The following is a 144179-nucleotide window of genomic DNA, read 5'->3' as shown; positions in this document are numbered from 1 at the left end:
TATAAAACAATTGTCCAAATCTACCATGACTCAATCGGAAACAGTAAGCATCAATAGAATGATGGAGGATTATTTTAATGATAATGTACAAATTAGCATATTGCACAGTCTTTGAATACTGAGAAGAAAAAAGGGAATTTGAAACCCCTTGAAAAAACTAGGTTTGCTCTACTTAAGCTACCCACCCCTCCTGTGTATACTCGGGAAGAGTGTGTAACAAAGTAAGGAACCTTGTGTGAGCAACGTAGGGGGCTACTTCTTAAATATGTGGAAAAACTGAAGTTCATTAAAAATAACTACAAATTTTATGATGAATATATTTGCCACCAATTACAATAAAGTACAGGGACTTTTGTAATGGCGGAGTCCAGTGAGGATGAGCTAATAGTGTGTGATGATATTAACAACACTGATTAGGGTGAGTATGAGGATGGTAATGACAATACTGTTAGCCACCTTAAGCACATGGTTAGCTGTTTTTTTTTTGTTTGTTTTTTTGGGGCCCAAACCAACCAAGCACTTCAGCCACAAAAGTGGCAGTCCCTGTCAGTGAAGTGCTTTTTAAACTGAACATGTTCTTTTTAATACATAACATAAGGGTGGGTGGAAGGGCCCAAGGAAAATTCCATCATGCACCACTTTTCATTATTTGTTTTACCAAGATTGTGTGCGTTTGACAGGCAGTGTACAGCCATGGCAAAAAGTTTGAGAATTACACAAGTATTGGTTTTCACAAAGTCTGCTGCTTCAGTTTTTATGATGACAATTTACATATACTCCAGAATGTCATGAAGAGTGATCAGATGAATTGCAATGTCCATCTTTGCCATGACAATGAACTTAGGAGCAGGTTCAGACCTGCTCACTAGGATGTGTTCGCTCATAGCTGGCCAATATTTGCAATCTGTGCATGAATTGCAATATGCTTGCGCAAACCACTGCAAAAGATTGGGAAGCATTTGCTCCTCCAGCATAGACAGCCCAGCTGAAATAGTGACAGGAGAGGCAGTTTGTGGGTGGTAACAGGAGAGCCGGCCACTATAAATAGGGCAGTGGAGGTGTGAACACAGGTGTGCCTGAGCATCTCAATGCCATTTCAGAGGTGTGCATAATTAAACAGGCAGCGTCACTGTATACAGCACCTGGTTAACTTTCACACTGAAGTGATCGCAGTGCTTGCGGAAGGGTATAGTCAACCTCAAGCACCGTGATCGCATCTGATGGTCCTCGATGTACAAGTAGTTTCAAGCACTTCCAGGAGATGTGCGCAAGTGGGCATCTTATGAATGGCTGATTGGCATCTGCCTACACTAAGTGATCGCACGGCAAGACAAAGTGGGCATGCTAATGCCTTGCAACCGCCTGTCTTGCTGGGTGTGTGCAGGATTTGCATACGCTGGGTGTGAGGTAATGCATCTAGCGAGCAGGTCTGCATGAGCTCCTTAATCTCAAAAACAACATTTCCACTGCATTTCAACCCTGCCACAAAAGGACCAGCTGGTCAGTGATTCTCTCATTAACACAGGTTAGAGTGTTGACAAGGACAAGGCTTGAGATCACTATCATGCTGAGTTAGAACAACAGACTGGAAGCCTTAATTGGGGGGGGTAGAGCTTGAAATCATTGTTCTTTCTCTGTTAACCATGGTTACCTGCAGGCAACAGATGCAGTCATCATTGCTTTGCACAAAAGGGCTTCACAGGCAAGGATATTGCTGCTAGTAAGATTTCACCTAAATCATCCATTTATCGGATCATCAAGAACTTCAAGGAGAGAAGCTCAATAGTTGTGAAGAAGGCTTCAGGGCACCCAAGAATGTTCAGCAAGCACCAGGACTATCTCCTAAAATTGATTCAGCTGTGGGATTGAGGCACCACCAGTGCAGAGCTTGTTCAGGAATGGCAGCAGGCAGGTGTGAGTGCATCTTCACGCACAGTGAAGCAAAGACTTTTGGAGGATGCCCTGGTGTCAAGAAGGGCAGCAAAGAAGCCCCTTCTCTCCAGAAAAAAAACATCAGGGACAGACTGATATTCTGCAAAAGGTATAGGGATTGGACTGCTGAGGACTTGGTTAAAGTTATTTTCCCTGATAAATCTCCTTTCAGATTGTTTGGGGTATCTGGAAAAATGCTTTTCATGTGTGGGGTTGCTTCTCAGCCAAAGGAGTGGGCTCACTCACAATTTTGCCTAGGAACACAGCCATGAATAAATAATGGTACCAATACATCCTAAAAGTGAAACTTCTCCCAACCATCCAAGAACAGTTTGGTGACGAACAATGCCTTTTCCAGAATGACGGAGCACCTTGCCAAAAGGCAAAATGATAATCAAGTAGCTCGGGGAACAAAACATCAACATTTTGGGTCCATGGCCAGGAAACTCCCCAGACCTTAATCCCATTGAGAACTTGTGGTCAATCCTCAAGAGGCGGGTGGACAAACAAAAACCCACAACTTCTGACAAACTCCTAGCATTTATTAGGCAAGAATGGGTGGCCATCAGTATGTGGCCCAGAAGTTGATTGACAGCATGAGAGGGTGAATTGCAGAGGTCTTGAAAAAGATGGGTCAAAACTGCAAATATTGACTCTGCATAAACTTAATGTAATTGGCAATAAAAGTATTTGAAACTTATGAAATGCTTGTCATTTTACTTCAGTATTGTCACAATCCAAGGTTTTTTGTGTGTGCATGAAGTACTCAAAATAAGGTTAAATACTGCTGCCAGGTGTAATGATTTATTTAGCAACAAGGGTGACTCATGAGTGCAGAAATTGTCAGGTTTCAGCAGAACAATACAGAAGCAAAGCAGATGGATAATCACTGGGAATGGACAATGTTCTGTTTGATGATATCGATAAACAATCACTGAAGTCTGAATGGAAATATTAACAGGGAGTCTATGAACTCATGTAAACTGTCAGGACCGGATGGACCCATACTGGCTATGCAAAGTTATATACAAAAACTCCAAGGTAGCAATGCCCTGCATAAATAGATACTGATGGTGTGAGGCAAAATGTGGTAATTGCTGATAGCAACAAAGTCCAGAGTAACTGATATACAGATTAACCAAGTCCAGGTAAGTTGGTGCAATAGAATAATAAAAGTGTCCAGGATAACTTACACAGGGAAGCAGAAGAAAATTTGGTTGAAGCAAGCTAGGATCCAAGGTAGTAAACAGGCAGAGGATATCTGGGACCCTGTAGCACATCCACAGTGGTAGACAATATGACCTGGCACTGATTGCTCAGTTCTGAGGAGATATTAAGCTAGTTCCCTGGTGCAACCCACAGCTGCTTGATTAGGTAATCAGGTTTGCAATCAAAGACAAGCCTGTGTGGAATGGGCTTGACAGACCTCAGCCAAAGAGTGATACCAGAGGCAAGGAGGAACTGCACAGACCATGACATTACCCCCTCCCTAAGGAGCGGATTACAGAAGGTCCGCAAGTTAATTTTTTTTCTCTCTCTCCTCTTCAGAGAACCTTTAGACCCCTTTAGGGATGTTGAGATTTTTTCAGAGGAGAAGACGTGACTTGGTACTACAGGACCCCCAAGTACAAGACTAGAATCCTCCACAAATTCACTTTTAGTGAAAGAGTCCAAATCCATAGTTTGCAATAACCACTTACATCCTCGGGTAACATTAGAACCAGGTAGCATATTTGCAGAATCTGAACCCACCAAATGGTTGGAAAAAAAATCAAATGAAGTATAGCCGATTTTCATAGAAATTTGACTGTTGTACAGGCTCTGCAGGCTTAGAACTGTAGCAATTGGGAGATGTTGTAAAAGCAGATGGACACTTTGAAGATTGAACTGCCAAAGGACACCCAGAGGACTGAGCAGCAGGTAAACAAAACTTCTGAAATACCGCATTACAGAAGGCTAGGGGATCTTGTAGCATTGGATATTTTGATTCCATTAATGGATTGGCCTACTCCAAGGCTTCTCATCTGAAGGTTAGAAGAAAATAGCTCACTATCCAAGCTGGAGTGACAGAGCCTGAGGTTAGTTCTTGAAAGTACCTGATGCATTGGTGCACTAAAGTGCTAAACTGGTCAATATCCCCATCAAAGCAAATAGATGGCTGGGTATTAGCTGGACACTCAGGGGCTTGAAATAGAACCTCAGATGACTCTGGAAGGGTAGCAAACTCAGATGACCTTGATTTGGCAGGTGACATTGGTTGATCTGGAATCTCAGATAGCTGGGCAGAAACCCTGGCTGGACAGAAACCTCGGGCGGGCCCTGGCTGGACAGAAACCTCGGGCGGGCCCCGGCTGGACAGAAACCTCAGAAAAGATGTCTGGTACTCCTTGGATCTTATGCATAGAGACCAACCCCTCTTGGACCTGGACCACATCGGGAACCCTAGGTGACTGGTTTACCCTGGAAGACAAAGTATAGAGAGCAGCACATGGACTGGCAACCAACACCACATCACTCAGAACAATAGATGAAACCTCATGCCCAAAGGCAAGGGCAGACAGGTCCTCATGCCCGAAGGCAATGGCAGACAGGTCCTCATGCCCAGGGGCGCCGAGAGGGGGGAGCAGGTACAAATGACCAGGGCCTGGGCTTGCTGGAGGGTCCCGACACTGCCCCCTCCCTTCCACATCACGTCAGCCCAGCACACTGCTGCAGTGGGAGACTGCTCGCAGCTGCTAAGCAGCAGCTGGAGCAGTCTCCTATGCCTAAGGGGGAGCAATCATGCTGATTGCACCCCCCATTGGCTGTGCACCGGGCTGATGGGTGCACAGTGCCCCCCTCGCAGAGCTGGTAAAATGTTTAAGGGGGCGTGGCCACACCTTCTATGATTTGGCCATGCCCCCTGTCACCCGGGGCCAGCGCTGCTCATGATGGCCCTGCTCATGTCCAAAGGCAAGGGCAGATGGGACCTCATGCCTGAAGGCAAGGGCAGATGGATCCTCATGCCCAGAAGCAAGGGCAGATGGATCCTCAAGATCAGATACAGAGGATGTGCTGTGAGAAACCAAAATGTTGGAATCACCTCCTGGGATTAACATTATGCTAAAAGCCCCCTCCTGGGGCTGGACACTCAAAGCCCCCTCCTGACCTGAAGGTCCACAAACCTCCTCTAGGGCTGAGACACTAGAGATATTTCTTTGGATTTTGGCTTTTGAGATTTCTCCTGAGGCTTTGGCACTAGAGATCCCTTCTGGAGCTTTAGCACTCTTGCAAGGTGAATCAGGCTTCAAATTCCTTATAGGAGTGACAGGCAGGAGTCCCTTCTTGGGGCAGGCAGGCTCCGAACCCCCACTTGGGGCTGGAAACTCGGAATCTCCACTTGGGATGACAGGCTTAGGACCCCCATTTAGGGTCAGACAATCTAAATACTCACCTACGATTTTGGCACTGCCCTCTTGAAGTTTTAGCACCGACAACCCTTCCTGGGGTTTTGGCTCTAGTGATCCCTTTTGGAGCTTTGGCACCAAGGGTCCCTCCTGGGGTTATGACATTCATGTGAGGCATATCAGGCTTAGAACTCCTTTCAGCTGCAGCATACAAAAATTCCTCCTTGAGACCAGCAGATTTGGATTTCCCAGTTGGGATGGAGACTGGAACTACAGGACTGAGGACACATGGGACTGAGGATTGTACCCCAACAAAGGAAATTTGGGTTGGCACTCCAACACTACTTTAGCAACATTGAGACCAGACTGGACAGAAGCAGGACCCACAGCAGAGTTTTGAACTCCATTCCTAGGCTTACGAGTGGGACACCACTGAATAAAATGTCCTGACCCACTGCAATAGAAACAAAGGGCCTGATTCAGACCCACTCGCGAGCGGCTGTCCGCTCGCAAGTGGGTCGATGTTCTGGACTGAGCATGCGCACGACGGAGGGAGCTCCGTCGTGCGCATGCGCCAGATGCGACGAGCGAAGGAAAGTCCTTCGCTCGTTGTGTCTGATCAAAGGGGGCGTGCTGTCGATGTTGATTGACAGCATGCCCCCTTTGGTAGGCATGCCTCCCTGACGGGGGCGTTCCCACGGGAACGCCTCCCGTCTGAAGCCGGCCCACTGACATCACTGACATCACTAGTGATGTCAGTGGGGGTGATTTTGGCTCTGATAGAGCCAAAATCACTCCGGAGCTTGCGGATGAAAACCTCAACCGCAGGCTCCGGCTCGCAGTTTTGATGGTCGCGATGGTCACGACCATCGCGGCCATCAAAATGCACGCTCGTATAGCCTGTGGGTGGTGACCCACAGCTATACGAGCGTCCAGGAGGACGCTCCATTTTCATGGAGGCCGGCCCTCATTCAGAGCGTGCGCTCTGCTCAGAGCGTACGGCTCTGAATGAGGGCCAAAGTCTGTTATTTCTTTGATAATTTTGTTTCAGAGAGACCAGGTCATGGGAAACTCCAAAACTTGCCATTGCTCTGAACAGAGGAAGAATGTCCAGTGTTCATGGTTTCAAATTCACAGAATTTTTCTCCTAATAATATTTTGATGGGGTCTGGTAGCCTCCCCAAAAAATCAGGTAGTACAAAAAATATCTCAGTCGACAAGGTTTGCAACTGAATCAGTTTTCCTCTAAAATCAGCCAGCAGTGTTGAGTTGCATCAGCTCAGGTCACAGAGGGTTTACTTGTAAAGAAGACATTATGACACGTAATTAACCTCAAAGCTTCAGCACATGTTTTTTGGGCCAGGCCATACTGTGTCAATTCAAGGTTTTTTGTGTGTGCATGAAGTACTCAAAATAAGGTTAAATACTGCTGTCAGGTGTAATGAAATAATGATTTATTTAGCAACAAGGGTGACTCATGAATGCAGAAATCGTCAGGTTTCAAAAGAACAATACAGACAGATAATAACTGGGAATGGGCAAAGTTATGTTTGCTGATGTCGATAAACAATCACTGAATTCTGAATGGACATATTAAGAGGGAGTCTATGAACACTGGTAAACTGTCAGGACCGGATGGAACTGGACTGGATATGCAAAGTTAAATATAAAAAGTTCAAGGTAGCAATGCCCTGCATAAATAGATACTAATGGTGTGAGGCAAAACGCGGTAATTGCTGATAGCAACAAAGTCCAGAGTAACTGATATGCAGTTAAACAAAGTCCAGGTAAATTGGCGCAATGTAAGTATTGATAACGCAATAGGTTTCAGATTATTTATAAACCTCACTTATTCTAAAAAGGAAAGAAGTAATTGACACAAATACAGATTCTAAAATAAATTGAAAAATGCTTTTACTTAAAAACAGTTTCTTAATTAGACATGCAAGTTTGTAAATGCAGACTTACAACATAAACACACAAACTTTTTCTAGCAGTAGAAAAAGAAATTTGCAATGACTAGCATGGACTTACAAGTCAACAGTCAGCCAAATTGTTTATACATACATATATTTCAGCACCCTCGACTCTCGACCTGCACCTTCTCCTGTACTATGGCCGCTTTCCCCCCTCTGTCTTTGGTCAACACTTTATACTATCTTTGTCCATACCCCCAATTCATCCAAGATGGCAAATATTTTTTTTAATATTCATACATGCTAGACCCTTATTGTTTATATATGCTAACCAAAATATTGACAATATAATGTTATCTCTTTTCTCGTTCACATATAACCTTCAGTTCTTGCAGGCCAAGGCTATCTTTATTTTAACTCTTGTTGTTTATAAAGAGTAAAGGGGGGTATCCACTAGATGATAAAGTTGAACGATAAAATCATTCGATAATCGTTCGAACATAGTTTGAAAATTTGGTCTTTTAGACATCTATCATTGTGCAAACATGCTGGTCAACCTGACGATATCGTCGGCTCAGCATGTTTCCAGATGATGGATGACGAGCAGACGTTCAGTGTAGGCTCATCACACGACTGACAAACGACTGCATGATTACAATGTCATAATCGTGCAGTCGTTTTCAGATCTTTTAGTGGATGCCCCCCATGAGACTTGCTGTCTTCTAGTCTGCAGACTGACACATTTTTAAACTCATAATTCTTCATTGCTAGTACAAAATGGCTACAACCGTTCTAACCAATACATATCTCCGCAGTTAATCACACCTGCATAGAAATAAACACTAATCTCTATATACTTAATACAGGTTGAGTCTCCCATATCCAAAATGCTCTAGACCAGGGGTATTCTGGATAACGGAATATTCCATATTTTGGAATAATTGCATACCATAATGATATATCTTGGGAATAGGACCCAAATATACACACAGAATGCATTTATGTGTTATATACACCTTATACACACAAGTTGCAGGTAATTTCATACATTATATTCAATAATTTTGTGGTTCAAACAAAGTTTGTGTACAGAAATGAAATTCATTTATGTTTCATATACACACCGCCTAAAGGTTATGTTACACAATATTTTTAATAATTTGTGCCTTAGACAAAGTTTGTGTACATTGAACCATAAAAAAAATCAAAGGTTTCATTATCTCAGTCATGCCAAAAAAATTCCGTATTTCGGAATATTTGGATATGGGAGACTCAACCTGTACATCATTTAACATATATTTAACTAAATTAGTAAACAAAGATGGCTGCAATATCAGACACACACTTATTTACTTTAGAGAGTGAAGGGAAGGTCTTATCCTCTCTAGGCCAGAGGCCATTCGAGAAATGCAGTCTTCTGCAGCTTACACCACTAACATATCTATTCTTAATCATTTCTATATATTCTACATTGCAATATAGGGAAAAAAATACATAAGCATGCATATATTCGTGAATTGCTAATGAAACGCGTACAGTCCGCATACTTGTGTTATCAGTATTAATACTGATGAAGAAATATTAAAGTCCAGAGTAACTGAAATACAGATAAACCAAGCCAGGTAAGTTGGTGCACTATAATAATAACAGTGTCCAGGATAACTTACACAGGGAAGCAGAAGAAAACTTGGTTGAAGCAAGACAGGATCCAAGGTAGAAAACAGGCAGAGGACATCTGGGAACCTGGAAAACAATCACAATGGTAGACTACATGACATGGCACTGATTGCTCAGTTCTGAGGAGATATAAAGTTAGTTCCCCAGGTGCAACCCACAGCTGCTTGATTTGGTAATCAGGTTTGCAATCAAAGAATAGCCAGGGTGGAATGGGCTAGACAGGCCTCAGGCAAAGACTGACACCAGTGGCAAGGAGGAGGAACTGCACAGACCGTGACAAGTTTACCATAGTAACATCTGACAAAAAGGTCTAAAAACACTGAAGCAGCAAACTGTGTGAAAACCAATATTTGTGCCATTCTCAAAACTTTTGACCATGGCTGTATATTGCTATACTTTAGTCGGGCATTCATTTTTTTGTATCTTGCACAGTTATCCATTACCAGCTTCTTATCCAGGCATATAGGCCTCATTTCCTGCAGCTTATCAGCAGATATAGACTAGTATAATAAGATCATATATTATATAATTAATAATGTATTATTCAGTTTGACTAGGCTGTTACTCTGCCTCGAATCCTAATGAATAAATGTCATGGCGATTTTGTAAGCCTGCTTTCAGTAGCGTTTTCCATTTCTTCAATCTATTTTTTATAGTTAAATTATTAACACTAATCAATCAATCTTATTTGGATTCTTGTTTGTCAATTATTTTTTCCGTGTATAATTTTTTATTTACAGTTACTGAATATTCTGTAATCTATCAATCAATCAATTAATGCTTTACCTGGCTTCCACTAATAGTACTCCATATTTACTTCTGCTAGACTCAGGCCTCTGATCTAGTTCTTGATTAATGGATACAGTCTATAGCATCATATAGTTTATATTATACTGCCATCCTGTCTGCACCTTCAAAGCCACTATGTTCCCTCTTACGCTTAGTTTAGCCAGACAGCTTGCTACAGCCTTTGGCTAATGTGGGTGAAAACTGAAAACAATATTGTGAGCTGTGTGGTGGTCAAAATTGACTGTGTCAGGTTGCAGCCTGGGATCTCTAAGGCGTTTAGACTCCAGGCGAGCGGGTGAGTAGTGGACCAAGTATTCTTACCAGGGTCTGCTAGGACCTCCATGCTGTGTCTCCATGTCTTGATCGCATTCATAGGTGCAGCCATGTTGGTTTATGTCATCTGATCTGGCCCCTCCAATGGTAGTTTTGAGGTCACTCAGCTGATCTATGCATGCAATGACCAGATACCTAAGGATATTTAAGTCCAGCTTTGTGAACAGGAAATTGCCTGTGCAACTATGCTTCTCTAGTGATTATTTGCTGAGAGTGCATCCTAGGCTTCACACTATTCTCTAGTGTTCTCTATTAAGTATTCATTCCTTGTGTTTCCATTCATTCACACTATTCTCTAATGTTCTCTATTAAGTTTTCATTCCTTGTGTTACCAATCACTATTCAGCATCTGGATACCTGGTCACCTATCCTTTTCTATACAGCATCAGGATCGCCAGAGCTGTTACCCGTTGCTATTCAGCATCTAGATTCCAGTACAACTACTTGTGATGAAATAGTATCTGGATCTCCGGAGTTGTCCCCATCGCTAATCAGCGTCTGCTTCTTTATTACTGATACTCATACTCTCAAGTTATTCCTCAAGCATTTCAAGTTCTGTCCCCTGTCTTCTCACTTCTCTCAGATACCTACTCTGGGGGCAACGACGTGTTCACTTGGTGCAGCGAAATTCATTTCACGCTTGGAGGGGTCACTGGTGAAAACAATCAAGTGGATTATACTCTGCGCCTCAGAGTAGGTCTTGTCAACATCTGAGAGTAAGCCTATGAGAAAGACTTATATATTGATTCCTCTTCTATTACCATCAGCTCACCCTAGCACCCCGGTCACTAAACCCACACTTGAGGACAATCAACACCAGGGCCTGAAAGATTGGAAATTACTGGAAATTAATGTTATTGAGGTAAATAAAACTGTAGGAACAAAAACAGGCCCAAACAATTTTAGCTGTTTTTGTAAATTTAAAAAAAAATCCAGATTCAAAAACAAAACATTTGAGAGTGATTTTGGTAAAACCAAGACCTAAACACAGGGGTCAGTGCACAAACTAACTGCAAGTCTCTGAATGCAGATTAGCAATTTGAAAGGAATTCCAAAAAATCTACGGCTCTTACATCCAATGACTTTGAGACCAAAGTACAAGAAATCTTGGTGCTTATTTTGGCAACATTAAATTCAACATAAAACCGTAACCTATAACTGCCCTATTATCTGATTGGTGACCTCCCCTTCCAAGAGCAAGGTAAAACACTTTACCATTACCTATAATAAAATAATGACACTAATGCATATATAAGGGGAAAAGAAAGGTCAATTTTATTTAAAGTTTTACTATTAATTAATTTAATAACTAGATACAGTAATTAGGCAAGAGGGAAAAAAAAGACAGATAAAGTATGGTGGCAAATAACAGATGCCCCCACTAAGCAATATCATTATCTGCATCCATTCCACATCCATCTAGATGCAAGGCCAATTCCCAAGTCTTTACCACAACTCAAAGAATTCTCCTCCCACACAATGACACAACAAAAGTCCCACCTGGACCAGTGGTGCCACTAACCCCAGTAGAGTAGAATCATCCTAGCCCATGTATTGGAAGGGAGAGCACCTGAAGGTCTAAAGGCAGAAAGTGACTGTTACTGTTCTCTACTGCCTACAAAGGTTCTTAACTAAGAACTGCCCCTGTTGCCATACACTAACCAACAACTTCCTGAATCCCCCAAACTAAATTTTCAATAAGAAGAAACCAATCCTGCTCATTTAGTTGGACATCCTTAAATCTTATGAATGGATGATCTATGACCACACCACCAAGAGCCCTGACACAGTGTCCTACTACTGAGTTGACCCTCCTCCTGGCCATGTCCAAAGCCACCAGAGACAAATCACCTCTCCACACTGGCTGCTTAATGATCTCCAACTACAACACCCAGAAAATAACTATCCAAAGCACCAGAGATGGAGACCCTCAGATCCAAAGAGGTTTGTTACCACCTAAATGAACTATGAGCACCAATAGAAAACCAAAATAGCAAATAAAATATTAAGTAACCTGAGTCAAAAATGGAAATAAGTCCTAACAACTAGCAAAACTGTGCACTGAACCCTGCACACAATGAATGGATCTTCAATAATATGTGAGAGCATCAAAGAGAATTAGGAGGGTGACCAACAAGAAATCATCCAAGTAATGGGCCACCCCACTCTCACTCATGCTGCTACTAATACATCAGGTCAAAAATGTGCAGACTCTTTTGAAGATATCAAGCTTCCCATAGGCAGGCATCTACCCAGATAGAATCCATTATCCATCCAAATCCTATGAACCTGAAAGAGTCAGGGTGCAAAGGTAACAGCTGCTAGGTGGTCACCACATCCCTGACCCTGAAGGACCTAACAATATATAAACCTCAGATAAGTCACTTGACATAGGTCTTCAGGAATTGCATTGTTTACCAAGGAGCCCTCAGGGTAAGACAAATGCTGTATGAGACAACATTTCCCTAAAATATTATTTGGAAGTAGCCCCATTAGGGATAGAACCTGATCAGACAACAAGGGCTTTGAGAAGGGGTCAATCATCCTACTCAAATTGACTTCCTTCATTATCTTCCCCTTGACCACCACTGGGAAATACACAGCTGAATGCATTCCTTGGTGATCTTTTGTAAACCTTGGGTCACAAGCCGCCGCGACGTCTTGTTGGAAAACGGTGTTCATCGCAATTCTCTTAGGCCTGTTGCCAGGAGACGGAGATGCCATGCTGTCAACTCATGAAGTCCTCCCATCCAGCTGTACGTCATCTCCGCAGGGACTGGTTTGGTTTTTTCTCCTTTTTCCTGTCCTGGTGGTGCATTGCTCGGATGCCGGTGATAGCATCTTACACGTGTTTCTGCTTCCATAGAGATGGTATCTCTCATTGTGATTGTCAGCATTTCCAGTCTTGAGTCTGTCATGTCTCTTATTATATTACATCCCAGCGACTTTAACCGCATTGCGGCATCTGAGGTTCCAGCATAACATTGCGGCTATCTCCTCTGCAGTGTGCCTGCAGCCTTTCAAGTGCCGTGTCTTTTCTGGCAGCACATTGCGCACTGCTGTGTCAAAGGGTCTCCAGCCTTACACTGCAACTACCTCCACAGTGTGTGTACACATCATCTCCCAGTTGCCGCATCCCAGAGCATTAACCACAGTGCAGTGTCTGAGTGGATTAAGCCTAAACATCATGGCAATCTCTGCTGGTCTGCATCTTCAGTCAACACAAATTGCTGCACCATCAGTGCAGCATCTAAATGGACTTTGTTGTAAATCAAAGTTATCTCTGCTGTTTTTCATCTTACCAAGTATCTCCAGCCCTCAAGGCTGTTCTTTGACCATCAGGTCACCACCTTGCCAAGTATCTCCAGCCCTCAAGTCTGCTCCGTGACCATCAGGTCACCACCTTGCCAAGTATCTCCAGCCCTCAAGGTTGCTCTGTGACCATCAGGTCACCACCTTGCCAAGTATCTCCAGCCCTCAAGACTGCTCCATGACCACTAGATCTCCACCTTTGTCTAGCATCTCCAGCCTTGAATTACAACTGCACTGTCCTTTGGTTGATCCCATAGCTATATAATCCTCAGAACTATTGCCTTCTTCTGAAGAGATTCTTCTTGGGATTCATAACACCATGCCTACAGTAGGAAGGTGAAATCCATAAAGAGAATCCTCCCACATGTTAAGCAAGTGAGCCATTATGGGCATGGGTGCCCTATTTCACACTGGAAACCACCAGGCTGTTTTCCTGAAGATGGACTCCCACCTCCTCCTCCAATAGCACAACTACACTCCCTGGCCAGGTGCTCACCTCCTCAACAGAGACATTGGTGTTGAAAATTATATTTCAACCTAATGGGACACTGACAGTTGTTGAAAGTGAAGCACCGACTCTTCACCACAGATGCCGATACACCCTTAGATGGTGACTGTGTATGCTTAACCCCAGAGGGATCTGATCCCAGTTGCTGAGGTTGGGTGACATGCGGTCAAGCCTCCAGATCTTTTGAGCTGAACTTCATCACAGCCAAACTATAATACTTATGATTTCATTCTTCATTGTACATATGCCAAACATGACCCTTAGCAAAACAATATTAGCTATGAATTAAATGCAAAACATACTATTTCCATGTGTTCATCGGGATGTGTCATCATGGTCTCAATTCATATATAACTTGTACATGTCCTCTCCCACACCATTTACCCTTCTAGCCACTTTCAAAGCCTAACAAGTCATTTTAATTAAAGCAAAGACATCCACATAGCGGCCCAAACAGTTTTGCTCCCTGAGGACAGCCGTATTAGCACAATGTACAGTGTGCTCTGGTTACTCCAGGTCATTATAGGCTAAGGCTACTACAACAGTGGCTTAGCAGTCAATGGGATGCAGACACAATGATGATGTTTGTAAAGTATTGCAGACACTAGAATTATCTCTAGTGTGCTCTACTTCGTATATTTCACTAAAATATTCTATATTATATATCACTAGAAGACTCTACATTTAATGCTCTGTAGTGTAATTGCCACTAGGATGCTGTTTGTGTTGTATATATATATATATATATATATATATATACATATATTTTATAAACATAGTTTATTAGTAAGATGAGAGAGAATACAAAAGCAACCTACACAGAGGTCTAGACATACATTATAAACACACAATATTGCAGAAATGAGCGAATGCTCAATACATCAATAATAAACAAGAGTGTAGCAAAACAGTCTCATCTAATTTTCTCTATATTGAGAGCAGAGAGAAAAAGAGATAACAGAAAATAAAGAAAAAGAAGGAGGAAAATGATAACCAGAAGAAAAAGAGAAGAAAGAAAGAGCAACAGAAGAGAGGGAAAAAAGGATATTGGGGAATGAGGGAAGGGTAGAGACCCGACTGGACTGAATGTGGCTATAGCAAGATAGCTCAATATACTAGAAACTGGGATTACATAGCAAATAAGCACATCAATAGGTATTCATAGAAATGCTGGGGGGACCTGAAAATAAGAGGTCCAGGGTTCTCAGACCTTAATGAAGTTTGTGGAGGAGCCCTTCAGTATGCTAGTTATGTGTTCCATGGAGTGGACATGCCATACTTTGGCTATAATCAGACCCATATTAGGTGTTTCAGACATCTTCCATGCTGAAGCAATAATGCATCTAGCTACCAAAACCATCTGTGTAAATAATTTATTTTGGTGAGGAGATGCCCCAGGGATGCCTATAGGAAGTAGAAAATATTTAGGGCTAAAAGGGACCTGAATACTTAAGATGGAATTGGCCAATATACACAATTCCTTCCAAAGGGGAACTAATTTCGAGCAGCTCCACCAAATATGTAGGAACGTCCCATCTCCCATCTGTCATGCAACATCTCCAACACAAAGGAGAAGTCCCAGGGTACATTTTGTTAAGGCGAGAAAGAACATAATACCATCTAAAAAATAACTTTTTCTTTTATGTGAACACATATTGAGCGTTTGACCAAGGTAGAATAGATATCGGTCCAGTCGTCATTGCCTAAGGTTTCTCTGAAGTCAGTCTCCCAGGCCCTTTCATGAGAGTCTCTAATGTCCAGTGATGGGGGCAAGAGCAAGTTCAATAATGTGGAGATGAGTCCTTTAGGGGATGCCATACGAAGGGCCAGGCCCTCCAACGTGGTGAGGGACCGGTGGGTAAGTTGGGACACAAATGTTGAGTGAAAGTGTCATATTTGCAAGTATTGGAAAAAGAAGGTATGAGGGATGGGAAGTTTGGCCTGTATATCCGAAAATATGGGGAAGGGCGAGAGTACACCAAAATCCTCTATCTCCCGAAAAAGATGGGGTAAGGTATGGACTGGATCGGATATCGTGAACAAAATGTCATCCACGTAAAGTGATACCTTATGTTCGACAGATCCAATCTTAATACCCTTTATATATGGATAGGCACGAATTCGCGCTACGAGGGGCTCTTTTGTCAGGGCGAAAGTGAGGGGGGACAATGGGCAGCCTTGTCGAGTCCCATTAGAGATCAGGAATGGGGAAGATGAAATCCCATTGGCCAGCACAGCTGCACGGGGGTATCTATATAGAGCGGTCACACCATGGAAAAACCAATCAGAAAGATCCACAGATCGGAGGATGTGAAACACAAAGGGCCAAAGAATCTGATCAAACGCTTTCTTGGCATCCAGCCCCAGCACCAAAGCCAGCAATTTTTGTTTGTGAATGGCATGGATCAGATCAATTGTCCGGCGTGTATTGTCAAGGGCCTGTCTCCCAGGTATAAAACCAACTTGGTTGGGATGAAGCAAATTACGGAGAAGAGGACCCAATCTATTTGCCAGGAGTTTGGCATAGATTTTGATATCCACGTTCAGTAAAGAAATGGGTCTATAATTACTGACTGATTCTAAAATGCGATCCGGCTTTGAAATCACAACTATACTGGCCAAGGAGGTCAATGGGTCAAAAGAAGCGCCATCTAATAAATCACTAAAAAAGATTTTTAGGAAGGGTGATAGGACAGAAGCAAATTTCTTATAGTATTGGTGCATAAATCCATCTGGACCAGGAGCCGCAGATGGTTTGGGTCCTTTGATGGCCGCAAGAATTTCCTCTTCCGTAACATCCGCGTTCAACTCCAACAGTTGCTGCTCATTAAGAGAAGGGGCAAATTATCGGAAAAGAAGGCAGACAAGGAAGGGATGTCTTGCGGGTCTCGGTGTGGCAAAGAAGAGGATAGATTATACAGATTTCTGTAGTAATCATAAAACTCAGACACTATCTTCTCGGGGTCTTAAGTAGTCGTTCCTGACTGTCGCAGTTTAATTTTGGTAATCAGACCGGATGCCCATTTTTGTCTAAGCTTACTAGCTAAAACAGAGTCTGCCTTATCTGCTTTATCATAGTATTTCTGTTGAAGCTTTCTTAATATATTAGCCAACCTGCGTGAGAGGATAGTATTCAACCTACTTCTGAGGGTGTTAATTGTATAGAGTACAGCAGGTGTGGGCATTGCTTTTACTGAGAGAGAAGCTGAGAAATCTCAGCTTCCAATAGCGAGATTTCATACTGAGCTTTCTTGCAAAGGTGCGATGCCTTGCTGACTAGTCTGCCCCTAATCGTGGCCTTATGGGCCTCCCAGATTATACCCTTGGCAATTTCATCAGTCAAATTAATCTCAAAATAGTCAGATATAGCAGACTTAATGTCTTGTAGAGTAGACGGGTCTAACAACAAAGTATCATCGAGACGCCAGGATATAGATCTACAGGGGGAATCATATAAATCCAATAAAATATAAGTACCTGCGTGGTCTGTCCATGAGAAAGGAGTGATGCCTGCACAAGTGACCTTAGGAGCGAGGGAGCGCGAGACTAAAATTAAATCAATGCGGGAATAAATTTGATGGGAACCAGAGTAATGTGTGTAATCTCTAGCCATAGAGTTTTTGAGACACCAGGAATCTACAACAGACAGTCTATTCAAACCATTACTAAGAGACCTAGATGTGCGTAACACTTCAGTGGAATGTTGTATTGTGACGATGCATTTTTATCAAGAGAAGGGTCTAAGGGCCTGATTCAGAGCCGGACGCTATTTGCGCTCTCTCGTTCAGAAAAAGGGGCCGGCTATTTAAATTGAGCGCTTGCTCTTTGCGGTCTGTATGCCTGAGCGAGCGAACGAAACACGAGCTCGCTATTTTGTAAAGACGCCCCTTGCCCGTTCCCATCATACGTCATGTCCACTATTTATTAGATTAATCGAGTACATCGAAAGGCGTCTGAACTGCTCACAGTGCTTGTGGTTGGCTTTTCCTACCGCAATCATGCGAACAGTTCAGGCTAAGAAACAACCAAGTGACGTGGTCGATGACGCTGCTTTGTTAATTATGCACACCCTTAAAATGCCCGTTTTGACCATTTGGCACGCCTGCATTTGGATCACCACTCCCCGTTTTCAAGCACCTTCCCCTGTTACCACCCACAAATGCCTCATTCTGTCAAATTAGCAGGCACTCGCTGTTTTGCGAGCGCTCGATTTCCGACCGCAATGACTGGTTGGCGCATGAGCACTACGACCCATATGCTTGCGCAGTCGTGCAAACATCGTTCGGAGCGAACGAGCGACTCTGAATCAGGCCCTAAGACTGCATTGAATTCTCCACCAATAATTAGATGACCCTGAGAGAGTTGCTCTACCCGTTTGAATACAGCAGAAAAAAAGGAACTCTAGCCAGTATTGGGGGCATATAGATTAACTAATGTGACTGTCTCCATTTTAAGGGTCCCTACCAATATAATATATCTACCGTCTGTGTTGGCAACTTGCTTTGAGAGAATAAAGGGAACTTTACTAGAAATGAGGATCACCATACCTCATTTTTTTACAAGGAACTGACGCAAAATAAGTGTGCATGAAACGCTTACCTCACAGTTGAGAGTGTTCTCCAGTCAGGTGCGTCTCTTGGAGCATTAAGATATCCGCATTTTCATGTCTGCAGGTCCCAAGGACCAGAGTACATTGTCTCTGAGAATTTAGACCATTAACATTTATCGATAGGATCTTCAAACCCATGAGAGTGCCACAAAACGGGAAGCTTTAAAAGCCCCGGCTCAAGGGGTGCAACTACCACAGGTAGTCCAGTTGGGTAAGGGAAGTAAATAAAAAACAGAGAAAGATAAAAACCGAACAAAAAACAGAGATACAAAAAGAAAAAAAAAAGAAAGAGATAGCATATGAAATGCCTCAATAGGCCAAAACCCTGTAAAAAATAGACCCTAACAAAGGGCCTAAACAGAGAAATCAACATTATTACATAGTGTAATAGTGTTTTTCATCATAATTAAAATACTAGACATCAAGACTTTAAATTTTTTAATGCAAAAAAAGAAAAGTTTTAAAAATATAAATGTAGATCTTCATTAGAAAACATGGCTCCCAGAGTGAGGTATTTACACATACACAAGCAACATTTGAGATCCTTGGTGACGTTAGCTGCTCACGGTCATCAGATAGTGGTTGGGAGTAGAAGTGCACCCCAGTAACTCACTATTACAGTTTAATATGGTATGGGGAGGTGGGGCGATATAGGACAAAAACTGGTCTAAAACCAGAGGCCCTCAGATAAATTTGAGCATATATATCCCACATAGGGGGATAGGGTAATAGTGGAACCATGTCAGATTAACCTAAAACAACAAATATGCCTTTATAAGCAAATCGTTTTGAAATAGAACATCGCTAGAAAAAAATAAAATAAGTAAGAGTTCTATGTAGACACAATACAATTATCAATTGCTAGAAAATAAAAAACAATAGATGGCGAATATATGTAAAGTAAATCAAAGAAGTAGAAATATATAATGTAGAATTCACAATAAAGCAATCAGCTTATAAACAAACTATTATGAAGAACCTAAAGGTTCACAGGTAGATGTCTAGAGTCGGGACATAATGTCAACTCCAACCGTAGGTGAAACAACATATCCATTAAGACAAAAATGTCTTTTCAAGGTGGGGCAGAGTTGTCAACCAGACCACAAGGCAACTTTGTCCAGCTCGCCTGTGGAGGACCCCGACGCTGAGACTTAGGGGACCCCAGCAGGGAAGCTGGTGGAGCCGAGGCCGGAAGAATGCCTAGGTCATCAAGAAGCTTCTGACCCTGCTCCAATGTTTTAGCTGTGCGGGTTGTGTTGTCTGCTAAAACCTGTAGTTGGAAGGAAAGTTCCAGCAGTATCTCACATTGTGTTGGCGGAGTACCCTTGTGATTGGTTGCAGGTGTCTACTCTTCTGAATGGTAGATTGAGCTAAATCCTGAAATAATTCGATATGCAGGTTTCTAAATACAATAGTCGGAGTGTAGCCATCATAAGCTTCTCCTTCATACGGAAATAATGTAATTTGGTAACAATATTTCTAGGTTGGTGTCCAGAGGGTGGTTTAGCTCTAAGCGCACAGTGAGCTCTATCTAAGAGGAGGTCACTATCTTGAAGATCAGGGAGAATGTGTTTAAAGAGGTCTCACAGGAAAGTAGACAAAGCAGTAGGATTAATGGATTCAGGGACATTCCTAATCCTGAGGTTGTTTCTACGCGATCTATTTTCTAGATCCTCTTGTTTCTCCTTGAGTTCTTTGACTTCGGTTCTCAAGAGGGAAAGTTCCCTGCCCGCCACTCCCTGATAGTGACAAAGCTCATCTGTCGTAGACTCCAGAGCATCTGTTCTCAATCCCAAGGAGGTGATTTCGGACTCAAAGTCATCCACCGCTCTTTTGAGCTCCTGTTGAAATGTCAATTTGATCCCATCCACTAAGGTGGTTAAGATGGCCTGGATAGATGGATCGATAACCATCTCAGGAGAGTCGGGGGGAGAGGACCCAGCTCGCTCAACTGTCTGCGGTGTTGGTTTAGATTTGGGAGTAAACATGGAGGGAGTGGTAGTAGCTGAAGTCTTTCATCCCTTACCAGACATGTTATCAGGGTCACCAGAACAAATAATAGGCAGTAGACATGGATCCACTTTATAATGCGAGACAGGTGAGGGCCTCAGAGGTTGTATATCATTTCGTCACATGACGAGCAGAAGACATCGGCAGTATATATTACAGAGGTTCACATGTATAGCAGGTGCACTAAGGAAGTGTACGCAAAATAGAGAGAATGTCATAAAGTGTGCAAATTCACATTAGAATGAATACTTGAGATGCAAAGAAGGCACACTTCAATAGTATAATACATGGGGGCAGAATATGTAATAACTAGTGACCAGCCACAGAGCCCCAGCATCAGAAAAAGTCCAGCACAGAAACAGGTGGGGGATGTAAACACAGGGGCAGTGCAGGAAATATGGCACAGGCCCTTAGAGACTCACCACCATTGGTGTCAATGTCCTCGGCATGCCGGGAGACTGGTCAGCCCCAAGAAGGAAAGCACAAGGGTAGGAAACACCAGTCACGGTCCAGCCAGCGACTGCAGCACTTCAGAGACCACCCAGATTATGCCTGACAGGCTGCCGACAAGATGGCCACCGGACACAGGTCAAGCAGCGAGAGGGACAGCTGTTCGGTCCCTGCTGCAGGATACTCAGGCCCACAGGGGTCCAGCAGCAGGTGCCCAGCAGACAAGCAAAGTGGTAGTGTGGGCTCAGGGCAATCTCCAACATACAGCCGGCCCCACTGCTGAAGCCAAGATGGCAGATCCCTCTGCCTCACGAGTCTGGTGCTCCCGTGCAGTCGGGTTGCAGATGAGACTCCCCCGAGACAGCAGGGGAACTGGAATGTGAGAGCCGATGTTAGCTGCGACTCGGGAGCTCAGTGGAGGAAGAAGGTGGGAGCCGCTGGCAGCAAGGTACAGCGGAGGTTCGGCGGCTGGGATGTCCCAATTGAGGCCGCAGCTTCCCTAAGGTATAGGCCCCGGCATGATGAAGAGCCACATAGATGTCTGGAGGGCAGCGGGATAGAGCCAGCCAGTTGGGGGAATGCGTCCGGGCAGTGTCGTGCAGGTTAGGGGGTCGGGAAGTCCCCAAAAACTACCCCAAAAACTGCATGGCTGCAGGAGCTAATGTAGGACACGTCTGCTCTCCCTGCTAGCCAAGCCACGCCCCTCCTATTTGTGTTGTATATTTTATTGTTCATTCAGATATTGTTTTTGTAGTATGATATTCAATAAGATCTCTTTTGTTTACTGGACAAAATGTTGCACTTTGTAATGCTTGGCAATCACTGTGAAGCTATTTAAAGTATTGTGGGTACTAGTATGTTGTCTGTACTCTGTGGCTGTTGCCAGGATGCTATCTGTATTGTCTAGCAGTCATGAGTATGCCTTCTGTATTATATAGTAGTCATTAGGATGTTATCTGCATTGCATGGCATAGACATTTGTCAAGGTATACTCCTTCTATGAGCCTAAGAGAAGGGTCTGCAGGAGTATCAAGAAAGAAAAAAACCTGTGTGAGGGCACAAACTTCAAAAGCAAATAACATTTTCTATGGATAAGTAAAACTTAACTTTTAATATATCAAATATATCAAATATGCAAGGCAACTGAAGTCTTTAGAATTCTTACCTCTTCACTCAACAAATCACAAAATTAACCTTTTATTGGCAAATCAAAAAATGGTATCAAATACACAAAACCATATGGTTATTTGCTAACTCTTTTTATAAATACTGGTTGCCAATAATTATATCCACATGGTAATTATTAGGGCTACAGAAAACAAGTTCCCTATATGGTGAAAAATATTGAAGAAATTGCACAATATTCTTGCAGTTTTATAGTTGATATGTGAAGACTAAGGCAGAAAAAAGCTAAACCTCGTAGATGTTATGATTCTCATGCAAAGAGAGATCGCAGGACTGCTGACCAGGGCAAGGTCTGATAGAGGAGTGGCAGTCCTTCCACTATTGGGGCTAGCTCGAGTGTGGCTGCAGATAAATGTCTCTGGAATTTCTGGGACTAAGAAGTAGCTAGGTTGTCTGGCCAGGAGCAACCAAACCAACAACACAGGCTGCATGGCAGGAGTGACCTGGACTATGGTAAACAGGGTACAAGACAAGACAAGCAAGACTTGAATACCGACAAGACTGACAAGACTAGACTGAGAAGGACAAAACAGGCAAGACTGGACTGATTAGGACAAGACAGGCAAAACTGGACTAGAGGGCTGAGGTACAACCTGAGACAGGACTTAAAGGCAGTGGTATGTCTTGAGACAGGACAGTGCAGCCTTGAGGGCTGAGGTGTGACTTGAGACAGGTCAGTGCAGCCTTGAGGGCTGAGGTGCGACTTGAGATAGGACTTGAAGACAGAGATGTGACTTGAGACAGGATGGTGCAGCCTTGAGGGCTGAGGTGCAACTTGAGCCTGGATGGGGCTGGTGTCTGGCAGCAGGCATTGGCTGTGCAAAGTGTTCTGCAGGCACTGTGTCATTCTGGATGGGGTAAGTCTGGTGATGTTTCCATTCTGCTCTGGTATGGGCACCGCCATTTTGCTTCTAGTCATGTGACTTATTTTCTACCATCCTGGCATGTCAAATGCTCTCTCCGACCTATCACAATCGTGCACTGGGTACTTAAGGGAGTTCAGAGCTTTCCATAGTTGCCAGTGCAACGTGTTTCACAGTGCATGCTGTGAGAGAGTTCCTGTGCTCCTGAGACCTGTCTGTTCCAGTACTCGCCTGTGCTCTTGCTGGATCCCAGCTTCTTATCTGCCTTCACTGCTCTGCCTGCTCCCAGCCTCCTGCTGGAACCACCCTGCATCTTCTATCTACCCTTTCCCTGCCAGAAGACCTGAGTGTGCAGTTAACCCTGTACCTACACTGCCTCTGCTTACCTACTGTAGCTCTCTGTTGGCTCATATTACAGCTAATTCAGTTTCTACACTACCTATCTCAGTACAACTCTCCAGTTAACCCAACAGCTACTACTATTCAAGTTACTCTATAACCTCTCTGGATTTCATTTCACCTGTATCAACTTGTAACCTGATATCCTGTCTGCAGCCTTGCAGTGACACTTTGGATTACATAGATTTTTTATTAGTTCTGCCACTACCTGGACATTACCCATTCATACTTCACTACAGTTTCTAGTCATCACTTCTCTAACTATATTCTGGACTTTATACTATCTGTGTACATATCTTCAAGTACACCCATTAAAAAAACACTGTTCAGTTTAAATTTGTTCAGGTGTCTGCTCCTGTTACCCCTCCGGGTCCCCAACAAACGCAGATCCTAACACGGCATATACAAACCAGAAAAAAAGATAATATCACCTCTGCTGTTTGTATGGAGGTGTTAACCTGACACTATAATAGAGCATTGCAGGTAGTCAGCGCCAGACTGGATGAGAGAGTGATTTAATCAGGAGAAGAAGTACCTCAATGCAGTGGTGTCTGCTGAAATGTGGTCATGTCATCTGTCAACATTTTAAACATGTAGATATGCTGAATTTCAAAATTATGGTGTCAACATACTAAATGTCGACATGCTTCATGTCGACAAATCATACCAAACCTAAATAAATAAATAAAGGGTAAGAATGGGCAAGAACTCAAGTTCCAAAGACTTTTCGTAATTGATTATAGGCTTTTATATTATGGGAAAGAAAGCACAAGAAGGTACTTACCTTGAAACATGTAAGAATAGTAAATGGACATAGATGGACTCACGTGCTCTACATTTGGACATTAACATATTTTGCAAAATGTTTAACTACAAATTGATCCTTTTCATAGTGTGTATGTGCAACAAATTTACTTTTTTTAGCCTTGATACGCATTTCCCACTCTTGGTCCCATTTGTGAAAGGGACTGGGATGGGGGTGGGAGGGGTTGAGTAGATGCAGTATGCAGTATGCATCTGAGTGGTAGCAGATATTTTGCAGGTGCTCGACCACTGGTACAAGATGCAATATAATGATGATGGGAGACCACATCTGAAAAGTCTAAATCACTCCCAATTATGTTAATATTCTGATTATATTGTTGATGCAATATATTCGCAGGATTACAGTAAAATGAGTGTAGGGTTCATATTAATAAAGAGTAGCTTGTATATGGGAAAGCCACTGGTATTTTGTTTTGATGTACATAAAAAAATTAAATTTTTATAAGTGCATCTTATTCTATTTTTTACATGCTCTCTGTAACTGTATTATTTATTACTTACACTGTTCCAGCCATGCACTGTAATGTGTATGCCTTGTTTACTGATTTTTGAGCATTTTTTATTATCGCTTTGAAGCCACACCTGAAGTCATACTGTATTCTGATTGCATGTGCTTCTGTTTTCAGCCAGGCATACCAAATTGGCAGAATCTTGCATTAACATTCAGCTCTGAATGGGTAGCAAAGTATGTTTTTGTCTCTGAATACATTTCACAATTGTGATTAGATGCAAATTGCATCCATCTCAGTTTGAGCCCCAAAATTCATACATATATATCGTTATCACAATTTTGTACAAACAATGTTTGTACAAAACATTCACTGCGGATGATTAGTAGGACTTGCCCCCCAAATATAAATGTTTTTTAAACTGCAGATGATAATCATCAATCGCCTCGAGGGGTTTACAAACTGTTGGACCTAGATGTGCCATTGACAGGTGCATTTGACAATGGATCTTTTTTGTAAAAAATAAAAATGACCATGGCATCTTCAAAGATGGGGCACTCTCATTTGAAAGAGAGTAGTCCACTATTTCAAATGATGTGGCCCTTTGCAGCTATTGTCTATTGTCACCTATGATCATACTATGCTACAAAAAAGTTATGTCTTCCATAGACATTGTTCTGTCAACCCTAAACTGGCACTAACACATGTGGTGGCACTCTTGTTTGAAACAGTGGAGTCTTTGCTTTCAGTCAATTTGGTCCCTTAATAGTTATTAACAATGATGTAATGAGTACACAGAAAAAAATCCACATGTTCTCGTGTTTTTAAACGGTTGGAATAATCTTATTTTAGTTAAATACTATGGTAGTGTTATGTCATTTTTTTTTTAAACATTAGATTTTTATTGTTTCAAGATTAAATGGGAAAACATGGGGTACAGAAATAAAAAAAAGGAATAGAAAATAACGGGGGCAAAAAAATAAATATATAAAAAATAATAGGTACATTATTCGTATAGAACATATCAAGTATAACACAGCAACATACATACAGTCCAGAAATTACAACTGCGTTTGTCATCCAACATATAGCAATAATAATAGATCTAGTTATCATTAATAATAACACAGGGTCCGTTTGAAAAAAGAAAGAAGAAAAAAACATATAAGCTACTAACATAAACCATCTGAATAGTCGAATATTAAATAGGACTAGATAAATCAAATCTTCCTAAATTATCCATTGGTCTATTTATATATTATTATTTGTCATTCATGCAAAGTTCAAATCTCAAGGCTTGGGTCTTATGGACCAGTAGTCTGACCAATTTAACCACTGAATCAGCGTGTTTGTTGTCGATGAGGTGTAGTGTATTCCAGCTGTTTCAAACTCACAGTGGTGTTGGACACTATTCTCTATGTCTTCCAGAGTAGGGATTACAGGGGAACGCCATAATTGAGCTGTCCTTATTTTAGTTGCTATAAGGATGTGTCCCAATATATAACATTCATTAACAGTCAGGGATCCTTTATATATATGAAAAATAGCTATGACAGGGTGTGGAGAAATAGAAATTCTTAAGATTTTAGATATTAGAGTAAATACTCTCTCCATAGTATAGTAACATATTGACAAAACCAAAATATGTGGATTAGCGTACCGACATGGCCACAGTTCCGCCAGCATAGATTTGAGTGGGATGGTGAAATAATATGCATCAATTTAGGAGTGAAGTATTGACGGTGAAGTAATCGGTAGTACTGTTCCATGTGAGATATACATTTGGACGATTTATAGCTTGTTTTAAAAATTAGACGACAGTCATCTTCTGAGAAGACACAGGAAAGATCTGCTTCCCATTTCTGTATTATTGAAGATTTATTAAATTCTGTGGGTGTAATTAGATAGGAGTACGACCATGTGATACATCCTTTGCTATTAATTTTGTTTAGTTGAGTGACTAAGAGTTTAGGAAGATCGTGGGCGATACGTGGGGATGGGGTTATACTATGTAACCAATGTCTCATTTGTAAATATTTACAGAATTCTCTAAACGAGGTGTTGAATTGTGCGTTAATGTGAGTATAGGGTAAAAGAGTGCCAGATGTAGTAATTTCTTTAAGGGAAACTATACCCTGCAATTTCCATGTCTCAAGACTTAAATTAGGTATCAAAGTAGCCAACCCCTTCATGGTAAAACCGGTTGAGGGCAATTTAATATCTGAAGTCACTTTAACCATTTCCAACCAGGCTTTTCTGGTTGTGGATACCGATGTAGATCTTTCAACCCACAGAATTTTAACCTGATATGGCAACCAGAGACAATCAGTGAGCGGAAAGGGAGAAACCATATCCTATTCAAGCTGAGCTCTTGGCATTAATTTGTCCATCAAGAACCAAGGGGTTAATTGTGATAATAGAGAAGCTATTTGATACCAATGTAAGTCTGGTAGTCCCTGACTTCCTTCCGATTTTGGCAAGGATAGTTGTTTCCATGCCAATCTAGGTTTCAGACCCTTTCCTATATAGGAGGTAAAACGTTTTTGGAATTTGATAAGAATATACTTTGGTATCAATATGGGTAAAGTTAGAAAAAAATACAATATCTTTGGAAAAATAACCATCTTTAAGGCTGCAAGCCTTCCCATCCATGATACATTGCACATCATCCAATCATTTAATAATAATGATAATTGTCGTATCAAAGGTAGATAGTTAGCTGCTATTAGATTATTAGTAGTAGCCATTAGAGTGATTCCCAAATATTTAATAGAGTGATCCTGCCAAGCATATGAGTAAGTCCCCTTAAGGGACGACAGTAAACATTGGGAAAAATTAATAGGGAGTGCCTCCGTTTTGGAGCAGTTCGATTTATATTAGGAGATTTCCCAAAAATTTTCTATTAAACCATGCAGAGCTGATAGGGAGTTAGTCGGGTCTGTAAGGGTCAGAAGGATATTGTACGCGAATAGACTTGTTTTGCATAATTTACCAAACAGTGTGGGGCCCGAGATGTTACAGTCTTTTCTAAAGGCCTCCGCCAAGGGCTCAATCGCCAAGGTGAACACCAGTGGGGATAGAGGGCACCCTTGTCTCGTGCCATTTGTAATCAAAAATAGAGTGGGTAATATCCCATTAACTAAAACTCTGGCCGAAGGGGAAGAGTATAATGTCAATATTGATGTTAGGAAACTGCCCTTAATTCCAAATTTCTCCAATACTGCTCTCAAGTAGGTCCAGTTCAATCGATCGAACACTTTTTCTGCGTCTAATGATAGAAGGGGCTGACCAAAACTAGAAAATGCTCCGATAACATTAATCACCTTTCTCATATTGTCTGACCCTTGTCTTCCCATCACAAATCCTACCTGATCGTGATGTATTAACGTAGGAAGTAATATATTAAGTCTATTTGATATGAGTTTGGCGTACATTTTTAAATCCTTATTTAGGAGGGCTATTGGCCTATAGTTAGCCATGGATGTCAAGTTCTTTCCTGGTTTTGGGAAGGCTATTATTCTTGCCTCTAGCATTTCTCCCGGAAACGAGCCTTCTGATGAGATATCATTAAACAGTTGAGCTAAAATGGGAGACAATGTGTCTTGGAAACTTTTAAAGAATTTATTTATATATCCATCTGGTCTGGTCCGCCTTATCTAAGGGAAGGGATCCTATTACTGATACGATTTCTTCCTCGGACTAGGGATCTGCCACGGAAGTCAAAGTGTCCTCAGCCAAAGATGGCAGAACAATGGTACCAAGAAAATTATCAATCTGTGCTGACGTTGGATTGTGCGTCATCAGGTCATCTTTTAAGTTATACAGGGAGGAATAATACTGCGCAAAGGATTCTGCTATACCATAGGGCTCTGTAATTTTGATACCTTTAATATTGGAGATTGTTCTAATACTCTCTTTCGCTCTTTTCCCCCTCAACTGCCGTGCCAGTAGACGACCCGCCCTATCTCCTTGAGTATAGTATTTTTGGCCTCTCTATACACTGTATCGTCATTCGGGTTAAGTTTGTGTTTAGCGTCCAGGTCTGCTTGTCGACATTCAATATCTACTTGATGTAGAATAGCTGCCTCATGTAACCGAGCAGCAGGATGTAGCTGAAGAGGTATCTTCTGGCTTGTTGGTTTCTATGTACATGGAAAGGGCATTAAAAATTAATTGTTTAGATTACGGATTTTTGAGAAGATATTCTCCCAGACGCCAGGGGCCCGGAGGTGTTCTCAATCTATTAATATCCCATTCTATAGATAGAGACGCGTGATCTGACCATGCTATTGGTAGGATTAAAGATTGTTTAATATAAAGCAAGGATCACTTTTTATGTAATTTTTAAATGGCTGATATATGTCATAAGTGTGTCATATTATTTGGAATCATGCAATAGCCTAAGTATATTCTGAATGCATATTTAGGGGTCTATTTACTAAGCAGTGTTATGAGACAGAGTGAAAAGTGATAAGTCTGTGATAAGGTGCCAGCCAATCAGCTCCCAACTGCCATCTAACAGGCTGTGTTTGAAAAATGACAGTTGGGAGCTGATTGACTGGCACCTTATCACAGACTTATCACTTTTCACTCTGTCTCATAACACTGCTTAGTAAATAGACCACATAGCATTTTAAGTTTATGTGCTCTATCTACTACAAACTGCATTTTGAATGCAGATTGTAGTGTGATATCACCGACTAAATTTGCATTGCGAATTCAGCCATTATCACAGGGATTTACTAAAAATCCCTTGCAGGGACAGAGCTTGCGATAAAGCTCTGTCCCTGCGAATCCCCTCCACACACTTATCATGGTATTTTCGCAAAAAATACTGTGACAAGTGCCTGCGCATGCGCCGACTGGCCACTTCTAAGCCCCGCCCCCCGTGGGGTGATGTCCTCTGTGGCTCCTGTCAGCTGACATCCCATCCTGCACTGGGACCCGGTCAGATGACGACCAGGCCCCATTGCAGGATTAGAGACCAGCTGACCGGAGGGAGCACATCACCGCTGCCCCGATGTCCGGTCCCTGGACTCAGGTAAGTTTTTTTTTTTTAACTATTTTTTTTTCTTTTTTTACAGTGTATCAGCGTGTGGTCTGTTTAGACCACACAGCTGATCCCTGGGGCCGGCTCTTGGCTCTACTCTGCTTGTTAGAGCAGAGCAGGAGTCCGGTAACTGGGGAAAACCCTGGATAACACCACCTCCAGGTGGCGTTATTATCACAGGGCTTTCCCCGGTATTTTTTCACAATTTATTTTTAGTAACTTTGACCAGATCACATTTCCCATTACAATTATGGGAAATGCGATCTGCTTACTAAAATTAAGTGATAATTAGAGCTTGGAGTAGAATCTTACGAATTCTACTCCAATTGCCCTTTAGTAACGTTAGGTGAAGCTAAAATAATGTGAAAAGGGTGTGAAAACACCCTTTTTCACTTTATTTTAGTAAAAATAATGTTAATAAATAGAGCCCTATGTGCAGTAGTAAATTATCTTTGGGACTGTACTCTGCTTATATTCTTATTTACCCTTATTTACTGTAGTACAGCATGATATAGGATACCCATTTATTTGTAAATATTGTTAGCTGAAATAAAAATACTGGGGACATATCACGTATGCTGCACAAACGTTATCATTTCTCAAAGAAAGCAATATATTCCAAATAATCAGCTTACCTTATTATAATGTAGAATTTCTTCAGGATGGAAAGTCAAGCAGCCTTTTAAAATTATATTTCAGATATAATACTTACATTCTAAATGCAGTATGTTTCACCTACCATTTCATTGAACTTTTATTAAAATTGTGTTATGCGTAGTCTATTTATGACTGGAAAATGAAACCAGGCTGATAAACTTAGTTTAGTATCTACTAGATGAGAAAAATGAGCGATTGAACGATTATGACATCGTTATCGTTCAATCGCTCATTAATCATGCAGAAAAATGTGTGTTCCTGCGGGTCATTGTCAGCATTTTTCATTGCCTGCACATGCATTCCAACCTGCCGATATCAACAGGTTGTGCATGTTTGGGGATGAGGGAGGGTGCCTGCACTGACCGACATATCATTCAGTGTGGGCACACATTATGCACTGCACAATGTTGTAAGCATACAGTCGTTCCACTCTCATGTAGTGGATACATACCTTAAGATATAGTTATTTTTTTTATTTTATTTTTGAACAAGTCTGCAAAAACAAGCAACATGTACAAAATAAAGATACTGAATAGGTCCTCTAGAGAAATTACTTCACAAAGCATGAAAATATTGAGATTTTATACAAAAAAAAAATGAAACCAGTGTTGTAAATAGAAGCTCCTGAGCCTCCCTTAGTGTCATACATCCCTCATTTTGTCATACCACTGCTGGGTTGGGTACGGGATCCATATGGTTCGGATGCTGACAGTCAGAATACTAACAGCAGCATCCTGACAGTCAGAATCCTGACCCAACTAGGTAAGTATCCTAACCCAACCCTTAAACCAAACCCACCCACCCAAACCCTAACCCTAACATTCCCCCCTGCAGCCTAACCCCCCCTCACCCTCCCCTGCAGGCTAACAAAAAGTGTGTGGCGAGGGATGCGATGACACAATTTACATAATCATGGCCCCTCCCCCCTCTGTAATCCCACAAGTGACACATCTGAATGCACCTTGCAAACATCCTGCCCACCAGATCATCACTCCTCCTGGATGATCCAGAGCACAGCATGCAAAGTAAATGATTATTATAGTAATGACAATTCAAATTAACAAAATAGCATCAATAAACAAATAATGTACAGGGTAAAAGTACTGAAGATAGCTGTATCCATTGAAGACATAAATGCCATGAATCAAATCTAGGTCAAGCTTGCCGACTTTCTGGCTGCCCCTTCCGGGAGGGAGCAGCCAGATCGGCATGACAGGGGTGTGTGGCCATCATGAGGAGGCGGGGACAGCCAGACGACATATAATTGTGGGAGGAGCGGGGTCGGGCCATGCGATTGTGTCATTTTGGTCCCGCAACCGCTACACAATGCTGATATTACAGGCATTGTGAAGTATGGGGCGGAGCCAAAATTATGAGAATCAGCGTGAATCACATCACCGCCCCCCCCTTCCGTTGCGGCGGTTTCTAAGGTAATTGCGGGGGGATAGGAGGGGTGGGTGGTGGCAGCCAGGGGGATTGCTTGCCTTCCCGGGAGGTTGGGAGTGACACCCGATTTTCGGGAGGCTCCCGACCAAATCGGGAGGGTAGGCAAGTATGATCTAGGTCTCTCTCAGCTCATGAGATCCAATGCTCCTGTACCTTGGTTGCTATAGTAGTCTTGTCACTGTATTTGTTGCAGTTATTCCCACTGTTCTAACAGGCTTTTCCATTTTAAGTATAGTTTGTTGAAAAGTGAAAAGGTGCCAGCCAGTCAGCTCCTAACTGCCATCTCACAGGCTGTGTTTGAAAAATTACAGTTGGGTGCTGATTGGCTGGTACCTTATCACTTTTCACTCTGTCTCCTAACACTGCTTAGTAAATAGACCCCTAATTCTACTAACTGTCTTATTCTGAAACACTATACAATCAATACATGAATGGATGTCATTAAATATGACAGGGTAAACTATTTACTAACATAATATTTTAATGTAAATGTGTGCTATCATAGCAACCAATCAGTATTTTGCTGTTATTTACACAGACTAAAGCTAATGGCTGATTGGTTGCTATAGTTTAGTGCAAATTTTCACTGAAATTCAATAGTAGAAATAAAATAAAAAAATTGTGATTTGCGATGTATAGGACACCAGATGGCAGCATTTCACCACAAAGCTGAAACAGCTGGCCACATAAATAAATCTCTCTACCTTTCTATATTGAATAATATGACAAAAGTACTCCAGCCTTCCACAGTTTAATCAGTGAATATATTTATTTACATTTATATGTAAAATATATAATTTTGTCTAACCAGAAGCTTAAATAAAATAACAGGCATCAAAATGAGCACCATATACCAGTAGGCAAACACAACAGTGTTGTTAAAATGTGGTCTGCAGTTACTGTTATCATATTTTTCTTTAACTATAGACATTGTGGCAGTGTTTGTGATAACATGACCTTGGTTATTGCAAAAAGCATAATTAAAGCAAAATAATACTAATTGTTTGACAAAGGCTATGTCTTCACAAGGCAGGTCATAGAGGCACATGTGTATATCCATGCATTGTCCTTACCTAGCATTAAGTGGGAGTGAGAAAGAGAATCTATTTTATATTTGTCTAACAGTTGTTTTATAGCTCTTTCATGTTATATAGCACTTTACAAAGATTATTTAGTCATTCACATCAGTCCCTGCCCCAGTAAATCTTACACTATATAATAAAACCCATGACCCCAATGTTGTGAGCAGGGGCTGGCTGACAAATTTTTGACCAGGGACGATAGTCCATGTGCTGCTTGAAGGGCTGTCAAGTTACATAGGAGGCATGCCTAGCACTAGACTGAGCTCCAACACCTTTACTCTCCATGCTTCCTGAAAATATATTATACACCAATTTTTGGAGCATCCAAAGAACAGCAAAGTGAAGCGTTATGCATATGCCAAGTGTACAGTACTTGTATTCATCACAGCCACACACTTTTAGAACAGTTTTGGGACAGGCATGCATACAGGGGCGTAACTAGGTATATGAAGGTTCCATAGCAAAAGTTTGTAAGGGCCCCTATGTACTATCCAAGGGTGAAAAATTTATATAACATATGTAACTTTGACAAGCAAGATAGGCCCCCCTCAGCTCTGGGCCCCATAGCAGCTGCACCTATGGTAGTTATGCCCATGCATGCTTATATTAGAGCATCATACACAATAAGCCAAGCTTGCCGACTATCTGGCTGCCCCTTCCGGGAGGGAGCAGCCGGCTCGGCGTGACTGGGGGGGCGTGGCCAGCAAATGGGGGTGGGGCCGGCCAGACTACAAGAGTTTGCGGGTGGAGCGGGGGGCGGAGCCACGCGATCACATCATTTTGGCCCCGCCCCCGCTACACACTGGGTCTCACAGCTCAGTGAGGATCAGAATACAGAGGTTGGCAAAGGTAGCAGTAGATCAGGGCAGTACCCAAGTAAGTAACAGAGAGCAAACAGGAATCTAAAGAGGGAACCAGGTAAGTCACAAGAAACAAACAGGCATTTTGTTTTTAAGGAAGATGATTTTAACCCCTTCGCTGCTGGTGTTTTTCTCACACTTGTGCTAAGGCCAGTTTCCATCGTTAGTGTATGTTCCAATATCACTGATAAACTTTATGCGGTTACCATGCAAAATATACATAGTTTTTTTTCAGCAACCTTTGTACTGTGGGGCTGATTCAAACCCGCTCGCTAAGAAGCATACTTTCGCTGCTGGCGATGGTATGCAGTGTGTATGTATTGTGCTCATGCGCATACCTTAGCGAAAGTTCACAATGCATTCACTCGCTGCACATAGACAGCCCAGCAGAGTGAGTGACAGGGGAAGCCATTTGTAGGTGGTAACAGGGGCTGGCCATTATAAACAGGGGAGTAGAGGTGCAAACTCAGGCATGCCTGAGCATCTCAACAGCGTTTTAGAGGTGTGCATAATTATAATACAGCATCATCGTACACGTCACCTAGCTTGTTTTTACACTGAAGTGCTCGCAGTGCTTGCGGCAGGGTATGGTCAACCTCAAGTGCTGTGATCACATCCGATGTACCGATGGTTGCATACACTTCCTGGACATGACGTGCACAAGTGGGTGTCTTAAAACAGGCTGGTTGGTGTCTTCATACACCATGTGATTGCTGTATAAGAAATACTGGGCGTGCTAATTCATTACTGTGTGGTAGCAATGCCTACGCAATTTGCATACACATCGTGCGAGCGTTCGCATCTAGCGAGCGGCTCTTAATCAGGCCCTGTATTTCCACAAAATACCAATAGTCTTTTCACTTATTCAAAAATGTTTCACCCCAAATGGTCAAACTAGTGTTGTTTTTTTATTGATATTGCCAGGAAGGGAACCAAAACCAAACATGATTTTGTAGTTCTTGTTTCACAAATAATGCACCTTTCCAAAATAGTAAACAGCATTATTCTCTCTGTACACCTTGACATAAAAATCTGAATAGGTGGACACTATTGCAGTGGAGGCTGCATCTTTTACTAATGCCACAGTTGATGGGCTTGCTACTGAGGTGCCCACTGGCAGCGTAGTTAATCTGTCGCAGTGCATATTTAGATACACCATTGGCGATTACACCTGCATTATGGCAGGTGCAATTTCTCCGTATGAACATGGTCGTAGAGGTCAGTCGCAGTGGCAAATAGCGACACTCCCATATCTCGAGAGTCAACCTCCAGTTACCGCCCACAAACTCTGGCTGAAATTGCACGGATCTGCATTCAATTTTAGTCTGCATCTCTCCGTGGTAACCATGAGGATGCAAGTGCAGACTAAAAACATTAACCGATTGCGTGCGACATTAACATTACATGCACCTCTGAATCAGGACCACTTTTTTATTTGTAGACCCCATCTGAAGAAAATTGTATTTTTTGTGCAGTTTCAGTTATTGTCTGGTGATCCTTGAGCTTGAAAAAGGATCACACTGATTGAAACATTGCTGTTTGCATAATAAACACATTAGCTTATTACATCCAATCCTGAGAGCTGTTATTCATTCCTTACTAACAACAGGACTGTAGAGAGCCGCCCTGGGCCCCATTACTATTTGGGTGTGTGGCCTAATTGAATGAGACATGACCATGCCCCCTTAGAACTAATTATACAAAACCCTACTTGCAACTCCTCTGCGAGCTAGGGAGAGGGACGCTGTGAACCCCTCTGCCCGGCGCTAATCCAGGTGGACTGGAGCAGTGTGATCGCTCCCCCCACAGGCAGGGGAGAGGAAACTGCTGCTGCTGCTGCTCCTCCTCAGTGGCAGCGAGTAGTCTACCTGGTCTCCCACTGCAGCCCAGCACACAGAAGCATGGGCTGCTGACTGACAGGTAAGACTGGGAGGGGGCGGTGGACCCGGGCCCTCGCCAGGCCCCTCCAAGAAGCCCAGGTAATTAGTACCCATTCCCCCCCTCTCGATATCCCTGACTGGCAATACTGGACTCTGGCACCTAAACTAAAGATTTATCTTGTGTGAGTGACTGTTTGTTACTGGATATAGTGACAAGATCAAGTTAGGGGTTCCCCCTCCTGAGGTAGATGGGCACTTCCAAACACACAGCAGCCAGGAAATAGCACAACAGTCCAAGGTTTCCGTGAAATTAGCTGAAGCTACTGTAGTTTATGATGCACTAAAACTAAAATCCTAACCCATCTGGGCTCTAATACAACATAGAATTTCCCTCTCTCATCAGTGGTAGGACCTAATGTCCCTACCACAAACATAGGCATATGCACCGTACTCACTGTCATCAAATTACAATGTCTCTTAATCGGCTTGCTGCCTCTTTCTCCAAGTAGCAAGACACTGAATAAACCCCTGACATACTGTACTTTTAACAGACTCTTAAAGGTACAAGTACTAATTAGCAAGTTCTCAAGCTAAAGCCTGGAAGACCAAAAATGGGCCTAAAGGATGGATCCATCCATAACCCCAGGAACCCTTATCCAGCTTTTACTAAAGCCTAAACATTATCAAGTCTGTTTTGCAGTTACAGACATATTCCTGGGTATTTTATTACATATAGGGCACTTTCACTTGTGATGTCAGTGGGGCCGGCCCCAGACGGTAGGCGTTCCCATGGGAACGCCTCCATCTGGGTAGCCATGCTCCCGGCCCGCCCACCAAAGGGGGCATGCTATCACTCAATATCGACAGCACACCCCCTTTGGTACGAGACCCGGAGCGACGGATTGCCCGTCGCTATCCAGGTCTCGCGCATGCGCACGACGGAGCCGGCTCCGTCGTGCACATGCGCACTGGGCCACCGTCGACCCGCTTGTGAACGCATAGCACTCACGAGCGGGTCTGAATCAGGCCCTATGTACATTGGACGTAGCCCTATCACACCCTGGGCCTGATTCAGAGGTCCATGTAATGCTGATGTTACATGCAATGTTTTCAGTCAATGCATGCATCTGATTTTTACAGCCAGGAGCCACAGAATGAATTTGGGCACAAGAGCTTGGGATTACAGTGACGATCCTGGGAGGTTACAGGGGGTGGCTAGCCAGGCACAGGCGTGTTGCAGTCAGTGACTGGGTATAAGGACGCAGTTGCTCTGACACAGACAGCCATGTTCAGACGGGGATTCCATAGGACTAATGCACTTTCCGATGGTGTTACAGTTGGTGCATTTTAATACGCACAGCAATGGATTGCACCACCGCTGGTGGGCCTCTCACTAGGAAGACCATTAGCTGTGGCAGCATAAAGACGCAGCCGTAGTGTGCATGAAAAGATGCAGTCATGTCTGCAACTGCATCCACCACCGGATCAGGCCCTCGATCTGCTCTCCACCAGTAAAAGGCAAGACACCATCAACAACATAGCTTTTTCCTTGACACTAGCAGCTATTAACACATAATAGATCAGTTATGAACAACCTAACACCAGAAAAAGGATTAAACTGCAATATTATTTGTCAATTAAAAAGAAAAGCAGAAGGATCACTTCCAAAAATAAAAGGATTATTAGAGGCGTCCAGGTTGATCTGACACAAAGATAAACCTATTAGGAGAATGTATCATATTCATTAGAAAAATGTCCTATGAAAAATAGTTGTAGAGGTATAACTGTAATACATAATAGTAACCTGTTTAATATATGTTGCTTTGCACTGTGAGGAGGCCCACTCTTGGAAAGGAGTATTCACCTCTGTCTCCTCTAAAAAGTGATATCATCTTTTATTCATGTATTTTTATTTATACTTGTCAATATTAAAATTGCCCAATCTCTGCTTCTTTCTAAATACTTATTTGAATTAGTCACTTTTAGTAAACAAACTTGTTTGATGTGTTTTTGCCATACAGTAGCTAATAAGGAACTGTTTTTTAATCCAAAGTCTATTGTTAAAATGAAAATCATACCACATACAAGTCACACCCAATATCCTTTGCACCCTCAAGGCAAACATGGATATGTTCATGTAGTGCAAATGTCAATTTATTTTTAGCTTTTATGTGAACAAACAGGTTTGGTTTTTTTTAAGAATATTTATTGAATACATCAAAGGTATAACAAGTAATGGATACTGTGGGCGCCAAATGTAATAGGGTGAGAGTTTAGGAAATGTGAGAGTTTAGCAGTAAACGCTCACATTGGTTGAGTTTTATCTTCAAAATGGGAAAACATCTGAATGAGATTTTAAATCGTGAGAGTTTTTTAAGTCTAAAAAAACATTCAAGTTCACTCTGTTACTTTGTGTTTGGACTCTATTACATTGGCAAAGTTTAAAACGTGTCAGAAACTCTCACTTTTCTAAACTCTCACCCTATTACATTTGGCTATGTATATCAGACTGGGCATAAAGGCAAAAGGACAATTACCATGAAGAACACCAGATAATGGTTATACTGTAATCACACAAATGAGGCAGAAATGTGCATTACATTACAAACAGGAAAATGTAAACCCGGTTATAAACTAATAATACAGATTTTATCATAAAGTAAAAACAGATATTGAAGTACAGTAAGTGAAGAAAAGTGGGGTGTTATAGAGGGGTGATAGACAGGTGTTTTTATTAATGGATGTTCAAATGTGAAAATCTAAATCGAGCTGATATTTAGAAAAAATAGAAATCATTATTGATATAAAATGCTACAAAGACAACATGCAACTACTGTATGGGGAAGATGTGCGAAGAGGTGAAAAGTGTGATAAGTGTCATAAGAGCTGTAACAAACACTACTTATCACTTACATTTAATATTGACATGTATGAAAGCAGATAACATAATACCTATCAGTATGTGTTCTGTGCAGTGACAGCATTCATGGGGGACAATCTACGCACGAGAACTTGCTAATGTGCATTGGAGCCAGCTAGGAGGCAAGATGCAGCCCATCTGCACTAGGGCTGATGCACTGTGGGATTTTCAGAGATCACCAAAGCGAGGAGCTCTCTCTCTCGTTCTAGTGGCCAAGATGTTAATACAATTCAGTGTTATCACTTCCTACTCTGCATCAATAAGAGGTAAAGCACAAAGATCTATAGTGATAAGTGCCACTATAATACATCTACCAGAGCCGTAAATAGACTTTTTGGTGCCTTGTGCAAGAAAGAGCATTGGCGCCCCCCTCATTTTTCAAAGGGACATAATACACCCAAAAAAGGGCCATGGCTTCATGGGGAAGGACCAGGGAAGAGATAGGAGAGGCCAGGAGATGCTGGGGATGAAATAAGAGGACGCTACAAGCAAGAATGATAATAAACAGAAATTTGACAGGTCCAAACAGCGCCCCCTGACCTGTGGGGCCCTGTGCGATGGCACCAGCCGCACTACCCTAGCTACGGCCCTGACATCTACCATTATATTTCTTATTGATATGTCCCATCTTTCTATCATGGCTTATATAAAATCTATATCTATCCACAAAAAAGAAAACCTGAAAAAGAATATCTTTGTGTATAAAGATAAGTAATGATAAAAATTATGTCATCATGTTGCAGTGATCGCAATATACAAGCTATAGCATGTTTGTATGCCCTACAGGCAGTGCGGGACTTGGATTTTAATGAGCGGGTCCTGCAGGACGTGCTGTCAGTCACGGGCATGGTGCCCAGGCAAAAATGGAGTAGCATGGTCTGTGCTCGAATGAAACACAGTGGCGCGGTGCCGGCTGTGGGCTGTCCTGAGCCTGTTCTATGTCTGTTTCAGTTGGGTGCTTCAAGGCATCCTGCAGGAATGTGATCAGGGACGAGATGCACTAACATCTCGCAGCACTTACTGCCGGACACCGCCTCCCTGCTGATCGCATATGCACTAACATATGCGATCAGAAGCACAAAGGACAGCACCGATAAGAGCTGACCTTTGCGATCTGCCCTGTGCCGTGGACTTCCGGGTTTATGACCCGGGATTTCATCTGCACATGCGCAGAGTGACGCGATGGCCGCAGGGCATGCTGGGAGGGATCTGATCGGATCCCTCATAGCAGTGCAATGCGGTAGAAGCCCATAGGCTTCTATTGGGTAACGCCAGCAATAACTGGTGTTACCCACCGAATCGGAGATCCGGCAGCCACCCCTTAGTGCATACAGAAAATGGGGTTTAGACAGCATTTTTCGTTTAGTGCATCCCAGCCAATGAGTGGGAGAGGAAGCTCAGCCTGACCGTGCCCAGCAGTCCCGCACCGGGCAATGATCTCCTGGGTGTGATTTATCACTGGACTCCCTATGTCTCCCCCCCCAGCTGCTGCAGAAGTACCAAATGCCATGTCATCCCCTGTGACAGATCACACTGGAATTTGTAGTTCCTCAGTCAGCAAAGGCACAGGCTGCTTCTAAACATATTTTGTTCCCGCCACACGTTCTTATTCCTCTCAGCATGCTACCTCCTGATATCATGTATGTGCTGAGTTACATCACATGTCATGTCATATGTCTTTACCTGCTACAGGCAGTGTGTTACAGCTGCCTGCCCACATCCCCTATATCATGTGATGGGACCCAGACACAGTTGAGTAGGACACAATTTTTTTAAAGTAAGGGGTGTTCTTGCTCAGCACGATCACTGTGTTTGTATGTAATTACAGTTGGTATAACCACGAACCCCTCTTACCAATGTCAGTGATATGATATCACTACCACATTCACAATCTTCAAACATGTATATTATTTCCCATACTAACTCATAACATAATACCTCATTATGGAAACACATACACTCCTGAGAATCAACCAATAATAGCATTGCAACAATAACCACAACCATGTATAACAAATTAAATACAGAAGAAAGAAAAAAAGTCACCCATAGATACACAGACTGCATACAGGAAATAAAACTCTCTCTAGAGGAGAAAAATTGAGGACAACACAAATAGTACAATAGTAAAAGGTGAAAAGAAAAAAGGTAATGCTAAGGCTACTCTATATCATAAAATCAAGTTCTGATATGAGAAATAGACACATGAGATAGAAGAGGGAGATAGTTATAGAGGAAGAGAAAAAGTGTGTGTGTGTGTATGTGTGTTGGGGGGGAGGGGGAGTATTGAAGAAACAAGAGTAAAAAGAGGGGGAAAAAACCCAGTCAACATCTAGTATAGAATAAATCTGACCTGAGAAAAATAATGCACTGAAACACTGAGATGTTGCTGATATACTCTCTCTTTCAATCATATAGTAAAGATGAACAATATCCTGATAGAGTAGGTTTATATACAACACTTGCATCAAAAGGTTGTAAACTATTTGTTCCACTCTAACAAAGTAGTACAAGAACAACATTAGTACCATATTGCATTATCTAAGAGTTCTTAACATATACAAAGAATATTTTTATATCATGAATTAATGTTTTTTTTCTAGTGGTTTAGTAATCACTTCTTTAATTGTTTTGAAGTGCAGTGTACAAAAATTACTTGAACAAAGTACAATTTATTAATTTTGATCAAGTATAAAGCTATAACTAAATTATGTGGTCTATTTGTTATGAGGAAAATGTCTCCAACGGACTTTGCAATATACGTCATCACATTGTCCCTAACCTATCACTCTATCCATCCATCCTATCTCCTATCAGCTCTTATACAGCTGTTTTTGTGTTCTTGCATGCTTTTCCAATAAGCAATAAGTTCACTTGGACTTATATTATGGGAGGTAATAAGGTTATTATAGTTACATGGATCAAATGGGACACGATAATTATTAAACAAAAAATCTCCAGGAGGTGGCATTATCTGAATTTTTTCTCTGTCAAGGCAGATTCCTACAAATACATCCTCCAGGTAAACATACTTTACTTTAAAAGATGCCCTTAAAATCATTGGTGCAATATCCCCTGAAAACACATAACCTGTTCCTGAGCAAAAGCTGGGATAAAAGTCATTTGGGTAGAGGAAATGTGGCATGTGCCACTTACTGTCCGTATTTCTGTGTGGCCTGTGATTTAATAGTAGATAACCTGTAAAATAGTTTTGTGTTGGAGTCTTGTCTAGATTTAACAGTCTCAGCAGGTATTCAGTGTTGACAAACATATCGCTGTCAGTCTTCATGACATATTTTGCTTTAGGGCAGTAGGTAGAAACCCACTCAATACCCATCATAGTTTTGATGGTCAAGTTTTTATATGTATCCTTAAAGTCCTTTTGGATAATATCATGGTATGTCTCACTTTCTTCAGAAATTATTTTGGGATCCACAGTGCTGTCGACACCCAGCATAAATAAACAGATGATGGATATTCCAGTATCCAAGGCTTCCTTTCCAAATGTACTCCTAATGGCTGCACGGTTATCAACTTCTCTTGCAACTGTTGCTATTAATAATATTAAGGTGGGGATTTGGTCCTTGCATTTATTTGGCTCATTAATGATGTATGGATAGGAGTTTATATTTATGTATTCCACGGAGGACACTGATGGAGTTGGAGGAGAATTTAAAAGGTCATTTTTAATCAACTCAAATATATTTTGATTTATTTCATACATTTTCTGATCCTTTGAATAATTGTCCTGTGGTGACTTTGTGTTTTTTGTTGAAGAATTCAAATATACTTGTTGGTAAACCAAATACAAAAATAATAGACTACAAAAAGCAATCACACAAAGCAAATGTAAAATTAATGTCTTCATGGAGCAAAACAATCTTTTTGTAGGTAACAACATATTGAAATTGCTTAATTTTTAAGCATGAAGAAACTGAAGGCACCAACGTAGATATTATTCCATACATGTAGTATTTTTCACATTGTTTTTATTTTCTTTTCACCTGGAGAAAAAGTATAACAGAAAACATGTTAGAAGAAATACCAGCATTTTTTCCAGAGGTGGTTGAAACCCTTAATTCTCTTTGAGTCTAAATACGGATGTATTTTGGCTTAAAATTTGCATTCAGTAGCATGAATTGAGTGTGAATCAGCTTTTAATTCTCATATGTAAAAAAAAAAACTTGTCTGATTCTAAAACATCTTAATTTCATAGGATCAGCATTGTAGGTAGACAAATAAATAATAGCTTAAAAAATGAGCAGCATGCATGTACAAATCTCAAATATATATTCCACATGTAAAGGTGCCCATTCACTAGTAGATCAGGGAAAGACGGTACGATTGCGACATCGTAATCATACTGTCATTCCCCTAGGGATGCAGTGCCTACACTGAACAATTCATCGTTCAGTGTAGGCACATCAATCATCCCCGAACATGGGCAATCTGTCGTTATCGGCAGATTGGCCTGCATATTCGGCGATTGATGTCGGAAACGACCAGCGGGAGCGCGCATCACTGGTCGTTTCCGACATTTGGATACATGATTTGTGCACGATTTGCGGCCCATTTCTGAGTGATTGCACGATTACAATGTCTTAATCGTGCAATCGTACAGTGTAATCGGCTAGTGGATGGGCACCTTTACAACATCAACTCCTATAATCATTGTGGTTCAATAGTATATGCTTTGTTTAAATAATTTAATGATCAAATAGCATAAAAAAAATAAGTTAGGGTTAGCATACATTATTTCGGTATACCATATAGCCCCAACCACATAAATATTTTCCCTACTCTCTAAAATAAAAATATAGATATAAATTTTTTTAATAAAATACTCCATACAATGATCATCCAAACCCTGGTTTCCAATATTATTAAAATATTTAGTGGAGCCATGTCAGATAAAACTTTCTACTACAGCTACTACAACAACAGTGCTGAAAACCATGTGGCTAAAGAGTAGGCTGAAAACATAATCTTATTAATTCTGATATATTTTTGTTACCAAATTTATAATATATATTGTACAAGGACTTTTATATTTTTTATTTGCAATTATATTTTTATTTATTACCTCCGTATCTATTGAATATGTATTGCATATATTTCATATTATAATGCACATTACCTACAGTCTCCCTCATGAAGACTGACAGAGGGCTTTTTTAGCCTGAAGGCATATAAGGGTGTGGTTTGTTTGATAGGCAGGTATTTGTTAGAAATTCAATCCTATGAATGAAAGGGATGGCTCGGCGTAAGCTGATTAACCAGGTTTCTGTGGCTTTCCAGTTTGGATTTCCACCCACACAACCCTATTATTTCTTTCTTTTACGGCTGTTATTGGATTGTTGATATTTAAAATATTACAAAAGTGGTGCAGCATTGGCAGGGAAGAGCTGCTTATTGATTGGTAGAGACAGCTGGGCAAAAGAAGTAGTGACCGGGCATTTTCCCTATAAGGTGTTGATGAGTTAATCCTGCCTTTACAGGGAGTTCCTGTTAACTCTTTCAATTCTATGTCAGTTAAGGCCCTTGGGATGGGTACAGTTTTGATTTGAGTGGTACACTAGTTAGCTGGAGATGATTGCAATGCTTTTTTGGCTACTGTGGGTATATTAATTCAGTAAAGCTGTGTCTTTATTTGTCAATACAATTGTCTGTGTGTTTATTATTACTATTAAGTTTTGTTGTTGATAGTTAATTATAAGATGGTTTAACATAATATTGCTTAGTGAAGACACTAGTCAATAGGAGCATTATTAACACATACTTACAGTACAATAGTTTATATACCCATGTAGACCATTCAAATCTAAGTTTTCAAATATTTTACACACTTATCCAATGCATACAGTATGTGTGAAAGAGTCCCAGGTTTTAATGTTAGTTGTCAATGATACCTACATGGGGTGAAGTTGCTAAGGGTACCATAAGGGCTATATTTATCACATAGGCTATCTACAAACATGTTAAGGAATAGTGCAAATACTTTGTACTGATTCAATTTGTTTTGTTTTTAATTGCTATATGATTTGTATCAACAATGTTTGTAATATTAAACATAATAGATGAATGGACGCATTCGGTATGGAATGCCGGCTGCCGCATGACCGGCAGTTTGAATCCCGGCTGCGGCAGCCCGACAAAACAGCAGAGCCCGGCAGCGGAAGACCGACAGCACTGGAAATCCCGATTGTCTAAAGGAAAGTATAAACTATTCTAACCCCCTAACCCTAACCCTCCTTAGGGGTACCTAAACCTAACCTCCCCCCAAGTGCCTAACCCTAACCTCCTTCGATCAGGATGCCGGGCGACAGTGTGCCGGCGTCGGGAAAATGACAGGCGTCTGGATTATAGATGCCTGTCATTTAACCCTAGCCGGGATTAAGGATTCTAGATGCCGGCGGTCGGGATTACGACCGCCGGCATCTAAACGTATCCCGAATGGACATTGCATAGAGTCATGCTTATTGGTGTTAGTAGTTAGTCATGATTCTTAATGCATCACAGGAGGATAAAGTTTGCATTAGATTGATACTTAATATCTAGAGAACACATCTTTAGGTGGAATCCTGCATCTACTTCATGTACATAATTACTCATTTAGTATGTACTCGATGCATCAACTCTATATGTGTACTTTGCTACCATTTTGATCATCTTACAATTTATACATTATTTTGTGTACACATACAGTATTGTATACATAACATAAGTATTCAATACATTAAGGTGCCTTTTCATAACAAGCATTATATGTAGAGAGGACAATCCCAGGATCGGGATTGGCAGGATCCTGGGATATTGGCCTACAATTGGCAGGATTTGAATCCTGGGATTGAAGCTTCCAATCTCGGGATTTTGGGATTGGTGAGCGCGTCTGTGCAATTTTTTTATTTATGCCGGGCAGTGTTGAGCACCTGCAGCACTTGCTCATACATTGCCCGGCAGCCCACTCCCCAGCCCCTGGCTTTGTGCAGCATGATGTCATAGGTCACACTGCACAGCCCCATGCCAGCCCAACATCACCTCTTTGCCCACCCCTTCAACAACCCCACTGAGGTGACATGACACTGAGGCCCTGATTCAGAGCCGGACGTTCTGACAGAGAGCTCGCTCTGAATTAGGGCATCTTTTTTTTTATGGAGCGGCCTCCTGGCCGCTCGCATTGCTGTGGGTTGCCACCCACAGCTAATGCGAGCGGCTAGGATGATGGTCGCGATGGTCAAGACCATCGCGACCATCGGGCTTGTGACGAGACCCTTGTGGTAGGGTCTCGTGGCTGCAAGTCCCAGAGAGCTTTCGGCTCAGAGCCGAAAGCTCTCCCACTGACATCACTTGTGATATCAGTGGGGCCGCCCCCAAATGTTAGGCGTTCTCATGGGTGGGCAGCCGCCCCCCTGGCCCACCCACCAAAGGGGGCGTGCTGTCACTCAACATCGACAGCACGTCCCCTTTCATGCGAGACCCGGAGTGATGGATTGCCCGTTGCTATCCAGGTGTCACGCATGTGCATGCGCACGACGGAGCCGGCTCCATCATGCGCATGTCCTCTGGGCCACTATCGACCCGGTTGCGAGCGCTCAGCGATTGCGACCGGGTCTGAATCAGGCCCTGAGTGCTGTGGCCACATGGTGACTGACACAGTCACTGTGTCAGAGACAGTTATTCGCTGCTGGGTATCACTACCTGCGCCAGTGAGTGCCTGGGCTGGCCCTGTTCTGCCAAAGCCAAGCTAAGTGGACTGATTGATGCTACCTGAATCTGAAGCTGAAGCTGTTCTGCTTCATCCAGAGAGGAACGTGAGTCAATTAAATGTGTGTTGGGGGGTGCCATGAAAGTTATTTTATTCCTGTGGGAAGATGGGGGGGAGGCATGAAAGGTTTTCCTTTGGGGTTTGGGCTTATTTTCATTGATCAACTCAATCCCAAATATCTCGGGAATCCCGGAATTGAGATTTTTTTCAATCCTGAAACCCAAGTTTGAAAAAATGAGGCGGGATTGGCTTCCCTAATTATTTGCCACTATCCATCGTAACCACTTACTGACATCACAGCCTGTACAGATTTACTAAACATAAATATTACACTCAAAGAATGCAGTGGATTTTAATGTAATGTAGAGTGTGGAAATGAGTATTGTTGCAAGTAAAATCCGAATGGCACCAGTTTATTATGTAACAATGTACACTGTAATATACTGGTTATAAAAAATTAAATATACAAAATTATTTTCCCTTGCCATCAAATAAATTAATATTTGAAGTCACCACGAAGTTCCAGGAATAGATAGATGACACTGAACCATATCTCTTAACATTGGTCCTAGTTTAACTTCTTCATGTTTTAAGGAGTCAATCTGATTCCTTAATTGAGAATAATAGTCTAATCGAATAACTGTAATTATTATTATTACCAGTTATTTATATAGCGCACACATATTCCGCAGCGCTTTACAGAGAATAGTTGGCCATTCACATCAGTCCCTGCCCCAGTGGAGCTTACAATCTATGTTCCCTATCACATGCTCACACACATACACACTAGGGTTAATTTAATGTTTGGTACCAATTAATCTACCAGTATATTTTTGGAGTGTGGGAGGAAACCAAAGTACCCGGAGGAAACCCACGCAAGCACAGGGAGAATATACAAACTCCACACAGTTAGGGCCGTGGTGGGAATCGAACACACGACCTCAGTGCTGTGAGGCAGTAACGCTAACCATTACACCGTCTGTGCTGCTGTAATGATTTAACTATAAATGAACATGCTTACACATAGCAATGAAGGCATGCGCAGATTATCTAAAGGTTTAAACTAGAGATGAGCAGTTTTTGAAAATTGAACACACACAAACTTTAGAGTTTCGAGTCAAACTGCATCCCAGCTTGCATGACTTTGGGGTTCCCAGTAGAAAGGAGTCTCATCTTCTCACTTAAGAGTTGATGTATCAAGCAGAGAAAAGAGTGGAGAAGTTGCCCATGGCAACCAATCAACTCTGATGTAACATTTATTAAGTACATTTTATAAAATGATAGGTAGAAGCTGATTGGTTGCTATGGACAACTTCTCCACTGGTACACTTCTCCACTCTGTTCACTGCTTCATACATCAATATCCCAGTTTGGAACTCTGATCTGAAAACCAGATCTTGCATGTTTTGGATTGCATGTGTGTCTCACTTTTGTGATTTCAGATTCCATTTTACACAGGAGAGTGTATGGTAGGGGTGTGCGTTGTAGTTCATGCTGCAATACTACATATTAGTTGCCATTAGAGAGAGTTGTAGAACAATGGAGTGGGTGGGAAGCATGTAAAAGACTGTAGGTATCTTTATCACTGTGTTTGTTTGTCAGACACTAACTAGCACCTGCAATCCAGTGCAAACAGACTCTTGTATATGTTTGTTAGAAGTAGTGATGAGCGGGTCCGGTTCTCCGAGAACCGAACCCACCCAAACATAGAGGATCTAAGTAGATTCCGAGTCCAGCTCGGGTTTTCCCGCCTAACTCGGAATCCAAAACGAGGCAAAATGTCATCATCCCGCTGTCGAATTCTTGTGTGTTTTGGATTCTATTAAGGTCCTGGTGATCAATGCCATCTTCACTCCAGCTGTGGATAGTGTACAAAGAACAGACGTGCTCTGTGCTGCTCTCTCTGTTCAATGGTGCAGTGTTGTTGGGCTGGGGCTGCAGGACATAAAAGGGAGGTGCTGCTGTGTCACTGTTTTCCTGTCAATCTAGGGGTTGGGCTGACTGCAGTATATAAATTGCTGCTGTGTCATCCATAAAGGGGCTGGGGCTGCAGTGCATAAAGGAGGGGGGTGCCACTGTGTCACTGTTGCCCTGTCAATCAAAGGGCTGCAGTACACAAAGGACAGCTGCTGTGCTGTCCATTAAGGACTTGGGGCTGCAGTACATAACGGGGGACTGCAGTACATAAAGGGGTTGCTGCTGTGTTGTCCTCTCCATCCATGGGCTATGGCTCTAGTACGTACAAGGGGTGCTGTGTTGTCCAGGGGTGCTCTGTCAATCCAGGGGTGCTCTTCTCCAGTGTAAAAAAATAAAAAGTTAATCAAAATTAATAATTATCATTCCACAAAAAATAAAAAGATCTTTTTTGTGTGTGTGTGATAGCTGTGCTATTATTGTTAGGTGACACTGCCGGCCAGACAGCAGTTTATCATCCATGTATTTGTGACTCTGCAGATGGTCCATCTGCTCTCCGCAGGGGTGCTTTGTTGTCCATAAATGGGTGCTGTGTTGTTCATCAAGGGGCTGCTGCCTCGTCCAGGGGTGCTCATCCCCAGTGTAAAAAAAATAAATTTAAATAAGATTAGCATTCCACAAAAAGATCTTTATTTTCAGTTTTTTTATGTGTGTGCTAGCTTTGCTATTATTGTTCGGTGACACTGCCGGCCAGACCACAGTTTATCATCCATGTATTGTGACACTATGGTAGCACAGTTGTAGCGCAGTGTGTTATTCTTATTAATAAAAATATTATAACACTGTAAGTGGTAGTGCAGTGTTTTACTCATAAAAAACATTGTGACACTATAAGAGGTAGCGCAGTGTGTTATTCTTTTCTTATACAAAAATTTTTGTGACACTGTAAGTGGTAGTGCAGTATTTTACTCATAAAAAATCTTGTGACACTGTAAGTTGTAGCACAGTGTATTATTCTTTTCTTATTCATAAAAAATCTTGTGACACTGAAAGTGGTAGCACAGTGTGCTCTTCTTTTCTTATTCATAAAAAAATTGTGACACTGTAGGTTATTGATACCTCAGTGTAATATTTAAAATTGGTACAAATTGACGTGTGTTCTGTACTCCCATTCATTCTTGTTTGTTGATATGGAGAATGATCAGTTGAGAGGATAGCAGGAACCACATACTGTACTAGGGCTGGGGCGATGCTTGTCGAGAGTCTTGTCTTCCACAAATCAAACCTGTAAGGAAAATTCAGACATCAGAAAATCTACAACTTCCCATTTCATACAGGTCTTTTTCTGACATCTTTTCTGAAAGTAAGGCTAATATCCTACCTCCACACCGAGACTGGGACTGTCCCATCGATCTGATGCAGGATAAGACTCCTCCTCAAGGTCATATATACCCCTTGTGCTTGCCTGAAACCAAGGCAATGTGAGAATATATCCATGAGAACCTGGAAAAGGGCTTCATCAGACCATCCACTTCTTCTGCCAGAGCCGGGTTTTTTTTTGTGGTCAAGAAGGATGGGGGTCTCCGACCCTGTATTGATTATTGGGGCCTCAACGATATCACTATAAAAAACCAATACCCATTGCCTCTTATCACAGAATGTTAGATCGTGTCAAAGGAGCCACAGTCTTCTTCAAACTGGACTTATGAGGGGCTCCCAATCTCATCAGAATTCACGCTGGCGACGAATGGAAGACCGCCTTCAATACCCGAGATGGGCACTTCGAATATTTAGTGATGCCATTTGGACCCTGTAATGCCAAAAACAAAAAAATGGCAGCTGCTCAATCAATCTGGTAGTACTATTTTCAGGTGCATGAAATGGAGGGGTCATACCAACTAGAAAAGGGAGGGGGTTTTAACCCCCTATTGTTCCTCAGCAAAACTCTCACCCCAAATGTAATATATGCCAATTAAAACCTCATAATAAAGGCACATACTGTATGTATTTTGGCAAATGTAAGGCCTCATGATAAAGGCAAATACAGTACATAAATGCATCCAAACTGAGAGCCAGCTTACCTGGGAGTCACCTCTGGGAACTCCAACTAGCACTACTAGAACCAGCATGCCCTGCTAATGCTGGCTCATTCATGCATCTCATAACCACAAACAAAAAAATGGCAGCTGCTCAATCAATCTGGTAGTACTATTTTCAGGTGCATGAAAGGGAGCGGTCATACCAAGTAGAAAAGGGAGGGGGTTTTCACCCCCTACTGTTCCTCAGCACACTGAACCATACTAGCAACAATATATGAACACTATATGGTAATAGAATTTCAGAGATATTGGTTGCATGTATTTGCAAATACATGGGAAGCTGCCAGACCTCGTCACAGCTTCTCTGTCACTAGCAGTCCCTAACACTAACGGGTTCACGTCCAGGGCACAGAGCACACCAAAATACGTCCAGTCCAGGACCCCCCCCAGGGCATTACACGAAAATGGAAAAAGAGTGACAATGCAGTGTAATGTATAGTTGTGTGCGAGTAATTAATAAGTGATGAAAGAGATTAAAATATATGTGAAAAAATACATGAATAAAAAGCAAACATATAAGGTGATGTGAAAAGTAACTATGTGTATTAAGTGGTGGTGCCCTGAGGAGGCCCAGCCACAGTAGCCTCGGGGGCCCTATGCCCAAACGCTCACCCCAAATGTAATATATGCCAATGAAAGCCTCATGATGAAGGCACATACAGTACATAAATGCATCCAAACTGAGAGCCAGCTTACCTGGGAGTCACCTCTGGGAACTCCAACTAGCACTACTAGAACCAGCATGCCCTGCTAATGCTGGCTCATTCATGCATCTCATAACCACAAACAAAAAAATGGCAGCTGCTCAATCAATCTGGTAGTACTATTTTCAGGTGCATGAAAGGGAGCGGTCATACCAAGTAGAAAAGGGAGGGGGTTTTCACCCCCTACTGTTCCTCAGCACACTGAACCATACTAGCAACAATATATGAACACTATATGGTAATAGAATTTCAGAGAAATTGGTTGCATGCATTTGCAAATACATGGGAAGCTGCTAGGCCTCGTCATGGCTTCTCTGTCACTAGCAGTCCTTAACACTAACGGGTTCACGTCCAGGCACAGAGCACCCCAAAAAACATCCAGCCCAGGACCCCCCCAGGGCATCACATGAAAATGGAAAAAGAGTGACAGTGCAGTGTAAAGTATAGATGAGTGCGAGTAATTAATAAGTGATGAAAGAGATTAAAATATATGTGAAAAAATACATGAATAAAAAACAAACATAAAAGGTGATGTGAAAAGTAACTATGTGTATTAAGTGGTGATGCCCTGAGGAGGCCCAGCCAGAGTAGCCTCGGGGGCCCTACGCCCAAACACTCGCCCCAAATGTAATATATGCCAATTAAAGCCTCATAATAAAGGCACATATGTATTTTGGCAAATGTAAGGCCTCATGATAATGGCACATACAGTACATAAATGCATCCAAACTCTGTAATGCCCATGCAGTCTTCCATAATTTTGTGAACGAGATATTCAGAGACTTACTCTATCTTTACATAGTTGTGTATTTGGGCGATATCTTAATTTTCTCTTCTGACCTCAAAGAACATCAACGTCATGTTAAAGAAGTCCTGACTTGCTTGAGAATAAATAATCTGTACTGCAAACTTGAGAAATGTATCTTTGAAGTTCCTTCCATTCCATTCTTAAGGTACATTATCTCCGGCTCGGATTGGAGATGGATCCCAAAAAGGTTCAAGCGATTCTGGACTGGTCTCATCCCAATTCTCTAAAGGCAGTACAAAGACTCCTCGGGTTCTCTAACTATTATAGGAAGTTCATTAGGAAGTTTCTTAGAGGTGGATGCTTCTTCTGAGGCAGTGGGGGCTGTTCTCTCACAGAGATTTGAGGACAACAAGATTCACCCATGTGGATACTTTTATAAAAAATTATCTCCGGCAGAGAGGAACTACTCCATAGGAGAACAGGAGTTGCTGGTGGTCAAGTTAGCCTTGGAGGAGTGGCGTTACCTTCTTGACGGGGCCAAGTTCCCCTTTACTGTATACACCGACCATTGTAACCTGCTATTCCTAAAAAATATTCAATGCATCAGTTCAAGGTTGGCACGCTGGGCCATATTCTTTTCACGTTTTAATTTTTCTCTGACCTATCATCCTGGATCTCTCAATCAGAAAGCTGATGCTCTTCCATGCTCCTTCTCTTCAGATAGTAATATGGAAATCCTCAGAGAAACCCCAGTCCTCGACTCAAAAGTCTTTGCTACCATTCGGGTACAACCTCCTCTTGGAAAAACCTTTGTGGCTCCGGAATTATGGAAGCAACTACTGTCTTGGGATCATTCATCCTGCTTTGCTGGCCACACAGGTATTCATAAAACATTAGAGTTTCTGCAGCATTCTTATTGGTGGCCCGCCATGAAATCAGAGGTGGCTGAGTTCATTGCCTCTTACACTTGTGCTCAACATAAATCATCTAGACAAGCTCCTGCAGGAGATCTGGTGCCTCTTCCTATTCCTACTCATTCATGGACCCATCTGTCCATGGATTTTGTGACAGACTTGCCTTTTGTAGTCCAATGGCTACAACACCATCTGGGTGGTGGTCAACCGTTAAGATGGTCCATTATGTATCACTCAAAAAACTACCCTGTGCTTTCAAACTGTCTCTGTTATTCTTACATCATATAGTTCACCTACACGGACTCCCAGCTGAGATCGTATCAGACTGTGGAGTACAGTTCCTGGCCAAATTTTGGAGAGCTCTCTGTTCTACTCTTCAAGTAAAATTAAATTTCTCTACAGCCTATCATCCTCAAAACAACGGTTCCACAGAGAGGGTGAACCAAGACCTAGAAAACTTCTAAAGAATCTACATGTCGTCCACCCAAGATAACTGGTCTGATTCTCTCCCTTGGGCAGAATTCGCACACAACTCCTCTTATCACTCTTCATCCGGTCAGTCACCATTCTTTGTGGTTTATGGTCTCCATCCTAGAGTTCCTGAATTCAAAGATCTACCAACCTACAATGTTCCTGCAGTTGATTCTACTCTATGGAAATTTGCTCAGATTTGGACACAAGTTCATACTACTCTCCTCAAGACCTCTCAGCACTATAAAAATGGAGCAGATAGGAGATGTAGAACTGTTCCCAAGATGCAAACAGGGGATCAGGTCTGACTTTTCACTAGCAACCTACGACTCAGAGTGCCAGCCATGAAATTTGTACCCCGGTTCATCGGTCCTTTCTCCAGTATTGAGGCCAATAACCCTGTGGCTTACAATCTAAAACTACCTGCTTACCTCAAGATCCCTAATTCATTTCACATTTCCCTATTAAAACCCCTCATTATCAATAAATTCCTCAAAGTCCTACCAACTCCTCCTAAAGTTCTGGACTGGAAGGGTTATGGCCCAGAGGCGCGATGCTGGATTAATGCAGAGGATATTTACGCTCCTAGCCTCATTCGCAACTTTCATGCCTCTAACTCCAATAAGCGTGGAAAGTGTCCGGAGGCCACTCATAAAGGAGGGGGTACTGTGACCTGAATGGGCCAATTAGGTTGGAGCATCTGGTGTGAACTCTCAGCAGCCAATCATGCACATTGCACATTCCCATGGTACTTAAGGGTGTTCAGCACTCCCTCTAGGTGCCAGTGCAATGTATACACAGCAATCGCTATGTGAGAGTTCTCTGTGCTCCCTAGCTCATTTGTTATTGCAGTCCCAGCTGTGACTCGTTACCTGCTCTGTCTCCTTCTCAGGCTATTCTTGGATACCCACATCTACCCTGTTATACCCCGATACTTACTTCACTGTTGTGACTCCATCAGCTCTCTCTGCATTCAGAGCCCATTCCTGTAACACAGACTTCTGTTCCTCAGTTACCCCTCCATTGGACTTGCTGCTTCTCTGCCTGTCACTCATTTTCAGCTGCACTATTTGGATTTGGCTTTCTGTCAAGACTTTTGTTTCTGCCTCACATCACTCAGACTTGTTCATTTACTGCCAGTTACCTATTTACTACCATTTCATGAATAATAATACTTCATTTAAACCTGCTGCATTTCTATACTGCAAACTCATTCCTGTATTTTCTCCTGCATTCACCATGGGTTCAAAAAATAACCCAGCTCTGACACCTATATTTTTTTAAACTGCCATGCTTTTGTGCCACTGGTCTGACACTTACTTTTTTTATATAGTTTCATATAGAGATGGGCAGGTTTGGATCTCAGTGATCCGAGCCCAGACGAATTTCAGGGATCCGGGGCAATCCGAGGCAAAACCTTGTGACCCCTCTGTCGAGTCGCGAGGTTTTGTTTTGAGCGGGCTTAACGCTGATTGGCTGAGAGAGTCATCTGTCACGGCTCTCAGAAAATCACCCTTCACTGAGGATACTGCCAGCACCGCAGCACTGCCATTCCATGTACTGAGGACACCATCAGCAACCCTGCTCTGCTGACACTGCTGTCACAATAAGTGCACTTTTGGTGTATCCAACCCACACTGCATAACACACTGTATTCATGTTGGAAATTATAAAGTGAACTGTCACATGTTAGTGCTGCCCACTGTGTCACTTAGCTTAGTCAGCAAGCTAGCTGGATGCAACAATTGGGCTTTAATTAGATGAAGCAAATAATATTGTGAGGTGGTCAAAACTGATTGAAAATTACTGGAAATAAATGTTATTGAGGTTAATTATACTGCAGGAACAAAAACAAACCAAACCAAACCAATTTTATGTGATTTTAGCTGTTTTTATGATGTTTTAAGAAAAAATCCAGATCCAAAACCAAAACACGAAAACAAAACACAGAGGTGAGGTTTTGGCAAAACCAATCCAGATCCAAAACCAGGGTAGATCCAGATCCAAAACCAAAACACGGAGGTCGGCGCACATCTCTAGTTTCATACTACATTTATTTCAATTAAAATCACAAATAGCTATACTTGCAAAATACTCATGCCATTTTTCAACTTTGATTTGTAGATAGCAACCTGGTGGGCTTGGTTTTCCTTGATCATAACAGCCATGTTTGGTCAGATGCAACTCATGCACCAAATGGAAAGGTTATTTTGTGATGGTATCTGGAGATGTTCTCTCTCCTCCCCTCCCAGCCTTCCCATCCATAATCCCAGAAGAACAATGAGAACAGATGTTTAGTACCAGACTTTAAAAATCTCTCTGTTTCCTTCCTGTTCAGAGCTTCCGTTTTATGTGCTGCCACAGACAGCATCTCCTGCATGCCCCATTCATTTAAAAAAAAAATACTGGAACACCACAAGAGCTCAACTGGGGCAAGGACTGATGTGAATGAGTCACATATTCTTTAAAAATGACTCCCCACCTCCCTCCCTCAAAACTTTGCTTTGGAATCCAAAACTTAAATTACACTTACTATGAATTAACCCTTCCTTTCCAAGCCTTCAACTACATACACATTCAATCTCACTGAGGCCTCTTGATTAATGAAAACATATGTTTCCTTATGTGCCATGTTTGAAGTTGAACTGCCACATGTTTGTTCCGCCCAATGCTGCCACTTAGCTTAGTCAGCCAGCTAGCTTGGGCCTAAATTGGATGAACACAATATTGTGAGCTGTGAGGTGTTTAAAATTGACTGGAAACGAGTAGAAATTAATGTTATTGAGTTTAATAATTAGGGCTGTGCGCCGACCCCCGTGTTTTGTTTTTGTTTTCGGTTTGGATCTCTATCTCCTTCGTGTTTTGGATCTGGATCTGGTTTTGCAAAACCACCCTTGCGTGTTTTGGTTTTGTTTTTGGATCTGGATCTTTTTTTAAAAATCATAAAAACAGGTAAAACCACATAATGTGGGTCTATTTTTGTTCCTACAGTATTATTAACCTTGATAACATTTATTCCCAGTCAATTGCAGTTTTGACCACCTCACAGCTCACAATATTGATTTTACACTTTTTATTTTTTTTGTCCAGAACTTTGGGCCCAGAGCACCCCTGACCGAAGCAGCAGCGATTGATGACACAAACAGCTCTAGGTTGCTGCTGTCTGATAATAAGTATGGCTAACACACACACAGGAAAAAATACACTTTTTATTATATATATATATATATATATTTTTTTTTTTTGTCCAGAACTTGGTGCCCGGAGCACCCCTGACCGAGGCAGCAGCAATTGACGACACAGGCAGCACTGTCTGATAAGTGCAGCTTACACACACGCACACACAGAAAAAAAAAACACTTTAATTATATATATATTTTTTTTTTGTCCAGAACTTGGGGCCCGGAGCACCCCTGACTGAGGCAGCAGCAATTGATAACACAGGCAACACGCTACCAGCCAAGATGGACACAGCTCAGCAGCCCAGATGGACACAACAGACAGCATCAGCCCAGATGGACACAGCAGACAGCACCAGCCCAGAAGGACACAGCAGACAGCACCAGCCCAGATGGACACAGCAGACAACACCAGCCCAGATGGACACAGCAGACAGCACCAGCCCAGATGGACACAGCAGACAGCACCAGCCCAGATGGACACAGCAGACAGCACCAGCCCAGATGGACACAGCAGACAGCACCAGCCCAGATGGACACAGCAGACAACACCAGCCCAGATGGACACAGCAGACAACACCAGCCCAGATGGACACAGCAGACAGCACCAGCCCACATGGACACAGCAGACAGCACCAGCCCAGATGGACACAGCAGACAGCACCAGCCCACATGGACACAGCAGACAGCACCAGCCCTAGACTACCCACCCTCCCTGTTCACTCTCCACAGCTGGAGTGAAATAGCGCCACAGTGGGGACTCCTTATATAGTAGAGACAAAAGCTTGCGAGCCGCGAGATTTCATATCTGAGGTTTTGCCTTGGTTTGAGATCCAGGGCCGGCGGGGGAACTGAACGCACGTTCGGTTCTTGCCCCATATCTGTAAATCGGATGGGTTTGGATATCTGAGATCTGAACCCGCTCATCTCTATTAATAATACTGTAGGAACAAAGACAGGGCCAAATAATGTGAATTTAGCTGTTTTTATGAATTTTTTACAAAAAAATACAGATCCAAAACCAAAACACGCAAGGGAAGTTTTGCTAAAAGCAAATTCAGATCCAAAACACGAAGGAGATACAGATCCAAAACCAAAACATGGAGGTCGGCACACATCACTAGTTAGAAGTGAACTTGAAGTGAGCTGCACTTACTGTAATTACAATTGTTTTTCACAGATGTGCTACATTCTTTTAAACTGCCATTTGTTTATGCTGCTGCTCCGTCGCTTAGTTTAGTCAGCCAGCTCACTGCAGCCTTTGACCAATATTGGTGAAAACAATATTGTGAGCTGTGGGGTAGTCATAACTCACTGAAGATAACCGGAAATTAATGTTATTGATGATGATAATAATACACTAGGAAAATAAACAGGTCCACATTACATGATTTTCACTGTTTTTATCAATTTTAAAGAAATCCAAAACCCAAACCAAAACACTTGAGGATGATTTTGCCAAAACAAAAATCAAAACATGACAACGATTTAAAACCACATACAAAACACATGGGTTGGCACAGTTTAAGCAGTCTAGTACATTATCTGAAACCTCCCACAGGAACAACAGTGCTCTCTCCTACTATTTCATAAGGAGAGAAACTGCGTGACTGGGCTTTTTTACTACTCCTTATCCATACCTCCCAACATGACCCATTCCAGGAGAGACAAAATGCTCTGGCCTGATTCAGAGCCGGACGCTCTGACAGAGCGCTCGCTCTGAATCAGGGCCGTCCTTCCTAATTTTACAGCGGCCTCCTGGCCACTCGTAAAGCTGTAGCAGGTGGCCAGGAAGATGGTCGTGATGGTCAAGACCATCGCGACCATCGGGCTTGCCACGAGACCCTTGTGGTAGGGTCTCGTTGCCGCAAGCCCCAGAGTGCTTTTGGCTTTATCAGAGCCTAAAGCACTCTGACATCACTTGTGATGTCAGTGGGGCCGGCCCCAGATGGTAGGCGTTCCCATGGGAACGCCTCCGTCTGGGCAGCCACGCTCCCGGCTCGCCCATCAAAGGGGGCGTGCTGTCATTCACCATCGACAACACGCCCCCTTTGTAGCAAGACCCATAGTGACGGCTTGCCCGTCGCTATCCGGGTCTCGCGCATGCGCACGACGGAGCTGCCTCCGTCATGCGCATGCCCACTGGGCCAACATCGACCTGCTTGCGAGCGCTCAGTGCTCGCGAGCGGGTCTGAATTAGGCCCTCTGTTCCTGGGTTTCCCTGTTAATTTATAATTGGCATCATCTGTGTTGAAAAAACCTCTCTTTTCAATTAACTCGTTCAACACAGGTGACGACAATCATGAATTTACATTGATGTCCAGGAACAGAGCATCTTGTCCTTCCTGGAATCGGTCATGTTGGGAGGTATTCCTTATCTAATAGTTCCAACTGTTAACATGTCAAGTTTAACAGACCACTGCACCTCAGACTTCTTTCCCAGTGTTCATTTCATACATCACATAATAGACATTGTACAGAAAACTATAAATTGTAGCATAATATTTCATTCAAAATATAGTTGGCTGCACTTAAGCTGGCCACACACTAGACCAACTTACATCCAACCAGGTAACTAGTTGATTGGTTGGAATGAAAATCTGGTAAGGTATGAAAGCAAATGACAATCAGCAATTTGCTCCCAAATGCCGGAAAATGGACAAAAACTGTTGTTTGAACAAATTGTTTAGATCAAACATTTAACAAACTTGTCTGAACGACCATTTTCATCTGTTTTCTGGCATTTAGGAGCAAATTGCTGATCATCATTTACTCCCATACATTACCAGATTTTCATTCCAACCAGCCAACTAGTTGGATGGTTGGATGAAAGTTGGTAACTAACCATCTAATTTATGGTTGCAGACACCTGTGTTGAACTAGTATATTGATGAGAAGAGTTGTTCAACAGGGTGGCTGCAATCATAATTTTAAAAGGAAGTCCAGGAGCAGAGCATTTTGTACCTAATTGAACAGGTCATGTTGGAGGGTCTGGATCAGGGGTTCCCAATCACCATCCTCAAGGCACACCAACAGTCCAGGTTTCAAGGATAAGCATACTTAAGCACAGGTGTCTTAATTAGTACCTCAGTTATTTTGATTTAACCATCTGTGCTCAAGAATGGATAGCACTAAAACCTGGGCTGTTGGTGTGCCTTGAGGACCGAGGTTGGGAGACACTAACTTAGATCTTCCAATGTTATAGCCAAATGTATCTAATTTGCACCTAAACTTTGCAGTGAATCTGTCTTAAACAATTATTGGATTATATAAACTATATGTATCATAGGCAAACGCAGGGGGGGTTTCCGTCTGCCTGGAAACCCCCCTCCCCAGCACACACCGTGACCATATTAGAAATAGAAATATAATAGAAAGTTACTAGTGCTGCATGTTCTTCTCAGTATCACAAATGAAATGATTAGCACCACCTGTGGATCTTTTAAATGTGTCAGCTAGTAATAAATATACCTGTGCACCAACTAGGACATGTAGAAAACATGCACTGTTAGGGGTGCACTGCTATAGACCATCAATAGGGTTAATTATTAATACTGTATAATAACACACTATCCAGTACATAAGGAGACCAATATGTACATATATATGTCCAGGGCAGTGCTAGGTTCTTCTGCCTCTCCCACAGTCTCCCGGACTTGCTCCAATGCTCAGGAATGGAGCCCACATCTGACATAAAAACACTCTGCTCAGACAGGATGGACCTACTGCTACATCTAATGGGTTTCTGTGATCGCTGGTCCTGTATATGCTGGAATTCTGCAACACAATACACTTTGTATGTAACATATTAAAGCTGGATAAGTGCTAATTCTGCCCTCTTCATGGACAGGCCACAATCACTCTAAAATCAGGCATTTGGAAACCCCCCTCTAGAAATCCTGCGTTTGCCACTGTGTATGAAATAGCTTATGTTTCCAGCTATTCTAAAAATTGAAAGACTATACTATCATACACTGATATTATAAAAAAAATCCTTATTTCTATAATTGTGTCTATATACAAAACATGTGCTTCAAATTTTGCCAGTGATAAAATATGTGTACATTTATATAAATTGTTAAATAAACACAGTATAGTGCTTAAACTAAAAAAGCTCAATATAGCATGAAAGCAAATAAAACATAGGAGTATTTCTTTAAGAACAAAGATTCTTTAAAAATCCACAAGATCTAAAAACAGCAAACAGAAAAACAGACACTCCTTAGGGCAGATTACAGGGTCTATTTATCAAAGCTGGAAGAGAGATAAAATTGTAACAAATAAATTGCCAACCAATCAGCTCCTATAATTTTTTAAACATGGCCTGCAAAATGTAAATTGGAAGCTGATTGGTTAGTATTTTATCTCTCTACCAGCTTTGATACATAGGCCCCTAAACCTGTTTATTTAACACTTTACAAGCTCTGGTGAAAGTGTGTGTACCAATTTAGAAACAATAAAAACATGTAGTGCAATTCAGAAACATGTGCAATTCAGATCACCACCATGAACCCGATAAAAACAATGTTATTACTTCATCCACACAGGTATTGTTCACCAAACAGAGTGGTTTATATATCAAGCAGTGAAAAGTGTGGACAAGTGGACCAGTGGAGAAGTTGCCCATAGCAACCTATCAGCTTTGAAGAACATTTATCAAGTACAGTATATAATATAATACTGTAGGTAGGTGCTAATTGGTTGCTATGGACAACATCTTCACTAGTCCACTACTCATGCTTTTCACTGCTTGATACATAAACCCCAGAGTATGAATCTAAACTATTGTGGGGACCCAAGGTCAACTAACTTGTGGTGGTCAACTACCAATAAATTTGTCAACAAGATATGTAAGCAATGTTATTAAAAAGTTTAATGAGTAAATACTCAGTACCACAAATTTGTTAAATACACTGTAGTGCCCCCAGTTCACCTTATGCCAGACAATCACCCAAGCTTACGTATGCCACGGTGCCCCTCATGCTTAAGATGAAGCTGTGTTTGGGGGCCCCTTCATATGTTTGAGCCCCTGGGTGGCCATACTTTGTTTCTCTTTTGTTAATCTGACACTGATCTGAACGCCAAGTCACACATGAGTTTCATCTCGGTGGGAATGATGAAGTATCAGCATGGAAAACCACTGAGATAAAGACACTTTTGTGCACAATATTAATACAACACAACCTATTTTACAGCAATGGAATCTTAGGGCCTGATTCTGCAATGCACATAAGTTCACTGCTGAATGCAGATTCCCGATTATCTGGAAATCTGCACTTGCGCAGGACCCATTCTGTGAGTGTGCAGAATGGGTCAAGCTGAGACGCATGCAAGCCCTTGAATGACTCTGCCTGATGGTGGTTCTGCAGCTGCAGTATGCTTCATCTCCCCTCCCCCACTGCATTAGAGCAGCTGCCAATCCTTTTTTCATATAGCAATAGCAGCACCATCATAGAGAAGGGGAGCAGCCAATAATGTTGTGCCTAGGGGTGGCCTGACCCTAAAGTCCGCCACTGAGAAGGGGGGTTTCCTAGATAGATGAAAGCTGTAAATTCTGCATCCTGTTTACCCCTATGTCCTGTTAGCAGTGACGGTTCTAGGTGTGGGCTAACAGTGCCGTCGCCCGGAGTGCCGACACCTAGAGGGCGCCACTGAGTCGTCCCCCCCGAACAAAAACCTTGAAGAAAAAAATAAAAAATAAAAAAATACGCCGGTCCCAAAACCCTCCCCCCCAGCCGCCGCCGCCGGGAGGCTGCATTTGCCAGGCACCCGCTGATATTTGTTGTTAGCAGGCACCCGGCTTCCTCCCTGCAGTGGCAGCTGAAAGCCAGAGCTGACGTCTCCCCCATAGACCCGAGGAGCCGCTGTCAGACCGGACGGCAGCGGAAGCAGGAGCGGGGCTAAAGGTAAGTATTGTGTTTTTTTTTTTCAGTCGGAAGCACTGGGGGCACGATTATAGGGGCATTACTACTAGTGGGCACAACTACAGGGGGCATTATTTTGGGGGGCATTACTAATAGGGGCACTACTACTGGGGACATTACTACAGCGGGCACTACTGTAGGGGACATTAGTAATGGGGGCAGTACTACTGGGGAGCATTACAAATGGGGCACTACAATAGGGGGCATTACTTATGGGGGGATTACTACTGGGGAGCATTACTAAAGGGGGGCACTACAATAGGGGGCATTACTTATGGGGGGATGACTACTGGGGAGCATTACTACTGGGGGCTCTACTAATGGAGGCACTGCTATAGGGGGCATTACTAATGGGGGGATTACTACTCGGGAGCATTACTAATGGGGGCTCTACTAATGGGGGCACTACTATAGGGGGCATTACTAATGGGGGGATTACTACTGGGGAGCATTACTAATGGGGGGCATTACTACTGGGGGAATTACTATAAGGGACATTACTACTGTGGGCACTACTAATGGGGCATTACTACTGTGGGCACTACTATAGGGGGCTTTACTAATTGGGGGATTACTACTGTGGAGCTTTACTACTTGGGGAACTACTATAGGGGGCATTACAACTGGGGGCATTACCACTGGGGGTACTACTAATGGGGGCACTGCATGGGGGGCACCACTACTGGGGCCATTGTGTAAGGGGCACCACTGCTGTGGGCATTGTATAAGGGGCACTACTACTGTGGGCATTGTATTAGGGGCACTACTACTGTGGGCCTTGTGTATAAGGTACACTAATTTTGGCATTATGTAAAAAGGGCACCACTTGGTGTCATAACATAGGGGACTACTGTGTGGTGCAATTTGAATTGGGGATAATGTATTATAAAGGTAGTTACTGTGTGTGGCACAATGTATTATACAGGGCATTACTGCATGTGGCATAATGTGTTATACAGGTTATTACTGCATATAGCATAATGTGTTATACTGGGCATTACTGTGTGCCGCATAATGTGTTATAAAGGGCATTACTGCATGTGGCACAATGTGTTATAAAGGGCATTACTGCATGTGGCACAATGTGTTATAAAGGGCATTACTGCGTGTAGTATAATGTGTTGTAAAGGGCCTTACTGCGTGTGGTATAATGTGTTATAAAGGGCATTACTGTGTGTGGTATAATGTGTTATAAAGGGCACTACTGTGTGTGGTATAATGTGTTACAAAGGCCATTACTGCGTGTGGTATAATGTGTTATAAAGGTCATTGCTGCGTGTGGTATAATGTGTTATAAAGGGCATTACTGCATGTGGCATAATGTGTTATAATGGGCATTACTTCGTGTGGTATAATGTGTTACAAAGGGCATTACTGCGTGTAGTATAATGTGTTACAAAGGGCATTACTGCGTGTGGTATAATGTGTTATAAAGGGCATTACTGCATGTGGCATAATGTGTTATAATGGGCATTACTGCGTGTGGTATAATGTGTTACAAAGGGCATTACTGCGTGTAGTATAATGTGTTATAAAGGGCATTACTGCATGTGGCATAATGTGTTATAAAGGGCATTACTGCGTGTGGTATAATGTGTTATAAAGGGCATTACTGCGTGTGGTATAATGTGTTATAAAGGGCATTACTGCGTGTGGTATAATGTGTTATAAAGGGCATTACTGCATGTGGCATAATGTGTTATAATGGGCATTACTGCATGTGGTATAATGTGTTACAAAGGCCATTACTGCGTGTGGTATAATGTGTTATAAAGGCCATTACTGCGTGTGGCATAATGTGTTATAAAGGCCATTACTGCGTGTGGCATAATGTTATGTTATCTAAAAAAAGTTATTTATTTATTTTTTCTTGGGGAGGGGGGGGGGCGCTACTGGGAACTTTCGCCCTGAGCTCCACAATGTCTAGAACCGGCCATGCCGGTAAGTAACATAACTTCTTAACATACAAATCAAATTCTAAAGTGACATATGGAGATGTCTTTGTTTCTTTGTTCTTCATATTTCTTTTCAAACACATTTTTACATGATCTTACAGTACTTCTCTGTTTTTTCCTGACATTGCATTTTTAAGTGTAGCTATTTCATTCTTTTTAATGAATCATCAGTTTTCTATAAATCTCTTTGTAACTAATTCCAGTCTTCTTGCTCAAAATCAGCCTAATTTTGTATAATTACCTTCAATCAATTTATCACATTTTCAATTATGTTTTCTTCTTTGTCAGAGCCACAATTTTTGCAATATTGTGCTGACTTCCCATATCAGTGTGTCTTTAGAGCCCTATCATTTCATAACTGCAGTAAACAACTTTAATCTTTCAAGTTTCTTCTTTTGTCCTTGCACCTGTACCTACTGCTGACTGGTCTCATGTAGGTTAGTATTTGTATTGTGTGCATGTAATCCATTAACTTTATCTTTAAAACACTGCTTGTTACCACCTTGATGAGAGATAAAATTGTGAGAGAAAAAGTATTAACCAATCAGCTCCTAACTGTCATTTTTCAAACACAGCCTATAAAATGTAAGCTAGAAGCTGATTGTTTGGTGATTTATATCTCACAATTTTATCTCTCATCAAGCTTTGATACATAATCCCCTAAGGGTGACCTAGTCAGTGGCAGGATTGACTCCAGTAATGTAACACTGAAACTTATTATATAAGTTTTCGTTCATATAGTTCCAGGCAAGTTATCAACCACATTCTATAGACAAGAGAAAACATCATCACTGAAATAGAACTTAATAGAAAATGCATTTTTCATTATCAAGACAAATGGTAACAGACTACTTTTGGGCTTATGCTTCAGCATATTCATTAAAATAAAGTACAGTACTTTACAAGAAGCTTTTTATAGGTTATGTTTATAATACATGTGTCCAATTCAGCATCAGCCACCTTTTGAAGAAAATCATTCATTCAGAATAGATTGTATGTTGTTAAAGTCCGTTTAGGAGAAGACCAGTAACAAAGAACTTGTAATAGTCAATATGGAAGATTATGAGTGTCGCAAGTGACCTCTCACTACTGGCATGGTCCTGAAAGGGACATTTTTTATTGTTTGTTGTGTTTTTTTGTTGCAAAGTCCCATGGATGCCTACATGGAACCAAAAGGACCTATCCCTTTGGAGTTAGTAAGCAATAGATGGGTATGCAACTGGTGTGTTGTATTTTTATTATGTACTCACAATGTGCAGAAACCAAAACACTGATTAGAACCAGTTGCAGGTGCACCAAAAGTTTTCTTTTTTATTAACTTAAGCACACGTGAATGCAGGTTTAAGTGAAGCCCTTGCAGGCTGCAGAATACAAAAACAAAACTCAGGGTATAGTTAATTTTAGGCAAGTTGAATAGCAAAAAACAAACTGGGTCAGAAGCAGACAGCAGGTGAATATATTCTAATCTGCTGGCACAGAACAGGGGCAGGTTATAATCAGACAAGTCCAGAATCCAACAGAGGGCTGTGACATGAGAGGTAAGGTCACAGATTTTTTATGATTTTTACAGTGGTATTCAATATGGGTGCGATAACATCGTTTTTGCGTTAATATCGGAGCTATGACGTCATTATCGCAGGTTTTAGTTTTACACTGTATTCAATATCAAAGACTTATCGCAGTTTTGAAAAGTCTTTGATAAAAAACGGGTATAACTTTTCACCATTGAATAGGTGTCGAAAAAAAGTGCAGAATTGGGGCTTAGGGGTGCAGGCTTAAAAAAAATAGCATGCACCCCTGGGACTGACATTTAAAAAAGAACTGTGTCAAAAAAAGTTTAAAAAAAAAATAGGGACACCCCAAAAAATTTATTAAAAAAATGGGGTGAAAAACAAAATGGGAAAAAATTGTTTAACAATAGGGAAATAGGTTCAGGGCTATTCTGCAAGTATGCGGCAGGTGTTTTCTAGAATAGAATTATAGCGGCAGGTGCACAAATGCAGAATTTTTAAAAACTTACTTTAGGGACATCAAAATATGCTAGTACCCATTTTCATGTACCCCAAATTTGATGGGACCACTTATAAAAAATAAAAAAAATAACCTAAGTGCTCTTCTGCAACACTTCTTCAATGTCAGGAAAAAAACACCTGCTGCGGCTATTTAAATCCCCGACTTTCAATTAAAGGCTAAAACGGGGGTACCCATGGGGGTTCCCCCATGTTTTTACAACTTTAGGGGGGTCCTACAATTATTTTAAGGGAAAATTCGTAACTTTACGCAAATTTAACTTCGGAGTTTCCCGTTATCATTAATTTTATATTGAATACGGGGATAAGCGGGAGCGCGCACCAGACTTTAATGCAGGTAAAAACTCCGATATGAAACGTTAACTTCGGCAGTGAAGTTAACGTTTCATATTGAATACCCTCTTAGTGTTTACAGTTAGATTTATGGTTAGGCTAAGGCACTTGGTGGAGGGTTAGTTTTAGGCAGCAAAAGGAGACGGTTACAATTAGGCACAAGGAGGTGGGTTGAGGATTAGGGTTAAAATGAAAAAAAAAGTGTAGACCATTTGTATATCAACATTTTGGCAATGTCGACCATTTTAACTTTCATCCATTTAACCCTGTCGACCTTTTGACCCTGATGACCTATTGCACGTTGTCCACCTGGTGTCGACATATTAACTATGTTGATATTTTATACAACACCCGTATATTGAATATAACAATAATGAGTAATGTCCTATATATAGAAGACAAGATTTTGACACATGGTTACACACATAAAAACACATTTACAGTACAGAAGATACAACCACGAAAACACACAAGCAATCACAGAGAAACTGATTCATACTTATACTTTGCCACAACAAAACATTGTCATAGATCATAACACTATTTTCATTTTATTTATTACCTATAGCAATATAGCAAGACTCTGCCATTTACTAACAATTACACAGAAAGTCACAATTATGCTGTACTGAAGTATCAGTATTATACTCTAAACCATGTAATGGGGCTTATTCTGAGTTGAGAGGGAAGCAAAAAAAACAAGTAACTTTGTATCTGGAACAAACCATGTTGCAATGAAGATGGTGTAAACACTTTTTTTTCCTTTGCATGCAGGAAACATACTGGCTGCTTTTGCATGTAGTCCACTAATGCTGGACAGATTTATTTTTACATTGCAATTTAGTTTTGAGTATGTGCATGTCCCTTCCAAACATAAATCTCTCTGCATATTTTGTATCTGCCCTACCCACAGTGCAACATAAAAACAGGTTTATCAAGTTGGAAAGTTACTGTACTTGCTTTTTTTTTGCTTTTCTCTCAACCAGGGGTGTTTCCAGAGAGGAGGGGGCCCGTGAGCAGTCTCCGACACGGGCCCCCTCTTCTCTGTCTGGTGGCCGGCAGCGCACTGAGCTGTGTGTGGCCAGCGCCGGAGCTATAGTCTCTGAGCACTAGAGTGAGCCCATAGTCTATAGAGTATGTGCTGGTCACTGGGAAAATGGCTATGGCACCTATTTTCCCTGTACTGCGCACGCGACGGGAAAATGGCCACGGTGGCCATTTTCCAGTTGTTTTTACAGCGCCGACGTGGGACTCCGGAGAGGTAAGTAATACTATGGGTGCAGGGTGTGTAGTGCGGGGCCCGTGTGCCCTGCACACCCTGCACCCATTATAGATACGCCCCTGCTCTCAACTTAAAATCAGCCCCATTATGTCTAGCTGGTAGTAGTCTGAATGAGATTTCTAAAATATCTGAGGAATTGTACAGATCCGGAGAAATATAAAGAACAGGCCATTATACTTAAAGAGCAATTCACAGCTAAGGCATATAGGGAAGAGGAGGTAAAATAGGCAATGAAAAGAGGTCTAGAGTTACCGCAGATAGGTCTATGGCCCTAAATAAAATTTCACAATATAGACGAAAAAATTACAAATTGAGCAATAACATCCCGTTTATTACAAGATTCACAGATCAACATAAACAAGTGGAATATATTGTGAAAAAACATTGGGGGATTCACGGTAAAGATCCATACTTGCAAACATATGTATCGAAGATACCAAGATTTATATATATTAAGGCACAAAATCTCAAGGATAAAGTAGTAAAAAGTGTGATTCCTATCACTAGAACACCAGGGACTATTCTCTCACAGGGCTTTTACAGATGTGGCACGTGTCTCATGTGCCGAACATGTAAGAGCAAAGAGAGTAACATAAAAGAATATAGATCTTGTCTGACTAATATGGTATACAAAATTAACTACTTTGTTACATGTCACTCCAAATATTGTATATACCTCCTGGAATGTTCATGCAAGGCCCAATATGTTGGAAGAACTACCCGTATGCTTAAAACACAGTCAGCGGAACATATACGAAATGTGAAAATAGGAGTAGAAACCCATAACTTATCCTTAGATTTCAAAAATACTTACTAGTGTAATATTCATCCTCTAGTAAGCTTTTGTGGGATAAAAATGATAAAACCCAACTGGAGGAAGGATAATATGGAGGAAAGATTGGCAATAACTGAAATGGGGACCATATACAGTATAAATTGAGAAACCTTCATCCCAAGGGACTAAATGCTGATTTTGGGACCAAGTGGTTCCTTTAAGTTGCTGCTATTGTGGTGTTCTTAATACCCTATGAATCTATTTGTTTATGTGATAGATCTGTCCCAGTAACATTGGAGAATGAATGGAGACTATGATTGAATATATACCCTTTGTAGTTTATTCTTTTTGTGATGAAACATTAAATATCTAACCATAAAATAGTTGTAATGCATGTATACTCTATGTATTGGTAATCTAATAATACTGTTTATATTTCTTATGGGGACCATTTCAAGTTTGATTGTATCTATCAGTGGCACCTGCATTCCAAATCATCTCCCCACATTTCCGGCTTGGAAATGGCTTGAGCGCGACTACCGGAACAGTGTTCGCTCTAGGAACACAAGCAAGGTGTAATGTTGGTCGCCTAGACAACTGCTTAGGCACCTTTTTTCACCAATGGAGCAGGGGAGAAGCCTCATTGCATGAAGGGAAATGCTTCTGATTGGGGAACGGAATGAGTGTTACCAGTATTCAATAATAAAGAACCAGACTGCCATTATGGACTGGCTAGTTTATTAAGCAGACCTTTTGCTTGCACAGCAAAATGGAAACAGACTTCCTAAAATCCTTTCATCTTGTTGGGGAATAGCAATTAAAATGTTTTATGTCATTTTTAAATATACAATAATTGATTATATATGTTTATGAGATCAATGTGATAGCTGGCTTATTTGTCTTCATGCACAGTTGTTTGTATATACAATAGAGTATTCGCTGAGTGATATTGGAGATGCAGAATCTGTGATTGGCTGGATATCACATTACCTAGTTTTAGGGTATAAAAAGCCATTATGTCTTGTTCACCTCTACACCCTGAGGAAGGAAGCATATTCCGAAATGCGTTGGTGATTTGGTGCAGGATAACTACCCCAGGATTTGCCTCTATTGACTCTATTGGCATTCCAATTACCGGGGGACGGTTTCATACCCCATTTTCCATCTTTTCAGGGTATGAGTGGTGAGAGGAATATGTTCACGGTTCCTTTGGAGTAGAGAGGAACAAATCATAAATTATCATTCTTTTCGGGCATGTTTTTATGTTTATGTATTGCATTTTACTGATTTCCGGAAGAAAATCATGTGACTGTTTATAACAAGTTTGGAGTAAATACATTTTGCTAATTTTACTGGAATTGGATTCACTTTAAGCCAAAGGTCTGGTTGGTGTTTCCATGTAAAGATACCTTTTGATGAAAGTAGCCGCTTACTATTAGGTAAGTGTTATACCATTGGACGGGTTATATGATATCCCTATGAATAGGATTATGTTACAGGGAAGAACAAAGATACCTGTTGATGAATGCATCTTTTTAATTTCGGTTGAGTCTGGTGTTTCTGACAAACCCTAATAATAAAAAGATATATATGGATTATTGATCTATGATCGTCTTTTTCCTGTTATCTCTCCAATTTATTGAAGAAAATAGCAAATTCAAGATCTACAACTATTAACTGATCCTAACAGAACATGTGAACCACTCTTATATAGCTGTCATTAATGCTATTGAGGTTTGGTGCACTCGTGAGTTGGTACTGAGAAGAAGTTAGGGGGCACAAGTTACTCCACTGTATTTTATTTCTAAAATATCTGTGTTTACAAAGTACATTTTGATGCTTGGAGCTCTAAAAAGCTCATGATCTTGTGTAAACTTGTATATATGTATATACAAGTCTACTCATCCAGAACAGCCGGGATGCTCCTGAAAATCAGCACCCTGCTGATTAGAAAAGTGGACAAGTCTTCTGCAGGCTGAAGCACTGGCCTTGGTGGCTAACTTCCCAAGTGAAGTGGGCGGCACAGGCGACCGATGATGAAATTTGCATTGCATTGCATCTTCATGGCTCAGCTTCCTCTTCACAGTGCCAGTAATCATGGCATTGACATGATTGCATCATTATGCCCTCAGACCAGAACACCTCTTCTGTGACCTGCCCTTCACATTGCCAATCTAGATGCCCCCTCCAGGAGTGTGCAGAAAAAGGTCAGCAAGTATGATGTACATAAAATATACACAATATAAATTTCACACTTATGTTCTTGTGATCCTCAGCAAGAGGGCTTTGAGCCTGGTCCCTGGGGAAAGGGGATAGCAGGAGACGGAGGCTTGTATACATGTCTTCCTCATTCACTAGTACCAGATGTTGGTGAGACCTGACCAAAAGCACGGATTCTAACTTTCTGGGAGGTGTTCGCCAGTGACCCCTCCTAGCGGAATTTGGTCTTCGCTGCACCCGACAAGCAGGTCATGGCCCTTTGGTCGGGTATTTGGTACTAGTGGGAAAGAAACAAAAACACAGGAAGACACAAGGGAGGTACTGGGAGAGAAGAGTAGCTCTGGTACTCAGGGAGCATCACAGAATAAATTCTATTAACTTGCATTGGATCTTCTTTCAAGGAATAAAGGAAAAATGTAGATTGAGTTGGCATTTGACAATCTCTAAAATGTTCTTCATGACCTCTTGTAGCCAAACATTCTCTATGATGGAGATCAATTTTAATGCACAGTGACGTTCATTCTCCAAGAGACTCAGGAAGATCTCGAGAGGCCAACTCGTCTTTCAATTTCTCAGATAATCCATGAAGGAATGCTGCCCGGAGAGCTTCATCATTCCACTTTAACTCTGGAATTGGACAACGTACTGAGCCACAGTACGTGTCCCTTGGTGAGCTCGGAGGAGATTGGAAGAGGCCGAAATGCATTGACCTGACTCATCAAAGTACTTTTTGAAGGCACTGATGAAATCCACATAATTGAAAATGAGGGGATCAGCTCATTCCCACAGCAGAGACACCCAGTCCAAAGCAGTTCCAGAGAGCAGAGAAATAATATATGCCACCTTAGACCTCTGAGTGGGAAAATTTTGGGTCAGGCACTCGAAATGGATTTTGAACTGGTAATAAAACCCCAATAATGCTTTGGATTCCCATAAAAGCATTCTCGTGTAGCCAACTGCAGGCGAAGTCCCCCAGGTGATGGGTTAGTAGGAGGGGATCTAGCAGGAGCTGGAAGTACCTGCAGACAGCAAGTGAATATATTCCAAGCTGCTAGCACAGAACAGGGGCAGGTTATAAATAGACAAGTCCAGTGGGAGTTGAATTTTGTTTTGCCAAAACCGCCCCTTGCATATTTTTTGTTTTGGTTCTGTATTTTTTTATTTATTTATAAAATCTGCTAAAATTACATAATTTGTTTTTTATTTCCTACAGTATTATTAACCTCAATAACATTAATTTCCACTCGATTCAATTCAATTTTGACCATCTTACAGCTCACAATATTGTTTTTATCCAGTTTAGGCCCAAAATTTGCACCAAACAAGCTGGCTGTCTAAGCTAAGCGGCAACAGTGGGCGGCACAAACACGTGGCAGTTCAACTTCCAATATGGTACATCAGGTAGGGAGTTGGAGTTTGTATGTAGTTGAAGGCAGGGGAAGAAAGATTTTATTAGTAGTACATTTAGTTTCATTTTTTTTTCCAAAGCAAATTTATGAGGGAAGAGGGGAGGGAAGGAGGGGAGGCATTTACAAAAAACATTTTACTTATTCTTGCCCCAGAATAATCCTTGAGTGCTTTGCCTGCTGCTGCTGGGAGTGGATTTTCATCACAGGAGTGGACCAGGAAGAATACTAGTAGTGTTTTAAAAACAATTGACTGTTAAACAATCCTTTGCAAAGATTCCACTTCACTAGTAAAACATTTCCCAACCTGTACAGGGCCATAAAAAAACTTAATTAGCGGCCTCCAAAATGCCATTGTACCCACTGTCCACTTAATCACAGATATGTGGACAAGCTGAACAGAGCAAATGCAAGATTTAAGATTTATGTTGTATCTGTCTTGAGAATCCTTGAGCGCTATGCCTACTGCTGCTGCTGCTGGGAGTGGATTTTCATCCCAGAAGGGGACCAGGAAGGCTAATAGTAGTGCTTTAAAATACAATTGACTGTTAAACAATCCGTTGCAAAGATATCACCTCACTAGAAAAGCATTTTCCAACATGTACAGGGACCTAAAAAAAACTTAATTAGTGGCCTCCAAAATGCCATTGTACCCACTGTCCACTTAAACATAGATATGTGGACAAGCTGAACAGAGCAAATGCAAGATTTAAAATTTAAGGTTTAAGTCTTACGCTGTGTCTTTCTTGAGAATCCTTTAGCACTATACTTGCTTGTGCTGCTGCTGGAGTGGATTTTCATTCCAGAAGGGATGAAGACATTGGGGGCCATTCAGACCCACTCGCGAGCGGCAGTACGCTCGCAAGTGGGTCGATGTTCCCCACTGTGCATGCGCACAACGGAGGGAGCTCCGTCGTGCGCATGCGCGAGACCCGACGAGCGAAGGACTTTCCTTCGCTCGGAGTGTCTCATCAAAGGGGGCGTGCTGTCGATGGTGACTGACAGCACGCCCCCTTTGGTGGGCGTGCCGGGGGCGTGCCTGCCAGATGGAGGCATTCCCATGGGAACGCCTACCGTCTGAAGCCGGCCCCACTGACATCATTAGTGATGTCAGTGGGAGTGATTTTGGCTCTGATAGAGCCAAAATCACTCCAGGCCTTGCGGTTGAAAAACCCAACCGCAGGCTTTTACTCACAGTTCCGATGGCCGCGATGGTCAAGACCATCGTGACCATCATTTTGCACGCTTGTATATGCTGTGGGTGGTGACCCACAGCTATACGAGTGTCCAGGAGGACGCTCCATATTAATGGAGGTGGGCCCTGATTCAGAGCGAGCGCTCTGATCAGAGCGTCCGGCTCTGAATCAGGGCCATTGTGTCTTTCTAACCAACAGACACAGATCTGAAGAGTTGCAAAGAGCTGTTGGCAAGCAAATTGTCAGCTAAAGTGACACTCCTTCAGTTTCTCCATAATTATTTATGAATAAGAATAACACACTGTGCTGCCACTTACAGTACAGTGATATCAGGATGTTTTATATATAACGCATGTTTTTCAGCACTTTCTTGTGGTTTTGTAGTTGGCATGTAGACTAATCATTTATTCACAATTGAGGAAAGAAGTGAAAAGTTGAATATTAGACTGCGCTACAACTTAGTCTCACAAGATTAATTATTTATGAATAAGAATAACACACTGCACTACCACTTATAGTGTCACAATACGTGGACAATAAACTGCGGTCTGACCTACAGTGTCACCAAACAATTATAGTGCAGCTAAGTTGCTAACGCACCCACACAAATAAAAGCACTTTTATTTATTTTTACCCTGGGGAAGAGCACCCCTGAATGAGGCAGCAGCCCCTTGATGAACAATACAGACAGCACCCCTTTTTTATGGACAACAAAGCACCCCTGCCAAGTGCGGACAGACAACCTGCAGAGTCACAAATATGTGGAGGATAAACTGCGGCAGTGTCACCGTACAATAAAAGCGCAGCTAAGTTGCTAACGCACACACACACAAAAAAAGTACTTGTATTTTTTTTCTACATTGAGGAAGACCACCCTTAATTGACATAGCACCCCCCCTTGGACAACACAGCGCCCCTCTATGCACTGCAGCCCTTGCCTGATGGACAGGACAAAAACACATCAGCCACAGTTAATTGACAGGATAAGTGACACAGCAGCTGAAGCACCCACTGAAGGAAGCCCCCCTTTATATACTGCAGCCTAAGTCCCTTTATGGACAACACAGTAGTAGCCTTCAGGCCAAGCCCTCGACTGGACACACACACACAGAGTGACTGACAGTAACTGACTATGGGCCTGATTCAGAGCCGTTCGCTATTTGCGGTCGTTCGTTCAAAAACAAGGGGTGGCTATTCAAATGATCCGTTCGCAAATTGCAGTCTGTTCACACCTCTAAGTCTGAACGAGCGAGCAAAACATACGCTCGTTTATTTGATAAAAACGCCCCCTGGTCGCTCGCACCATACGTCATGTCCGCTATTTATTAGATTAATCGAGTACATCGTACAGCGTATGAACTGCTCGCTATTCTTGTGGTTGGTTTTTTCAACCGCTAATTTGCGAGCAGTTCTGAGTTAAAAAAAACCAAGTGACGTGGTCAATGACGCTGCTGTATTAATTATGCATTCCCTTAAAACGCCCGTTTTGACCTTTAAGCACGCCTGCGTTCGAATTCCACTCCCCCGTTTTCAAACACCTTCCCCTGTTACCACCCACATACGCCTCATTCTGTCACTCAAAATAGCAGGCACTCGCTATAGAGCGTACAAACGATTTTCGGCCGCACTGACTGGTTCGCGCATGCGTACTAAAAACCGTACGCATGCGCAGATGTGCGAACATCGCTCGGAACGAGCGTATGGCCGCTAGCGAGCGGCTCTGAATGAGGGCCTATGTCTGCTAGCTTCTCTCTCTATAGCCGGAGTTAAAATGGCGCAGATTGCGGGGACCTTTATATAATCCAAAATATCCTGCTAGAATCCGACAGCAGTAGGATGAAGCTTTTATACTCATTTTCGGATCCGAGTCAGGTGGGAAAAGCCGAGCCTAGCTCAGTTCTCATCTCGGATCTCAGATCTGGAGGTTCGGGTGGGTCCGGTTCTCAGAGAACTGGACCCGCACATCTCTAATTTGAACCCATAAGTGTAAGATGTGGCAACATTGCATGCATTGGTGCACATTTGCAGTACAAAAAAGTCCATTCTACATAAAGAAATATAACTAATCTTTAACTATACATGAGCACCTCAGTGGCCAGGATCTTCCTATTTTTTTCAGATATGATTATATTTGTGTGTGGTTTTAGGATTAATATTTTGTCACAAAGGAATTTGTACATAGTTGCAGATTAAACACAATGATGCAGGGAATGTAGTCGGCATCCCGGAGAGTGGGATGCAGATGGCCTGTATACCGGCACCAAAATCCCAACTGGTAAGTATCCCGGCACCAGTATCCTTACTGCGGCATCCCGAAGGTAAGCATCGAGGTGTTAGGGGGAGGTTAGGGTTAGGTAGCGGGGTTAGGGTTAGACATTAGGGGGAGGTTAGGGTTAGGTAGCGGGGTTAGGGTTAGGCATTAGGGGGAGGTTAGGGTTAGGTAGCGGGGTTAGGGTTAGGCATTAAGGGGAGGTTAGGGTTAGGTAGCGGGGTTAGGGTTAGGCACCGGGAAGGGAGTGTTAGGATTAGTGTGCGGGGAGGGGGAGGTTAGGTTTAGGCACCGGGGAGGGGTTTTAGGCTTAGGCACTAGGGGGAGGGTTAGGCACCGGGAAGGGAGTGTTAGGATTAGTGTGCATGGAGGGGGAGGTTAGGTTTAGGCACCTGGGAGGGGTCTTAGGCTTAGGCACTAGGGGGGAGGGTTAGGGTTAGGCACCAGGAAGGGGGTCTTAGGCTTAGGCACTAGGGGGGAGGGTTAGGGTTAGGCACCGGGGAGGAAGGATTTGGGTAGGGATTAGCAAAGTACTTACTACCATTTCTATGGGTGTTGGATATTATGGCTGTCGGGATGCCGTTGTCGGTATTCTGACCAGTGTCATCCCGACAGCCAGGATTTCATACCCAACCCGATGCATGGTGCAGCTTTCTTGTGTCTTTTTTCTTTTTGCACAGTTTAGTAGCTGAGTCGCACACAGCAGCTGCATGTAATGCCATTGTCAGTGTCCAGGCTACTTGTTCTTTGTAGTTTTGTTATATTAGTGATGATAATAAGACAAATATTTGGTACAAAATACGTGTGATGAGACGCATAGGATGGCTCTGTCCACAGACACCTGTCCACAAATCCCGACAAATAACTCCATTTGATGCAATTTGTATGTGGAGTGGACCCATCTGTAATAAAATTATTAAGTTTATTTGCATTATTAATACATCATACTGGTCCTAATACCTGCACTTAACTTCAGGGTCTAAAAATCAGAAGTAATAATTTGACTGCCAAAGGTCACAAGTTCACCCAAAGGCATGCACAATAAAACTTTAACTTTGGGGCTTATTCATTAGTGCCCACTAGTTCTGATGTTCGGGAGTCTGAGCATTTGCAGGACCCATTCTGTGCATACTGTATGTAAAACGGGTCTGCAATCACGCACACGGTCCAGCTGCAGACTGTTAGGGATTGACAGTCTGCTGCTGTTTTTGGACAGGAAGGGGGCGGCAACAGCTTCCGTTTCTCAAAACTGAGGCATGTCACCACCGCTGGGGGTAAATAGAGAGGCCAAGATTTCCGTTGGCTGATGGAAATTTCCTGGCTTTTTTTACTCATCAGTGGTGGCGACCAGCTTGAATGACCACATTGTCACTCAGCTGGACTATGGTAGTGCAGATTCTCCGATGCTGCTTTCAAGGATGCAGCTAGGGTCAGTAATGCATGCAGAAGACATGATGCCTCCTGCTGCATTACCATATTAGTACTATCGCAGCTACTACCTTGTTAGCAGCTGCGATAGCCTCTGCTTCTGCATCTGAATCATCAGGTTTGTGCGGGAGGCCATGTTGGCGATTAGAAAACTAAGTGTGGGACATAGTGGTACAGATTGGAACTTGGCATGAATAAAGCTACGGCTGCTGCATCGGGGCCCTTCATACAGATATATAATGTTGCACATGGAAATGATCTGTACAAGCTAGCAATGCAGTTTTGTCACTCAGAGTTTTATTATTTATTTATGTGACTAAGATACACATTTGGAGTGAGAAAGATGCTCAATGAGTCATCTGGGACCTGGTGCGCCAAGTGGGACAATTTGCTGTGACTTGAGCAATAATGTATGAGGACACATCTATGCCTGCAGGCCCTTCCCTATACTGTGATATGCATAACCTCAATGATGTTACATAGACACCACAGAAAAATACTGTCTTAACAATGCACTATAATGATGTGGTGTTTATTTTTTATATGGGCTAAGGCAAATACTTTTCTAGAAAGCAAAAAATATACTCTGAAATAAAGCAAAATCACATGTTAAGCCATAATATTTATACATAACTACTATGTCAGGTTACAGTAGGTTATCTACACTCTACTACCATCAGTATATTGTACATTTTACTAACTTATTGATACCCCAAGAGATCATGATGTGATAATCTGGTTCTTTTCATAAGCCTGACAGAAAAACAAGGCTATGTGACAACATGTAGGGGAGGTTTGAGTGGGAGGACCAATCAGAAGCAGTAATTAACAGATTTTAATATGTATGTAGGTTCGGTGGTGCTGGTGCACTACTTAGGAATAAGGGTGGAGGTTGAGGTGGGCTGGTGTTGCAGCTTAAGACACTGGTGATTTTCCCAATATCACCAAAGGGAAATATAATCGAATATGGTAGTATGTTTAGTTAATAGCGCAACAAAATACATGTTACTAAGAAGATATAAAAAGTATGAAAATGTATTCTGATTATTAAAACATGAATATATATAAAGTAAAATCTGAAATAAAATATGACCCATATAGTGTTGTACAACTGGATCAATTTGAGAAGTACAGACAGTGCATAAAATAGGTAACAAAATTTGAATTAATAGAAATAACTTGTCTCAATATGAATTAGAGCAGTCCAGTCTAAAGGCAATGATACTGATACAATGTATAGATAGAACAGTTCACATTTGTTACATGGAATGCTGTAGTTCACAGGATGGTCAAAGTCGGAAAGGTTTGCAGCAGTTTGAATGATGGTAGCGGTAGCTACTGTGCGATGTATTGAATGCAGTGTAGCAAATGTCTGTTGGTGGGTGCATGCACCCCCTACCTCGTCTTGCTGTGCAGTCTGATTTTTGGGTGTCGGTGTGGCACAGTTGTGTGCTGTAATGTGGAAATGGCTCCTTGTACTTGATGTGTGCCGGTTCCCTGTGCGCGACGCGGCTGCTGCCTGGGGTGGATAACGGCAGCTGCTTTCTTGGTCATATTTTATTTCAGATTTTAATTTATATATATTCATGCATTAATAATCAGAATAAATTTTCATACTTTTTATATCTTCTTAGTAACATATATTTTGTTGTGCTATTAACTAGACAGACTACCATATTGATTAACAGATTTTAAACTACAGTAACAAATAAAATCAATTTGCTGGTTCTGAACTACAATAGCAAAGATCTGGGAAATCCAACTGCATGTTAGATAATATTTCAAAATGGCCAAGGATGAGTCCCACAAGTTCTCTACATGGCAGAATTTCAAAGGGGCTGAAAACCATACTTGCCTACTAACCCAGAATCGGTGGGAGCCTCCAGATTTTTCAATCAGCCCCCCACACCCCCGGAAGAGTAGTCACTCCTCCCACATCCCACCAACTTCCTAGAGAAGTGGGCAGAATGAGAAGAATCTTACCTGGAATCCGTGGTTTGACATTAGGGGGCGGTATTCATTGACACGATTATATGATAAATGCATAATTTGGCCCTGCCCCTATTCAAATTTGCACAATTTTGCTGCTAGAAGGTGGGGCCTAATGATACAAATCGTCTGGCCCCCATCACTGCCCAACTGCAGCTCCTCTCTGGGCTTCTCCCAGGGAGGACAGATCAAAAGTCTGTAAGTATCATGAAAACCCTCTCATCAGTTCCTCACCAGCATTTATTGAATGATAAGGTCATCTCACTGATATGAGGGGATGAGGGAATGGGGCAGGGCTTAGGCCACTGCACTAAAGAAAATTCAAACAACGTTCCTCTTTAGCAGTTTATGTCTGTTTATCAAAATGATCAACAGACAATAACCCTACACTACAGAAATGATTATGAAATGAAGTAATGGGGAAGCATCTTCCCCTTTCTGGCTTCAATAAAGTCATAGGGGTAAATTTACTAAGATGAGAGTTCTATTAAGAAGTGATGTTGCCCATAGCAACCAATCAGATTCCAGGTATTATCTTCTAGAAGGTGCTAGATAAATGAGAAGTAGAACCTGATTGATTGCTATGGGCAACATCACTTCTTGATAGAACGCCCATCTTAGTAAATTTACCCCATGGACACAATTATTTGAAATAGGGGAGTTCTCTGTATCAAATGATGTGGCCACTATTTAGTGGCCACTCAAATGATGTGGCCACTAAATGGCTATTGTCTAGTGATGACTTATGATAATTATACACACCCTGCCCTTCAGAATAAAAGTGCCCCCCCATACATCCTAGCTTCACTTCAGAAATACAAAGTGCCCCCACATCCTAGCTTCAATAAACTAAGGTGGGCCCTCATTTGATGCAGTAATTTGTTTACTCTCCAAAATGTTGTTTGGCTATCATATTATACCTACACATTTAATGTTTTTTTCATACAAACAGCATTATATTCAAGTGCACATTTTATTATGAAAAGCTATATGTAGAATCCTGCTTTATGCTGTTTTAGAAAAGGTGGGTTCAGTGGCGGGCTGGGCCAGGGGGGCAGGGTGCCATGTGCCCCCCAGGCCGCAGTGTCATGTGGGCTGCGGGCAGTCTGTGTCACTGTGATCCCAGCTGTTAGAATCCCGATGTCAGCATCTCAAAAAGGTTAACATACTGACAATTGTTAGTCGATATGCTAACCCTTCCCCTTTCCCAACCCTAACCCTAACTCCCCTCTTGGGTACCTAACCCTAACCTCCCCCCTAGTGCCTGAACCTACTGTAACATCCCCCTCCCCGATGCCTAATGCTTACCCCTTAGTGCCTAACCCTCTCCCTAGTGCCTAACCCTAAGCCCCCTAACACCCCTATACTTACCTTTGGTATCCCAGTGGTCAGGATGATGGTGCCAGGATTCTGATCGGTGTCGGGATTTCGGCATCTGTAGTAGGAGCATCGGCATCCAGACTGCTGGGATGCCGAATGCATCCTGGAGAGAGAGAGAGCAAAGAATATGGAGCAGTGGTTTAGCATGAGAGCTGGAAGGCTTTGATCTAGAATGGGTCTTGAAAGCCTCTTTGAAGTTTTAATAGAGATATGGAGAGTCTTACAGGGAGAGGGTTCCAGAGGATAGAAGCAAAACAGGTAAAGTCTTTGAGGCGAGTATAGGGAGATAAGGTCTGAGATGTAAATGGGAGAGTATTAGGTCATGGCTGTGTAAGTAAGTGTGAGGAGTTTGCATTGGGTTCTGAAGAAAAACCACTGTAGGACTTGTTGGAAAAGGGAGGCAGATGGAATACATTTGGAAAGGAAGAGTCAGGCAGCAGCATTGAGGACAGATTGGAGTAAAAAGTCAGGGAGACAACATAAGACGAGGTTACAATAGTACAGTCGGAAGATGACCAATGAGTGGATGAAGGCTTTAGTTGCCTCTAGGGTGAGAAGTGTCTGATACTGGCGATACTTCTTATAAGGAAACACCATGACTGTGAAAGGTACTGAAGGCCTGATTCAGAGCCGCTCGTAAGCGGACGCTCGTTCACTCCGAGCGATGTTCGCACATCTGCGCATGTGTATGGGTTGTAATGCGCATGCTCCAACCAGTCAGTGCGGTCGGAAATCGTGTGCTCGCAAAATAGCGAATGCCTGCTAATTTGAGTGACAGGATGAGGCGTTTGTGGGTGGTAACAGGGGAAGGTGCTTGAAAACGGGGAGTGGAGATCCGAACGCAGGCGTGCTAAACGGTCAAAACGGGCGTTTTAAGGGTCTGCATAATTAACAAAGCAGCGTCATCGACCACGTCACTTGGTTGTCTTTTCGCCTGAACTGCTCGCATGATTGCGGTAGGAAAATGCTACCACAAGAATAGTTAGCAGTTCAGACGCCTTTCGATGTACTCGATTAATCTAATAAATAGCGGAGATGACATATGATGCGAGCGGCCAGGGGGCGTCTTTACAAAATAGCGAGCGCATGTTTTGTTCGCTCGTTCAGACATAGAGGCATCAACAGACAGCAAAGAACGAGCGCTCTATTTAAATATCCGGACCCATTTTCAGAACGACCGTCCGCAAATAGCGTCTGGCTCTGAATCAGGCCCTGAATATGTGGTTTGAAGGAGTCATGAATAACTCTAAGACAGGACACTTGCAGGCTACAGGAAATGGTGGTGCTATCAATAGATATTTAAATTAATGAAGGTGAGATAATTCAGGAGGTTAAGAAAATTATCAGCTCAGTCTTAGACATGTTAAGATTAAGAAAGCACGGGACATACAAGAGGAAATGGCAGAGAGACAATCAATTGGAAATATGAGTGAGGAGAGAGGATGAGAGATCAGTGGAGGAGAGCTAGATCTGAGTATCCTCAACATAGAGATATTGGAGGCCAAAGAGCTGATGAGCTCACCTAAAATATTTCATAAAGGAAGAATGTGAGAGGACCATGAACAAAACTTTGGGGGACACCTACTATTGAGAAAATGGAGTCATGTAAAGAGACAGAAAAAGAATGGTCAGAAAAGTAGGAAGGCAGTATCACACAGGTTGAGGGAATAAAGCATTTGCAGAAGGAAGGGGTGCTATACAGTGTCAAAAGCAGCGGAAAGGTCAATGGGAATGAGTAAGTAGTGTCACGACCACGGTTTATCAGCATGGTGGTCGATGGGTAATACCTGTGAGGTCGCAGTGGCGGGGGGCTTCTGGCGGAGGCGTTGGTGTTTGGCGACGGGCACATTGGCTACGCATTGTTCTGTGCAGGCACATTGTCACTCTGGGCTGGTGAGGACGGGCGGTGTTTCTGTTCCACCCGGCAAGGGCGCCGCCATCGTGCCTCCGGCCATGTGATTCAGTTGTCCAATCCTGGTGGGTCATGTGCTCTCTCCAGTCAGTCATGGTGCAGCACTTGGTATTTAGGGAGGTCCAGAGCCTTCCTACATTGCCAGTGCAACGTGTTTCTCAGTGACAGCTGAGAGAGAGTTCCTGTGCTCATTACCTGCCTCCTTGGAAACACTACCTAGCTTGCTTACCTTGCCTGCTCCAACCATTGAAATTACCTGCACCCTCCATTTACTATCCTCCTGCCTGAGTACCTGAGTCTGCTGTCACCATGCACCTTGCCTCCACTTGCACTCTGCTGGATTATATCTTCTCTGCCTGCATATCATTTCAGCTCACCATACCTGCATACTGGATTGTTCCCTGCCTGTCACTATCTGGACATTCTCCCATTTGCTTCACTACAGTTCCCAAGTGCGCTTTAGTGCTTTGCCTGGACTTTTACTTTTGCCATATTCATGTCTACTAAACCACTCATTAAAAGTTCCACATTTTCATTTAAATCTGCTTCTGTGTCTTCTCCTATGACCACCCTGGGTCCACAACAAAACCAGAACCTCACAGTTTGCACTGGCCCCATGGATCCGGCCACGGAACAGGAGTCTGGAATGGATTTATTCCGGTGTATTGCTGGCCGTTTGGAAAACCTAGAAGCTATGCTGACCAGTTTCTACAGGAGTTGTCTAAACGACAAGATAATCTGCAAACCTCGTTATCCACCCCTGGGGTATCAGCAACTACACCTGCTCCTGTGCCTGGAAATACAGGGAACAGGGTATCCCCCCATTTACACCTTCCTATGCCAAGCAAATTTGATGGCAACCCTAAGCTCTGTCGTGGATTCCTGAATCAATATATACACTTCACCTTACAGCCTGATAACTTTCCCACTGCAAGAACTAAAGTGGCATACACTGTGTCTCTGTTGTCCGGCCCGGCCCTGGATTGGGCTTCCCCACACTGGGAGCATTCAGATTCATTGCTAGATAACTATGAAGACTTTGTATCATCATTCAGGAGGATTTTTCGATGAACCTGTGCGCACCGTATCAGCATCGTCCAGTATCATGACCCTGAGACAAGAAATCCGTCCTGTCAGCCAATATACCATACAGTTTAAAATTTTGGCATCAGAGCTCAAGTGGAATGAGGAAGCCCTTACCTCAGCCTTTTGGCATGGACTTTCAGACCAACTAAAGGATGATATGGTCACCCGTGAGCTTCCCACTAACTTAAACAAGATGATTTCACTTTGCAACAAGATTGACCTGCGCTTCAGAGAATGTCAGGCTGAAAAGCATAGAACTGACCCGCAAAGGTCATCTACTCCTCCCTTGCCTACCCATCCATCCCCTTCCCCTGTAGATGAAGAGCCTATGCAGGTGAACCATACCCATCTCTCCAAAGAGGAACATCAGAATCAGTGAAGGATACTAAAAAACCTCTGCATATACTGTGGAGATTTGGGTCACCTGGTGGCCTCCTGCTCCTGTAAAATGGGAAACGCCCATTCCTAATTGACCCAGGGGACATCAAGTTAGGAGTTTTGAGCCCGTCCCCAAATACTAAAGATTTCATAATTGTCTTAGCTATTGATCTCAAGCCTGAACCTGTCTTTGTTACTGCTCTACTAGATTCTGGAGCAGCCGAAAATTTCATGACCTCCAGCTTAGTTGACAAACTACAGATTCCTTGTTCATCTCTCAATCACACGATTTTCCTAACCTCTGTAGATAGATGGCCTCTAGCTAATAGAGTGGTCACCAAAGAAACTCAACCAGTACTAGTTCATATTGGAGCACTCCATTCCGAGTCTTTAAAGTTCCTTGTGATACCTGAGGCTTCCCAAGAAATCATTTTAGGGTTACCCTGGTTATGCCAGCATAATCCCAGGATAGACTGGTGTTCAATGCAAATTCTTTCATGGGGGGCTGACTGTCAGAAATCCTGTCTTCCCAAGATATGACCTGTAAGGAAAACAGTTTCATTAATATCACCAGCAATTCCTAAGGAGTACCAGATGTTCCCTGATGTTTTTTCCAAACAACAGGCAAATGTCTTACCTCCTCACAGAGAATGGGATTGTCCAATCGATCTGTTGCCTGACAAGATGCCACCTCATGGTCGCACCTATCCTCTGTCCTTGCCAGAGACCAAAGCTATGTCCGAATACATCCAGGAGAACCTAGCAAAAGGATTTATTCGTCCCTCCACCTCTCCTGCTGGAGCAGGGTTTTTTCTTCATCAGCAAGAAGGACGGAGGCTTCAGACCTTGTATCGACTACCGGGGCCTTAACGATATAACAGTCAAGAATCGATATCCCCTTCCATTTATCACTGAGTTGTTCAACAGGGTTAAAGGGTCCATCATATTCTCAAAGTTAGATCTGAGAGGGGCCTATAATCTCATCCATATTCATGCAGGTGATGAATGGAAGACCACCTTTAATACCAGAGATGGACATTTTGAATACCTTGTGATGCCCTTTGGGTTGTGCAATGCCCCTGCTGTCTTTCAGGGCTTTGTTAATGAAACTTTCCGGGACTTGTTATATGTCTCAGTTGTTGTCTGCCTGGACGATATACTGATTTTTTCATCTTCTTTAGTGGAACATCATAAACATGTGAAGGAAGTATTATCCCGTCTGAGGAAGAACCACCTCTATTGCAAATTGGAGAAATGTGTCTTTAGAGTACCCAGTGTGCCATTCCTTGGTTACATCATCTCTGGCTCCAGTCTAGAAATGGACCCCAAGAAGGTGCAGGCGATTTTGGATTGGTCCCGACCTCAAACCTTGAAAGCCATCCAGAGACTGCTTGGGTTCGCCAACTACTATAGATGCTTTATCAAGGGATTTTCATAATTAATGGCTCCCATTACAGCCCTGACACATAAAGCGCTAATCCTGCCCTATTGTCACCTGAGGCAGAAACAGCCTTCCAGCTTTTAAAACAAGCCTTTATTTCTGCTCCAGTTCTACAACAACCAGATCTGGGTAGGCCTTTTTATTGGAAGTGGATGCGTCATCAGAAGCTGTGGGAGCAGTCCTATCCCAGCGTTATGAAAACAATTGAGTTCATCTCTTTGGGTCTTTCTCCAAGAAATTTTCTCCTGCCGAAAGAAATTATGCTATAGGTGAACAAGAACTCTTGGCAGTGAAATTGTCATTAAAAGAATGGAGATACCTGTTGGAAGGGGCTAAATTTTCCTTTACTGTCTTCACTGACTATAGGAACCTCCTCTTCCTCAAGAATATCCAGTGTGTGAGCCCTCATCTGGCCCGATGGGCAATATTCTTTGCTCATTTCCAGTTCACTCTGACCTTCCGGTCTGGAGCCCTTAATCAGAAAGCGGATGCTATGTCTAGATCCCTCCTCTGTGATGACAATTCAGAGATCCAACATAATGCCCCTGTCTTGGAGTCAAGAGTGTTCACCACCATACAGTTACAGCCTCCTACTGGGAAGACTTTTGTGGCCAAGGGAGTTAAGGAAGCAGCTCCTCACCTGGGCTCATTCCTCTTGCTTTGCAGGCCACTCAGGTACTCTGAAGACTCTGGAACTTTTAAAGAGAGGCTATTGGTGGCCATCCATGAAGGCTGATGTATTAGAGTTTATTTCTTCATGTACCTCTTGTGCCCAGCATAAGTCTTCACATCAAGCTCCAGCTGGTGAGTTGTTGCCATTACCTATTCCATCACGTCCATGGACGCATCTCTCCATGGACTTTGTAATGGATCTACCAAGCACTCAGGGTTACACTACCATCTGGGTCATAGTAGACCGATTTTTGAAAATGGTCCATTATGTACCTCTAAAGAAACTGCCTACTGCTCCTGACTTGGCTCACCTGTTCATCCAACACATATGCCGTTCTCATGGTCTTCCTACCGAAATAATTTCTGAGCGAGGTGCTCAATTTGTAGCAAGATTTTGGAGAGCCCTATGTTTTGTTCTACAAGTAAAACTAAATTTCTCCACAGGTTATCATCCACAAAGCAATGGATCCACAGAGAGGGTTAATCAAGACCTTGAGACCTTCCTGAGGATTTTTATGTCATCTTCTCAAGACAATTGGTCTGTATTGCTACCGTGGGCTGAATTTGCACATAATGCCTCTTATCATTCTTCTACAAACCAAACTCAGTTCCAAGTTGTTGACGGCCTTCATCCTCGAGTTCCTGAATTTCAAAGCCTGCCTGTCCTTGATGTACCAGCCGTGGAGGATACTGTACAGAAATTTGCATCTATTTGGACTCAAGTACGTACTGAGTTGGAGAAGGTGTCCTCTCGCTACAAACTTCAGGCAGATAAAAAGCGTAGGAAGGTGCCACGCATGCAAGATGGAGACCAAGTCTGGTTATCCACCCGAAACCTATGGCTCAGAGTACCATCAATGAAATTTGCTCCATGTTTTATCGGACCCTTCTCCATCATTGAAATAATTAACCACGTGACTTTCATATTTTCCTACTTAAACCCCTGGTGCTGAACAAATTCCACAGAGTTCCCACTCGTATCCAGACTGAAAGAGGCGTGGAGTTTAAGGTCTCCCAGGTCCGGGATTCTTGTGTATGCAGAGGGCGATTGCAATACCTTTTGGACTGGAGGGGTTATGGCCCGGAGGAGCGCTGTTGGACCGACGCCCAAGACATCTGTGCTCCTGCACTCATTAAGAAGTTCCATGCTGCCCATCATGAGAAGCCTGGAGAGTGTCCTGAGGCCACCCATAAGGGGGGGTACTGTCACGACCAAGGTTTCTCAGCATGGTGGTTGATGGGTAATACCTGTGAGGTCGCAGTGGTGGGGGGCATCTGGCGCTGGTGTTTGGTGAGGGGCATTGGCTGTGCATGGTTCTGTGCAGTCACATTGTCACTCTGGGCTGGTGAGGCCTGGCGGTGTTTCCGTTCCACCCGGCATGGGCGCCGCCATCGTGCCTCTGGCCATGTGATTCAGTTGTCCAATCCTGGTGGGTCATGTGCTCTCTCAAGCCAGTCACGGTGCGGCACTTGGTATTTAGGGAGGTCCAGAGCCTTCCTTCATTGCCAGTGCAATGTGTTTCTCAGCAACAGCTGAGAGAGAGTTCCTGTGCTCATTACCTGCCTCCTTGGAAACGCTACCTAGCCTGCTTACCTTGCCTGCTCCAACTGCTGGACTTACCTGCACCCTCCATTTACCTTCCTCCTGCCCGAGTACCTGAGTCTGCTGTCACCCTGCACCTTTCCCCCACTTACACTCTGCTGGATGATATTTTCTCTGCCTGCATATCATTTCAGCTCACCATACCTGCATACTGGACTGTTCCCTGCCTGTCACTATCTGGACATTCTCCCATTTGCTTCACTACAGTTTCCAAGTGCACTTTAGTGCTTTGCCTGGACTTTTACTTTTGCCACATTCATGTCTACTAAACCACTCATTAAAAGTTCCACATTTTCATTTAAATCTGCTTCTGTGTCTTCTCCTATCACTACTCCGAGTCCACCACAAAACCAGAACCTCACTAGTAGTAGTGACACTTGGCTTTGGCAGCAAGGAGGTAATTGCTGACTTTTGTGAGGGCTGTTTCATTGGAGTAGAGAAGATGAAAGCCAGACTGAAATGGGTCAAGCAGGGAGTGGAAGGAAAGAAAGGCAGTAAGGTGGTTGTAGACAATCTGCTCAAAGCAAAGGTAGAGGAGAGAGATGGGACAGTAATTAGATAGTGTCAGGGTCAAATATGGATTTTCTAAGAATAAGGAGACAAGGCCATTCTTGAATCCAAAGGGGACATTACCTTATAAGAAGGAGAGATTGAAAGATGGGCAAGATAGGAAAATACATTGGGAGTAAGGCAGCGGAGGAGGAGGGAAGATATAGGGTCAAGAGAAAAGATAGAGGGGCAGACTAGGGCCATGAATTAATCTTCATATACTGGGGAGAATGAAGTCAGAGTTGACAAAATGGATAGGAAAAATGGGGATAGGCAGACTAGGGAAGAAAGGGATGGGGTAGTAAGGGTCTGTTGGGATTTGATGTCCTGGCATATAAATGAAATTTTAGATGTTTTGTAGATGGCAAAGTCAAGAGCAGAGAGTGAGGAGGGGGTGTGATGAGTGGGAGGGCAGAGGAGAGAGTTTAAAGTGGTAAAGAGGACTGGAAAGAGATAAGATCTTGAAATATAACTGTTTAGAGAGGGAAATGGCAGAACTGTAGGTCAACAGCATATATTTGAAATGGAGGAAGTCTGCATTGGAGAGTGATTTCCTCCACTGTCGGTCGGCAGTTCATGAGTTCTTTTGCAGGTATGGATCTGTGAAAGTGAGTAGTGAATGCCAGAGCAACAGAGTTAAGAGTCGAAGTAAGGGAGACATTGTATAGGAAGACAGCTTGGCCATGGCAGGAGAGAGACATTGGGGGATAACAGTGAGTTGAGTAGGGAGGATAAGGATGCAGTGTCAATAGCCTCAAGATTACTTCTACTGATGGTACCCTTGGGAGGCAGAACTGGAGAAGGAGTAAGAGATAAGTTGGTCCTTGCAGCTTGTGCAGTTACAATAGTGGGGGCAATTATAAAAGTACTTTCATCAAACAGGGAACATCAATGGTTGCTAACCATTGGCTTCCAATGTACATCCATAGTGGGATAATGTTTCTTGGCTTCTTTGATTGTATTCTAAGTATAGAACTGATTCTTCAGAGACAACATACATTTGGCAAATGAAGAATCATGTTCCCCAAAACACTGAATATACTTTATATTGTATGCTGTACAAATAAGTTTTTTTTAACAATAAGTACAACTTAAAATTATAAAATGGTATTAAAAACCTTACAAAATTCTGGCTTTCTGAACAGTCATGAAGCTACTGACTAAAATCAGCCCTGTAACAAAAATGATCCTAAAATTATTTGACTGCAAGTTAAATAGTGAAAGCTGTCACAGTAGATTCATTTACCACTGTGCTAGGACTGCTGGATGCTGTAGAGAAACCAAATATGCTATGTGGGTTTAACCAAATTTGTGCCCTAAGCAATATATTATTTGGTGTCTCCAGTTCACATAAATATGATGGCTAGTGTTGATTTGGTCACGCTGCTGGGATAGGTCACATGGTCTGCTGTCTGCTCCTCCATCCATCTCCTCACTGGTGCTGACATAGTGGAAAGATGCACGGAGGAGTTGCTAGCAGATGTGAACTTTCCCAGCAGTGATGCTACAGTCAGTGTTTTTCAGCATGCCACTGCTGAAAGTGGCACTGCCATCTTCTTTCTGTCAATGTGTGCTGGATGACATAGGTTTGGGCCACTATGCCTGCTGGCCACCCCCTTGGAGAAATGGCGCCCCAGGCACTTGAAGAAATATGGTACGCTACTGCGCTGATTTATAAATGCTCTTTTAAGGAAGCATCTTTCTCTACCAAGATAGCCGCCATTTAGTTTTATGCGCATGCGCGGCACCATCTTGTCACTGTGTAAGAGTGCTATAGTGGAAAACAAACGTGGTCCACATATCTTTAAAAACACTGCAATAGATGGTGTCAGAGACCACAATAGGCCAAACCACTTTATTGTATATGCTCCGCTACCCACAATCACTGGCTGGATGTCTGTATGTTCCATTCACCCCCGCTCCATCCAGGACACTGACTTTATGTAACTGTGAGTATGGCTGTACAAACATTCAAATGTGTCCTTATACATTATTGCTGCAGTCACATCAAACAGCCCTTCTTCATGGGGCACACTGCGTCTGACTCGGCTTGCGCCGAGTATCTTTTTTTGCCTGAAAATGCTTCTATGTCGCAAATGGATACAACAGATCTCTTCCTGAAAATGTGCTGATTAATTTGATATGCAACACTTGTATATCTGTCTGGAAATGAGTCTGAATCTGTATACAAAATGCTAAGATGCGGTGGCCACGTTTTTATTCCACGCAAAGGTTAATTTTGCTTTGAATACAGATTCTGGTGCGCACAGATATACAGGTATCACATATCAAATTAATCAGTGTGGTCACAGGAAGTGAAGCAGTTTGCCACATCCATTTGCGACTAAATCACATTTTAAGGCAGAAAAGGCACGAAAAAGATGCTAGGTTCAACTAGACGCAAGTTGAGCCAGATGGGACTTGGTGGCTTACTGGCACCAGGTACATCACACCACCAGCATAGAGACTAGGTGTATGAGGACACATCTGTACTACTGCACAATAAACCAAACTCCAGATTATGGAGTATGGCCCTCATTCAGAGCCACTCGCAAACAGCAGTACGCTCGTTGCGTTCCGATGTTGACTAACCACGCATGCGTCGGTGTTACACTGCGCATGTGCGTACGGCAGATTGCGAGCTTTTTTTCTGTCGTTCCTAAAATAGCATACAGGAAGTGACATGTCAAATGTGATTGACAGAACAGGGCGTTTTTGGGTGTTGACGGGGGTGGAGATGGAAAAACGCAGGCGTGGCGAGGCGTTTTTGGGGCGTACATACATTAGCAGATGCGAACGTCAAATGTGTTCGGACCGTCACATACGTCACTGGAACATCCTCTTTACCTTCAAAATGCTCGCACAGTTTAGGGTCTGGATTACTCGACCACATTGGCGATGGCCTTCTCCTCCGTCCCGGGACTCCACGATGTTGCAGCGATTAATCGCGGGTGGTCACAAAAGCAATTAGTGTTGTATTGAAAACCGGCTTGGTATGTGTTTGGAAAGCAGTTTATTGGGATAGCACAAAACCGTACGCAGGTGGAAATCATACCTGCTAATGTCAGGATTACACAATCAATTGGCGTACATTTTTGGGGGGTTTTTTTGGCCTCAATTTGTTGTTTATGGCCTATTGTGACAATAATGTCATCATGTTTTAATTAGCTCCCCTTTTTTTTTTTAATGTGCAATTTGCATCGTTATGTGATTTTTAAAACGTTCCTTCAAGAGGCCTTTTTTTTATACAAATGAAATGGTTTTTGGTGTCCTTTTTTGCCTTTAGGGCCAGGATTAAATGTAACCCATTTGTACAATAATGTCACAATACAATGTCAGATTTTTTTCATAAATTTATTGTTTAAACACAAACCAATTGGCATAATATTTTTTTTTTTTTCTGCCAAAGATACTTTTTATCAAAAATAAATAATCAATAACTGATAACATAAACGTACAAAAATAACTTAAAAACATTTCACAAGAAAGGAGAGGGAAGTTTTGACCAGAAAGGAATATGAGCCAAGCACAGAAGGAGTGTGGGAAAAGTCGCCATTGCTGTCACCGTTTTTTCGCCCGTTTGGATGGGGGAGGGTGGGTGCCAGACCGGGTCCGGGATGCCATTGGGCTGGCCTGTCCAGAGGCAGATGTTGTGGCCTCTGGACTAGGCACAGGGCTAGGCACATTTGGAGGATTGGCTGATGTTGTGCCAGAGGTGGAGGATCCTGATGTTCCGGCAGGAAGGGAGGTCGGCTCCACCATGTGCTGGCGAACGAGCTGCTCCAGGGCATCGGCGATGCGGATGTTGGCCCTGGTATTTTCCGCCAGGGCCTGACCAATGGTCACGTTGGCCGCAGCATTTTGCTCCAGGGCCTCAGCCACCCGTATCAGACTGGCGTCCATCCTCTGCAGAATCTCCGTATGGAAATCCGATTTGAAATTGAGTTCTGTGAGGAGGCCCACTGCCTGCGAGGGGGCACGCCCTGGACTGGCTTCTGCAGGGTCCTCAGCCGGATGTACTGGTTCCTCCCCTGCAGAGCCAGCAGAAATTCTGCGGCCAAGGCTTCCCTCTGGAGCAGACTCATCCGCCTGTGTCTCTGTTGGAAAAATGAGAAAAGACTCACATTAGAATCTACATATTGGCACAATAGCATTTCAGAGTTGGTGACATCACAATACTTACCTGGGCCAACATGAGGAGCCACAAAGTCTGGCATGTCCGTATCCATGTTGGACACGCCAAACACCTCCACAGGCTGCACACACCCCTGTGCCAGCTCTTCTAAATCCGTCAACTCCAATGACACAGGGGTGGGACCCCCACCTGTCCCCCTTGCATGCCTAGCCCTGTCCGCGAGTTTTTGCTTTAGGCGATATTTGAAGTCGCCCCATCTGTGGGGAAAAATGGAAGCCATTATCCTTTGGTTTAAAATGGGGTTTGTTTTTAGGGGGGGCAAGGGTTTACTTACCGCCGTTTGACATCCCGGGCTAGACGGACATAATCACCCACTCTATTGACAGCAACGGCTACCTCTTCCCACATTCTCCACTTCTGGCTTAGACTCATATTCCTGTCTGCCTGTGGCAGGATGTCCACACACTTCTGGATCAAAACCTCCATCTCCTTTCTTGTGAAATGTGGCTGCCTTTTTTTTTTGCCCGCTTTGGCCGGAATACTGGGCCCAGCAGCCTCTTCCATGTCATCCTCCTCACCTATTTGTGTAAATTTACAGAATTCACAAAATCACAACTTGCCTAATCTTATGTTTCAAATTAATCGTTGATAGAAAATGCATGAAAGACTTACCGCCTGACTCTTGTGCATTTTTTCCCTGGTCTGTCGCCATGTCTGAGGTCCAAACAAGAAATACACCAGAATTTGAATGTGTTTTCGTGATGCATTTATACATGCGTCCTTATTTTGCGGCCGCATCATTGATTGTGCGGCCCTATGATCCCTCCTTAATTTGTGCGGGAAACGAAACACTATTTATGGCTTGGTGTGTCTCAAGTCGAGGTGGCGTTTTTGGATTGTTGGAGGTTATCTTGGCTGGAGTTTATTGATTGCGTAGAAAGGAGTTGGAGGTTGGAGATTAGTTTTTTGGTTAGATTTGCGTTTTTTTGTCCGTTATCTTTGTTGGTTTATATTTTTGGGACCTCGTTTGTTGATTTGGTAAGTTTTGGGAAGTCTAACTTTTGTTCAATTGTTGTTTCATTGTGTTTCGTATATTTTGTAATTTTTGGATACCTAATTTATTCTATTTTAGATTTTGTTTATTTTCGACCCCAAAGACCTTTTGATTTTGCATCTTAGATATTTGCTCTTGGTAAGTCCATTTTTTATCTTGTATTAGCGAACTAATTAGCGCATTTTTAGTAGTTACTCTTGTGACTTGTATTAGCGAACTAATTAGCACATTTTTAGTAGTTACTCTTGTGACTTGTATTAGCGAACTAATTAGCACATTTTTAGTAGTTACTCTTGTGACTTGTATTAGCGAACTAATTAGCGCATTTTTAGTAGTTACTCTTGTGACTTGTATTAGCGAACTAATTAGCACATTTTTAGTAGTTACTCTTGTGACTTGTATTAGCGAACTAATTAGCGCATTTTTAGTAGTTACTCTTGTGACTTGTATTAGCGAACTAATTAGCACATTTTTAGTAGTTACTCTTGTGACTTGTATTAGCGAACTAATTAGCGCATTTTTAGTAGTTACTCTTGTGACTTGTATTAGCGAACTAATTAGCACATTTTTAGTAGTTACTCTTGTGACTTGTATTAGCGAACTAATTAGCACATTTTTAGTAGTTACTCTTGTGACTTGTATTAGTGAACTAATTAGCGCATTTTTAGTAGTTACTCTTGTGACTTGTATTAGCGAACTAATTAGCGCATTTTTAGTAGTTACTCTTGTGACTTGTATTAGCGAACTAATTAGTGCATTTTTAGTAGCTACTCTTGTGACTTGTATTAGCGAACTAATTAGCACATTTTTAGTAGTTACTCTTGTGACTTGTATTAGCGAACTAATTAGCGCATTTTTAGTAGTTACTCTTGTGACTTGTATTAGCGAACTAATTAGCACATTTTTAGTAGTTACTCTTGTGACTTGTATTAGTGAACTAATTAGCACATTTTTAGTAGTTACTCTTGTGACTTGTATTAGCGAACTAATTAGCGCATTTTTAGTAGTTACTCTTGTGACTTGTATTAGCGAACTAATTAGCAAATTTTTAGTAGTTACTCTTGTGACTTGTATTAGCGAACTAATTAGCGCATTTTTAGTAGTTACTCTTGTGACTTGTATTAGCGAACTAATTAGCACATTTTTAGTAGTTACTCTTGTGACTAGTATTAGCGAACTAATTAGCGCATTTTTAGTAGTTACTCTTGTGACTTGTATTAGCGAACTAATTAGCAAATTTTTAGTAGTTACTCTTGTGACTTGTATTAGCGAACTAATTAGCACATTTTTAGTAGTTACTCTTGTGACTTGTATTAGCGAACTAATTAGCGCATTTTTAGTAGTTACTCTTGTGACTTGTATTAGCGAACTAATTAGCGCATTTTAAACAGCTTAATAATCATTCTAACTTTTGGATGGTTTAGCTTTCGCTTTTTGAGCCAACATTTCGACCCGTTTTGATGTACTGTGTTAAATGTCGCTTTGCGGTTTTGCTAAATGGGTGTTTGGCATATTTGAACTTTGGTCTAGCTCAAAATGTATCAACAAAAATGCACAGAGTGAAATGTGTCAAGTAATTTTGTTGTTTATTTTCAGTTTGGACGTATCATGACAATACCCCGGCATGTAAGCAGCAATGGATGGTATCATCAAGCTAAGTTGTTTTAATATAGTTTTGGGGTGGGTCAAAAGCCTTACTTTGAAATTTTTGAATTTCAGGTTGATCTGGGGCGGATTGTTCTGGCCATGCTCCCGGAAGCCGACCAACCTCAATCTCATCCCAGGCGTAGGCATCGTAGGCATGCAAGGCCCCAGATATTTCGAACACGTGTCACCCTTTTTGGAATGCCCGATGATGAGGTTTTAAGATGCTACCGTCTACCTCCCAAAATCATCATAGACACTCTCTCATTAATAGAAAGTGATCTTGAGCGGCAAATTGACAGTCCAACAGCAATACCACCACTGACGCAATTTATGGCGGTGTTACATTTCTGTGCCTCAGGATCGTTTCAAACAACGGTGGGAATAGTGGCGGGCATCTCCCAATCCTCCTTTTCCCGGATCCTGAGGGCAGTGATGGAGGCACTTTTCAAGCACCTCCATCATTTTATTCTAATGCCTTTGGATATGGGTGCCCTTAGTGTGGCCAAGGCCAATTTTTACCAAATAGCTGGCTTCCCACACATCATAGGGGTTGTGGATGGTACTCACATACCACTTCAGCCTCCAGCACGGCTGGAGGCAATATTTAGAAACAGGAAACACTATCACTCCCTGAATGTAATGGTGGTATGTGATGCCTCCCTCCAGATCCAGTCCCTGAATGCTAAGTTACCAGGAAGTGCACATGACTCCTTCGTCATCCGGCAATCAGGGATATGGCAGAAATTAACCAACCTACAAGCTGGTGATGCGTGGCTTCTGGGTAAGTGGAGACCTTTAGTACATAACAATGTTAAGCTTGATACACAGTGTTCCTGATGTTGTCTCTTATTTTTCACAGGAGACAGTGGATACCCTTGCATGTCCTGGCTGCTCACTCCTTATTTGGCTCCCACACCAGGCCCACAAAGTGAGTATAATTCCGCACTTACAGCCACCAGGCAAGTGGTGGAGCGCTGTATCGGCCTTTTAAAAGGCCGATTCAGATGCCTCCACCGCTCTGGTGGCGAGCTCATGTATTTGCCGGATATGGTGTCGAAAATTGTGGTCCTGTGTGGGATATTTCACAACATCGCCATAAGGAGTGGTGTCCCAATGCAGCCAGAGGATGCCTTACCTGAGGATGGCCCCCCCGAGGTTGGTCGGAGGTCAGTATGTGGGGGGGCCATACGCGATGATGTGGTGGCCAGATTTTTTAGGTAAGTTTGACCCAAACTACAGTGTTTATACCTAATGTGTTTGTGTTTGTTTGCGAACATCTAATTTTTTTTTTTTTTTTCACCATCTTCTGTTTGCTCACATAATCTTTGCCACTCCAACGCTCACTACTTCCTGCTACCCTTACCAAACCTGGATCTGGTGATTTTGTCCATATATTCTGGAACCCATATCGCAACGCCATGTTTGTGGAATCATGTTGGCATGGTCCTTCGTCAACCAGTTCTTGATTGTTTTTTTTTATTAAATATTTTATTTGTATGTGTTGTATTTGAGATTATCACTGTTTTTTTTTTTTGATTTCTCATTTATGTTGTGAATAAATGTTTGGAGAGTGAAATGGTCTTCCTTTTTTTGGACGTTAACAGCAAGTGTAACCAGGTTAACACACCTTACAATTGACTAAGGGGTAATCCAGTACTGACACCAGTTGATGTAAACTGAAATATGTTTGCAGGTTCCCAACCCACACCAAAAGGAAGCCTGTCCAAACCTTTGGATTTTGAAGATTGGCCTAAGCAGCTTGCACACCAACTAGGAACCTGTAAAATGGCGAAATATCTAATTGACACTACACCCAAAAAGGGAAATGACATTGTTACTGTTATGTGTTTCTTGTGGCTGTTTAACATACAAATACAAAATACAATCTAACTTTTAAAAAAGGGAAATCCTTGCAGGAACAGTCTACTTATGTCAGGGAAAACTATTTGTGTTTTTGAAAAAAAGAATGAGCCAGAACGTATATTAGAACTACAAAATTTATTTACAAAACGAAAATAAACAAAAAAAACTACTGGCGAAGGATGCCAGACAGCCGGTCAAGGGCCACAAGAAGGCCAATGACATGTTGGCGCATCTGGCCAACACAATCCTCGACCTCTTGTCGACGCCTCTGTTCCTCTGTGGGTGAGAAAAGTGTGTGGATTAATAAAACAATAGGGAATCCACATTAAAAAAACAAAAACACAACGAAATCACTCCTAAACCGAAAAAAGAAAAACCAAAACAAAAAGGGGGTGCTGGCAAAAATACAAGGCCTATGTACAAATTCACACAGGTGTGATATGTGTATGTTGAAATCAGCAGGAAGAGGTAAAGGCAAACTGCTAAATCACCAAAAGTAAACCAAACAAGCACGAATAAAGGCACGACACATGATTACATACAAACAGTTTGTGGTTAAAAAAAATGAGAAAGAAAAACATACCGGGAGCCAAAACGGGAGCTCCGGAAGTCCCTCCATGTTCCTCCTCGGAGGAGCCTTCATTCCCCAAAGAACGGGGAGGGGTAATGATGGACTCCGGGGAGGGGGTAATTGGAAGAGGGGTGGGTGGAGGAGAGGGGGAAGTGGGACGGAGGGGAAGGAGGCCCGACAGTTCCGGGAGAGGGTCTGGGAAGGCTGGGGAGGAGTGGGGTATAGGGGAAATATTTGGGGTGGAGTGTTGGCTGGGGGTTGGGGATAGTGGCCGGGAACGCCGTCTGGCCGGACGGTGACGGCGTAGTCTTGGCTGTCCTCCTAAAATATGTCAAACAAATTGAGGTTAGTTTCTGGGCAAATCCGGGGCCCAAATAAAAAAAAAAAAACCAGCAACAAAAAACATGCAAAAAGGAGTAGAATGAAAAAAACAGAAATAGAGGGAAAACAAGCACACGCTGATATGAGGACAAATAATTAATAGGACAGACAGGAAAACATGCACACGCAGATATGAGGACAAATAATTAATAGGACAGACAGGAAAACATGCACACGCAGATATGAGGACAAATAATTAATAGGACAGACAGGAAAACATGCACACGCAGATATGAGGACAAATAATTAATAGGACAGACAGGAAAACATGCACACGCAGATATGAGGACAAATAATTAATAGGACAGACAGGAAAACATGAACACGCAGTTTGCCCCACAAACACAAACATGAAAACCACAATACATAACACTTACTTTCAAGGATCTGCATGCGAAAGCATGCCAGCAAGCGGGGCGTTCGCCGTTGCAGGTCTGACCACCTGCGCTCAAGCTGCCCGATGTTGCGGCGTGAACCCAACGACCGCAGGCGGGACCGTGCCTCCGCATACGCGGAGCGCTTCTGCCGGTTGGTGATGGGTGGAGGCTGGCTGGTGATCCGCCTATCCATCATTTTGGAAATTAACAGGAGCAATTTTATTGGTTAGTGTATGAGTCATGTGTTCAACAGGGCCAGAAATCTCTGGAGAGTTATGATAGGCTTGATGCAGTGACATGCGTTTGCAAATTTAAATAAAGAAATGAACCCCGGAAAATATGCGGGGATCCACAGCAATAGAACAATTGTTTAATTGTGGTTCACATGTTTTTTTGAACAATAAAAGCGAATGTTCCATCCGTACGTATTCTGCGGGTAAACACAAACACGGACAAGAGTAAAGTTTCTTGCATTGTGTTGAAAAAAAAAAAACAATTAAGCTAATTGATACATTGATTGGCATGATACGATTGAGGGAGGTAGGCAGAATAAAGGAGCAGGTAATCGACATCTGACAAGGCCACTTCCGGTTTCACTTGTGCGTGCGTTCCCTTCAAGCCATTTCGGGGATGTACGCTCGCTATTTCGCACACTCGTTAGTTAGAGGAGGGGTCGCCTGAGTTTAGGGAGGAATTTTAGATGCGAACGAAAATATGAGCGAGCCATTGAATTTAAATTATTTTGTACGTACGCCTAACGTACGTGCGCCCGCTTGCGAGTGGGTCTGAATGAGGGCCTATGTTTACTAATGTTTGATTTTGATTTTTTCTGTGATTTCAAATTCGATTTGCATTCGGTTTTCATTCGATTTTGCCTTTGGAGATTTACTAAAGGCTAATCAAAATGTCAAATCAAACATAAAACCCTACTCAAAATCGAACATCAGCAAACCATCTGTACTTTTACATTGACCAACATACAAATCTCACATTTACTAATATTCGATTTGAAATTGAACTTCAAATCCCCAAAATAGCAGACCTGCTTCATGCTAGCGATGTTAGCATGAGCAGGTATGTTTTTCACAGATGTATGCACAGATCAGTGAGATCAGTGAGATCCGTGTATGCCTCTGTGTGTGAAAAGTTTGTAAAGTGTTACAGTTTTCAAAAAAATTATGTGGGGTTTTCCCTTCTAAAAGCACAATCAGCACCAGGCTTTTCTGAGCCAGTCCTGGTTGTGAAAATACGGGGGACAAAAGACATAGGGGTCCCTTGTATTTTGCACAACCAGCACTGAGCTCAGGGCCCGATTCAGTGCAAATCCCGCAATCGCACGGCAAGGCAATAGTACACCCACTATGTCTTAGTGTGCGATCGTGGTGTGTAACTAGATGCCCACTAGCCTGTCTTAAGATGCCCACTAATGCATGTCATCTCCAGGAAGTGTATGCAACTATCGGTAACATCGAGTACCATCGGATGCATATGCAGCACTTGTGGTTTACTGCGAGCGCTTCAGTGTAAAATTCTGCCAAGTGTACTATGATGCTGCCTATAAATTATGCACTCCTCTGAAATGGCGTTGAGATGGTCAGGCACGCCTGCGTTTACACCACCACACCCCCATTTCCATTGACCATCCCCTGTCACCACCCACAAACGGCTTGTCCTGTCACTCATTCTAGTGAGCTGTGTATGCGCAGCGAGCGAACACTTCCCGATCACATGGAGTAGGTCACGCATGCGCACTGCGATACATATGCATGCGCAGATTGCAAACATCGGCTGGGTGTGTGCAAATACAGCCTAGCAAGCAAGTCTGAATCAGGCCCTCAGTGAGCCAGTCTTGGTTTTTGGAAATATTGGGGACAAAAGACATAGGGATCCCCCATATTTTGCACAACCAGCACTTGGCTCAGTGAGCCGGTCCTGGTTTTGGAAATACAGGGGACCAAATACATAGGGGTCCACAGTATTTTCCAAAACCAGCACAGGACTCTTTCTAGCAGTGGGGTAATGCCACAGCCGGGGTACCCTTTCACTGGGTCCCCTGGCCAAAGCATAATACCTGACCACTAGTCAGCCCAGACTGGGGATCCCTGGGGAGGTGGGAACCCCCAAAAAGTTGTTCCCCCTCCCCAGGGTTATCATTGGCACCCCTGGCTGTTGGCTCCCGGGTTGATTGTGTGTAAAAATAGATTAATTAACATTGTCTTTACAGGAGAACTAGAGGTCCAAGTAAGTCACCCCTGCAAGCTGGTACTTGGTGAATCTGGTGAATCTGCTTGTGTATACTATTCACTATTATCACTTCCAAACAGGATGCACACATCAAAATCATTCTCCTTTATGGTCTATGACTAGGTCGGCTCTAGAGTTCAAGGTTAATAACATAGGGCCTGATTCAGAGCTGGACGCTATTTGCGCTCGTACGTCCAGAAAAAAGGGGTGGCTATTCAAATGAACCGTTCGCTGCTTGCGGTCTGTTCACGCCTCTAGGTCTGAATGAGCGAGCAAAACTTGCGGTCGTTTTTTGGGAAACTACGCCCCCTGGCCGCTCGCATCCTACGTCATGTCCGCTATTTATTAGATTAATCAAGTACATCGAACAGGGTATGAGCTACTCGCTATTCTTGTGGTTGGTTTTTGCTACCACAATTTTGCGAGCAGTTCTGGCTAAAAAATAACCCAGTGACGTGGTCAATGACGCTGCTGTTTTAATTATGCACACCCATAAAATGCCCGTTTTGACCTTTAAGTACGCCTGCGATCGGATCTCCACTCCCCGTTTTCAAGCACCTTCCCCTGTTACCACCCACATACGCCTCTTTCTGTCGCTCAAATTATCAGGTATTCGCTATTTTGCGAGCACATGAATTTCGGCCGCACTGACTGGTTCGCGCATGCGTATAACGATCCGTACGCATGCGCAGTTGGGCAAACATCGCTCGGAGCGAACGAGCGTCCGCTTACGAGCGGCTCTGAATCAGGCCCATAGTTCATTTTGTAATTATTTTGGTAGCTGCTCAATCACCTTAGTAACACAACTCAGGTGAATGAAAGGGAGGGGTTAGTCTATACAAGAAACAACAAAAGGTATCCCCAGCACTCAGAATGATATCAGCAATAAGATTTGAAAAACTACATGGTGGCAGACCTTAGGGGGTCATTCAAACCCGTTCGCGAGCAAAGAACGCTTGCAAACGGGTCGATGTTGCCCCACTGCGCCTGTGCACGACGGAGGGAGCTCCGTTGTGTGCATGCGCGAGACCCGGATAGCGACGGGCTCTCCGTCGCTCTGGGTCTCGCACCAAAGGGGGCGTGCTGTCGATGTTGATTGACAGCACGCCCCCTTTGGTGGGCGTGCCGGGGCGTGACTGCCAGACGGAGGCGATCCCATGGGAACGCCTACCGTCTGAGTCCGGCCCCACCGACAACAGTAATGATGTCAGTGGGAGTGACTTTGGCTCTGATAGAGCCAAAATCACTCCTGGGCTTGCAGAAGCGAGACCCTACCGCAGGGTCTCGTCGCAAGCCCGATGGTCGCGATGGGCTTTGACCATCGTGACCATCTTTTTGGCCGCTCGCATAAGCTGTGGGTGGTCACCCACAGCTATGCGAGCGGCCAGGAGGCCGCTCCAAATTTAGCTGGGATGGTCCTGATTCAGAGTGAGCGCTCTGGTCAGAGCGTTCAGCTCTGAATCAGGCCCTTAGTTGCATATATTTGTAAAAATATGTGTAAATCTCCAAGCCACGTCACGGCATCACTGATACTGGAGGTTTCTAATTCTAAGTCAAAGTCTGGGGCACGGAACCCCAAAAATCCAGCAAAGGCCAGCCACCCCAGGGTAGCACACCAGTGAAAGACTAAAAGTGTTAGTAAGTGTTAATAATTTTTCATTTTGTGTCCATTCTCTTTGTAAGGGTTTAATATAATAATATAGTTACTTCTGTTGTCACTCCAGGATTTGTCTGTGATTTTGTATTCTCTTAATTATTATTATTATTATTATTATCGTTTATTTATATGGCGCCACAAGTGTTCCGTAGTGCCTTACAAGGTACATAACCAAAAAGTGACACAGTAAAATACAATACAATGAAGGACAAGGACCTGGATAATATAAATTGATTCATAGGTGGCCATAACACCCAATTAAGCAACAAAGCATAGGCACCAAGTGTTAGGTTTCCTAGTGGTGAGTAAGAAGTAGATGAACATAAAGTAAGGAGAAGCACAAGAGGGTAGAGGGCCCTGCTTGCAAGAGCTTACATTCTCAAGGGGAGGGGCATACAGATGGGCATGATAGAGATGGGGATGACAGGGAGGAGGGAGCATGTAGTAGCAAGTTAGGATGAGAGCTGGAAAGCATTGATGAAGTAGTGGGTCTTGAGAGTCCGTTTGAAGGATTGTAGAGAGGTGGAGAGTCTGATGGAGGTGGGAGTGGGAGGAAGTAATCATTTGGCATGAGAGGCGGTGTGCATTTGTTGAACAAAGAGGGCGGACAGGAAAGTGAAGGGAGATGAGGTCAGATATGTAAATGGGAGAGGAGTGTGTGAGGGCTTTGTAAGCGAGTGTGAGAACCTTGTATTGGGTTCTGAAGGGGAAGGGGAGCCAGCGGAGGGCTTGTAGGAAAGGGGAGGCAGATGTAGAGCATTTGGAGAGGAAGATAATCATGCAGCTGCATTAAGGATAGACTGGAGAGGAGAGAGATGGGATTTGGGGAGGCCAGATAGGAGGTTACAGTAATCCAATCTTGAGATGACCAGTGAGTGTATTAAGGTCTTAGTAGCATCCTGGGTGAGAAAGGGTCTGATCCTGGAAATATTTTTAAGATGGAAATGACAGGACTGTGAGAGGTTCTGGATATGTGGTTTAAAGGAGAGGGAGGAATCCAGGTTAACTCCAGAACAGTGCACTTTGGGGCTAGATGAGATAGTTGTGCCATCAATTGATAAAGAAATAGTGGTAGGTGAGGTTATGTGGGAGGGTGGGAAGTTGATCATCTCAGTCTTAGACATAGTAAGTTTAAGAAATCGCTGGGACATCCAGGAAGATATGGCAGATATGCCTGATTAGGCAATTTAGTGTATTGGCAGACAATATAAGAGATACATGTTTGTAAACTGTGTATTTATAAGTATTAGATTATTAACGTGTTGCTTTATGAGTAATTATTTTGTTTGTAATAAGGGTCCTGAGGTGCTTTTTATATATTGCACCTTGTATTTTTAAATCTTTTGTAACTTAGATTATACGTTGGTTTTACACACGCATTAACACGTGGTTATGTTGACATTGTGTGTGGTTGCCTTGATGATGCTCCGTCTCACATTGACGTCATCAGCAGTTGCCGGGCGGCGGAGGTGAGCCGGAAGCGGGTCAGTCTGGCGGCACATGCGGTGAGGGAAGGGGTATAAAGGTAAGAATCCACTGTATGTAATTGTATATCCTGATGACGAGTTGCTATTAAAACTCAAAACATTGACCTTAAGTGACTGGAGTGAGACCCCTTTTTTCATATCCGGAGAGTGACACTGCCTTGCTGCACTACTTGTTCCTTTCAGTGAGCACCACGGCCAGAGGACGTTGTTTTGGGAGTGCCTGCACTAGGTGGAACTGTATATATATATATATATAAAATTATGTATATATGTGTATATGTGTATATAATATGTGTGTATATATGTATATATATACATACAAAAAACACTTAACTGTATCCATAGAAACAGGCAAGATAGACCAGCACACCTGCCTTGAAGCAAAAGTTAATCCATTTATTTAATCATAGAAAAAATGGCATCAAACTGCATGTCAAAAATATTGAGTGGTATATCGATACTTATCAAAGTAATGCAGTCTCAAGCATAGTGATAGCTCCCAGCCCCGACAGCTGTTTCGGTGTTACCACCTTCATCAAGGGTCAGCCATAGTGAACATGTCAGCAGAGGCCATATAAATACCAAACTACCTAATGGTGAAAACAATCACCTGTGTGCACACCTGAACTCTGGCATCACTCGGCGTGACCGGAAGTCTAGCCGCGGACAGCGGAACACACGTCGCCACCCCACCTCACTGTGGTTAGCAACGGAGTTCCGCCTGGCCGGATCTGACATCACGGACACGACGGAACCCAAACAGCTACCCCGGCTGACACCGGACATTGCTGTATGGTTCCGTCTAACCGGAAGCGATGTCATAGTCACTAACATCCTATAACTCGATAAAAGACATCCCGTGGTGCACTCGGCCCTGATCACCATGACAACAGGGGGCGATCAACAAAGGACCGCCCCATGAGGCACAGAACATCAAGGACAACAATAACCAGGATCAGAACCATAGTAACATTCATAAAAAATTAGCACCAATAGCAGCCTCATTCAATGATAAACAATCTCTACAGTGAATCAATCATATTCAAATATTAAGGTCAATATGCAAAATTCCTAATATAAACAAAGTTCTAAACTGTAAACAAATTACAAAAAAGTTTTTTATCCATGGTAAAATCTTTACGGCTGAACCATTAGCAGCTACTGATAAATTAGCCCTATTTAATAATTACGCTAAATATTAGTTAAATTCAGATAATGCATCACTAACAATATTAATCACTGTAAGGTGCACACATCAATTAGAGAATGGATCATTTTAAGAAAGAGTATAGTAAATGCATAACCAACATTATACTAATGCAATTATAGTTAACCCCTGCAGTCACTCATAGTGCATCATAGAAACGATGAAAAGGTAAATTCCTCATTGAGTCCCAAAGGAGACATCGAATCCAATCGATATATCCACTCGCATTCCCGTTGCAAAAGCAATTTATGTCTGTCACCACCTCTTCTCAGTGGCGGAATGTGGTCTATTGGCATAAAAACAAAATCATTCATGCTGTGACCATGTCCAATGAAGTGTCTCGCTACAGGCGGTGTACTGGTGTCAATTAAAGTAACAGCTTTTTTAATTGAGGATCGATGAAGTGCAATACGTTCCTTGACCATTCGTATGGTCTTGCCCACATATAATTTTTTACATGGACATAGTATCAAATATACCACATATTTTGTCTCACAAGTCATGCGATGTCAAAGCTGGTAACGTATGCCGGTAGTAGGATGACAAAAATATTCCCCCGTTAATAAATATCGGCAATTGATGCATCCACCACATTTGAAAGCTCCAGTTTTAAGTGTAAGCCAGTTAGTGTGAATGCTGACCCTTGGACTTATATCAGAAAAAGTGATCCTTTCTTTCAAATTAGGGCTACGCTTGTAGCAAAATAATGGATTTTGCTGGCAATGTGGACCCAATATAGGATCAGTTCGCAAAATATGCCAGTGTTTCAAGATCACTTTTCTCATCAATGCTGATGTGATGGAATATGTACTGGAAATTATCATCCTTTCAGGCTTGTCCCTTTTAGTATCAGGGTTTAACAAATCTTCTCTTTTCAATGTGAGACATTTTTGAATGGCTTCCTGCACTTCTCCAGTGTCATATCCTCTATCAATGAAACTTTGACCCATCAACTGTAGGGCCTCCCAGACTTGTTGCATGTTAGAGGTAGTTCTTACTACTCTCAGTAATTGGGAATACGGTAATCCCTTTTTCAAGGGTTGAGGATGAAAACTACTAGCCAATAGTAATGTGTTTTTATCAGTTGGCTTCTTAAAAATTGCTGTAGTAAATGTATTTGTCTCAATTGATATCAAAACATCCAAAAAAGAGATGCTGAGTGCACTGCAGGAGAATGTAAATCTTATAGAACCCGATAAGGAATTTAAAGAATCCACAAAGTTTTTCAACGCAAGGGCACTGCCAGTCCAGATCAAGAATAAATCGTCAATATAACGCAAAATAAATGCAATAAAGCAAGAATACATACGATTTGACATAATATACTTGGTCTCATAATCAAACATGTAAAGATTCGCGTAGGCCGGAGCCATATTAGAACCCATGGCAGTACCCTTGCGTTGAATATAAAATGCATTGTCAAACAGGAAGTAGTTTTTATGCAAGATAACTTCCATAAGAAGATAGAGAAATTCTCTTGGTGGGCCATTGTAAACCGTTCTTGCACCCACTACCCTTCTAATGGCCTGCATACCTTCAGTATTATCAATGTTAGTATACAAACTACTAACGTCCATTGTTACAAGCAGACAGTTCACCGGTGGCTGTCCAAAAGCTGTTAACTTATTCTAAAAATCAATAGTGTCCTTAACATAATAGGGTGTTGACTGTACAATTGGTTGTAGATAATAATCTACATATCGTGAAAGGGATTGGCTTAAGGAACCCCTGGAGGAGATTATTGGTCTCCCAGGCAGTTTAATTAAGGACTTGTGCACCTTCGGTAATATATACAGCAATGGTATTTTGGGAAAATCTTGTGTCAAAAAGGTTGCCGTAGGTTCATTAATCCACCCATTGGAAATACCTATTTCAATTATATTGTCTATTTCTCGTTTATATAGACCTGTAGGATCATAGGTGAGTTTCTGGTAGCATGTAATGTCATTCAACTGACGAAAAACTTCATCAATATAATCAGAGCGATTTAATATAACCACACCCCCGCCTTTATCGGCTGGGCGGATTATGATAGCAGGGTTATTTCTCAATGTACTAATAGCCTTAATTTCCTCTTGTTTGAGGTTTTGATGAACTTTACCTCGTTGTTTAAGTATTGGTATAGTTTCACTTTTAACCAATCTAATAAAGATTTCAATTGATGGGTTATTAGCTGGGGGATCAAAAGAGCTTTTCGTTCTAAAAGAAGAAATTGTGGCATTACTTATGGGTTGTCTAGCAAAAAAATCTTTTAAGCGTAGTTGCCTCTGAAAATGATATAATTCAGTCTCCCACCTAAAAGCATTCTGTCTATGTGTCTGTACAAAGGATAACCCCTTTGACAGCACCGACATTTCTGCTGTATTAGGGGTGTAATTTGATAGATTAAACAAGACTACCTCCTTGCTCCCCTCGGAGATTTCTCTGATTTTCTTTCTATGCCTGACACCCCCTCGCCTTCAGGGTTTTTTGATTTGTTCTTGCTGCGTGTATAAACTTTTTCTTTTAAAAAAATCCCTTTGTGTGTAGATGAATTGTCTGAATCACTCAATGATGTGTGTGATTCTATATCTGTAAAGGTATTATCAAATCTCCTTCTATTGTTAAAACCCCCTTTCCAGGGTCGTCTGGTTGTCTGATTGGACAACCTGGAGTAAACCCTCAAGTCTTTATAATCCTCTTTTACTTTTTTGTATTTTGTTTTTTTAAAGGTTAATAATTCCGCCCTAAATGTGGAAATGTTGTTTTCTAATTTGGACAGCCACTCGGTGCCTGTATCGGCTTTCAATATATCTAAACCAGTGGATTCACGTGCAATTATCTTTTTCTTTAAACCTTCAATGTCAGAATTGACCTGTTGGATAACCAAAATCATAAGATCAAAACTACATTGGTTTAGTATCAGACACCATTGTCTGCAGAATTCTTTGTTATTTCTGCCTATTGTTGGTACCTATAAGGGAAGCCTGTTTCTGACAGATCTCTGGCACCTAGTCTGGGGCTGGTGCAGGTACCAATACTAATGATGATGATTGCAGCTGCTGATGAAAAACTAGTGACCGGCTTTGCTTCCCACTTGATGCACAGATTGTCACATAATTTATATTCCTATTTACATAAAGTCCTCCAGACAATTATGACAATTAAGAGACCAGGTCTTTAGGAATATGATTCTGTGTGATTGGGAAAAATGTATCAGAAGGGCATTAATTTTTGTGTTATCTGTATGTGACACAATGTATATGGATGGTAGAATAAATGCCACAAGAAAGATATTTAATTTGAGGAGGGGGATGTAAATTACAGGTTGAGTTTCCCATATCCAAATATTCCAAAACACGGAATATTCTGAAATATGGAATACAGAATGACTGAGATAATGAAACCTTTGCTTTCTGATGGTTCAATCTACACAAACTTTGTTTAAAACACAGAGTTATTAAAAATATTGTTTAAAATTGCCTTTAGGCTGTGTGTATAAGGTGTATATGAACATAAAAACATTTCATGTATTGACACAAACGTTGTTTGATGCACAAAATTATTAAAACTTATTATATAAAATTACCTCCAGACTGTGTGCATAAGGTGTATATAAAACATAAATGTATTCTGTGTTTAGATTTGGGTCCCATTCCCAAGATATTTAATTATGGTATGCAAATATTCCAAAATGCGGAAAAATACAATATCCAAAATACCTCTGGTCCCCAGCAGTTTGGATATGGGAGACTCAACCTGTAGTATCTTGCTTATGCTGGTTACACACTATGAGATATGTTGTTTAATCAGCCGGCAAATCAAATATTGCATAGTGCATTGGTGGGTGTGTACAGAAGATATATCTATAAGTGACATTGGCCCTCATTCAGAGCCACTCGCTAGCGGCAGTACGCTCGTTCCGAGCGATGTTCGCACATCTGCGCATGCGTACGGTTTTTAGTACGCATGCGCGAACCAGTCAGTGCGGCCGAAAATCATTTGTACGCAATATATCGAGTGCCTGCTATTTTGAGTGACAGAATGAGGCGTATGTGGGTGGTAACAGGGGAAGGTGCTTGAAAACGGGGAGTGGAGATCCGAACGCAGGTGTGCCAAAAGGTCAAAACGGGCGTTTTATGGGTGTGCATAATTAATACAGCAGCTTCAATGACCACGTCACTTGTTTTTTTTTAACTCAGAACTGCTCGCAAAATAGCGGTTGAAAAAACCAACCACAAGAATAGCGAGCAGTTCATATCCTGTTCGATGTACTCGATTAATCTAATAAATAACGGACATGACGTATGGTGCGAGCGGCCAGGGGGGGGCGTTTTTATCAAATAAACGAGCGTATGTTTCGCTCGCTCATTCAGACTTAGAGGTGTGAACAGACTGCAATGTGCGAACAGATCATTTGCATAGCCACCCCTTGTTTTTGAACGAACGAACGCAAATAGCGAACGGCTCTGAATGAGGGCCATAATTCACATACATATCACATCACAGCAAATGCCGCTAAATCTTGCAAATATATCGGCACATCTGACTGTGTGTACAGGTGACCTGCCGCCTGCCTGTACACTTGCTGCAGGCACCCGTTGGTGACTAAAGTCTATACTGAGCAGGCAAAGCATCCCCTAGACATTGTTAGCCAGCACCCCCAAATGGACATTCACTGACCACTTACACCCCCCTCCAGTGGCAAACGCAGGATTTGCAAAGGGGGGTTTCCAAATACTAGGTTACACAATCAATGACAAAAAAAAATCTAAAAGACTGCAGACACACACACTCACACACTGACACAGACACACACACTGACACAGACTACAGACATACACACACACACACACACTGACACAGACACACACACTCACACACTGACACAGACTACAGACACACACTGACACAGACACACACACTGACACACACACACACACTGACACACAAACACACTGACACACACACTGACACAGACACACACACTGACACACACACACATACTGACACAGACACTGACACAGACACACTGACACAGACACACACACACTGACACAGACACACACACTGACACACACTGACAAAGACTACACTGACACACACCTCTCACTGAAAAACACATATAAATACAGCTCTGGTATCATTGCATCCCACATGTTATACACAGACCTGCAGTGCAGCTCGAGTCCAGGAGAGACTGCCGGCAGCACGATCAGATCTCTGTCACCCAACAGCAGCTCTCAGCCTCTCACAATGCTGGTGCTGCCATATGAACTGCCTAGGAGGGACTGTGCGCTGCCACTGCAGCTCCCCCTGCAGCCAGCACAGTATGACAGCAGGCACAGTTGCCTGAGCTTCTCTTTAAAAAAAAATAAAAAAAAATAGTTCAGCTGCGCTGCGATGGAGCAGCTGACAGGAGGGGTTTCTAGGTACTCAGAAACCCTCCCTGTGTGTGCGGGTGCCCTCTTTCCCACCTCAACACCCACACACATCTGGCATACACACCACTCAACACACCCCCACCCTGAGTATTGTTTATTTGTTATATGTCTTCAGAAAACATTCCCATTCTGATACCTACCTTTGAGTAAAATATTTTTAGTTGAATATTATTAAATTTTATTTTAACATCCTATATTTCTTTTGGTTACTTACTGTATATAACACATCATCTGGAGTGGACTACTCTTTACATATTAACATCTAGTTTAGCACTTAGTTATTTTCACGCCTGAGGGTTGGTTTTGGGTTTGAACAGGTGTGGGATACTGAAGAGGAGATTTGAGAGGTGTGGTTGAACTTAAGTGGTTTGAGCCACGACTTCCTCATGTATATATGTGAGAAGGTAGAGTTACAGCAGTGGATTATTGGCCTGAAGATGAGAACAGGAATAGAAAGACAGCAGGTTGGAATGTACCTGAAAATATAATATTTAATGATTTAGCAGAATCAGATTCGGACCAATGATGCTGGATTGAGAGCTGGATCGGTTTGAGACCGATGTTGATGATTTGAAGAACTTGATGGAATTGATTCCGATGTTGAAGAATTTATGTACTTGATCGGTTGGGACCGATGTTGATGAATTGAGGAACTTAATTGATAAGAGTCTGATGTTGATGAATTGATGAACTTGATTGGTTGTGACTGATGTTGATGAATTGAGGAACTTAACTGATAAAAGTCCAATGTTGGAAGCATCGTATGAGACAAATGGTTGGAGGTATTGGTTGGAACCGATGGTTGCTGTAATATCAAGTCACAGTGGTAAAACCAGACTGGTGTGCAAAATGGTGTAAGATACTTGTTTACCAGATCTAGGAACTAGATATAATGGACTGGGATCATTCAGAAACAGAGTACCTGGGAGCTCAGTACTGAGCTGTAACTTCAGTAAGAAGCAACATTGTACTTGCAACAGAAGCCAGTCAGGAAATAGAATTTATAAGAAAGGGTCCCCAGGGATTGGATACTGTGATCAGCTGGTATGGGAGCAGCACACTGAGTGGTGAAAGAGAGACATGTGACAGAGTCCAACATGGCTGCACCTATACTGTGATTTAGAAGGGAACTGAAGCTTGCAGCTTGTGTGCCATTATGCTGGGAAGACAAACTGTGAGAAAGGAGCTGCGGAGAGCCAGCTCCATGCTCAGTAACAGAACACTGGGCCTGATTCAGCGTGCCTGTGCATTTGAACGCCATTGCATTGGCGTGCATAAATTAACTTGAGCTTTCCACATGACCTGGAAAGTTAGCAATTTGTGAGTAAGGTCTGACCTGCCGCAATTCTGGGTATGGGTTCGATGTTCCCGATGTTTGACCTGGTTTAAGCGGTGTTGTGAATGTGAGTGTAGGTTGAGGGCCAGTGCATGTTAGCCATGCGACGGCATTGTGAATGCAGCATTTGCATATAGAAGACCTGCCTACAGATTTGCATACAAGTTAGCAACTGCGATCCAAGCTGAATCAGGCCCTATAACACTTAAGGGCGGTTTTGCCAAACCCAGAACCAAAACATGATGAATTAGAACCAAAACATGGGGATCTGCACACATCTTTAGATATGAGGGGGTACATAAAAAATAATTGTTCTTTGATTACAGATCATAGGTCCTTTAGCACCCCTGCATCACTCAGCAGCAAAATAAAATGTTAATAGCAAAAAGAGCGCAAGAAAAGTGAAGTGTGTTAAAATTTTGAGTATGCTCTTTAAACTTAAATCTTTACAACGCTATAGTCTTCAGTCATTGTTCAAATTATTGTCCAAGACTAGAACATACCCAGATAATACTTAAGTGTCTGCAAACTGAAGATGTCTGATTGCTCTACCCTAATCACAAGACGTGTATTTGACTTAAATGACAAAAAGTGTCAAATTCAAGTGACAACGCTGCTAAATTTGTGGTCATTAATGAGGGAGTTCCTTTTGGTATTTTAATGAGAATACCACTTACATAGCAAACCAGCCTACTCGAGACCTAACATAAAAAAGCAGAATATATCTCATTATAACTTTATCTTTTCTACACTATTCTTTACAAAACTTTTCAGTTTTATTACAAAACCTGTGTCAAATTCAAGTAATGACACTGACAGTCTTGTGGTCACCAACGAGGGAATTCTTTTTGGTATTATAATGAGCATACTACTAATTTTTAACAATATTGTAACCTTAGATGCTAATATCTGATTATAGCTGATCTAGTAATACTACAGTCCTTCAACAACTCATATGTTTCAATGCCAAGAAGAGCATATTGCTAGTATAATTAATCACTTAATAATCTCTTAGTAATCTCTTGCACATGTCCCAGTCTAGAGAATCAGGGTCTCATTCAGACCTGCTCGCGAGCGCTGTACGCTTGCAATCTGGTCGATGCTGCCCAAGTGCGCATGCGCACGACGGGGAAGCCGTCGCTCTGGGTCTCGCACCAAAGGGGGCCTGCTGTCGATGGTGAGTGACAGCATGCCCCCTTTGGTGGGCGTGCCGGGGGCGCGGCTGCAGACAGAGGCGTTCCCATGGGAACGCCTACTGTCTGGGTCCGGCCCCACTGACATCACTAGTGATGTCAGTGGGAGTGATTTTGGCTTTGATAGAGCCAAAATCACTCCTGGGCTTGCGGCAACGAGACCCTACCGCAGGGTCTCGTCGCAAGCCCGATGGTTGCGATGGTCTTGACCATCGCGACCATCATCATGGATGCTCGCATAAGCTGTGGGTGGTAACCCACAGCTATGCGAGCGTCCAAGAGGCTGCTCCAATTTTAGGTAGCCCAACCCTGATTCAGAGCGAGCGCTCTGGTCAGAGCGTCCGGCTCTGAATCAGGCCCTCTGTTCAATAAAATCCTGTGTGTATTATGCAGTGATTTGTTAGTCAATATGGTCTAATCTAAAGGCCAGACAAACACATTGGAGACAAAAGAGTTTACTGATACACAACCCTGTGTCTTTATTGTTTTGTTTAATGTAAGCACACATTTCAATACTGTTAAAAAAATTCCTGCTAGTACAGTAGGTTACACATATGTATTCAATAGTGTAGGTTGGGGAATAGTCATGGTAGATGTTCTTGCCGTAAATGTGCAAATTCACAAGTTTAATTATGAAACAATGTGATGATCTTGCAATACTGATTACTGTATCTATTATAATCTACAATACTATATCATTATAAAGAATTCAAAGGTGAGCCCCAATTAAAAACAAATGGTAACAGAGCACTAGGATTACAAATGACAGTGATCAACCAGAAGTAGTTCTATGAATGCTCAGGAAGAATTAATTTATTAACAGTTATTTAGAAAGCATACACATATTATGCAGTGCTTTACAGAGAATATTTTGCAGTGCTTTACAGAGAATATTATGAAGTGCTTTACAGATAATATTTTGCAGTGCTTTACAGATAATATTTTGCAATGCTTTACAGAGAATATTATGCAGAGCTTTACAGAGAATATTATGCAGTGCTTTACAGAGAATATTACGCAGTGCTCTACAGACAATATTTTGCAGAGCTTTACAGAGAATATTTTGCAGTGCTTTACAGACAATTTTATGCAGTGTTCTACAGAGAATATTATGCAGTGCTTTACAGAGAATATTATGCAGTGCTTTACAGAGAATATTATGCAGTGCTCTACAGACAATATTTTGCAGTGCTTTACAGAGAATATTATGCAGTGCTTTACAGAGAATAGTATGCAGTAGTTTAAAGAGAATATTTTGCAGTGCTTTACAGAGAATATTATGCAGTGCTTTACAGAGAATATTATGCAGTAGTTTAAAGAAAATATTATGCAGTGCTTTACAGAGAATAGTATGCAGTGCTTTACAGACAATATTATGCAGTGCTTTACAGAGAATATTATGCAGTGATTTACAGACAATATTATGCAGTGCTTTACAGAGAATATCATGCAGTGCTTTACAGATAATATTATGCAGTGCTTAACAGACAATATTAAGCAGTGCTTTACAGAGAATATTATGCAGTGCTTTTCAGAGAATATTATGCAGTGCTCTACACACATTATTATGCAGTGCTTTACAGACAATATTATTCAGTGGTTTACAGAGAATATTATGCAGTGCTTTACAGAGAATATTATGCAGTGCTTTAAAGAGAATATTATGCAGTGCTTTACAGAGAATATTATGCAGTACTTTACAGAGAATATTATGCAGTGCTTTACAGACAATATTATGCAGTGCTTTACAGAGAATATTATGCAGTGCTTTACAGATAATATTATGCAGTGCTTAACAGACAATATTAAGCAGTGCTTTACAGAGAATATTATGCAGTGCTTTTCAGAGAATATTATGCAGTGCTCTACACACATTATTATGCAGTGCTTTACAGACAATATTATTCAGTGGTTTACAGAGAATATTATGCAGTGCATTACAGAGAATATTATGCAGTGCTTTAAAGAGAATATTATGCAGTGCTTTACAGAGAATATTATGCAGTACTTTACAGAGAATATTATACAGTGCTTTACAGAGAATATTTTGGGTCTGATTCAGAGTTGGGAATTGAGTAAGAAAGAGCAAATAACTGTGAATCTTGGTAAAACCATGCTGCACCGCAGGTGGGGCAGATTTATAATGTGCAGAGAGATTAATGGTGCATATACACTGTACAACTTGCACAACCAACAATATCGCTGACAGATTTCCCTTCAACTTCCTGTAGTGCAGGGCAAAAAATTTTGGGTGTACACACTGATAGATATCTATGATAGATATTTCAGTGAAGTCATCTCTTAACATGCAAATCATGTTGAAATCGTCCAAGTTGAACTGAATGTATGGACGACCATAGATATCGTTATTGTCCATACAGGAACGCACATCGTTAGACGTTCGTTGATCATTTGCTGCATAAAAATGAATGATATCAATGATTTATAGTTGATCATTATCCTTATCGTTCATCAAAATCGTACCGTGTGTACGCACCATAAGATTTAAGAGGCATGTGTACAAAGTGAAATCTAAATTGCATTATAAAAATAAAGCTGTGTAGCATTTGTAAGCTATATGCAAAAGCAGACAGTATTTACCCCACATGCAAAAAAAATTATGTATTTGTACCCCTTGCAGTGCAACATGGTTTGTCCAGGTACACAGTTACTTGCTCTATCTTATACCCCTTTTACACTGAACTAAAAAGCCCGGGTTGATGCGCATCAACCCGTAATTTTTGTTGGTGTAAATGGATCCACCCGGGTCCAGGGTCCTGGGAATCCAACTCGGGTATTTTGCAGGGTTGGCCACGGGTCATTCCCGTGCCACCCTGCGTGGAAACAGCGCGATCCAGGTCACGATGACCTGGATCGCACCGCATGCTGGCTGATTGGCCGGCTTCAGCGGCTCTTGGAGATGACGTAATCTCCAAGCTTCCACTTCAATGCGGGAAGAGCCGGGTCACTGCAGACACTGTGTGAACGGTGCCGACTCTGGAATATCCTGGTTCGGCAACAGGGAAGTTCAGGATCTGATCTGGATTGGAACCCTGTTCCAACCTCTGGATCAGACCCGGAACTTTGGTATAAAATCGGTATTACTCTATTCCCAGAATCAGGCCCAGTGTAGTCTGTCAAGCTTATTTTGTCTATCATAGTACAGCTTGCTAATGTTACAGCCCATATCATCAATATTCATTAGACCTGATTGTTACATATTTCCCCAGTAAAGGAGTAATAATTCAAAAGTGTAAGTTCTGTGCAAAAGCTTCCTCCAAAGACCTGTAACTGTCATTTCTACAATGCCTGTCTCCCACCCCTGGATAATATGTGCTCCATGTGGTTAGATCCTCATGATTGACCTTACTAGATGTTACATAGATATAGGATGGATGAAACCATATCTACACCTCATTACAATAATTACAACAGTTAGATGGCTTCTTTAGAATAGATTGCACCCACATATTGCTTCTTACTGACAGGTGTGCACAGTCAAATCTTTAAACTCTCAGGTTTCACATATCAAGGAAAAAATATAACTAAATGACATGTTTGATTTCTGTTCTAGGGACAAATATTACAATCAGGGACTGACTTATTAAATATTAGCACTGTGATTGTAACAATAACCTTGGGGGTTGATTGTATGTTGGATGCACTGTTGATCTTGGACACAGTTGAGCAATTTTTTTCTTGTGCTCTTACATCTAATGCATATGCAGTTGAAATTGAGACACATGTGAGATACACCTCAGAAATGTCTTCAAAATGAACTGTGCATCCATGGGCTGTGGAGGGAGGTGGCTATGTGGATGCACCGAGATAATCTGTCTTTTGGGGGAGTGTTATGGGAGTGTCATGGGTGTGACTCTGTAGTGGAAGGTAGCGTATTCAGACAATCATTCACATTGGAGTCTATGCTCTAATGAGAATCTGCACCTAGCATGGGGCTGATGAAGTTTTGATGGTGCGAGCATGTGTTACATATAAAGATACACCAAGGCGTATTTGACTGTGTAAAGATGCTCAAAGTGGGTGTCTCAGTGCTTGCACATGCAGATGCACTTATGTATACCAGGGAGGACTTGTGGTAATTTTTGCATAAAGTCACAGAACCAATACCGGCAAAAGATATACACACAGATGCTGCAGCATCCTACTCTGAATCAGGCCCCTGATATGCCCCACTCTGGTAGGCAGAGGGATGTTTAAATAGTAAGTGAATACGCATATTCTTGATGACTTGACTAAAGTCTGATGTCAAATCATTTTTGTGCATTTGTCCTTCTGTCATCAATTTCATAGATATAGTAAATTTACCTTTCCATTGGAATCTATCCTGTGACTTTCATAGATCTACTGTACTACTGGTTGATCATTGCTATTTGTAACCTTAGTGCTCTACTACCAATTGTCTTAAATATGGCACACCTTTGAACTCCTTTTAATTTATATCTCTATTACCATAGATTGTAATAGATTATCAGTGTTGCAAGATCATTTCACATTGTACGTATGATTCAAAACATAAGTTATTTGGTTATGAGTAACCTATTAACAGGTATTTATTTGGGGGGATTTGAAATGTGTGCTTACATTTGACAATGTTGTGTATCATTAAAATCTCAACTGTTTGTCTGAAACTCTTTTCTTAGATTAGCCCGTATTGTGTATATTGCACACAGGATTTTATTGCACAGGGTTACTTTATTGGAATGTGTGTAGAGATGACACAGTAATATAAAATCTGAAATTATGTAATAAATCACCACTCTTCTTGACATTGGAACATATGAGAAAGTAGAGGAGTATTGCTAGATGAGTTTTTATAACCAGATTTTAGCATCTACTTTTGAAATGGTATTAAAACTAAGAAGTATGGGTTATACTATTGTTGACATACTATATATGTCAATTCTGCTTATTACACTAGGTAATGAGCTGGCCAAGCTGATATGTAATTGGTATTCTCATAATAATATCAATGCCATTTGTGATAATAAATCTGTCAGGGTTATAACATGAACTTGACACATTTTGTTACTTGAATTAAATACATTTTTCATTTCTTTTTTTTAAGTTAATCTACATCAGGAGTTGGCAACCCCTGGCATGCAGAACTATTTAGTGCCACTCCGCAGGTAACTCTTGGGGATTCCCTTTTTTTGCCCTGCAACTTTTGGCAAGCCAGTACCAAACCAGCATGTAGGACATTATCTGAACCCTGTCCTCTCCTTTTGGCACCTACTCCTGTCGGTTTTATGGTAGCAGTGCTGCATCACGAATCATTGTGTCAGCAGCTATTCTGCAGCATCTCAAGGTGAGCTGATTGGAAAAAAAAGGTGTAAACTTTAAGTGTTGTCAGTCTCCCATGTTTGTCCACAGTGAAATGGTTCCAACCATCAATCGTTGCCAATCCTTGCACATATTGCCAAACTCTCAATGTCTTTTCCTGCTGACCCATTTTCTTTATTAGTATTGAAAAAAAGTCAACCTTGATGCTGGCAATATTACATTATGTCCTAGATTGTAATGACAAAAATAGTGTTAACTGCTTTCATATGAGCCATGCATAGAGGCATAGTATACCTGCAAGGATTGGAGGACCACCTCCGTGTTTCTCCAGCCATCTAGCATTAAGACTGCTGCTTGAAGACCATGTGCCCTGGCTTACAGGGAGCTGCAAGTTTGTTCCCACTATCCTCCCTATAATCCTGAGTGTTTATACTGCTACACCCTAGCAAGAGCCATAACTAGAGATTTTAGTGTCCTACTGGATGCAATCCATAGTCCATATTTTAGCTCTGTATTTATAATTTTGTTACCCTGGGAGGAAGAGTTTATCCCAGTGCATACTTTTACTGTAGGAGCATGTGGCTTTCTGACTCTGAGCAGAGCAACTTGAAGTGGAACAGTTGGAACAAAGTAGAGATAAGCGTGGACAGTCTTCATTGTGTATTGGTTTTGCCAAACCACCCTCAAATGTTTTGTTTTTTGTTTTGGATATATTTAAAATTGATAAAAACAGCTTAAGTAATTTAATTTGGAACTGTTTTTGTTCCTACAGCATTATTAACATAAATAACATTAATTTCCAGTCATTTCCAGACAATTTTGGCCACCTCACATCTCACAATATTGTTTTCATGAATTTTGTCCCAAGGCTGCAGCGAACTGGCTGACTAAAGTAAGCAACAGTACAAACACGTGGCAGTTTAAAAGAATATAACACATCTACTGTAGGTAACATAGTGGCACTGCAGTTGCAGCCTAGAATACAGTTTAATAAACACAGATTCTCAAACTCTGTCCTCAGCACCCCAAACAGTGCATGTTTTCCATATCTACTCACAGAATCACAAGTGACACAATTAGCTCCACCTATGGATCTTTTAAAGTGTCAGTGAGTAATGAATACACCTGTGCATCTGCTGGGTGACCTGGTGGACAGAGTTTGAGAACCACTGTTATAGAATGTCTCTGTTAATGAAGAATTGCGAAATACTGTTTAGATTTGAGGCATCCTTCATATCTTCTATTCCCTTGACCCCCTTTAGTAGATGTTGAATAATTATAATGACTGGTAGCAGCTGCAACATTCATACTGTGTTGTTCCAGCTCTTCTATCGACTGATCCATGATTGGTTTTATTTTTTACACCAGGACAGGAGTAAAGCAACTGTTGTTGAACTTAACTGCCACCATACCAAGTGAATATGCAATGAGATAAGGAAGGGAGGGATTGGTACCTTAACCATGCAGTCTTATTAAAAGACCTAAGAATTTTTGTTGAAACCAGCAAACAAATGTTTTGTTTTGTTTTTGCAGCTGATGGGGACACAACAACATGCACTAAGTAGAGTAATATACACCGTGTATCAAAAACACACTATGGAAATTTTTAAATAGTATATAAAATACTGCCATTCATTTTTAAAAGACTGGTAATTTAGTTTACACACCTGGAACAGAAAAGGTCTCCTTTGCAATATTTTTTTTGGGGTGCAGATGATGGGGATACCACTGCATACAGTTAGAAAAGTATTATTTGTTGCATCTCAACATACACTTCATGAAAAATACAATTTAAATGTAATTACAAAAGACCACAGGTTATTTTAGACTACAGGAAGAGGTCCTTTAGGGTTCAGCTCAGACACAGCACTGTCTTTTTTGGACAAATAATCTTGAAATCAACACTGTTTCTGCCCTCATGCACAAATGACAAAAATATATAGACTATAGTAAATAAATTTCCTTGTGAAAAAAGTGCTAGTTTACTTTTTAACAGACAACCAATAGACAATTTTCGCTGCACCACATGCAGTAGCCTGTTTTCAGTTTGCAATGTGTGTGTGTGTGATAAACACACATACATACAGATGTGTCCACATACTGTACACCTTTCCTAAAATCTAGCCATATGGCCAAATGTGCTGTGCCTTTAAACTAGAGATGTGCGCCGGCCCTCATGTTTTGGGTTTGGTTTTGGATCTGGATCTCCCCTGGTTTTGGATCTGAATCTGGTTTTGGATTTTTTTCCTTGGTGTTTTGTTTTTGTGTTTTGGTTTTGGATCTGGATTTTAAATAATAGCTAAAATCACATAAAATGTGCATTTTTTTGTTCCTGCAGTATTAATAACCTCAATAGCATTTATTTCCACTCGTTTCCAGTCAATTTTGGTTACCTCACAGCTCACAATATTGATTTTTTTTCATCTAGTTAAAGGGCCAAAAGGTTGCATCCAGCTTGCTGGCTCAAAACTGATTGATATAATTACTAATAGAGTTGAGGACTGTGCAAAGATGATGGGTGGGATACCCTTGAAGATTGAAGGTATGGGCCTTCAAAGAGGACAAAGAAGTTGATGGCCTTGCATTATCATGATGACTGCTGGCGGCAGCTACAACATGTGGTTCTTGGCCTTGGTCTCCAGTCATGTGACAGCCCTCCATATTTTCTGCGTTTTTGAAGCAGTGTCACAAGCACCAATAGTGTAGCCAAGGTGTGCTTACAAAATTCACACACGTGCAGTCATGCGCACACAGAAAAAAAATACAAAGCACACTATTTTTTTTTTCGGGTCCAGAAATTTGGCCCAGAGCACAGATTGGTGATGACTGGAGTCGGGCAGCATTAGGTTGCATTGCTGTATCTTGTGTGGCTAAGCCTAACATGCACACACACACACACACACACAGAAAATAAATAGACAAAAGACACTATTTTATTTTTGGGGGGGTTTCGGGTCCAGAACACAGATTGATGACGACTGGAGTCGGGCAGCACTAGGTTGCATTGCCGGCTTGCTAGATCTTGTGCGACTAAGCCTAACACACACAGACAATTATTAGAAAAAGAACAATTGATTTTTATAATGTTTCAGCTCCAGAACTTGGGCCCAGAGCACAGATTGATCACGACTGGAGTCGGGCAGCACTAGGTTGCAACTTGTGTTGCTGGCTGGATCTTGTGAGGTACTGCAGTTAAGCCTAACACGCACGCACACACACACACACAGAAAAATATAAAAGACACTTTGACTGATTTTTTGTTTACTATATATTTTTTTTGGGAGTCCAGAACTTTGGCCCAGATGGACACAGCACCAGCCCAGATGTATCTGCAGTTCTGCACCAGCCCAAATGGACACAACAGACAGCAAACCACCAGCCCAGAATGGATCAGCAGCACCAGCCAAGGACACAGCAGACAGCACAGACAGCCCAGATGGATCATCAACAGCCCAGATGGACACAGCAGACAGCACAGTGACAGCACCAGCCCAGAATGGACCAGCAGTCACCAGCCCAAGACACAGCAGACAGCACCAGCACCTCTCCCAGCCCTACACTACCCACCCTCCCTGTTCAGTCTCCACAGCCAGAGTGAAATGGCATCCATCGCGTGGTCCCTTAAATACTACATTGATCATAGAGACGAAAGCTCGCAAACCACGAGATTTCGTCTCTATGGTTTTGCCTCATTTTGAGAGAACCGAGTAAGGCGGGAACATCAGAGCCGGCTTGGATCCGACTCGGATCTGCTAAATTCGGGTGGGCTTGGATCTTTGAGAACGAACCCGCTCATCTCTACTTTAAACCTGCGAATTAGCCACACCTTGTGATTTTTCTTAAAATTTGCTACTTTTATCGGATACTTGATACAAATACTTTTGCAAAAGTAGTGAAAAAAATGCCTGCAGTCACCCCTCCCACCCACTCCAGCTATTACTATGCTCTCTGCCCTAATCATGCCATGATCGTGTCCTGATGGCATCCTTATGGTGTTTTTTTACACAACCCACAGCGCACAGTCCCACACCCTCTTCCTGCATTTTCCTGTGTAAATTGGCACCTGATCGTTTGGAGAACCAAACTTGGTAAGAAGACCCGAGCTGGGACTCGGATTTACTTGCAATTCCTAAGTTTGGGTGTGGTCGGTTTTCAGAAAAACCGAACCGCTCTTTTCTATTTTTGGTTTGGATATTTTAAACATTTAGGCTGGGTACACATGTAAAAATTTTCTGTCCAACCATCCAACTAGTTTATTGGTTGGAATTAAAATCTGGTATGGTATGAAAGCAAATGACAATCAGCAATTTGCTCCCAAATGCCGGAAAATGGACAAAAACTGTTGTTTGAACAAATTGTTTAGATCAAACATTAAACAAACTTATCTGACAACCATTTTCATCTTTTTTCTGGCATTTAGGAGCAAATTACTGATCATCATTTACTCCCACACGTTACCAGATTTTCATTCCAACCAATCAACTAGTTGGATGGTTGGACAGAAAATCTTTCTGTGTGTATGCTGCATTAGTCTGGATGCCTCTCTATGTGATGAACACCACATAGTTATATATCTATTTATAATTTTTTATTGTTATATATGTTGTGTTATAAATGTTTTATATGCTATTATGTTTAGTGTGAATTCAGCTATATTTGTCATCACCTACTCTGAGGTTCTGGTTTTGTTGTGGACCCGGGGTGGTAATAGGAGTAGACACTGAAGCAGGTTTAAAAGTAAATGTGGAGTTTTTAATGAGTGGCTTAACAGACATGAATGTGGTAAAACAGAAAGTCCGGGTATAGCACTAAAGTGCACTTGGGAGCTGTAGTGAGGCAAATAGGAAAAAGTCCAGTTAGTGACAGGCAATGGAAAATGTCCAGGTAGTGACTGGTTAATAGAAAATGTCCAGGTAGTGGCAGACAAGGGGAACTGTCTAGGTGGTGACTGATTAATGAAGAATGCAGACTGAGGAAGTGCTCCTCTGGGTCATAACCCCTCCAATCTGGGGACCTCGTACTCCATGATTCTCTCAGTCTGGATGCGGGGGGGAACAGGAAGGACCTTGCGAAATTTGTTCAAGATTAGAGGTTTCAGGAGGGAGATGTGGAATGAGTTCGAAATGTTTAGGTAAGCGGGCAACTGAAGGCGATACACCACAGGGTTGATGATTTCTATGATGGAGAAGGGTCCGATGAACCGGGGAGCAAATTTCATCGAAGGTACTCTAAGGCGAAGGTTCCGGGTGGACAACCACACTTTGTCTCCAACTTGCATGCAAGGTACCATCCTACGTCTCCTATCTGCCTGAAGTTTGTAGCGAGAGGATGCCATCTCCAAATCAATATGTACCTGTGACCAATAAGATGCAAATCTTCATACGGTATCCTCCACGGCTGGCACATCAAAGATAAGCAGGCTTCGGAATTCAGGAATCCGAGGATGAAGACCGTAGATGATCAGAAATGGGGTTTGATTAGTAGAGGAATGGTAGGAGGCATTATGTGCAATTTCTGCCCATGGTAGCAACTCAGACCAATTGTCCTGGGATGATGACATGAAGATCCTTAGGAAGGTCTCAAGGTCTTGATTGACCCTCTCTGTGGATCCATTGCTTTGAGGGTGATAGGCCGTGGAAAAGTTCAACTTTACTTGTAGAACAGAACATAGGGCTCTCCAGAATTTTGTCACAAATTGCGTACAACGATCAGAAATTATTTCAGTAGGAAGTCCATGGAGGCGGAATATGTGCTGGACAAACAGATGAGCCAAATCAGGAGCAGTAGTCAGTTTCTTTAGAGGTACATAATGGACTATCTTCAAAAATCGGTCTACCACAACCCAGATGGTGGTGTAACCCTGAGAGTTCAATAAATCCATTACAAAGTCCATGGAGAGATGTGTCCATGGACGTGATGGAATAGGCAGGGGCAACAATTCACCAGCTGGGGCTTGATGCAAAGACATGCTGTGCACATGAGGTACATGAGGAAATAAACTCCAGCACATCAGCCTTCATGGATGGCCACCAGTAACTTATTTTTAAAAGTTCCAGAGTCTTCCAAATACCTGAGTGACCTGCAAAGCAAGAGGAATGAGCCCAGGTGAGGAGCTGCTTCCTTAACTCTGGGACCACAAAGGTCTACCCAGTAGGGGGTTGTATTTGTACGGTGGCAAACACTCAACTCCAGCACAGGGGCACTATGTAGGGTCTCCGAATTGTTGTTACAGAGGAGAGATCTAGACAGAGCATCTGCTTTTGATTAAGAGCTCCAGATCAGAAGGTCAGGGTGAACTGGAAATGAGCAAAGAAGATGGCCCATCGGGCCAGATGAGGACTCGCATACTGGATATTTTTGAGAAAGAGGAGGTTCCGATGGTCAGTGAAGACAGTGAGGGGAAATTTGGCCCCTTCCAGTAAGTATCTCCACTCCTTTAGCGCCAACTTCACTGCCAAGAGTTCTTGTTCACCTATGGCATAGTTCCTTTTGGCAGGAGAGAACTTTTTGGAGAAAAACCCACAGGGATGAACTCGGTTGTCTTCATAACGCTGAGATAAAACTGCTCCCACTGCTTCTGATGAGGCATCCACCTCTAATAAGAAAGGTCTATCCAGGTCCGGTTGTCTCAGGACAGGAGCTGTGATAAAGGCTTGTTTCAGAAGCTGGGTGGCTGTCTCTGCTTCAGGTGACCATAGGGCAGGATTGGTGCCTTTATGGGTCAGGGCCATAATGGGAGCCATCAGGGACGAGAATCCTTTGATAAAACGTCTATAATAGTTGGCGAATCCGAGTAGTCTCTGGATGGCTTTCAAGGTTTGAGGTCGGGACCAATCCAGGATCGCCTGTACTTTCTTGGGGTCCATTTCTAGGCTGGAGCCATAGATGACATAACCAAGAAATGGCACAATTGGTACACTAAAGACACATTTCTCTAGCTTACAGTAGAGGTGGTTTTCCCTCAGACGAGACAGCATCTCCTTAACATGTTTATGATGTTCAACAACAGACACGTACAATAAGTCCCGAAAAATTTCATTGACAAAGCCCTGAAAGATAGCAGGGGCATTGCACAAGCCGAAAGGCATCACAAGGTATTCGAAATGTCCATCTCTAGTATTAAATGCGGTCTTCCACTCGTCACCTGAGCGAATACGAATGAGATTGTAGGCCCCTCTAAGATCTAACTTGGAGAATATGATGGACCCCTTGACTCTGTCAAATCATTCGAACCTCCGTAGTCTATACAAGGTCTTAAGCCACCGTCCTTTTTGGTAAAGAAGAAGAACCCAGCTCTGGCAGGAGAGGTGGAGGGGCGAATAAATCCTTTCTCCAAATTCTCCTGAATGTATTCAGACATAGCTTTGGTCTCTAGTAAAGAGCACGAGGCGGCATCTTGTCTGGCAATAGACCAATTGGACAATCCCACTCTCTATGAGGAGGTAAGATATTTGCTTGTTTTTCAGAGAAGACATCAGTAAACATTTGATACTCCTTAGGAATTGATGGAGATATTACTGAAGCTGTTTTCCTCATAGGTCGTATCTTGGGAAGACAGGATTTCTGAATCAGCTCCCCATGAAAGAATTTGCATAGAACACTAGTCTATCCTAGGATTGTGCAGGCGTTACCAGGGTAGTCCTAAAATGACATCTTGAGATGCCTCAGGTATCACTAAGAACTTTACAGACTCAGAATGGAGTGCTCCGATATGGACTAGTACTGGTTGAGTCTTTTTGGTGACGACTCCATTAGCCAGAGGCTGACCATCTAAGGCAGTCAAGTAAATTGCATGATGGAGGAATGAACAAGAAATCTGTAGTTTGTCCACTAAGCTGGATGTTATAAAATTTCTGGCTGCTCCAGAATCTAGTAGAGCAGTAACAAATGCAGGTTTAGGCTTGATATCTATAGCTAAAGTTATGATGACATCTTTATTATTTGAGGACAGACTCATTACTCCTAACTTGATGTCCCCAGTGTCAGTTAGGAATGGGCATTTCACGACTTGTGGGAACAGGAGGCCACCAGGTGACCCAAATCTCCACAGTGTAGGCAGAGGTTTTTTAATGTCCTTCTCTGATGTTCCACTTGTTCTTTGGAGAGATGGTTATGGTTCACCTCCATAGGCTCTTCGTCCGTAGGAGGAGGGGCTGGATGGGTAGGCAAGGGAATGGTAGATGACCTTTGCCAGTCAGACCAATGCTTTCAGCCTGACATTCTCTGAAGCGTAGGTCGATCTTGTTACAGAGTGAAGTAATGTCATTTAGGTTAGTAGGGAGCTCACGGGTTACTGGATCATCTTTTATTTGGTCCGAAAGTCCATGCCAAAAGCTGAGGTGAGGGCTTCCTCATTCCACTTGAGCTCTGATGCCAAAATTTGAAATTGTATGGCATATTGACCGACGGGATGGATTCCTTGTCTCAGAGTCATGATACCAGATGATGCTGATACAGGACGTCTAGGTTCGGCAAAATTCCTCCTGAATGATGACACAAATCTTGCATAGTTATCCAGCAGAGGATCTAAATGCTCCCAGAGTGGGGAAGCTCAATCCAAGGCTGAGCCAGACAACAGGGAGACGATGTAAGCCACTTTGGTTCTTGCAGTGGGAAAATTATCAGGCTGTAGGGTGAAATGTATATCGCACTGATTCAGGAATCCACGACAGAGCTTAGGGTTGCCGTCGAACTTGCTTGGTATAGGGAAATGTCTAGATAGTGGCAGACAAGGTGAACTGTCTAGGTGGTGACTGATTAATGAAGAATGCAGACTGAGGAAGAAATATCCAGCAGAGTGTCAGTGGAGGTAAGGTGCAGGGTGAACAGCAGGACTCAGGTACTCAGGAAAGGGGAATGTAATGGAGTATGCAGTGTAGTCCAGCGGGGTTGGAGCAGACAAGCTGGCAGGCAGGTAGCATTTCACAGGTAACAGGTGGTGAGCACGGGGAACTCTTTTTCAGCTAAGCAGAGAAACACGTTGCACTGGCAATGAAGAGAGGCTCTGAACCTCCCTAAATAACAAGTGCTGTGCTGTGACTGGCTAGAGAGAGCATGTGACAAACCAGGATTGGGCAAGCAAATCACATGGCCGGAGGCAAGATGATGGCGCCCATGCCAAATGGAACGGAATCACTGCCAGGCCTCACCAGCCCAATGTGACAGCATGCCCGCGCAGAACCACGCACAGCCAATGCCCCTCGCCACACACCAGCACCACTGCCAGATGCCCCCCACCACAGTGACCTCACAGGTAATACCCGTCAACCACCATGCTGAGAAACCCTGGTCGTGACACCAACCTCATACATTTTAGAGTGAAAATCCATTCTCTTTACAGTTTCAGTTAATATCGTGAATAGAGCAGTACATTGTTTACCTATCCACATATTCAGTATTCTCTGGAATGATCCCTCAGCATCAACCAAATTACTAGCTCATTATTTTATTTATTGTTTCAGACTTCCTCATTGACCCTACAGCAATTTTAAATTAAGTTACTAGCCACACCTTCCTAATATATTGACTGTATTGTATGCCAATCATAACTATGAAACACACATTTAGTTGATTAAATTGGCAGGGGACATATTATCAAAATTGACTCAGCGAAAAAGGCAATCTTGGCAAACTGTGTGTCACACCACAGGAGTTCCAATTTAGTGCAAAACAGGATCATTCAGTCAGAACCATAACTACATTTTTTGGTGCCCTGTGCCAGAGAGAGAATTGGTGTCCCCAATTTTCTAAATAGGGACATAAGATAGTGCACCTAAAAATGAGCCATGGCCTCATGGGGAAGGGCTAGGGAAGAGATAGGGGAGGCCAGAAGATGCTGGGGATAAAAGAAGAGGAAGCTACAAGTGAGAATGATGATAAACAGGAAAACTGACAGGCACAAACAGCGCCCCCTGCGGTGCCCTGTACCATGGCACTGGTCGCACTACCATAATTACGGCCCTGCATTCATTACACAAACACAGATTAACCCACTGCACTTATCAGGTACTTTACCTTCCTTTTCTGTTTTTTTTTATGTAGTCTCATCAGTGCTAGCTATCATAACTAACACTATCCAATTTGAGAAATAACCCTGGCTGACAGCAGATGTAGATTTTATCTTTCATACATGTTGTTTAGTGCATACTGGCCATCTCATCTGCTATTAACTGCCATGGGGACACAGCAGAAAGCAGAGCCTAGAGCACATATGACACAAGTCTTTTCCATCCTCTCACTTGGTTAATGCATACAATTTTTTGAGGATTACTTCAGGATGGATACCAGTATTATTTATTATAGTGACAATGTATGCAGAGTATAATAGTTTATTCATAGCCAGTGCAGATATGTCCTCAGTCCTCATACACTTAGCACCTATACCCAATAAGGTACAAGATACACAGCATAACTGAGATGCTCCTAGAGGAGTAGTGTACCATATTTTACACATTGCAAATGCAGCAAAACACCACTGTATTAGAGACACTAAGCTGCTATTTTAACTGCATAGAAATGCATTTTAAACATATACAAAGTCATACATGAAACACAACTTGGTGTGAGAATAAGCCGTGGCTGCTCCATCAGAAACATTCTTACACAGATTCATATTCAACCACACACAGATATTCAAATGTTGCACATCAAATTTGATTTCAGTATGGGAGAGTTTGCAAACTCTGGAGTTTGGCCATTTTTTCCCACTCTCAAATTTACTAATGTCAAAATCAGGAGAGAGATCGCCTTTGCTACGGGAAAATACTGGAGAGTAAAGCCTAACCACCCCCGTACTTGCCAGCCAGTCCTGGTTTCTCAAATTATGGGGTACAAAATGTGTAGGGTTCCACCATAATATAGAAACCAACACCAGGCTGCAGGGTCAGTCCTAGTTTAAATATAAGGGGAAAAAATGCGTACCCCAATATTTAAAACCAGCACTGGACCCAATACGGTCAGGCTGTAATGCCACAGCCCAGAGACCCTTTCACCGGGGCCAAAACATTATCAGCCCAAGCTGGTCAGGACAAGCTGGAAATCTCAAGGGAGGTGGGAACCCCTGAAAAAATGGGTTCCCCCTCTTCCTTAACCCCAGGCTTGGACTGAAGTCCGGGGCTCTTCCCTGTACCCCTGGACCATTGGGTACGGGGGTAATAATGTAAAGAATAGAATTAAATTATTGTATTTTACAGTGGGACTACAGATGCCAGCATGCCTGCCCTTTGGCACTTGTAAAACTACAAGTGCCAGCAAGCGACCGGCACCCGTACCCCCACTGTAAAATAAATAGTTAAATAAATACAAAACACACACACTGTGACTAGTAAAAGTTTATTGCATACACCTACCCACTCACACATACTTACCTGCTGCCAGATGTTTCTGTCCTCTTCTCCAGTAGATTCCATGGCTGTAGCTGCAAAAAAGATTCTATACTCACCTATATCCTGGTGCTGCTCTCCGTAGCATCCCTGGGACTTGGCAAAACAAAAAAATGAATCCCAACCAGACGGACCCGTTATCTGTATGTGTGTTGCCACACATACAGATAACTCGCTAATTGGCTCTGGCTACTGACAGTTCCCACTACTGCAGAATTGGCACAGGAGATTGGTATTATGAGATGGTACTTGGATGACGTATAAGTACTCACACTATGGCTTCAGACGCAGAGCTAGCACAGGAGATGGCTCTAGGAGTTTGTACTCAGAAGACTTACTGAGTACACACACCATGGATAAACAATAGGAACAAGTCACTAGAAGCAACAGAGCTTGGGACCTGGAACGCTGCAACAGCATGTCTTCACTGGAGTAATGACATTGTACGGGCAACTTCCTGTTGTTTAGAGCCTGGTTAAATACCTTATGGTAGCAGACCATTGGAGGATAGTGTCAGCTGACAGCAACCAATGCTATCATTCGGTAAAGGGCAGGATATAGACTCTCATGGCTGCGTCCTTGATGGTAACCACAGGAACCACATCATGGAGTTAGCACATGGATGCCCTAACAGACCCCAGGTATAATCCTCAGCACTCCACTCGCCACTGTACCTGGCATTTGATTGCTCAGGATGTCAGGGGAAGCAGGTGCTGAGGTGAGTAATGGCCGAGCCTAGACCACAACCTGACAAGAACACAGTGATTATAGAAACAGTATGTTCAACAGGGCTTACTTGGTCCAGGTTTATTGCTGTAAGACTAACTCCGCTTAGCCTTTCTTTCCCTACTGACAAGATAAGTACGCTCTAACATCTCCGCACATAGATTGGTTAGGGGAGAACTTCCTGTTGTGTATATGTATATATCTGTACATTATATGTACATCCCTATGGAGAACTCTCTGGCTACTGGGTTATATTGTCGGGTCTCTTTCCATTATCCATTTCCTTTAGCCTAAGAGTTCTTCTCTTACCTTTGGAGTATTTGAGGATTTTCTAATCTTTCCACTTTTGCGATTCTGTGAGTTACAGGCTTTGGTCTCTTAGGACTCTATTTACTACAATCCACATTTGCAATGCAGATTGTAGTGTGATATTACTGACTGAAGTTGCATTGAGAATTCAGGCAATATCACAGGGATTTACTACAAATCCCTTGCAGTGACAGAGCTTGCGAGAAAGCTCTGTCCCTGTGAATCCCATCCGCACACTATTCATAGTTTTTTCGCAAAAAAATACCGTGACTAGTGCCTGTGCCGACCAGCTGCCGCTGCAAGCCCACCCGGTGCTAAGCCCATTGTTAAGCCCCGCTCCCATGATTCCAGACCCCCCTGTGACCCCCCCTCCACCCCGTGACTCCCCCTCTCCCTTAATTACACTTACCTGCATGATACGGGCTCCGGTGATGTCTACCATGTCCTCCGGTCAGGTGATATCCCATACTGCACTCGGACCCAATCACCTGATGACCAGGCCGCAGTGCAGCATGGGAGACCAGCTGACTGGAGGGGAGACATCACCGGAGCCCCTACCACCAGTACATGGAGTCAGGTAAGTTAATTTTTTTTTTAATTTTTTTATAGTGAATCAGCATGTGGTCTGTTTAGAACACACAGCTGATCACTGGGGCTGGCTCCCTGCTCTGCTCTGCCTTTTAGAGCAGAGCAGGTGTCTGGTAACTGGGGGAGACCTCCAGGTGGCGTTATTATCACAGGGCTTTCCCCGGTATTTTTTTACAATTTATTTTTAGTAACTTTGGTCGGATCACATTTCCCATTACAATTATGGGAAATGACATCTGCTTACTAAAAATAAGTGATACTTAGGGGTTGGAGTAGAATTTTACAAATTCTGCTCCAATTGCGCTATAGTAACTGTAGGTGAAACTAAAATAATGTTAATAAATAGAGCCCTTGGTGAGACCATACATATTTTCACTCACAACGGTGCTAGGTTCTTCACACAGGTCACATTTTCTATGGAAGCAGCTCCAGTCTCCAAGACCAAGATATATTGGTACTTATTCCATGCAGGAGGGTGCTGGGTCTACAATGTTGCATAGGAGTCAGTAAGAATCCACTAAGAATCCAAGTGGCCTTTGGATGCTCGCAGGTATGAGGCTTGCTCCAGATTAATGGCAAACACTCAAGACATCCATTTACATGGGAAACAAGCTCACTGTGCAATAGAGCACACCTATCATAGCACAGTACCAGATGTACTACCAGATTTCTGTCCCTATAGGGTACTTCTTTCTTGCATCTACACTCTAAGACTTTTCCTACATATGAAAATTCCTTATACATTGTTTCTTCACCATAATCTGGTGCACAGATATTGGGCTTCATGTTTGTCCGTCGATTACTCCACGAGTTTCTATCCCCCCATGTTGGATAGACTGATCAGACAATCCTGGGATTTTCAGTTCCTGCATCTGCTCCTTCCTTCCTAGAGCAACATGCATTGTCTGATATACTGTACACTGTGGGTTTTGGGTAATTCCTCCATAATTACTAGGCTCACTGCTAGTCTGCATGTTGTGCATGGATTATGTGTCAGCCATTCTGGCAGTTCCAGTCTCAAATATTTGTTTCCTTACAATGCCACATCTTCGAACACAGAAAAAAAAAAAAGAGATTTGCCCCCCTCGCTTCTCGGACGTGAACCCCTTAATGCTAGGGATGCCAGTATAGAGGAGCCTTGACGATTGGCCTGGCGCTTATTCATATATTTGCAAATGTAGGTAACTAATACCTCTGAATCGCTATTATCATGTAGGATTTAAGTATTGTTTTTGCTGCAGTGTGCTGGGGGGCAAATCTCTTTTTTTTTTCTGTGTTCAGAGTAAACCCCGCCCTTTACAAGCACCTGTGTTATGCAATTAAGCTGATCTGAGCAACTACCATTTTTTTTGCAAGTTTGGAGAGGCATGAAGGCAGTCAGCATTAGGAGGATGTGCTGATGCTTATAGTGCCATGTGGAGGTTTTTTGGGGTACCTCCAAGGTAAGTTAGCTCTCAGCTTTTATATGTACTGTTATCATGCAGTACATCAATTGTAATTATATGACCCAGAGTGGGTGCTACTATTATGTAGCAATAATTATTTTGGGGTGAGCGTTTGGGAGTGGGGCCCCCGGGGGGGGGGTTCTGACTGGGCCTTTCTCATGGCATCACCACTTAATTCACATAGACTACTTTTATCACTTTTCTATTTGTTTGTATATTATTTATGTCATTTTAATTCTTTCTCATTTCATTAACACTTATTGATTTACACATCTTTTCTTTATACTTCACTATCACCTTTTTCTCCTTTTTCGTGTGATGCCCTGGGGATGGCCCTTGGTTGGAATATTTTTGGGGTGCCTTGCTTCTCGGACTAGAACCCCTTAATGCTAGGGACGCCAGTATAGAGGAGCCTTGAGGATTGGCCTGGCGCTTATTCATATATTTGCAAATGTATGTAACTAATACCTCTGAATCGCTATTATCATGTAGGATTTAAGTATTGTTTTTGCTGCAGTGTGCTGGGGGGCAAATCTCTTTTTTTTTCTGTGTTCAGAGTAAACCCCGCCCTTTACAAGCACCTGTGTTATGCAATTAAGCTGATCTGAGCAACTACCATTTTTTTTGCAAGTTTGGAGAGGCATGAAGGCAGTCAGCATTAGGAGGATGTGCTGATGCTTATAGTGCCATGTGGAGGTTTTTTGGGGTACCTCCAAGGTAAGTTAGCTCTCAGCTTTTATATGTACTGTTATCATGCAGTACATCAATTGTAATTATATGACCCAGAGTGGGTGCTACTATTATGTAGCAATAATTATTTTGGGGTGAGCGTTTGGGAGTGGGGCCCCCGGGGGGGGTTCTGACTGGGCCTTTCTCATGGCATCACCACTTAATTCACATAAAATACTTTTATCACTTTTCTGTTTGTTTGTATATTATTTATGTCATTTTAATTCTTTCTCATTTCATTAACACTTATTGATTTATACTTACACATCTTTTCTTTATACTTCACTATCACCTTTTTCTCCTTTTTCGTGTGATGCCCTGGGGATGGCCCTTGGTTGGAATATTTTTGGGGTGCCTTGCTTCTCGGACGTGAACCTCTTAATGCTAGGGACGCCAGTATAGAGGACCCTTGACGATTGGCCTGGCGCTTATTCATATATTTGCAAATGTATGTAACTAATACCTCTGAATCGCTATTATCATGTAGGATTTAAGTATTGTTTTTGCTGCAGTGTGCTGGGGGGCAAATCTCTTTTTTTTTCTGTGTTCAGAGTAAACCCCACCCTTTACAAGCACCTGTGTTATGCAATTAAGCTGATCTGAGCAACTACCATTTTTTTTGCAAGTTTGGAGAGGCATGAAGGCAGTCAGCATTAGGAGGATGTGCTGATGCTTATAGTGCCATGTGGAGGTTTTTTGGGGTACCTCCAAGGTAAGTTAGCTCTCAGCTTTTATATGTACTGTTATCATGCAGTACATCAATTGTAATTATATGACCCAGAGTGGGTGCTACTATTATGTAGCAATAATTATTTTGGGGTGAAAGTTTGGGAGTGGGGCCCCCGGGGGGGGTCCTGACTGTGCCTTTCTCATGGCATCACCACGTAATTCACATAGAATACTTTTATCACTTTTCTATTTGTTTGTATATTATTTATGTCATTTTAATTCTTTCTCATTTCATTAACACTTATTGATTTATACTTACACATCTTTTCTTTATACTTCACTATCACCTTTATCTCCTTTTTCGTGTGATGCCCTGGGGATGGCCCTTGGTTGGAATATTTTTGGGGTGCCTTGCTTCTCGGACGTGAACCCCTTAATGCTAGGGACGCCAGTATAGAGGAGCCTTGATGATTGGCCTGGCGCTTATTCATATATTTGCAAATGTATATAACTAATACCTCTGAATCGCTATTATCAAGTAGGATTTAAGTATTGTTTTTGCTGCAGTGTCCTGGGGGGCAAATCTCTCTTTTTTTTTTTTTCTGTGTTCAGAGTAAACCCCGCCCTTTACAAGCACCTGTGTTATGCAATTAAGCTGATCTGAGCAACTACCATTTTTTTTGCAATGCCACATCTTCTTCTGGAAATGCTATTACTCCATCCTGGGGGAACAGGTGTTGTCTGTCAATTATCTTCTGTAGTTTTATCCTTGAAAATGGAATCAGGGTGCCCAATCTTTTCAACCTTTTATTAGGACAGTAGTTCTTTCTTCTCAGCAAAGTGATATTGCAGTGTTGCATCTATGGTGCTGCCATTGGTTTCCTTTATGTCTATTCCTTTTCCCGTCAATTCGATGGGATTGGAGGAGTTTGTTTTTCTTGTGACTCACTTCTTTGGGGTTGGTATACTCTGTCTTATTACAGTTTGTGACATTCAGTTTCTCATTTTGTAACTTACTGAAAATGTCATATTTCTTCCCATATTTTGTTTGCCTTCCAGTTTGTTTTCCAGATAGCAAGGATAATTAAGGATTCCTGGTTCCTGCTGCTACGTGGCCTGCTCTGCATTATTACATGTCACCCTTGGGGCATGTCTTATTGCTTCCTGATCTGGTTGTTGTTTAGCCTTGTTTGTCCCATTATCTACTTATTGGTTCCCTCTTGGTTGGGGGCACATATGTGATCGTAGTTGATAGGTGTGAATCATCATTGATTGATGCACATGTGCTCCTAGTTGGTGTATTTCTATTAGTCCATGTCCTCTCCCATAGGTCTGTTGGCATGGGCTCTCAGACCTATTTAGCGCTTCTCTTTGTCAGTCCTCCTGGTGACCCTGGATTGGTGTCCCCAAAGTGGTATTTGGATTTTGAAAGTTCTTGTAAGCGACCCATGACCTTCTCACATTGGCTAGAATATCTTCACCAGTTTTTTGTTTGTAATCCACGTCCTACTGTATCTTCGTTAACAGTGTGGTTGTTGCTGCCACAGTTCTGAGGCACTAGGGTGTCCTGATTTTTTTGTTTTCTGCAGCTTGGTCTTGGGCTAGCAAGCCAGTGTTTCCAGCACTCTTCTGTCACAATTGAAAGTCCACTGTAGCTTGCTGATCAGTACACGCTGTGATTTTTCTCAACTTGTTCCAGCTCTCTCAGTTGTACATTTCCCCAGATGGGAGTAGATGCTAGTCTTTGCCTGGGCTCACTGAGGGTGCAGATTCTGCATTCTCTGTCTGTTTTTAGCATCAGTTGCCCTGCTACTTGATCTACAAGCCTTCAGCAGTGACTTATTGAATCCAGTCACCTTTGTTACAGATGTGTCCACATACATCTATCCTCTGATAGAGTTAACATTATGTTCTGTATGTTTGGCTGCCATCTTGTACTGTCGGCAGCCATCTTGTACCATTTTGTGCTAAATGTTATTCAATAACCTATTTCATTTTCAGCTGCATGACTTGCAAGAGACAAGAACTGTTTAGAAATGCTTAGTTCAGAGACTCTCACTGACTTGCTAGCTTTTTCTGAGAAGCAGTCTCAAGGACAGGACTGTGTGCACATTCCAATGCCAGGCTGTGCAGAACAATACTGAATGTACTGTAGCCCTTTTACTTATCTTATTGCTAGGCAGAATATTTAGTAGGTTGGGGCTGCTACCAGAGTGCTATAAAAATGTATGTGAAAATAATACACTTCAGAGGATATAATAAACCACCTGTTGCTGTGTGTTGATTATTTCTCTCATAGTCAACCATAAAAAACTGAATCCTGACATATACAAAACTCTCTTTGGGCCCAGTGAAGTCCAGAGAACCAGATTCATCAGTTGAAGGTTCCCACTGAGATACCCTACACTTGACCAAGGATGGACACCCTCATACTGACCCAGATGACCAGACATCTTCTATAATCCCCAGATGAGTAGTCTTCTACTTGGATAGGTCTCTTGTAATTTGGTTTGAGATGTCACGTACGGGTATCTTTATGTCTTTGGTTTACAGTTAAAATTATTGTTTTATGGTGTCTTGTATTGTATGGATCCACCTCGCAGAAGTTGTAATGATTGAATTAAATGTACATGTGTTATTGTCTTGCAACTTAGTGACCAGGAACAAGCATATAGTCCCACCTTACGTGGCATAATTGCAGATACAACTGAATGCTGGGTATATCAGTGACAAGTTCTAAATTGGATAAAGAAAGGAGTGATTATTTACTCACAGTAAGGTGTCACATTAACAAAGACTACCTACAGAGTTGAATTGGGGACACTTGGTCTCATATAACAGAGACGTTGACCAAAAATATACATAACAAACATTCTCCGCATGTTTACCCAAACTTTTGAAAGGTTCATCACTCCTCAGTCCCAGATATTGTCTAGAGAGAAGTATTAAAGGGCACTGAATTTGCTATTGATTGTTTGATTAAGTGAATACAGACACCTAATACCCTTTTTAATACAAAAAAGGACCTCAGGTCCAAAGAGGTGTCAGTATGGGAAATTCTGTCACTAAACAAAACCTTGACAACAATTCCCTCAAGAAGATAATGCGCATGATTTTACTAACAGGGGGAATAGAGGAAATGGAGGGTCTGTTTAAAACAGCCAGATTGAGTAAGGATTATATGTTAGATCCTTTAAAATTGCAGCAAATGCATAAGGGATACCAAGATTATATTAAAGACACAATCTAGAGGGTAAACTGTTAAACTGGACAAGGGAGACAGAGGCCCTGATTCAGAGCCGGACGCTCTGACAGAGTGCTCGCTCTGAATCAGGGCCGTCCCTCCTACTTTTTGGAGCTACCTCCTGGCCGCTCACATAGCTGTGGGTGACCACCCACAGCTATAGCGAGCGGCCAAAATGATGGTCGTGATGGTCAAGACCATCGCGACCATCGGGCTCGCAACGAGACCCTTGCGGTAGGGTCTCGCTGCCGCAAGCCCTTGAGGGCTTTTGGTTCTATCAGAGCCAAAAGCACTCCCACTGACATCATTAGTGATGTCAGTGGAGTGGCCCCAGACAGTAGGCTTTCCCATGGGAACGCCTCCGTCTGGGCAGCCACACCCCAGGCACGCCCACCAAAGGCGGCGTGCTGTCAATCACCATCGACAGCATGCCCCCTTTGGTGCGAGAGCCATAACGACGGCTTGGCCGTTGATATTCGGGTCTCATGCATGCGCATGACGGAGCCACCTCCATCGTGCCCATGTGCACTTGGGCAACATTGACCCACTTGCGAGCGGTCATCGCTCGCGAGCGGGTCTGAATCAGGCATATACTCTGTGAGAAAGAATAGGCAGAAATAAAAGAAGCATTTAGAGCAGTGGTGTCAAGCTCGGGCTCTTCAGCTTTTGTGGGACTACATATCCCAGCATGCGCTGCCACAGTTTTAACATGCCTTAATAGCAAAACTGTGGCACTGCATGCTGGGATGTATAGTTCCACTACAGCTGGAGGGCCTGAGTTTGACACCACTGATTTAGAGGTATATCTTTACTTGATTACCCCAGTTATGAGTCCACACGCCTGTTAAATTCTAAATACCTTAGATGGAAATGTCCCAAGCATGAGTGTGGTTTTTGTAGTTCATCAGAAGACCAGATGTGCATAAAATGTGGAACACACTGGAATGAAACCTGCCATTCCTGTAGATATGCTGGTTATCCCCCTAGCCTACCACTCACCTTGGTGACAACTAGACTTAAAGCCTCAGGTCTTGCTAATACATTTTTAATTCACAAAAAGCATACTTGGTGCTGTGACTGTCCCAAGATACAGTATTGAAGTACAGAAATTTTGTGAGAAGTGTAACACTTCGAAGTCTAAAAGGATAATACCAACCCCAGCAGCTCCACTGCCACCTTCATATGAAGGGACATCCACAGAGACGTCAGTCCCAGTGCCCAAAACAGGATTATAACCTGTGTTTACCCAGGCAGTAGAAGCGGTCCGAGATCAGCCTACCCAACCTGGCCGACAGGTCAGATGGTATAAGCCTTGGTCGCCCAAATATCAAATATCATTGTTAAAAGACATCCCAGACATGAAAACTAACCCAGTGGGCTTTGCCAGATGGTTCAAACACATGATGGATTTCTATAGTGCCACATGGATGGACCTAGATCAAATGGCTAAAGCCACAGCAGGCAACTAAGTAGAAAATCAAGTAGCACCCACAGTAGTAAATGATGCTGCTGGCATTGAAATTGCAACCCCAACTGCTGCAACATTAAAAGAGCTGCCAAGTAGTACCCTGTGGACAAAAAAAATGGACTGCATATTGTGAGGAGCAGGTTAGAAATATGCCCTCACAGGATACTCCTCAGGGCAGAAACCAGACTGTTACAGAATATTACCAGCAGTGGAGACAAAGGCATGAGGATTATGGGTTTGCCCAGAGACATTAGAATATTTAAAAATGCATTTCTTGGAGGGTTAGACCAGAATTTGACTAGAATACTTAAAGTCAGTCACCCAGAATATGCCACTCTTACCCCAGAGGCTCTCCTTACAGTATTAAGAGCTATTGAGAATAATTTAAAGGAAAAAAATGAATAGAATAGGAGTGCACAACCAATTTATGTAATGCAGACTAAGCACACAGACACGCCCAATAAGGGAGCACGCTCTAAAGTCAAACAGCCTGCTCCAAATACTACTACAAGCTGCAGGTCTCAGACATACCTAAGAAAGGGTCAATGTTTTCACTTTTTAAGGGGACACCTTAAAAAGGATTGCCCTCTACAGTAGCTGATTAGCCATGTGTCGAGTTTAACTCACACAAGAGTAAACAAGAATAGGAAAACAGCCCCCAGAATAACACATATCCCATTTTGAGCACTTCATCAGGTCCACAATGCACAGTGCCCCTCTCTATAGAAGGGTCAATGCCAATAAGAGCCTTAATAAAGTTGGGAGCTGACACTTTGGTTATTCAGTCTAAATATGCCCCACCACATTTAATTTCAGATCCAATCAGTGTCGCTACTGGATTAGATGGTGCTAAACGATTGCTTAAAAATACAAAGCCAGTGACAGTGCAGATTGACTACCAGATTTTCATAGATAAGCAATTTTTAGTGTCGGATGAATGTCCTGAAAATTTGCTCAGTGCTGACAAACTGTCCGCACTTAATGCCACCATACATTATAAAAATGGGGAGTTGACTCTAGCCAGATCAATATCTACAAACCTAGTTGATTTTGACACATGCCAATTGATGGTAACCCTTACAGAAGGCACAGTCCCTAGGAGTCCCTAGTCCCATCAGCAGTCTGGGCAAAAGGGAAAATGGATGTTGGTCTTATGTCTGTACTCTAGAACCTGTGACCATTAAACTCAAACCAGGTTCACAACCAGTGAGAGTTAAACAATATCCCTTGAGGCCAGAGCAGATTGAAGCAATAGACAAACAAATACAATATTACCATAAAGCAGGCGTGCTTAAGGAATGTAGATCCTGTTGGAATGCACTACTTTTTCCGGTGAAAAACTGATCCCCAAATGCTGACGGGTCATCCTCATTCCGTATGATACATGATTTGTGGGAAGTTAACAAACGCATGCCTGTAGATGCCCCCATAGTGCCAAAACCACACACCTTGCTGAATGAAATACCTCCCAGTTCCAGCTGATTCACTGTCATTGACTTGGCAAACGCATTTTATTCCGTGCCCACAACAAAAGAAAGTCAGCTATTATTGGCACTCACACACCAGGGCACACAGTACATGTGTATGTGTCTGCCCTAGATGGGGGGCTACAAGTCCCAGTGCTTACTCTGAAGCAATGGCATTAGTTTTAAAGGGATGGGCACCTATACATGTAAATACAGCTCTCATTCAGTATGTAGATGATCTTTTGCTGTGCACAGAGGAGCACACATATTGTATTGAAGAAACTGTATCACTGTTGAAATTTTTGCATACCATGAACTGTAAAGTGTGCAAATTGATAAAAAAAGGCTTGGCTGAAACAGAGAGCACAGGAAATACAGGAAGTGGTGCAATGGTCAATGTTTGTGTCTTCCAAAAGCACTTTACCCTATTATTGCCCACATTTAACATGGGAAAGTGCACATATCAAAGAATGCCATGGTAATAGCAACAGATAAACATTGGATAGCACCAGGGTGTGCACAAGAAGCGCAAGCATTAATATCAGGCTGCATAATCTATGCCTTGAATAACCTAGGTAACACTGTCCCATCTCCTCAGAAAGGTACACCCCAGACCCAATATCCCATTTCAGAGGATTGAAATAGACTTTATACAACTGCTGAAATGCTCTGGAATGGGCCATGTGCTCACTTTTACCGATATAGATAGTCACTGGCTGGAGGTTTGGCCTTGTAGGCTTGGAAATGCCAAAACGGTTGCAAAGAAAATAATGGCAGAAGTGATCTGCAGGTATGGTGTACCAGAATCAATAGAAAGTGACAGAGGTACACACCTTACAGGGGAAATATTCCAGGCTTTGTTACAAGACCTAAACATAGTTTCTGCTCTTCACACCATCTACAGGCTGCACAGTTCTGGGTGCGTGGAACGTCTGAACTACACTTTAAAATTACAAATACAAAAGATAATGGCAGATACTATCTACCAATAGCTCTGCTTTCAGTCAGAAACACACCCAGGAAGGACAAAGGGTTAACCCCCTTTGAGATACTGTTTGGATCTGCACACAGGCTAGGATACTATTTTCCCCAGCAGATGCAGCATTTGCATGGTGATTTATTAGGATATATAAAACAGTTACAAAGACAACTAACTGACATACATGTTCAAGTTTTCTCTTTTATTCCAGACCCTAATTTCGATACAGGGACTCACAGATTGCAACTATATGACTGGGTGGTCATCAGAAAGCATGTCAGGAGATTTCTAGAACCACACTTTGATGGTCCATATCAAGTCCTGCTGACAACACCCACCTCAGTGAAACTACAAGGAAAAAACAGCTGGATTCACGCTTCACACAAGGGGAGTTGGAGTAATTTGAAATAATGAATAGATACATGTTGCTAGGCCCCAAGCCAGACAAAAGCTTGTGGGGATGCATACATTGTTTTGCTTTTGTTATTTTTATTATAGCTTTCAGCTTTGAGGCTTTTATCACACACTGAACCAGGTAATAGTACAAACACAGTAGAACATCCAGAGAGAAGAGGGAACTCCACCATCAGCCAAATGAGGCGTGGGATAACAAATTAATTTACATGCATCACAGTGTGGCACAATTTGCCAATACCACTGACTGTTGGGTGTGTACCCACTCTCCCATATCCTCAAAGACTATGCCCTATGTAGCAGTCCCTGTTTCCTGGGAACAAATTAAACAGCTTTCCCAGCAGTATTTGGTAAAACAATCCAAGGTTGTATTGTTACCTAGAACTAAGGTTGGCTATAACCAAAGTTCTGAGAATTTTTTTATTGTTGGATGGCTAAAGCCACCCTGATGGAAGACAGTCAGGAAAGCACCTCATAATAAAGAGACTACATGGTTAGTTTGGGTATATAACACAAAAATATATGCCCAGGTAGACAAGGTACCATTAGGCCAGATTATAGAAGGAACAAACTTTACCTTTATTGCTACACTTCAATGTCGCAACTGCACTGGCAACACATATCCCACATTGACATGGGAAGGATCACTCCAGTGGGAGACTTATCTTAACAATCGTGTCAATATTACAGACTGTGATAATGCACAGAATTGTAACTGCACAAACCCAGAGGAGGTATATGTTCATTTAAATGCCACGTGTGTGTCAAGAGAAGCATAGTTACTTCTGTATCTGGCAGCAGAGGTCACTTGGTTGGGGCAGTTGACACTTCCTCCCTCTCTCTATTTTGTGTATGGTTATAAAGTATATAAATTTCTACCTTTTGGAGGATCAGGTAGTTGCACCTTAGTCCAGCTTCATGGATAGTGAATACCATTGACATAACAAATAGCCCAGCTAATCATCGAGTAAGGAGAGATCTTGTAATAAATAAAACTCATGCCCATGATTTAGTATATGTACCATGGTATAAAAAATTAGCTTTGACAATGACCAGACTCAGTATAAAGAATGCTTACAATATAGAAGCTTTAGCTAAATTGTTTGATAATGTTAATGATAAAATATTTGATATGCTTAATATAATCTTCAATTAACTACAATTCAAAGTAAAGATCATGGGACAGTTTAGTCTGGTCCTAGTCTATCTCACTGCTGCTCAGGGTGGCATATGTCAAATAGTGGGACCAGCCTGTTGTAACTATATAGCTGATAACTTTTCTGACCCAATACATGAACATATGAAGAAAATCAAGGAACTGAAAGATCAGTTTAGAAAAGCACATAATAATCTAGAATATGATATTCATGGTAATGGATGGTTCTCCTGGTTTAATCCAGCTAATTGGTTCAAAGGATTTGGTGGTTGGATATCAGGAATAATTTCACTTATTGTTAGAGGCTTAGCTTTGCTTGTAATAATTTATATTGTTATAAAGATTGTAATTATGCTGATTAAGAAATGACTCACACTTGATTGTTGCCCTTCGAGGAAATTTGGACCTAACAACCTCATGTTCGCTGGCGTACATGGTGATTTGGATGAACAGCACATCTACTTCCATACAGTAGACAATCAACAGGACACATGTAGCTTTTGCGAAAGGAACATTGCACAAGAAAATGGAAGGACATGCAGACAATGCAGAACAATTGTTGACTCCCTGAGTGATGAAACATCATCTGGACATTAGACTAACTAGTTTTAGGGCCGAGACTTACATGTATGGAGGACAGGTCACACCTCCTTCAATGGGGGGATCTTACATATGAGTTCTGTAGCAGGGGTCATATGTATACATATCTGTACTTAGGATAGCTTAAGGACTTGACCCTAGTTAGTCAGTTGAGGGAATAGTTAGGTTTATGAATAAAAGAAGGGATTGATAGAGTTTTGTGCTAAATATTATTCATGAACCTATTTCATTTTCAGCTACATGACTTGCAAGAGACAAGAATTATTAGAAATATTTAGTTAAGAGACTCTCACTGACTTGCTAGCTATTTCCAAGAAGCAATCTCAAGGACAGGACCGTGTGCACATTCCAATGTCAGGCTGTGCAGAACAATACTGAATGTACTGTAGCCCTTTTACTTATCTTATTACTAGGCAGAATATCTAGTAGGTGGGGGTTGAGAGACATTTACCATCTGCTACCCGTGTACTATAAAAATGTATGTGAAACTAATACACTTCAGAGGATATCATAAACCACCCATTACTGTGTGTTGATTATTTCTCTCCAAGTCGATCATAAACAACTGAATCCTGACACATACAGAACTCTCTTTGGGCCTGGTGAAGTCCAGAGAACCAGATTAATCTACTCCTTGCGGTACAAGTCGCGCCACACATAACGTGGGAGTTCCGTGTGCCTCAGTAGTGCTGAACGTCTACCGTGCAACTTTTTACCTTCACACAGTGATGTGAATAGGATGCACAAGCAGCTTCTGCTGATTAAAATTGTATGCAGCATGCCTATGTTCTCTGTGCATCTGCGGGTGTATCTGCATGTGAAATGTTATGTTACAGTGTCAGCAGCTGTAACACTGTAACATAGTGTTTCACATGCAGATACACCCGAAAATGGACAGGGAACATTTTAATCAACAAAAGCTGTTTGTGCGTCCTATTCACATAACTGTGCGAATAAGACACATTTGAA

At 42.3% G+C, this 144179-nt stretch overlaps 1 protein-coding gene across 1 annotated transcript; it reads right to left on the bottom strand.

Annotated features, from left to right (window-relative positions):
* Positions 1 to 37845: 37845 nt before the first annotated feature.
* Positions 37846 to 109987, bottom strand: LOC148517308 (beta-1,3-galactosyltransferase 2-like). The gene is made up of 2 exons (XM_088478859.1): positions 109935 to 109987; positions 37846 to 42542 (listed from the first exon to the last, which is right to left on the bottom strand). Exon 2 carries the CDS (start codon positions 42437 to 42439, stop codon positions 41342 to 41344), a length of 1098 nt encoding a protein of 365 aa, XP_088334985.1. The 5' UTR covers positions 42440 to 42542; positions 109935 to 109987; the 3' UTR covers positions 37846 to 41341.
* Positions 109988 to 144179: the final 34192 nt, after the last annotated feature.

This window comes from Taudactylus pleione, unplaced genomic scaffold, assembly GCF_031769625.1.
Source record: "Taudactylus pleione unplaced genomic scaffold, aTauple2 ptg000223l, whole genome shotgun sequence".
In the NCBI taxonomy this organism is placed as follows: Eukaryota; Metazoa; Chordata; class Amphibia; order Anura; family Myobatrachidae; genus Taudactylus; species Taudactylus pleione.
Note: the sequence above shows the minus strand (reverse complement) of the source record. Positions and strands in the feature narration are given on the sequence as shown.

What these genes read in the sequence shown, in the direction of transcription:
- LOC148517308 (XM_088478859.1), bottom strand. Translation starts at nt 42,439, where the DNA reads ATGTTGTTACCTACAAAAAGATTGTTTTGCTCCATGAAGACATTAATT.